We start from the raw sequence: 107,031 nt of genomic DNA, 5'->3' as shown, positions 1-107,031 counted from the left end.
ATCTGGGTTTTGATAAGCACCGTAGATGATTCTTTAAGGCACAAGGGTTTGCAAATGGGGATGTGTTGGAGTAGGCAAAGGGGAAGGGATGATTGCAGAGAGCATCCCGTTTCAAAGTCTATACCAGTGGTTCTCAAAGTGTGGTTCCTGGACCAATAGCATGAACATAACCTGGACACTTATTAGCTATGCAAACTCACAGGCCCTTCACCAGACCTACTGAGTCAGAAACTCTGGGCATGTTGGACATGATTTCTCAGTGGTTCTGATGTGTGCTTGAGTTTGAGAGTCACTGGTCTCCCATCTACTTGCCTCACTTGAGACCATTACATGATTTGTGTCTGCACCGTGGCGGCTCTGTAGGGAAAGGATGGCAGCCAAGGACAATTGTAGAGGCTTGAAGTTATTACCCGTAAAATGATGACATGCTTAGGGTGAGGTGGTGCATCTGTTCTGAAGAATTCTTTCCTTAATCACTCTTCAGGGAATGTCTACTGGGGGAGGCTACAGGCAGGGAGTTTTGGAGGCAGGATTCTGTGAGCTGCCCAACCTTCCCCGAGCACATGTGTGTGTATTATATGCATATGCCTGTGGATGTGTAACAGGTTTCAAGTTCCCCCAGAATGACTGCACGGGCTCTGTAGAGAGAGAGAGGGAACACAGAGGAGCCAGTTATTTCCCAGGGCTGCTGTGTGCCCACCTGTTGGGTAGTTCTGTGACTAATAGAGACAGAAACAATGACAACCATTTGTGTATATGCAGAATACTGTCACATGTATGTATGAGTGTGTAAGTGCATTGTGTGCATGTATTGTATACCTGTACGTACATGTGAATATGTACCCACTTCTGTGTTTAGCCTATGTGTATACATCTATGTGTGTTTATATGTGCGTGTGTGTGTGTATTGTGTGGGTGTGTATGTTACAACCACGATGCTCACAGGACTTATAATCTAACTGGAGAGGAAAAACACATTTAATTGAAAGAGTCACGTTGTGCCCTGAGCTCCACCGTATTGACTTTAAAGAAGGCATTGTTTAAACTTTTGAAGAAATTGTCCTAAAACAGGTGGTGTTCTTCTCTGGTGAGGTAGGAAGAGGAAGGATTGGGTAGTTCAAATGGAGGAGTGAGGGGGCACCTTTAGTGCACCCCCCTGGTTGCCCAGCCAGTCCTTTCATCTTAAAGCCTCGAAAGGGTTCTGAGCTGGCCCCGCTGGCCCCAGACACCACATTTTAAAGAAGACCCCCGAGATGATGCCCAGGCTCTGCTGGATGTTTCCAGTCACTGGGACTCTGCCTGGGACTGTGGCTCCTCCATCTCTCCAGGGCCCATGGCCCCGGCGTGGACTGATCTGTTTCCAGGGCTTCTTAAGTAGCCTTCACATGAACACTGCTCTTAGGTGGGTACAGACCTTATTTTGTAGACGATGAACTGCAGGCTCCAAGACAATCCCCCAGCCAGTAAGCAATAGAGAGGGGCTGGATCCAAAACCAGGCTCATCTGAATTCAAAGCTGAGACCTTTTCATACCGACCTCCTGACTTGCCAACAAGGTTTGATGACTGTAGGAGGCTACGTGGATTTAATATGTTTCTTGTAGGCTCATGGTCTTTCTGAACTCAGTTCATATCCTCAATTCTTACATCTTTCCATTATTAATTTGCTTGTTTCCCCCTTCAGTTCAATCAGTTGTTGCTTGATATATTTTTTTTTAGAAAAATTATTTTTATTTAAATTAAAAAAGGATAAAGAAAAAGTACAGTGAACACCTGTTGTCCACCACCCAAAATAAGAAAAAAAAAGATTATCTGGTTCTCTTTAAAGGACCATTCCTTTGTTCTTTCATCAAACAATGGTAATGATAAACGGAAGCATTCCCTGTTTAGGTACTCTTACTTGGCAACTACAAAAGCGCTATTTCACCTTATGTCTGTCTGCTCTATTTAACTGGAGGGTGAAACCGTTAATACCAGGCAGACAGGAGGGCCTGTAGCAGCGTAGACCTTCGGACGTGCATGTGATAAAACACAGGCCTCACAGACCAGCCCCAGATCTCACTGTTTCAACCCGGGGCCCACCCTGACCAAGGAACTGACTTTTTCTTCAAATATTGGACAACATGATCTGGACACAAAGAGTAAACAGATTCAGCAGTGGATCGAAAAAAAGTACAAAGTCCAGATTACAGTAAAGAAAGTGAAGAGTGCAGACAAGCCCGAGAACAAAACGGTAAAAGTGAAAACAGGCCTGAGCAGCTGCTTGTGTCTTTGTTTTCTGAACTTACAAGTACAGCTGTAGAAAACCTGGAAAAACATACAGGCAGAGAAAAGTAATAATTCTGCCCAGTCTTGGTGGCAGCTTTCTGATTGGGTTTTCAAAAGGCAAAATGTACACACTTTTTTGCCACCGTAGCATTTAGTACTTCGCCACGTGAGAACACAACTTCCTCACTTAAGGGCTGTATACTATTCTACTTCACAAACTGTAGCGGGTCTAACATTTAAATAGGAAAACTAGAGACCTGTATGGGTTCATCTTTTTAAGTCTGATTCCTCTTTATAAATGCCTATGAGATGCATTCAAGTCAAATTCTTCTAGAAAGTGTTAGTTTACAGTCCCAGGATTAGTCTGTGGAGGATCTGTGGATTTCGCTTTGGAGTTACACAGCTTAGCAGCAGATAAAGGCAGGATTTACTCCAGTGGTTTTCAGCCCTAGCTCCAGGCTAGAATGACCCAGGCCCTGGGCCCAGTCCAGCCTACCCAGAATCTCTAGAACCATGTGTCTGTCTTTTTCTAACCACCTCAATGACTCTGTGAAGGACAGTTGGGAATAGCACTGAGCTGACAATCTGGAGGCATAAGGGCGCCCTGCCAGGGCCCAAACCCACCGCTTTGCACTTTTTGTGAGAGGGTGGTCTGGGTCAAACGTAGCCTCTCGGTGTCGTGACGGGGAATTCAAAACTATCAAGCCTTTAGTGCGTTGGACTAGTTACATGGAGTTTGTATAACCACTTGGTTATTGGACAGGTTTTGATCAGCTTAACCAGGTCTATACGATTTGACTTAGCAAATCCCTTATATAGCAATTCAAGAATGCTGGCTTTTATGGGTATCAGATAAGCATGAACACTGGCAAGAATCAGAGGTGCTGGTTTTACATTAGCCTTTTGTTTCCTCTTCTAGGAGGAGATGTGTAATCGAATCGTCCAGACCATGTCTGGAATTGCAACCTTCTCATCCAGGCCGCAGCCCATCAGAGGAGGCAAGGCTGTGATGTGTGTTCTTTGTCCCTTGAGCAAAAAGGAGGAGGCTGCGTGGAGAGCAGCTCTGGGCACCCCGAGAGGAGACACTCTGTATTTTGAGGCTGATTGTTTAGCACACAAGGGTTGATGATGACTGTGTACTGTTGGCCTATTCTTTTTACATCATTCTTTATACTTTTTTGGCCTTATATTTCACTTTTCAAGGTGTTATGATTGATATCCCAGCTTTTTTTTTTTAGATCTGGATTTGTTTATCTTATTTCATCCTCTCACATTCAAACATTTATGCCTTTCTGTTTTAAATGTATTTATTATAAATAGCAAATTGTTAAGTCTCAAAAAAAGTGCAACCTAAGAGTCTCTGTATTCCAGTGGTGAATTTAATAGGTAACTTTTTTTTTGGTAAATTAGGTACTGTCATATTATATCTAATTTCTACATTTTGTTTTTCTGTTTATTTTTTTGTGCTTACTATTTATAATATTTTCTTCCTTTTCTGCTTTCCATTGTAAAGATAATTTTTCTTCTGGTTCAAAATTTGTAATTCTGATTTTGTTCTCATGGTGGTTGCCCTTATCACCCATGTTTATTCCTCCTGTGGACTTAGTAAACTTACCAATTTTTGCACAAGCTAAGTACTGTAATAGGTGCTCATGCCTCTCTCTCTATCCCACTCCTTGCCATCATTTAATATTCCAGTTCTAGGTCTATTTCTTCCACTTCTCCCCTTTGGTTGTAATGATCGATAAACAATTTGGTCACCTCACATATCTTCTGTCTTTTGCAGCATTTCCTGGTTTCATTCTTCTCATTTGTTTGGATGCTTCTACTCAGATTGTTTTCAGAGCAGGCATCTGTGGGTGAATCTTACGCCTGAGGACACTTTTGTTATTCTCATTAATGACTCCTGTGTGTAGAGTAGTATCCAGGCAGCTTCGCTGGATTGAATATTTTGGCTCTAGTCTTGGAGTCTCTGGTTAGGAAGTCTACAGTATTTCTCTTTTCTCACCAAACTGACTTGTCTGTGGAGTACTGGTGAGCTGGCCATCTGGGAAAACTCAGATTTGTGATCTGTTGATTTCTGGGGTGTAAATACTCCCATCCTGCCCGATTTCCAGCTATCTAGGCAATGTCACCAAGTGAGACCCTGGAGGGATGTGTTCATAGAGGGATTTTATAACCAGAGCTCAGATGCTGCTTGGAGCCAGCTCCCCTCTCCACTGTTGACACAGAAGTGAAGGGCTGTGTTGCATGGGCTTCCTTGGTGGCTCAACAGTGAAGTATCCTCCTGCCAGTGCAAGAGATGTGGATTTGATCCCTGGGACAGGAACATCCCCTGGAGAAGGAAATGGTGACCCACTCCAGTATTCCTACCTGGGAAATCCCATGGACAGAGGACCCTGGCAGGTTGCAGTCCATAGCATCTCAAAGAATTGGATACGCCTTAGTGACTAAACAACAACAAGCAGAAGAACTACTTGGGTAGCCTCTAGATGTTGTACATTTCATAACTCAATTCTTGTTTTTAAACCCCATCTATTTCTACCTTGCTTGGTATCCTGGGCCAACTCAACTTGCTTTACAGTGGAGGATATTGAAATATTTAAAACAGCTGAACGGATTTGTTAGTGGTCAGTAATCAGAATGGCATGCATGTAGAGGGTTTTCTGCTCTTAATAAAACCAGATTATAACACTTTAGTGGAAAATGCACGAAAAGTGGTATTTTAATAGTTCTATGTCATCACTTAGACGTTCTGGGGCAGCTGAGAGAGCTGCGAACATAAACAGCCTTCTGGTGAAATTCCCGGATGCTGGATCCTCAGAGAGCCATAACTCCCTGGTCATGAAAATAGAGCCTGAGACCTTCTTGGCCTCCAGGTGTGATCACAAACTCAGAGGTAGCCTCTGGAGTGTGACTTGCTCCCATTTCCTATGTGGACATTTGTTTCCAGAGGTGCACCATTTTCCTGGAGAAGCTATAATTGGTTAGATATAATCTGGAAAAGAGGTAGGCAGCCCAGGATTCTTGGGCTGGTGGAAGAGGACTGGGATCCTAGGGCTGACACAGGAAAGAAAAAATCAACGCAGACACCAGCTTTTGCTAAATATTAGATTTATAAAGAGTTTGTCCCCTACACCCTGCTTCCTTCCTTCATCTTCTGCCTTAGGTCCTAACCCCATCATGTTATCCTGGAAATATGGAGGGCGTGGACATTGAGGCACTGTAAGATCACCCCTGTTCTTGGGGGGAATGGATGGGAAGGCTGAGCCTCATGCCCCTTTTCCACAAAAGGGTCCTGTGTTTTAGGAGCTCAATGTTATAACCAGAGCAACTAAATAACATTTAGTTACTGATCATTCAAGAGGTGCTGGATTAGTCATTTTAGGGCACAAGACTCTCCCCTAAAACTGGAATGAGTTATAACAATCAGCATTTCAACTCAAATAGAAAACAATGATTATGGTCATTTCTGTATAATTCTCTTTATAAGCAAATCAAACCTTCTTCTGATAACTTTCAACCTATCCTCATCTCTTTTTTCTAGAGGGGAGGACTTTTATTGTTTTGGACTTTATATAATACAGTTATTACAACGAATATATAGCTGTTTCTTTCTCAGTGTTAAGACAGAATGTGTGGTAAGTGATCCTGTGGAAAGAGGTAAGAGTGTATCTTATTTGTTCATCCTCATGATATATGCTTTCAAATGTATGCTTGATCACAGAACAGGTGAGCCCCATTTTTAAGAAAACCTAGACCAACTTGCAAGCTTAATCATTTAATGAGTATGCTTATGAATATTATAAAAGGAAACACGTTTGTTTAAAATATGATTTAAATGTTGAGAAAGATCACTTTTCATTTAATGACATTTCTAGTAACATTTGTGATGTAAAGGATGGCATGTTGTCATTTCCTATAACTTAGGTTATAACCCCAAGTCAGAGAACATCACACGTGTTCACGTGTGCTCAGTCGCTTAGTCATGTCCGACTCTTTCGACCCCATGGAGACCCCATGGGGTCTTTCGACCCCAAGAAGCCTTGCCAGGCTTCTCCGTCCATGAAATTTTCCAGGCAAGAATACTGGAGTGGGTTGCCATTTCCTACTCCAGAACATCGCATGACTCGAGAATAAATCTCCACACAACGTTAAAATTGTCCTGCCTCTTCTCCTGGTAGCCCTTTCATCTTCTACTTAGCTTAAAGTAATTATTTATTGGTCATATTGATTTGTCAGTTTAAAGGAAAGAGAAGGATCAATACTTCTGAGGTGGAAGGGACTGCAAGGCCCCTCTCCGTCGAGTAACCAGAAAGAAATTGGAGCTGAGAAGGGGGATGGACCCACCCGAGTGGTTGGAGTTCACTCGTGGCAGAGCTGGAGGCAGATCCGCCCTTTGCCTTGTTGGCTAATTTCCTGATACTGGACATCACTGCATTAAATGACTGATGACAATGTCACCCATCTCTGTCCCCTTCCTGGTGAGTTGTCCTTAGGGATGTGGTTTATTTTGCAAAAGAGGGAAGCTTCTCCTCAAAGGGAGCTCTTATGGAGTGAGCTATAGATATAAAGTCGAAAGTAACCTTATTGACAAATATTCTGCATCTTGGAACAGAGAGCTTCCTGAATAGTGACTGCATGTTCCCCTGTTCTTGGGAATAACTAGGGTGTAGGCTTGCTTGGGGGCAGAATCACAGAACAGACAGAAGGAGAGCTTAAGTGGTCTTCAGCCTGGGAACCTGGACACCCTGCCAAAGGTTGAATTTACAGAGACGTGTATCGGAAAGGGCAACTTAGGAGACATCGTAGGCCTGGTACTTTGTGATGGTCGATGCTCTTCTGTTTTTCTCCTGGGATAGGTAGTAGATGCGGTTGGCCTCTGGGTAGGTGACTCTGCTGAGTGGGAGCTTGTAGATGGCGGGGTTGTTGGTCGTCAGGAGCAGGAAGGTGAGTGCGGAGAAGCAGAAGGGCCAGGTGCAGGGCGGTAATCCAAACTGGGGGGGAGGGGAATACAAGAGGAATCTTGGTTATATCAGATGCCCGTGCTCATTTCATCAGCCTTTCTCAACCACCTACGGTCCTGGGTGGAGACGGGGAGGCTTTGTGGGCAGTGATTGCAATAGTGCTTAACTCATGACCAATATAAATCAAATAGTGCTGGGGGGAGGGTCAGTCTCCACTGACAAGCACATATTCTCCAAAATGCAGAACCCTACCAGAACCCTCTTATAAAGTGTCTCTATGTAGAAGACACAGTTTTCTTGTGTGTCTGGCCAGGCTCTGCCTCCCACTATAGGACTTGTGGCCATTCTTCACCTTTTCCACAAGCCCCTGTTGAAGGAACAGCATTGGCAGCCATTTTTTGTTGTTGTTGTTGTTCAAAACTTTTTTCTCTTTGTTCATATCTGCTTGGACTAGAGATAAACATGTAGCCCAAATATGGCTTCCCTTAGGCAGACAACCTGGGAATAGAATCTCCCTCTTAAGAGTTTGAACTAAGAGACACAGAGACTGTGTTCAAAGGCTCTAGATCAGAAAAGGACTCGAGAGCCAGCCAGTGCTGGGTGGATATTTGGGGGCCTGTGTGCAGTAGAAGAAACCCATTCCAGAGAGACACAGGAACAGAGCAGACATATGGAGAGAAGCAGAGACATAACACCTGAGTCCCAAGGAGCTAAGACCAAGAGGGACTGCACCTCTCCTCAAGGGCACTCCCAACCCCAACAGCCCCTCTCCTGATGTTCCTCTGGTTTTTATTCCTTAAAATGCCCTGAGGCTTTTAAATACCCCTCCTCATTCTTCATTTGGGATAACCTCAATAGCTTATTAGCAAAGAGCCTGAAAATCCAACTATGAAGCAAATCAAACAAATGCCCCTTCTCCCCAACACATCCTTTTATCATAAGCAGTAAAAACCTCAGGGAATGCCATTGAAGGAATGAGGCCAGATGTGTGTGCATGTTCAAAGATGACCCTGCTGGGTGGGACTTAAGGAGCAATGACAGCCTCATATCAGAACTGTAGCCTTAAGGAACACCCACGACTGATGATTTCCACTCTGTGAGTATATCCAAAGCCCTGCTAAGACTGTGTGGGGTATTTGGGAAAGCACTCCCTTCAAGTCCTACAGTGGGAAGGATGTGGGCTGGGAGTTCCACAGACCCAGATCCAAATCTCAGCTCCAGTCACCTTTGCGGGAGCCATTTCCTCTTTCCGAAAACTGTTTCCTCAATAAGAAAACAGGCATACAGCTATCTATTCAAAGAGTTGGTGCCTCGTGCATACTAAGTGCTCAATAAATGGTCTTCACTTGTGGTCACTGTCGTCCAGCAGAGGGCAGCCCTGTGAAGTGATGGGGCTGCACATGCCGGGGCCGATTAGAAAGCAAAATTGTGCGGCTCCTCAGTGCCCTCTTCTGTGGAGGCGTGAACAGTCTCATAAATGTCATTCAACACTTTTATACCCTGTTCCTCAAGGAGACTGGGAATTCCTTTAGAGTGAATTAATAGCCTGCACTTTTTTGTATCCCTGAGATACAGTGTCTTAAACATAGTACACACACAGAAAGTAAACATGATTTTGTTTTGAAAAATGTCTAGATTGAGTGGTGTAACCTGTAACCTCTGTGCACATAGAGGAAGGGGCCATTGACCACAAGCAAAATGGAAGCCAAAGCCTCCCATTTGCATCCTTCCAGTATCTGGTCTGAGGAAGGACACATAGCTATTGGATGGACAATTAAGTGAAAGAATGGGGCAAGAAAAGATGAGAAAGCCTGGAGCAGACAGAAGCCTCAGACATCAGGCTTCATCCTGTTTTTGGTGATTGTTTTAGCCCCAGCTCTAATATACCCCATGGCGGGGGCTCACTACCTTAGAGTTTCCTTCATTCTACATTTCTTGAGCACCTACTATGAGCTGAGCACTGTAACAGGCACTAGAGATAAAGACAAGAATACAATCAGGCCCCTGTTCTGAAGGGGCACAAGGGCTGAAGGTGGAAGAGGACTGGTGTGTACTAGACTTGTCTCAGTGTCATTTGTCATATGCACTTTGTCATATGTCAAATGTCATATGTCATATGTCAGGTGTCATAGCAGATATGCACACAACATGTGATAGGGCCCAGAGCAGGGACTTAATCCAGCAGGGGACACAGGATGGTATCAGGGAAGGTCAGTTCTATTGCTTAAAAATTTCCTTCCTCTGCTATGTGCAAACCACCCAATGTCACTGAGGGTGGAGGAGAGATTTAAACAGGAGAGATTTAAATCCCCATCTTCACCCTCACCTGTAGGACCATCAGGACTTTTCCTGGTTGCCTGTGTGATGAGGCTTCAATGCTTATGGAGGGGGAGGCATCAACTGTAGGCTGAGCCCCATGTACTCTGCAATGGGGCCTAGGCCCCTCCTGTGTATATGGGGCTGGGGCTGGCCACGTGGCTCCCTGGACCTCACAGGCCACCTACATTGGTGCTGAGACAAACAAAGGTTCTCAGACTGCCGCGCAAGCCCTCAGCCACCAGCTCTGGCTTCTCTTGGACTTGGCTCCTTGTCATCCCAGAAACCTTGCCTCATGACACCAGACCCAGTAGCTGCTGTGGGATGAACAAAGATGTACACTGGCCCACAAGTTAACTGGGAAAAATTAAAAATTCCCTATAAACATAGGGAAAAATTAAATAATGATGTTTTAAAATTAATTGTGGAGGAGATTGACTTATAAGAAACTTACAAAATATAAGTCTGATTTATAAGATCATGTTCTTCACACTGTCCTTCTATAAGCAGGCCCACTGGCCCCCTGACCACAGGATCTGATGGACTAGTGTGGACATTTCCACTTTTGAGGACTGGCTTCTTCTGTCTAGTAGCTGCTGAGGAAAGTGTGATTTGAGACAGTTCAGTTCAGTTCATTTCAGTCACTCAGTCATGTCCAAGTGTTTGCGACCCCATGGACTGCAGCGCACCAGGCTTCCCTGCCCATCCAACTCCCGGAGCTTACTTAAACTCATGTCCACAGAGTCGATGATGCCATCCAACCATCTCATTATCTGTTGTCACCTTCTCCTCCTGCCTTCAATCCTTCCCAGCATCAGGGTCTTTTCCAGTGAGTCAGTTCTTCACATCAGGTGGCCAAAGTATTGGAGTTTCAGCTTCAACATCAGTTCTTCCAATGAATATTCAGGACTGATTTCCTTTAGGATGGACTGGTTGGATCTCCTTGTAGTCCAAGGGACTCTCAAGAGTCTCCTCCAACACCACAGCCCAAAAGCATCAATTCTTTGGTGCTCAGCTTTCTTTATAGTCCAACTCTCACAGCCATACATGACTACTGGAAAAACCATAGCTTTGACTAGATGTTGGCATCTTTGTTGTTGGCAAAGTAATGTCTCTGCTTTTTAATAAGCTGTCTAGGTTGGTCATAACTTTCCTTCCAAGGAGCAAGCATCTTTTAATTTCATGGCTTCAGTCACCATCTGCAGTGATTTGGGAGCCCAAAACAATAAAGTCTGTCACTATTTCCACTCTTTCCCCATTTATTTGCCATGAAGTGATGGGACCAGGTGCCATGATCTTAGTTTTCTTAATGTTGAGCTTTAAGCCAACTTTTTCACTCTCCTCTTTCACTTTCATTAAGAGGCTTTTTAGTTCCTCTTCACTTTCTGCTATAAGGGTGGTGTCATCTGCATATCTGAGGTGATTGATATTTCTCCCGGCAATCTTGATTCCAGCTTGTGCTTCTTCCAGCCCAGAATTTCTCATGATGTACTCTGCATGTAAGTTAAATAAGCAGGGTGACAATATACAGCCTTGATGTACTCCTTTTCCTATTTGGAACCAGTCTGTTGTTCCATGTCAGGTTCTAACTGTTGCTTCCTGACCTGCATACAGATTTCTCAAGAGGCAGGTCAGGTGGCCTGGTATTCCCATCTCTTTAAGAATTTTGCACAGTTTGTTGTGATCCACACAGTCAAAGGCTTTGGCATAGTCATTAAAGCAGAAATTGATGTTTTTCTGGAACTCTCTTGTTTTTTTGATGATCCAATGGATGTTGGCAAGTTGATATCTGGTTCCTCTGCCTTTTCTAAATTCAGCTTGAACATCTGGAAGTTCACGGTTCATGTACTGTTGAAGCCTGGCTTGGAGAATTTTGAGCATTACTTTGCTAGTGTGTGAGATGAGTGCAATTGTGTGGTAGTTTGAACATTCTTCACCATTGCCTTTCTTTGGGATTGGAATGAAAACTGACCTTTTCCAGTCCTGTGGCCACTGCTGAGTTTTCCAAATTTTCTGGAATATTGAGTGCAGCACTTTCACAGCATCATCTTTTAGGATTTGAAATAGCTCAACTGGAATTCCATCACCTCCACTAGCTTTGTTCATAGTGATGCTTCCTATGGCCCCCTTGACTTTGCATTCCAGGATGTCTGGCTCTAGGTGAGTGATCACACCATCGTGGTTATCTGGGTCCTGAAGATCTTTTTTGTACAGTTCTTCTGTGTATTTTTGCCACCTTTTCTTAGTATCTTCTGCTTCTGTTAGGTTCATACCATTTCTGTCCTTTATTGTGCCCATCTTGGTATCTCTAATTTTCTGGAAGAGATCTCTAGTCTTTCCCATTCTGTTGGTTTCCTTTATTTCTTTGCATTGATCACTGAGGACGGCTTTCTTATCTCTTCTTGCTATTCTTTGGAACTTTGCATTCAAATGAGTATATCTTTCTTTTTCTCCTTTGCCTTTTGCATCTTTCCTTTCTCAGATATTTGTAAGGCCTAGTCAGACAACCATTTTGCCTTTTTGCATTTCTTTTTCTTGGGTGATGGTCTTGATCACTACCTGCTGTACAATGTCACGAACTTCCATCCACAGTTCTTCAGGCACTCTATCAGATCTAATCCCTTGAATCTGTTTGTCACTTCCACTTTATAATTGTAAGGGATTTGATTTAGGTCATACCTGAATGGTCTAGTGGTTTTCCCTACTTTCTTCAATTTCAGTCTGAATTTGGCAATAAGGAGTTCATGATCTGAGCCACAGTCAGCTCCTGGTCTTGTTTTTGCTGACTGTATAGAGTTTTTCTATCTTTCACTGCAAAGAATATAATCAATATGATTTCAGTATTGACCATTTGGTGATGTCCACGTGTAGAGTCTTCTCTTGTGTTGTTGGAAGAGGGTGCTTGTTATGACCAGTGTGTTCTCTTGGCAAAACTCTGTTACCCTTTGACCTGTTTCATTTTGTACTCCAAGGCCAAATTTGCCTGTTACTCCAGGTATCTCTTGACTTCCTACTTTTGCATTCCAGTCCCCTATAATGAAAAGGACACCTTTTTTGGGTGTTAGTTCTACAAAGTCTTGTAGATCTTCATAGAACCATTCAACTTCAGCTTCTTCAGCATTACTGGTTAGGGCATAGGTTTGAATTGCAGTGATACTGAATGGTTTGCCTTGGAAATGAAAAGAGATCATTCTGTTGTTTTTGAGATTGCACCCAAGAATTGCATTTTGAACTCTTTTGTTGACTATGATGGCTACTCCCATTTCTTCTAAGGGATTCTTGCCCACAGTAGTAGATATAATGTTTATCTGAGTTAAATTCACTCATTCCAGTTCATTTTAGTTCACTGATTCCTAAAATATTGATGTTCACTCTTGCCATCTCCTGTTTGATCACTTCCAATTTGCCTTGATTTGTGGACCTAACATTCCAGGTTCCTATGCAATATTGCTCTTTATAGCATCGGACTTTATCTCCATCACCAGTCACATTCACAACTGGGTGTTAATTTTGCTTTGGCTCCATCTATTCATTCTTTCTAGAGTTATTTCTCCACTCTTCTCCAGTAGCATATTGGGCACCTACCAACCTGGGGAGTTCATCTTTCAGTGTCCTATCTTTTTGCCTTTTCATACTGTTCATGGGGTTCTCAAGGCAAGAATACTGACGTGGTTTGCCATTTCCTTCTCTGGTGGACCTTGTTTTGTCAGAACTCTCCACCATGACCCGTCCGTCTTGGGTGGCCCTACATGGCTCATAGTTTCATTGAATCAGACAAGGCTGTGGTTTAATGTGATCAGATTTGTTAATTTTCTGTGATTGTTTTCCACTGTCTGCCCTCTGATGGAGAAGGATAAGAGGCTTATGGAGGCCTCTTATGGGAGAGACTGACTGAAGGGGAAACTGGGTCTTGTTCTGATGGGAGGGGCCATGTTCAGTAAATCTTTAGTCCGATTTTCTGTTGATGGTTGGGGCTGTGTTCCCTTCCAGTTGTTTGACCTGAGACCAAACTATGGTGGAGGTAATGAAGATAATGGCGACCTCCTTCAAAAGATCCCATGCACGCATTGCTACACTCAGTGCCCCCAACCCTGCAGCAGGCCACCGCCGACCCACTCCTCCACCAGAGACTCCTGGACACTGACGGGCAAGTCTGGGTCAGTCTCTTGTGGGGTCACTGCTCCTTAAGATCACATATTGAAAGAAAATGAAGAGCTTCCCTGAAGGCTCAATGGATAAAGAATCTATCTTTTCAGTATTTCAGATGCAGCCTTGCAGAGATTGCAGAATCTCAGTGAGGTGGCTTAATTTTTTCCCTGTATCTGATACATCTGCATAATCATCCTAGCAACCCACGATGGAGGATCCACAATGCAAATGATTTGAGACAAGAGAGATGGATTGGGGAGGGGTTCTTGGAAGAGGAGCTTGGGGAGCCGAGAGAACATGGGGGAGGGTGTGAGGCATGTCCTTAGCCCTGTTGACTCACCACAGACAACATGTTAGCCAGGGCGGTACCGAGGTAGGCTGCAAACAGTGCTGCAAGGGAACGAAGAAATAGTCAGGAAACCAGCAGTGCCTCAAGTTTATACATTCTCTCCCCATACATTTTATGCCACAAATGCTATCTCTCAGGTTAAAAAAAAAATTGAGTTACATTTCCATTGCTTGGCAGCTTTGAAAAGTGTTAAATTCCACGCAAATGCCGGCATAACTAAGACAGCAGATGAACTTTGTTAAAAAGGACCAGAATTTAGCTGTTACAGTTCTCCTGGGTCCTACCACCTTGCATTCTAGCAAAGGAACATTTAGCAGCATAAACCATAAGTGAACATTTTACTATACAGCCAAGGCGTGTGAATCCCAGAACTCCCTGCTGGGATATTTCATCACAAGTTATTAACATAATATGGGTTTCCAGGGAGGAACAGCATTCTGTAAGCTTGAGGAAGACCAAATATGCTTGCTGCCTCGTCATCTGGGCTTTGCGTGTTGAGGGCATCGCCAGGCTAGCCACTGGGGAGACCCAAGAGCTGGTGGGAGGTCAGAGTCTGTGAAAATGGGCCACAGTAATTGGGATTTGCTTCTGAACCCTCAATTTCTCCACTAAAAACATCCCAGTGGTTCCTAGGATATTAACCACAGCAAACCTTTATTAGAAAGTCACTGAATACCCCGACCACACACCTATAAGCATTATTTGAAGGTCCTGTGGTCAGTGTTTGGGTGTTTAAGATTAACTGCTGCATCTGATGTAAATCACCCAATTCTCCATATAAAGATTAATTTACACAAGAGTTGCTTCAATCACCAGCCTGGAAAGCAGCAGTCACAGACAACAGATGAACAATCTCCATCAAAAACTGTGTCTTTGTGTGGCTGAACACTTTGCATCCAATGAAAAAGGTTTTTAATGTAAACTATTGTAATGTCAAGAACTATTTAAAATAGTTTAAAATAAAAATCCCTTTATAAAGCAAACAAATCCTCCCATTTATCTTTGGAGGCTCAGCAGAAGTTTTGCAGGTGGTTTCCTTGTGGGCACAGACGCTGGTGTCATTTGAAGTGGATAGGGAACTCTGCACGCAATACCCACCACAGGCGATGGCGAGGAGGTGCGTCTGCCAGGTGATGACATAGAACATGCCCCCTATGGCGATGCAGGCCAGCGAGCTGTTGAAGCCACACAGTCCGAAGTAGATGGAGTCAAAGGGCGTCGCGAGAGTGAGAGCTGGGGGAGAAGACAGGCTGAGCGCTGTGTGGGATCACGTGGGCCCACTAGCCCTGAAGTCCCCCGCCGTCCTCAACCCAGACAGTTATCAGTACCCCCGGAGAATTTATGAAAAGGACTCCTGACTATTCAGGGGGAAAACATCTAAAGGATACAAATGGCTTTAGAGTCACATGCATATCAGTGGTTCAGCTGGTATGGGTATGAGACTCTTTTGAGTAATGATCTGAAGTTTGATTGAACAGTGCCAGAAGAAGGAGGGTTAAGGTATCAACCTGAATGTTCTCTCATGGAGAACAAGCTTCTTATCATGATTAGAGATAAGGCTTCCAATATAAACACACCTGGAACAAGCTCCTCCCAAGCTTTTAGTTTATCCAGAGGTGTAAGTGAGCAGAGCTTTTCTCTGGATGGGGTTTGTTCAGCGGAGCAGCAGGGTGCAGCACCCAAAATGCAGAGAACAGGTGACGTGGAAGGAAGAAGAGTTTACAGGAATAAGCAGGTGGAGCAATGAAGACACGCGTCACCATTTTCTTTGGAGCTGGCCCCAGGCACAACATTCTTGCAGCTCATTAAAAGGGACCCATTCATAAGGCCCATTAATTAAGTTAATTAGTAACGGCACTAACCTGCTAACATCCCAATGGCAGATCCGATTGCAGCATGCAAGCAAATTAGAGGCGATGATATGAACAAAGCTATGAGGAAAATGCCTCCAGTCCAGGGGTTATCACAGCCGTACACTTGGCCGATTCCAACAGGGATGGCTCTCAAAAGCTGCAGGTCCAACAGGATCACATGCAGTTATGGAGGCAAAAGAGACAACTTGAACCTTGGCTGGAAAATATTTGGTGCCAAGCCCTCCATACTAACATTTTGCAACAGTTTTCCAAGATATTTTCAGTTAATTTCACTTCACAAGGAATACAAGATTTATTGTTTTAATCTTGAGTTCTAAGAACAGTAAAGGGTTAAAGTGTTGTTTCCTTTATTTAGAAATATGAGTGTAAGGCACTAAACTCCCAGGCTCCTCTATCCATGGAGTTTTCCGGGCAAGAATACTGGAGTGAGCTGCCATTTCCTACACCAGGGGATCTTCCCAAACCTATGGATCAAACCCATGTCTCTTGGATTGCCTTCACTGGCAGGCAGATTCTTTACTTCTGCACTACCTGGGAAGCCCTACAACCCTGAAACTCTCCTTTAAAATCTCCTGAACAGCAGTGGGGAGTTGGTTCTTGGACAGGAGTCCACCTTCCACCCTGGTTGCTGGCCTCTGAAATAAAGCAAACTTTCCTTTCCTACCAATGCTTGTCTCTTCAGAACTGGCTTTTGAGTGGTGAGCAACTGGACTTCGGTTTAGTAAAAATCAGTGTGCTGTTCATTAGAAAATTACTAGATGGCTGATCAGAGTTGGGATTGAAAAACTCTTGTAACATCTTTTTTTTTTAAAGCTAAAAACATGCATAGAAGGCCAAATATTAGATGGGAAGATGGTTCTTTGTGCCAAGAACAGCATGTCTGGTCATACTGGTGCGGTCCTCTGGATGAGCAGCTAGACTTGTATCCACAGAGGAGCCCCTGGGTGGGTGGTACCCTGGCATGTGCGGGTTTTAGTGGTAAAGCCATCACGTGGTGGCTGATGGGGGAGTGCCCTGATGTGTCCGGCCTCCGTGTGTCTCAGGTAGTGTCTGTGGACGAGAAAGGAAGTCCAGAGTCCAGTGTCTTGTGGGCACTTGCACACGCACCCTGAAGTTTGGGAAAAGATCCTGGGCACACAGGCTTCCCCAGTGGCTGAGACTGGGTCTGTGTTTTGAAGGGTGGCCAGAGGGACTTGAGCTAGGAAAACATGGGAGGGGCTCTGGGCCTGCTGGGGGGCATTGGGTTCATGCTCCCCTTGTTTATAGTTCATGGTGAAGCAGGTCTTCCCTCAGCCCACGTCCTCCGAGGCCTCCACGTGGGGTGCTGGGGAGGGAGGACTTGTGGCTCTAGGGCCCTCACCCACATCCAGACAGGATTGCAGTGGTCTAGTGGGCCACCCTCTGGGCTCAGTCCCCCCGTATCCTAGGACAGAGAACAGGACAGGACTCAGACATCGGCTCTGCGGGGGACAGCGGGATAGACGGAGTTCTGGATGGAGGCAGTGGCTGGGCTATCTGGTCCCCAGCCAGTTGCAGCCTCCGGCAGGCTCTCCCATCACCGAAAAGCAGGGGAGCTTGCAGAACCTCAAAATCCTTGGGAGCCCTAGACCCTCTTTCTAACATCTACCACTGTGTTCCCAAACTCAAGGCTCTAATTGTGACTGTCAAAATGACAAGACATACTCACCATCATCATAATCCATTCAAAATTAGCCAGAAGAGTATTTCTCAAAGAATAATCAACAAGCATTGACTCTGTCTTTCCTGGAACTTTGGGGCTTCCAAAGTATTTGTACAGTATTTTCCATTGAATTTCTTTTTCTTTTTCTTTTTTTTTTTTTACAAAATTCCTAGTTATCTTTTCTATGGAAACTGTGGTTTGGAGAATGCAAAGTATCTCAGACTTGCCCTTTCTACCATCATCCCCCCATAGCCATGCCAGTTAGAGCCATTTTGACTTGAAGATACTGATTGGGTAAATATTGTGAAAGGGAAGCGTGAGGGTCTGAAATGCTAACATGGCATGTCTCTCACATTTGGCTCATGAAGGTATACATACACACACACATACACATCAACAAGCATGGGGCTAATGTGAACACGTCTCTTCCTAGATAATACATCTTGAGCAAATGCAGGGCTCTTTTTTCCACGCCATCTTGCTGTCTCCCTGAACTCTCAGAAAAACTAGGCACCATTATGTCTGACACAAAGTCCCTTCAACAAGCCCAGGTGGCGTTGTGGTTAGATGATAGACTGCTAATAACAAATTTCAGAGTGAGCGCTGGTCCACAGAGCCATTTAGTCTAACAGTAGAGGACCTCAGAGAAAACGTGCCCAGTTTAAGAAAGAAGGTTGATGGGCACGTTTCTCCAGGCTGACTTACAGCTTTTAGCCTAGTTTTTTTTTTTTTTTTTCAGTCTATCTTGGCAGACTTCCAGAGGCCAGCATTATATACAGAACGCTTACCAAAAGCTTCAAAAGCTCTGCTAGATGTTTCTTAGTGGAGGAACACCTGTGTTTTAAAGTGGGCGATGCCCCAGAGAGTGAGGGGAACCCGCTCCCCAGCCTGGAGCACAGACTTCTCCAGCCAACAGACAGCAGTGTGGTGTGCACGTCGTCAATGATTCAAAGACATTGAATGAGAAGAAAAACATGATGTAGCTTGGATTGAACTGGAGTAAGGGATCAAAAAGGCTCAAAAAAAAAAAAATAAAAGAATCCAAATCTAGAAGTCAGGAGGCTTCTTTTGACTTTACCCCTCACTCATTAGCTGCATGACCTCAGGCAGTCTCTTAACCTGGCCTTGGTCTCTCTCTCAGGCTATGACAGGACAGAGTGGGGCCAGAAATGGCCCTTTTAGCTCTGAAAAAGAGAAAAGAAAAAGCTGGTGGCTTATGTGATTTTGTAGGTAGAGTGCCTTGCACTGAATGACTGGTAATAGGTGTTAATATAACTGGATGTTTCTGACATGCAAAATAAGTACATGCCACTTTAACACTGGGTGCGGGCAGGCGCTGCCCTTCCACCGTCCACGATACCTACCAAGGGCACTTGGATCTCTGACCAGGTGATGTTGGGCACGGAGGAGACCGGCTGCAGCAGCGTCGTGGGGAAGAAGAGGTTGTAGTGGCCCGTGGCCGCCAGGTACAGGGTCACGGCGATGTTGAAGGGCAGTGTGAAGACCGGGAGGTCCCACTTGCTGAAGATGGTGCCCAGGGCACTGGAGAGGATGGGGCTGATGGCAGAGCACAGGAGATGCTGCTCAAGAGGCCCTCTGGCCCTGGTGCTAGACTGAGTGGGACAAGGGGGCTCCCCGAGCCTTCTCGGGGGAAAAACAGCTGGTTGGCTCCCTCTCCCAGCCTGACTGGCGCTGGGCAGCCCTCTCCCTGGGCCTCCTTCCTCCACCCCACACAGCAACAGGGCGGTGCCCAGACTCAGCTTCAGAAGCAGGTCTTTTGGGGAAAGTCCTAAGGCAAGGGAGTCACAGAACTTCCTTCAAGGGCCTTAGGGCTCCCTCTGCAGGCGTGAGCAGAGAGGACAGACCAGCGAAGGGGAATCCCATTCATTCATTCAACAAATGTTTGCGGAGGAGCTGAGGGCGATCCTGGCCGGGGTGCCCTGTGGTTTCTTCAGGGGAAGGAGGAGCTGGGTCTGGCCCCCTGAGGGCTCTGGGCAGTGACTGGGCCTGCTGTCCACCCTGGGAGGTTGTCCTGGTAGGGTCATGGGGTCTGAGGACAGGGCAGTGCTGGGGAGAAAGGATGAGAAGTTTTCCGGAGAGTGACAGGACCCCATGGCTCTAAACCCTCTGTGGACCTCAGTTTCCTTCCCTGTGCTCTGGTGGGGTAGAGCCAGGGGCTCTTTTAGTTCTCAAAAAAGAAGAGTAAAGGAGCATAGGTAATGAAATACTGTGTGTGGAACGCCTAGCACAGCGGTGCTATCACTGTACAATGTCAGTAATTACTTTTAGATGGTATTTCTGATGTGACGATATTTCTAAGGAAATGCTGCTTTGAACTCCTGTTTAGATGGTCACAGAGTTAGGGGACAAAGGTGGGCAGCCCTTCATCTGCACCCAAAGCTTCAGAAGCAAACTTACCAAGACATGGACATCACGATGACCGGGAGTAGAAGCCACCAGAAATAGTCACCTTTGTCTGAGAACACGGCCATCAGTAGCCCCACCAGCACCCCGTTATAGCCGTGAAGTCCAGCTGCGATGGCGGACCTGGGGGGAGGGAAGGCTATTGAAGGGGGGGTCCCCTGTGGCCCAAAGCAGGGCACGGCCCCCCTGATTGTCTTTCTGAGTCAGGCTTTTCTCAGCTGGAGCCTCACCATACACACTTTCCGATCATCAACCCTTCACCGGCCCCTGGACAACGTGCGGTTTTGTAACCAGGGGGTAGTTGTTTTAGTTATGAGTGAACCTTCTTTGAGGAGTTTCTGAGCCGTGAGCCAAGCAGTGAGGATGGGAAGCTGGCGAAGGGTCCCCTCAGGGAGCTACCCCTGGTCTCAGGCCGGGACCCTGGATTTCCTGGGACTCACTTGTCCTGACTCAGGATGAGGGCTGTCAGGGTGGACACCACGGTGCCCAGGCAGCCCGAGATGGCCCACCAGGGGTTCTGGATGAAGAGGCCGAGGACGATGAGGATGCCGCTGAGAGGGTTGTTCACAAACATCACCTGGGACGTGCCCCGGAGCACCCAGTCAAGGAACTGGAACACCGGGGATTTGTCTGAAAATGGAACGGGTCAGGGAGTCAGTCAAGACTCAGTTGTGCCAGGCGAGGCCCCAGCGGGTGAGAGGGTGAGGGAAGCTGGCAGCCAAGATGGGTTCAGCCCCCTGATGTCACCTGCCACAGAGAGGGGTGAGGAAAGAACCCCAGAGGGTGTCTGACTGCCCAGGAAACCCTTCAGGCCTATTGTGAGCTGGCTGTGGTCTGCAGGTTGTTGTTCAAGCAGTGGGTACCCTGCACAACCTGTGCCCCCAGGAGAATGGCCTGAATTTTCAGGAGGATGGATCCAGGTGCCAACTGCCTGGCCTGAGCTCTGGGAGACTGCTAACGGGAACCTGTCAGAACAGTAGACACATCTCTCCCATAAGCCATTTCTAGGTGGGCATTTTTCTAGAAAGCTGGCTCTAGAATACCAGTACTAAAAAGTAACATTCTGAGGGGGTATTGGCAAGAGCATGACTGTTATGTTCAGAGTTGAGAGCTCGCACAACTATGGGTATTGGCATTTACATTACGAGAGTCCGTATGCCTGTAACAGGGAAACTCCTACCCAATCCTATCCATGGAAACAGGACTCCATCCCATCTATAGAGATCCAAGCAGTGTGTTTCCTAGAGGACGGCCAGAGGGGACCCTGTTAGGCGTGGGAGCAGGGGCTGCTCTGGTGGAGCGTTTACCTTTAAGACCCTCCCCACACTCCTTCATCTCTCCGGTGATGTACCCCAGGGTTTTGCGGACCCTCTTCCCGATGGCAGCCAGGGAACTCCGAATCCAGGAAGTCTTGGAGATGCCTGTTTCCACCTTTATCTCGGAGCTGTCCTCCATGGTGTCCAGATCCTGTCCAGGGACAAGAGAAGGACAAGAAGCCCCCACATTCTGAGCTTCTCACACTGAGGAGTGAAGTGCTTACCAGGTGGCAAGCTCAGATTTTCATTTGATATTTAGTGAAATTGCTGTTTAAGCATCTTTGTTTCTGTAGACTAGAATATCTTTTGTTTCATTTGACATGTTACTTAATTTAATATAGGCAACAACCTTGTACCATCGGCATCTGTATCATTTACAGATTCAATTAACTGTGGATTAAAAATATTTGAAAAAAATTTCCAGAAAGTTCCAAAAAGGAAAACTTGAATTTTCTGCACACTGGCAACTTTTTATTAATACGTATCATTTACATTGTATTTACAGCTATTTACACAGCATTTTCATTGTATTAATAATAAGTATTGTAAGTAATCTAGAGATGAATTAAAATGTATCAGAGGATGTGCATAGGTTATATGCAAATATTAATACTATGCCATTTTATGTAAAGGACTTGAGCATCCACAGATTTTGGTACCCACTGGGGATCCTGGAACCAATCCCCCATGACAAGTGTAACAAGACTGTAGCTTTAGCCTCATTCTGTGGATGAGGTCTCAGGCATGGATGGAGAGGTTCGGTTCTCCTTTATAAAGGTCAAGGTCAAATGATAGAATTTAGATTTACCCACAAATTTTTAGATTCTTTTTTAAAAAAATATTACTTCTAGTATATCACACTCTTTCCAGAAGATAGTACCTCCCCAAACTCCAGTATGTCTAGTCTTTAAAATTTAACTATCCATAAAATTAAACAGGTAAAGATTCTGTTTTGAAAATTAACACCAGCTTATTTCCTAAATACTTGAATCCTGGATTCAGAAGGACAAACACAAGATAATCAAATAAAAGAAGCAGCAAATTTTATAAAGTGAACTGAAAAATAGACATCTTTATCCCACATAATTATGTTTCTAGAAATATGAATTCAAGAAAAGTTTGCCTAATCCAGAGGATGTCTTTTCTGAACCCGGTTTTTCTACTCTGCGGCAGGCTCTGGGATGCGGGTGCCATCTCTGATTTGGGTCACTCTTTACTCACCAGCAACTCGACCGTGGGCTTCCGGTATAGGTGGGGAGAAGGGTCCTTGGGGTGTCTCTCCTGCTGCTCACCTTTACCAAACACTGGAGTCGAAAGAAGAGAGCACCATCAGTTAGGACCTCTACCCTGGCATCTTTGCAGCAAGCTTCCTGCCAGGTTTGAGTTGGAATGCTCAGCACTTCCTGGCCCACTGAGGATGCCCTGGGCATGTCTCCTTGTGCAGGAAGGCCCCTCCTCTGCTACTGCAAACACCCATGGGCAAGCTCTTTGGGGAAAAAAATGCACATCTTGATGTGGAATTCAGAGGCTCAACTGACTTTTAGTAAAGAGGCTCTGATTTTACCCAACTCCTGTGTTGTGTAGATGAGGAAACAGAGCTACTCGTGAGCCCCGAACCCAGGGTTCTTTCCCTACATGACACAAAGACTGATATTTATAAGGTGCTATTGCTCATAAAGCACTAAGCTGCCTGAACCATCCAAGGTCTATGTTCAAATTTTACTACAATTCTTCCCAGCTGGATGACCTAAGCTGTTTTGGTCTTTTTAGGATTATATCTCGGAATTTCAGATATTTAAGCAGCAGTGGCTGGTTGGATTAAGACAAGGGATACCCATGTTGTTAACTCAAAACAGATTTTGGCATGTTCTTGTAATTCTAGAAAACTCATTTTAAGTATTTTCATATTATGAGATAATTTATTTGTAAATTGAGGAATTTAGGTATCATGAAAGAAGGCCTTTGGAAGTTTTGCTGTTAGTGCTCTGGTGTCCTCTTGTGGTCAAGTGTGAGAATGGCAGTCTGAGCTCTCGATGCCGAGAATTTTGAAACAATGGGCCATTCAGCCCGCATTTATGAGATTTCAGGGCACTTAGACACTAGAAGTCGGAGAAGGCAATGGCACCCCACTCCAGTACTCTTGCTTGGAAAATCCCATGGATGGAGGAGCCTGGTAGGCTGCAGTCCATGGGGTCGCTAAGAGTCAGACACGACTGAGTGACTTCACTTTCACTTTTCACTTTCATGCATTGGAGAAGGAAATGGCAACCCACTCCATTGTTCTTGCCTGGAGAATCCCAGGGATGGAGGAGACTGGTGGGCTGCCATCTATGGGGTTGCACAGAGTTGGATGCGACTGAAGCGACTTAGCAGCAGCAGCAGCAGACACTAGAAGAGATACGTCAATGGCCCTGTGCCCCCTCATTTGAAGGAGCAGGAACTGCAAATACCAGTGTGGTGGTTGGGAAGTTACAGTACGTGGGAGAAACAAATTAAGGAAGTTTGAAAGGAAGAGTAGGAAGCAAAGAGGATACTCTAGCCTCCGAGGCCAGTGTGTGTGATATCCTGAGAGATTCTCTGCTTCTGTCTGAAACGCCAACTCTCCAGCAGCTCCCACTAACCCTCCTCCCAGGCTCCTTAGCACAGGGCTCTCTGCCAGGCCCTCCCTTACCTCAGCCCTCCGACACCATCCTAAGAAGATGTTTGCAGGGAGAGTGTTAACTTTTGGAAGCAAACTATGCTCTCTTCCTCGGGATGCCCTGGGGGCTCTGTCAAACTTCTGGCCCAAAGGAGTCCTCTCTGGGGGTAACAATTAGGAGTTCATGAGACTTCTCCCACCTTGCATCTGATTGGAGACCCCCCCATCCCTCCCTTGCCTCCTCCCTGTTTGCCCCAACCTGTTCCCAGCATCCAGGTTTCTGGCTTCCCTGCCTGTTCAGCTTTGGCTGCCATCTGGATCTCTTCTTGGCCGCTGGGAGCCCCTCCCCTCACAGCTGTAGGAGAGAACTTTTTATCTCTAGCAGCATGACCATTGTGACCACATCGTGGTTGTGATTTGCAGCATTTTGGGGGTCAGTTTAAGTGTGATGTTTTATTTAATTTTATTTTTTTGTATTTTGGCTACACCTGCTGGTGTCCTGCAGACCAGTTCTCCAACCATGGACTGAACCCAGGCCACTGCAGTGGAAGCACCAAATCCTAACCAATAGGCCATCAGGCAACTGCCTTACGGAGAGCTGTTCAAGCTTCTTCTGCCACCTAGGCTGCCTCCCAGATGAACTATAGTAGCATTTCTGGGCATGGGATGCGGGTCGTTCCAATGTGCCGTCAAGTTTGCAACCCTCCTGGCCAAGACTGACAAAGCCTGTCTCAGCTCCAGTCTCCCCATCCCTGGCTGAGACTCTGAGACCCATGGTTGTAGTCAGAGGTTGGGGAATGACGAGAATGAGCCTCACCCTCACGGATTTCCCCACTGCCTGTGATAGAGGTGCTGCCAGGGTCCCCATTTTAGAGGTGAAAAGGTCAAGGCCCCCTGGGAGCCATGGGGGGAAGCACACACCTTTGCTCCTCCTGTGGATGGATGACCCCTCGATATGGAACACGTTCCTGGGCTTGGGGAGCACGGCCTCCGAGCCCTCATCCGCCTTGGGGCTTGTCGAGGGTGGCTCTGCCTCAGTGTTGCCTGGCCAGGGGCAAAACGAGACAGGTCAGTGTCCCACCCTGGTCCACCCCCAGAGGCAAGCAGAGAGCTCCGGGAAATTCATGCAGAGCTGGAGGAGCAGTGCAGTCTGAGCTGCAGTAGTGATTGTGTCAGTGTCTACGGAAAAAGCACTCTTTCCCATTCTTCCTGCTAAAACTTCCACTTCCTTTCCTTATAGAAACCACACCAGAGATACCTATCAGCGTCAAGATACAGATGGGCCAGCCTGCCTTGTTTCCCCAGCAAGGCACTGCTCTAAGCCTCCTTCACTGGTCTTCAGACTGGTGTGGATGGTGGACCTGAGCCCACTGCCCATTCCCATCTTTCGGCCAGTGCCCTGGTCTCTGTCTGCTGCAGAGTATGTGTGTGTTGTGGGGAAGGGTCCTCAGTACTCCCTGCACATCAGAGCCACCCAAGTGCTTAAAAAATGTCTGACTCCCATCCCAGACCAATTTTAAGTCAGAATTTTAAGGTCAATGGTATTTAAGAGATGACCCTATTGTGCAGTTGGAGCTGAGAACCTCTCATCTAGAGTCTTGCTACTCAAAGTGTGGTCCCCGGACCAGCACCATCAGCCTTCTCTGGGAGCTTGTTAGAAATGCAGAACCTCAGCTTCCACCCAGACTGATGGAATCAGAATCTACAGTCCAACAAGATTCCCCAGGAGCTTTCTGGGCACATTGGTTTGCTCTGTGGGAGGTAAGAGTCCTGAGGCTGTGATCAGCTACCAGAAACCCTCTGCTGTGTCTTATCACCTTAGATTTCCACCTTTGGGGAAAATAGAGTAGCTTATCACCTGGGCAGGATTTCTCAAAGTGGGGTCTGTGAATCGATAGCATCAGATCACCTAATGGCTTATTGTGAAGCATGCCCCATGCTGATTAATTTGAGTACTTGGTGGTCCCCAAGGTATGCAGTTTTGACACTTTCTGCTTGTGGTTCCAGTGAACTCTGGAGATCGATGATCAAATGGCTATCTGGAATAGTGGAGAGCTCTTGCACTGTCTTTACATTTGGGTACTTTTGGGGCATTGCTATCTTCGAAAGATGGAAAACTTAGGCTCATGTGATTTCTGAAGCACTCTACAGTGAGTCACACGGCCCTCAGCCCTCGTTCTTTTCGCTGCATCTTTGCTGCTCAGCGTCTGGTTTGCAGATTGGCTTTACAGACATCCAAGGGCGCTTGATAGAAATGCAGACTCTCAGGTCCCATCTCAGACCCACTGAACAGGAATAAGTTTGTTTTTTTAAACGAGATCTCCAACTGACTTGTGTGCACATTATAGTCTGAGAAAACTGGTCTAGATCACATCGCTCATGTAGAAACAGCTTCAGCAAAGCTGAGAATATAGCATTAGCAACCAGAGTATGGGGGACACATATGAACAAGAAAAGGGGTTTGTCTATACTCTCAGACTGAAAGTTCAAACATGAAACTTCAAACACGCCCCTCCCCTCTAGGCTTGGGATGGGAAAAATCTCCTATTTTACTCAGCATCCTGCCTGTGGGTCACCATGGAGCCTTAACTCCAGAGACTGGAGAAGCGATGGTACGTCAGACACAAGTGAATAAGGCACCTCTGCAGGTAGTTCTGTGCAGGAGGGTGGGGGCCCAGAGGGTATCATTGCATCATCTGACAAAGCAGGGCATTCTTCCATAGCCAGTCTGCAGGGCACATCTGCCAGGCTGGAAGGGCACCTCTGCCTGCCCAATGTTTTTCATCCCTCATAAGCCAAATATCAGCCACCCTAGTCACCCTCCGCATGGAGAAATATGCTGACCTTGTTTAGCATCATAGACTCAGAATTGCATGGATCTTCAAAGTCACAGTCTACTTTCCAAGTCCAGAGAAATCACATTACTCCCCGCTCCCACCCCTCCCAAATCACGTCGTTATTAATTATGGCACAGCTGGGAGTTGCACCCAGGTCTCCTGGCTCCCAGTTTGCTGATCTATAGAAGAACTGTCTCCCCTTTCCTGCCCTGGCCCTTTGCTTTCAGTCCTTATCAATAGACTGTGCTGCCTGCTCAGAATCCAGGAAAGTAGGGTAGGGTCCATATTACCATGTATTCCTAGAACTGATGTCCCGGCCACAGAAACAAAAACAGAGAGTATCTTTCTTTTCCTTGAACTCATGTTTGTTCTTATGTGGGGAGGTTGGGGAGGCAGCCCCAGATGTGGTCTGATACAGTGTTGCTTCTGGTCTCCTGCGGGCAGGACCGGAGTGCAGACCACAGACTGACCACCCAGGGAGGCTGACAGCTCCTCCAGATATGCAGGCCAAGAGATGAGGATGGCAGGTGGGAACAAATGCCACAAGGACAATTGGAGAGAAAATAACAAATTTCCCGAGGCTGTGAAAATACTTAAAGCTGAGGTGATAGCAATTTCCCACTACCTTTGGGACAGATTCTCAGGACTTTCATAACAGATAAAGGTAATTTCAAGGATATCATGAACACATCTATCAAATGCTCTAGAAAGAAATGTCCCATCGGTGTGGTGGGAAAAAAAGAAAACAATGATAATTCTGACCAGGAACCAGCATCACTCATTTCTGCACTGCATTTTGCAAGTCATGAAATTTCATTGACAGTTTCCCCCATTGCAAGCACAGTGGTACTTAGAAGGAGATCAAGAGACCCTATAGGGCTGACCTTGCCAACTCAGCCTAAACAGGATGATGACAGGTATTTTGGAGGGTACCTGTTATTTCATTCTCATATTGTTACGAAGATGAGATTAATGCTTGCAAAATGCTGGGGAGAATAACTTTGCAATGCTGACATCAGGGAGCTGGCTCCTCAGGGAGGCCATGCCCCTGGAATAGCTTGTGCTCTGGGCAGAGTGGGTCCTCATGTCAGGCCAGGCCTGGCAGCTTACACGTACCAGCACCCACTCCTACCTTGTGTTCCTGTCTGTCACCATCATAGGATTCTTGACAGCCCATTTTTTCCCCTTACAGTGGTTTCTCTTGGCACCCCCAGCACCCAGCATGATCCTGGCATATTGTAGGCACTCAGAAGTATTTGTTGACTATGTTAATGAGGGATAATTACCCTAGACATTTTAATTTCTGACTGGTATAATGAACCACCATTGACTGGGTATGAACCATCATTTCACGGTATGAACTATTAAAAAAAATAACATATCTCACTGTAGATGTTAAATACTTCATAAATACTGAAAGTGAGAGCCTTCCACAGGTTCACGAAGGTGATGGCTGAGCTGTGTAGGGATTCGGAGACTGATGGGCAAGAGCTGAGTGTTTCCAGCACCGCCTGGAGAGAAGAAGGGGAGTTTATAGAAGTGATAAAGTGATGGGCCGCCTTTGACCAACCAGTCAGAGGCCCAAAAATCCTTCATGAGTGGATGGAAGAACACAGGTAATGAGAGAGGATGAAACAGGCCACTGAAGACAGAGATCTTGCTTCATGTGATTTGTTTTGGTTAGCAAGAGGTTATACCCCATGGCTGAAAACCGCCAAGCTGCTTGGAAGGTGGGGACTGGGTGTTCTAAAGCTCAAGAACAAAAATTTTTTAACAATAACTCACTTTGTGGGGTTATTTCCAGCTTCCCCCCTAACATCATGGCACACAAAAAATAGTACTGCGTGGCACGAGGCAGCAAACAGATGGCCTGAGCCTGGGGACTCGGGCCACGCCAGGCTCCCTCTACTTCGAGGACCAAGGACTTTGCTCTCTCAGCCCAAATACACGAGTGCTGGGAAGCTTAGTCCTCGAGAATCTGCAGGCAAACCTTAGCAGCTGAGTAACTCCTCGGCGTGCCCACCTGATATAGGGACTGCTGTTACCTCCTTCTCTAACCAGACTTTTAAGTGTCCCAGTGCAGGCAGCATTATACTGGGACTGTCCAGGACCATCTCAGGGGCACGGTCCCTGCCCTCAAGGATTGCCAGCATCTTGTGTCTTAAGAGGCATGAGTCCAGCGATGCTGTCATCTCATTGATTCAGACAAGGAAAGAACAGTCATGAGCCACAATGATTTGCTCAAAAGCACTTTTTTTTTTTCTTTCTGGAGAGTAGTATCCATATTATCTATGCCTCTACTGATTGCTAACATACAGAAAATGCCATCTGTTCAAATATCAAGGGTAAGAGTCATTTTAAAGAAGAGCCCACCGTTTTGAAGCTTACTAAAGTTCCTTTGAGGGGGGGGAACACAAACCCAAACCGTAAATGACATCTTTCAGAAAAGGAAAAATGATCTAGTCTGTTTTACTAATAATCAACCTTTACTCAAACAAGTCTCTACCTATACACTTTCTACAAGCTGTCTTTCTCAGGCTTTGAACAGGTTTTCCTGCCTCCTGGAGGTGGGTCAATGCTGCCCATCTGTCACTAGCAATGCCCGACACATAGAGGATCTGGAACCTACTGTCAAGACCCTTTTGTCATCTCTCCCCAGATCCATAGGTCTCTTATTTCTCCAGCTTACTGTGGCAGAGGCTCCCACAACATCATGAGGCAATTTCCTAGCTACTATACCAGAAGGATATTTTTTGAAGTGACAACTGTATATAACTTGATTCTTCCCTACATCCAGTCCTACAGGATAACACTTTGGCCACGATTTGGGCTCACATTTCCCATGCAGAAGTTGAGCTTTGCACTGTGATGTGTAATTTTCAAGGCTACCGTGTGTGTGTGTGTGTGTGTGATGCAGACATCTGTGGGTGGTAAATGAGGTGTTATCTTTTTCTGTGAAGTTGTGTTTAGTTGACATTTTCAAAGATCATTCCATTAACTATCAGAGGCATTGAACGTTAACTGGAAAAGGCTTTTGAGCATATCCAGTCCAGCCCTCTGATCCAGTCCTTCCTCTAGTAGCCACATCCTCAGAGAGGCGGAAAGGAAGGCTTAGAGGAACAGGGGAACTTTGGAGTCTCTGTCTCACTCCATGAAGACATTAACTAGCATAAATGAGTTGGTGCTTGATTTAACCTCATTTAACCTTATAACAACCTCATGAATGAAGTTGAGGAGAGTGCGAAGGTCAGAGCGCCCCATCGGTAACTGGGATAACATCTGCCTGACCGTCCTCTGAGTGAGTTTTCACTCTCCTTCCCCTCTTCACACCCAGCTCACACCTCAGAATTGTGTGTCTGTGTTGTTAATTTCCCTCCTTTCAATCCATTCTGTGCTTCAGTTATTAGGCATATCATTAGTGAATCTCTCACTCAACAATCTCCATGGCTCCCTATTGCCAAGGGTATAATAATGCCTAAACTGCTCAGCCAAGCTTTCCAACTGTTCTACAATATGGCTGATTTTCATCGTCCCACTCATCCTTTGCTGCCCAACACATACCCTGCCTTGGCATTGTGGTCTTGCCTCTGGCCCTCTGCCTCTTGTTGCCTAGTTTACATTCAGCTTTCATCATCTGGTTTATGTTCTGCTTCCTCCATGAAGCCATCCTTGATTTATATGGCCACATGGATCATTCTGTTTTTTGCAGAAGGTACTGCAGATCCATCTTTTGAAGTTAGGGCCACAGGGGAGTTTTATACTGATAGTTACAATGTACATGAAAATTTTCCAATCCAATGAAACTACTTGGAGCTGTCTTTAATAACCAAGTGAATTTGGGTGTGTGTGTTTATTAGTCTCTTAGTTGTGTCTGACTCTGTGACCCCATGGACTGTGGCCCACCAGGCTCCTCTGTCCATGGGATTCTCCAGGCAAGAACACTGGAGTGGGTTGCCATTTCCTTCTCCAGAATAGGTATTAGTGAACAAAACAAAACTGAGGCGCAGAGAAAAGCAGCTTTCCTGAGGCCAAATAGCTGATTAGTTACAGAGCTATGTTTTAACCTCCTGGCTTTACTCCTGCAAGATGTTTTACAGACTGTTGGAGCCTTCGCAAATGATATCAATGGACTTGTGATCTTTTTATTTTAAAAAATTACGAAGTATTTCATATCCTAAAAGGAGTAACAAATGTTACCAAGAACAAACAGAAAGAATCCACCTGTGTGCCATTACATTTGTGTCATCCAATGACAGGCCAAGGAAATTCTGGACTGTTGTGTACCTGCGTCTTCTTTTATGGCAATGTTTCCCCCTCCCCGTCTCCCCTTCCCCGCCACCTCTTCCCTGCATTGTCTGTGGCAAACACAGCTAACTGATTGTAGACCTCTTTCCCAGTGAGTTTCAACACAGCCTCAGAATCCTTCTTAACACAAATCTCCAGACAACCAATACCAGTTAGATACAGTTGGCACTTGAGAGTAAACTTATTTTTCCCCTCCCCTCTTAAAGAAGAGTGTGGATGCTGAACAAGTCTGAGAGAAAGGGTACATGAAAGCGGGCAGCGGACTGGTCATGGGCTCTCCAAGACTCACAGGATTGCCTAATTTCAGCAAGCTCACTGAGGTTCCTATCCTTCAGTGCTAGTTTTGAGGAGATCACATACCATACCAGATTGTTCATTCTCTGATCAGATAATATCAGTGTCCTGGGACATTGTTCCTTATGGCATGGCTACCTGTCTTCCAGAAACATCACTCTGTAGCTACACAGAACATGTCTAAAGTAATCTCAGATGGCCATGAAAGAGAGGGCCACTGAGGAGATGGGCTGTATGAAGATGTTTGTGGATACTGAGATGCTCTAGTTCTATTGGCATGTCTGTGGAAGGAGTATAGGACCTGAGGTGAGAGGCCAAGGTGCCTCTGGACCAGGTACCTCCACCCTGGAAGCAGCAGATAAGGACTCCTGGGAACAAGGTTTTCAAATCGACCTCATTAGCATCTCACAGTCAGTTCAATGCGGGGCTGCCCTGGGAATCACACCGATGTCAGTGTTGTGTGTTGCAGAGTTGTAGAAAGGATGATAAATAATATGAAGTCTCATCCAGTGGACAGGTAGGTGGTAAGGGGATTTGAGGCTGATGGGTTAACTTAGACCCATCACCAGATGTGCGAGAAGAGCTCAGTGTTGTGAGTTAGGACACCTGGGCTTTTGTCCAGGCTCATTTATCACCTGGACAGTTTCCTGGATAAGCCATGGGGTTCCTCATGGGGTTTGAACTATTAATAGAATTATTTAAGAGCTCTTCCAGCTTGAAGCTTCCAGGATCTGAACTCTCTCTGGAGTTCTTAATAAGGTCCCCCACTCCCAGGACTGTCTTTCTGCAGCTCAGCAGAAGAAGGAACAGAAAGACATTGACCTTTCTTTTTTCAGTTCCTTTGAAAAGTCAGATAGATGGCCCTATTGGCTAGGGGGTATGTTGTTCAGTCGCTCAGTTGTGCCTGACTCTTTGCGACTCCATGGACTGTAGCCCACCAGAATCCTCTGTCCATGGGATTTCCCAGGCAAGAATACTAGGGTGGATTGCCATTTCCTTCTCTAGGGGATCCTCCCAACCCGGGGATTGAACCAGAGTCTCCTGCATTGGGAGGTGGATTCTTTACCTCTGAGCCACCTGGGAAGCCCAGCTAGGGGGTCTACCTGATTCATTTCTCTCCCCCAGACCTCTTACCTGAGTTCCTTTGGATTTCCTGCACAGGTCTGGAGGAATCCAGACCACTGGGATTTGGGAAGAAACTTCTTTCCAACTGGGTGGTGTCTCTGGTCCTCAACTCAGGTGCTGGACTTCTCCCTAAAACTGAACCCCTTCAGTTCCCACAGCTCACCAGCTCATCCTCTGGCTGACTTTCTGTAAATTCCCCTCGTGTTTCCTAACCTTATGCCTGGTGCCTGGCTTCCACTTGAGGAAGGGCACCATATGGAAGAAGAGGGAGAGAAAAGGATCGCTCTTCCTGCAGCGTGCTCACTCTCTGACTTTCCTAAACTCCCTGGGGAAGACTGGCCTTGGCCATCATGGTGCCCCCATCAGGCAGGTTTCCTTTAAAGGGGCAGAGCCTGGACTGCCTGGAGGTAGTTTGTCTGTCCTTCCTCAGGCATCACCTTCAGTCACCCCTTTCCTTAGAATTCTTGCTCCAGTATATGCCTTTAAGGCAATTACCTAACTGTCGTCTCCTCAGGGGCCAATTTGCCTTCCCACCTCAATGAACTCCCTTAATCTCCCACACAGGCAGGGCACAGGCTGAGGAATGTTATTACCATCTGTGTCTTGATGGATATTTCTGCACAGCCTAATTAATACTAGATGCCTTTTTTCTGGTTTTGTGGAAATTTCTAGACCTTTCCTCCTTCTGACTCTGCTGACCGGGTCCTGGTGGGCCCTCTCAGAGCAAAGAGGGCATGACCTAACCCCCGTCTCCAGAAAGAACTCTGAGCTCTATATATGAGGGAAGCCGCCCTCCCGGGTCCCAGACAGTCGTGGTGGTAGTGGGGGGGTCTGGTGGGCTGGAGTCTGGGGAGGAGGCCCAATCCAAACATGTTCTGTTTGGCTTTGTGAGTCTGAAGGGTCAAGCATCAACTGCGTATCACCCGCACCCCTTCAAGTGACAGGGTGTGAGGTGGCTGCCCAAGTTCAGAAACAGAACTCACACTGAGGATATTAGCTACACCTGAGTAGACAAACTCCCCGCTGACGTCAAAGGCCCCCTTTCCACCAGGCCAGGTGTTCTGGAACTGCCGGAGAGGGGTCCTGATCACAGGGTGAGGGGGCCCTTCTGAGGAAGGAAAGCAAACAGACGAGTGGGCGGGGAAAGTCCCGCATTCCAGGGAGGGTGGGGAACTGACTGGAGTTCAGCTCCCGCACAGGGGCCTTCCTCTTGGTGTTGAAGTTCAGGGCCTGTGGCTACCTGCTGATGACACGCTCCTTGTCCCCAGCTTGCTGGTCTCTCAGCTCAGGAGGCTCACCTATGCCCTCTCTTGCTCTGGCCTCTCCTGAAGACTCCTGAACTTCTGGTGGTGCATTCTTCACTTCAGCCCCCTATGCATCCGAAAGTAACAGGGAGATGCTACCCAGGAACAACATGTGACCAATTAGAAAAGATAGGAAATGATTACCCAGGAGGGAGGCGCCATCCAGGAAATTCACCCACATCTCAGGAGCCAAATGGAGCGGTGTCCTCAGATGAGTGGTGTCTGTCACACACACTAGGTTAGGGAGGGGCAATCGAGTGCTCCTGGAAAGCAGAAGACTGAGGTGGACGCTTGCCACCAAAGGGTCTTACCAAAGGCCACAGCTCAGATACTGGGGGATCCCCAAGATAATTTAGGGTACAGGTACTTATCTCCTGGTCGGCTTTGTCCATCAGAATTTACTTCAGAACTATCTTCTTCATAATGCTCAACTCTGCATTTCCAACTTTGTAGGGGCAGGAGCCTGCACTGACCTCTAGGAGCCAGCCTTGGGGAGGTCAGATTCCTCCTGGGAAAAGGCTACAGTTCCTGTGGAATAAATGAAAGCTAATCTAGAAGCTCCCTGGAGAGTTACTTCCTTTATTCATTCGGTCTCAGCAGCCTGTGGAGGAGAGGCTGGAGGCTCCTAGTCACCAGTTCACAGAGAATAAGAGGACTTTTCTAGCAATGTCCCCTGCCTCCCTCCTTGGGGCCTTGGAATTCTAATTCCACTAGGAACAGAAGTGTTCCCTATGGATTCTTCTATTTTCTTTGAATCATAAGAGGCAAGAAAAGCCAAGTAAGTTGAAAAATCTCATATTAAAAAGTGAATGCCTTTTAAAGTTGCCAGATGAGACTGTAGTTTATTGAGTGGAAATCAATAAACCACGCTGAAACTGCCAACTCTTAGCTGGTTTTAGATTATATTAATGGCTGTCCCCAGGCCCTTACAACATTTATGACCCAAGGAGACAAAGCTCAAGACTTGTACAGGAAGTACAAACAAACCGGAACACATAGATTCGATGTAGCCACAGATGTAAGAAGATTGAGTTTCCTGATGGGCAGATGTTATAGGGTTGACCGGAAGAGGAATCCCTGGAGAGAGGAACGTGATGAAGATGAGAAAGTCAAGGAAGAGGCACAGTTGAATGATGCTGATTCCTCAGGTTGCATCCACACAAGTAGCCATGTTGAGTATTTTGATAGACTGAGCAAATGGCTAACCAGTCAAGCTCTAGGAAAACCTATAAATGCAGCAATGGTATATTTTTGATATATTTGTCTCCATGTTCATACTTTTTACCACCTTAATGATACCTCCTCCTCATTTCTCTGTAGGAACTCAGGGCCATAGTATCACTGAAACTTGGAGTTGGAAGAGAGGCTGCCACGGTCATCTGGTCTACCCCTACTAAAAGCAAGCATCTCTAATAGGTCTCTTGCCCTTCTCCTGAACTCAGAATTTCACAGGACAACCATTTCTCAGGCAACTTCCATTGTAAAAAATCATCCCTTTCCATTGGTTCAATGTCTGTTTGCTTATCACTCCCATCTAATGGTCCTTATTCTATGCTCTGAAGAACTGTTGAGTAAAATGACAACTTCTTCCACAGTCATGGCCCCAGGCATTTCTTCTCTTCTCTAAGCCAAATACAACAGTTTGTTATCACCGATGATGGAACAAAGGCCCTCCATATCTCATTCCTCCAGCTTGGCCCCATCTCAGCATGCCCTCCTTTGCCAAAGACACTCTCAAAATGTGCTACCTATTTTTTTCTTTGTACTCTCCTCTCCTTTTTCATCCAACCAATTCTCAGAAATGACGCCTTCAACCTAAGATGCAAGTGATTGATCATGCTTACTATGTTACCTTCCCAGGACTGTTTACATTTTAACAGGTTCAAAGACTTGAACTGAAGGGACAGCTGGGAGTGTTTGGGCAGGCAGGTAATGACAAGATAGAGAACAAGAGGAGAAGAGGCATAGAAATTTTCCTGAAACTCTTAACATCATGCTTAATACTTTTCCTAAACAGAAGATTAACCCAACAAGATATTTCATTCACCACTCAAAATCATGAAACTGGTGCTGTGACCTTATGTGGCTCAGGCAGTCTGTGGTGACATCCTCTCAGGTAAGATTACTCACATGGCCAGGCAAATCCCCATAAAGTGAATTCCTTGAAGGCAGGAAATGGTCTGATTCTTTCCTGGTTTTTTGTCAAGGGGGCCTGAGTGACATATTAAAATAGTTCCTCATACAATGTCTTATGGATGAATGAGTGAATGAGGTCAGAAATACAGTTAAAAGAAAGTGATAAAGTTAAAAGGAAATGATAAAGTTTAAAATAAAAGGAAAAGGAAATACCAGAAAGAAAGTGGATTCAGCAATGTCAATGTCAACTGAATCAGAATTTGGTTAAAGGCACTAATGAGTATAAAAATGGGCAGTCTATAGTAGTAAAAGATAAAATTTAAGAAGAATCAATGTTAATCACAGTCCATAGGTACCAAACAATGTAGCTGCTAAATATATGAGACAAATATTTCAGAAATACAAAAAAAGTTTAATAAAACTATACAATTATAGTTGAATTTTAATAAACCCTTTTCAGAATTAAGATTTATAAACTAAAAATACATAAGTGCATAGAAGAGTTGAATGATGCAGTTAATAAATCAATTTAATATACATTTCCTTCAGATAAAAAATCTGCATTTTGTATGTTCAAAATCAAACATATACTTGGCTACAAAGAAAAATGCGTAACATTTAAAAATAAAGATTGTACCAGCCATTTGCTCATAATCCTATAACAGTAGATATGGAAAGCTGAAAAACATCAAAAAGTTTAAAGTGCTGGAAATCAAGAAACATGTTCTTCAAAAATTCTTGCCTCAAAGAGAAATAAAAAGTAAAATAACAAACTTTTAAAACTGATGAAAGCAGAACACTTTATTCCAAAACCTACAGTACACAGCTAAAGCTGTAACTGAGGGAAATTAATAGACTTAAATGCCTTTGTTGTTAAAGAGCAAAGATCTAAAATAAGGAAATTTTATATGAATTTTAAAAACATTCGGAGAAGAGAACATTTAAATAAGCCACAAGAAAACGGGAAAAAGAAATAAAAACAAATCGAAATGAGTAGAAAAAGACAAATAAATTCTAAACTGTTTCTTTGAAAAAAATCAATAAAATGAATGAACCCCTCACAAGCCTAAAGGAAAGAGAAAATTACAGAAGATTAGAAATGAAAAAGGAGACAAAGCTGCAGATAACTGGAGAGATACAAATTACCATGAGAACATTATGAGTAATATTCTGGCAATAAAATTTTAAAACTAAAGAAAATGGATTATTTCCTAGCAAGCTCCCTGTTTGAAGTAGAGATTTTGATTATGTCAGTTATCATAGAAGAGACTGGAGAGATAATTAAAACCAACCATTTAAAAATGCAGCAGAACAACACTGTTTCACAATGATAGTAGAACTTGTCAGTGTTGTAGGACAGAAGACGAAAATGGGTGGGAGAGATGGCCAGGTCAGAGGGAGGAGACAGTGGAGAGAGGGAGAAAAGGGTTTGTTAGGGAAAAAAGAGTTTAAGACAGCACTTTTGCTAAAGCCCCGCCCTCCCCAACTCCGCACATACATTCCTACTTTCTTGAATTTCAGAGAGTAGTAGTTTGTTTCTGTTCAACCATAAATATGTATGTTCAACTATCATTTGTACACCCAAGAGCTGCTGCTGGTAGTTTGAGATGATAGTAGGAAAACAGCTATGACATGTTCCCAGAAGCCCTTCTTCCCTCCTGGAGGCCTGCTCCCGAGTGCCCCATGCTGGTGGGGAGAATCTGCAAGGTTAGGGCTCTGACATGTTCATTCAGGGGCAGGAGAGGGGGAAGCTCTGGTGAAGGTGGGACAAGATAACACCAGGGAGCTAGCTCTCAGGTCCTGGGGGCTATTTGGACTACTTCAGAGCACATCTGGGCATCTGTCCATGGCCTGTGGACAGAGTGACCTGCACTGGGCAGAGTTTTCTTAGCAGGTTTTTCACTTCTGCCCACCCTCATCCATGCCTGAGAAGAAAGATGCCACTTCTGCCCACCACCCTGGCTTAATGACTGATATTTGTTCTGTCTCCAGGAGGAGATTGTTTGGCCACATTTGGAAAATATTGTCAACTTTCAGCATCTTAGCCTCAAAGGATTAAAAAAAATTTTTTTATCGATCCTGTACAACTTCTCTTGGCAAGGTAATTCACTGATTAATAATACACTTTGTCCAGTTTTTTCTTACATCCTACTAGCAGATAATGTGTAAAAACACGTGTAAAAACATTTACTTGTACGTAAGTACCTGGTCATCTTGATCGCAGTGCATTATAGGGTTTCTGGGGCCGTGTGGCTTTTCCAGATTTGGTGGATATACTTTTTCCCTTTTCAGAATAACTTAGCTTTTATCCATTTTTCTCCTAACGAGTTTGGCAGCTTGCAACACAGTTAACTTTTAATTCTTGTGGGGGAATTAAAGCAGGAACTTGGGAGGGAAAAACAACCCGGATAACTGTGACCCACGTGTTACCTTGTAAATGACAAACCAAGAAGTGATGCAGGAAGAGAAGGAAGGGGAGAGAGACTCTTGTCCAACTGAGCTGAAAGCATTTTTCATATCCAGATAGTTTTCCTCTCCTGAGAATCCAATAAAAAGCGTGGCTAAAGGGCTGTTTCCATCAGATCCAGTGCTTTGGGCGGAGATTCTCAGGGCTTAATGGAGAGAGCAGGGAATTTCCTACGACAATTTGCCCATAATGAACGAATAGGGTTTCGGGTTCTATCTCCTGCTAGGGTACTTGCGGGGAGGGGTCTCCTTTCAGGCTTCCTGGAAGCCTGTCAGGAAACAAAAAGTCCTCTTCCTCCAAATGGAGGTCACGGGTCACAGTATGGTGGCACAACCTGGCCTGCGTGCTCCCTCCAGCCCTGAGATTCCAGCGCCTCCCTGCTCCTCCTGCCTAGAAACCCTGCACTGAAGGGCTCCAGTTTTCTTCTTCCTCCTGTGGTGGTGAACCTACTGGCCGAGGCAAAACAGCCAGACCGGGTGAGCCAGAGGGGTGGTTCCTAGACCCGGGTGGGGACTGAGGGGCTGGTGTAAAACTGCGCCCCCTAGTGCTCAGCACTGGGCTTGTCAGTCTCTGCAAGAGCCTCAGGGCAGATCTTCCTGCTTCCGGCCACCCTGATCTCCCTTTCTCGAGTGCCCTCGATTTCCTAAGGCTCTTCACACTATCACCCAGCATGTAAATGCCTTGTGGCTTTGTCTGGTTAAAGAACCTGGTGGTGTCCTTTGAGTCTGCCCACTTCCCACCAGTTCCTAAGTCACATATGGATCTCCAGACCCTGAGCGTTGTATTGATCGTCTATAGCAGGGCCCAGCCAACTACAGCTTGTGGACCAAATCTAGCTGCTCGTTTAATAAAGTCCGGTTGGAACACAGCCACCCTCTTTCATTCACATGTTGTCTAAGGTTACTATGCTCTATGATGACAGGGTTGAGTATTTGTAAAAGAGATTGTGTTGCCTCCAGAACTGAAATTTGACACTTTCCAGGACAAAGTTGACAATCCCTGGTCTGTATCTAAATAAAGATTGAATGTAAGACAATACCTATAATTGGGAAGACAAATTATAAAATTCATTAATAATTGTTTGTTCTTCTACTTAAGATTAACCATTTAAGTATCATAAGTCTCATAAAGCTTCCAACACCCACAGGCAAACTGGGAAATGAAATAGATCTCCCCAGCCTCTCACATACTGAGCTCAGGTGATTTCCTCAACTGAATTCCCTGCTCAAAGTCGCTGGCTTGACCCGCAGTGAGAAATGCCAATCTTTCATCATGAGTCGTGTAGGAGCCTAACTTACTGATTACTTCCTGCTACAGACTATCCTCTTGCCCTTTACTCTGACCCCTAAATGTCTGAGTCCCTATTTAGACACTTTCAGTGCCCTAACTGTCCCCATTTTGACTTTCAAACTGTGTTTCTCTATCTGAGATTTCTCTCTTTTATGTATAGCTGTATGTACCCACCAGTCATTAGCTCTGTGCACTCTGGCATCTGCATTCCCTGAATTTTCACCCACCCAGGAACCACTCAGCACGTTTGATTTCTTAGCTTCTGTTGTTTAGTTAAACCTGCTAAGAAGATCATCTCTGAATCACCTTTACAAAAGACTAAATACAAAAAAAAAAAAAAAAAGACTAAATACAAAGAATGGTTTTGTTTTAAGTCACTGACATTGAAAATACATGCCTTCCTACTAACACCAGGAACTCATCACCAGTGTCTTTGAACAGTGCACAGTGGAGAGTTAAGGTGATTTGGGCAGAGAGAGAAAATCAATGTCAGGGAGAGGGAGGGATAGGCGTGTTTTGTTCCACGCAGGTGCGAGGAGAGGCAAAGAAAGTGAGTGCTGCAGCTGATTGACCCAGAGCTGAGATTACAGGGAGCAGACCCCAGTCCAGGCAAAGAGCATTTCTGCCTATAACTTGGCTAGTCACCACTGGAGGACTTCTCTTCTTCCTGGCTTTTCACTGTCAGGTAGTAGATGCGGTTGGCCTCTGGGTAGGTGACTCTGCTGAGTGGGAGCTTGTAGATGGTGGGGCTGTTGGTCGTCAGCAGCAGAAAGGTGAGTGTGGAGAGGCAGAAGGGCCAGGTGCCTGGTGGCACACCAACCTGAAAGCAAAAACACTGGGATCTGAAAATGTTCCTGGGTTCCTGGGACCTTGGAGGAGAAGGATGCGGTAGGGGCTGAGAATGGCGACCCTCCCCTAGTGACAGCCTTGGTTTCTGGATTGATCATGTCAGAATGGTTGGTTTGAATTTGAGGTGTTGGTCCCTCTGGGGACAATCAGAATCTTCTAATGATGGAGCTGAAACCCCCTAGAGACATTCTCTCAGTGCCGGCTAAACATGAGTACCTCCATTTGTCCACCCATGTTCTCCACTGCTGTTTACAAAACCCTCTCTTTCACACACACATCCACACGAACACACCCCTCAAAGGCACATAAAATATACTGTGGCCAGTCCTTCTCTGGACAAACCCTGAATAAACCTTGACCAAGCTAGCGACTGGAACCCACTCACAAGACTCCAAATGTCCTGAAGGCCTGGTTGGGTTGGGGCACTTTAGGGTAGTGTCAGGAGACCCCAGACTTACCACTGACATTATGTTGGTGAGGGCTGCTCCCATGTATGCACAGAACAGGGCTGTGGAGACACAAGGACCATCAGGAGTCAGCTTCCCAGGGCCCGCCCCCAGCCTTCCCTAAGAGCGGGCTCCACTCCGGCCCCAGGGCCACTGTGTTGGCCCCACACCCTGACATCTGGTGTGTTTGCTTGTGACCCATCTCTCACTGGGCTGTGTGCTCTCTGAGGGTAGAGATGAAAGCTTGCATATCCCTTTATCACCTCCCCACTTCCATGGTAGCTCTGTGTGGAGTCAGGGGTCAACAAGCATCTTTTACTACTCCACAATGACCTTGGTGATGCTCTAGCACAGACTGGATGGCTGGGTGATTGTCCGTCTGGAGGGATGAGTTGTCAGACTATATGAGCTCTGAATAAAGTCCCTCTTGTCCAAGATTCTGAGCTGCTGTGATGCTCCTGGACCCTCTCCAAGTCCCCTCACAGCTGGACCATGTTGGGTCCCTGAGCCAGGCCCCTGGGTTCACCCACAGATGAGGAACCCCAGGACAGTGAGGGGAACTTATCCACAGCCCTGGTGCTTCTGAACAAGCTCCTTCTGCCTATGTTTGCTCTGTTTTCCTGTCCAGAACACCTTTCCCCTGTCTTTGCTTATCCAAATCCCACCCTGAAAGGGTTGAGATAAACCCCAGCCTCCTCCCAAAGCCCTCCCAGGTGGTTCCAGCCACAGGAATCTGCCATCTCTCTGAGGATCATAGACAGTTACAGTCTCAACCTCAAAATACCTGGCAGTTTTGACTTGGTGAATATTTGCTGGGCCCACTGTTCTCCAAATCCAGTCTCCAGCTGGATGCTGAGGAGGGTATAAGAGACACAGCGGGCATTTACAGTTCCCACACTTAACTGGGGGAAAACAAACAAGAGAGCCCTTCTGGATGATATTCTGCCCTTCACTTGCCTCTAGTTTTGTGTTTTAGTGTCTTGTTGGTTCCAGAGGACATAAGCAACTCCAGGACAGGGAGGCTGATGGGACTGGAGTTTGAATCTCACTTCTGCCATCAGTAGTTGTGTTTGGACAAGTTTGTCAACCCCTCTGAGTCTCATTTCCTCACCTGTAAAATGGGGCTAAAATCTATGCCTGGCAGTGATCTTGGCAGGATGAAACGAGCACTGTTTATCCAGCACAGAGCATGGTGCTGGGGTGCAGTTTAATGACTGTGGTCTGTTTCTCTTCACACAGCGCGTTCTTTGTTCACTTTATGGAAATCAGGCTCCTTTAGTGCTATGTTACAATCTTCTGGGACCTCAGTCCTCCCAGGTACGTCATCTCCCAGGTATGTCATCTCACTGGCTCTTTCCAATAGTCTTTTTAGATATCACAGATAATTGCCCTGAATATTGGGCAATTACATCTGCTCTGCTAGACCATGGCTTCATGAGGATGTGGTCTGTATCTTCCAGGTCTAGCCGAGGGCCCAGCACTTAGTGGTGCCCTGTCGATAGTGGTTGAGTGAGAACAGTTGTTGAGGTCAGGAATGCTGCCACTAGCACACGAGGAAATGTGTGTGTGATTTCCTCGTGAACTTTAATGGTTCATGAGGAATAGTGGTGGTGACTCCATCTGACAGAGGAAGAACCTCAGACCCCCCAGCTCTTAGGGTACACCCATTAAATCCCTTAGTGATAAGACCCCGGCCACAGTCCTTCCATCATTACTGCTCAGTACTGACGAGGGTCCACCATGGGTGTCCACACCCAGGGGAGTGGGGAAGGGCAAGGAACAGCAGAGTGACTTGGCTGCCAAACTTCCCTGGTACCTACCACAGATGAGGGCCAGCAGGTGGGTCTGCCAGGTGAGGGCGTAGAACACGCCCCCGATGGCGATGCAGGAGAGGACACAGTTGTAGCTCCAGAGGCCCAGGTAGATGGTCTCGAAGGGCGTGGCCACCGTCAGGGCTGTCGGACAAGGTATTGCATTTCTGGCTGACTCGAGGTCACAGCGTGAAGGCCACCCCATGGCTGGTGCCAGTTCTCAGGTGCTCTTCCTCCCATCACTGACCCCCACTCCCCCCCAATACCTGCTCATCAGAGGAGCCTCTACAAAGGGCGTCTGGTCTTAGGAAAGCGACAGTGGGGGGAGAGAGCAGTGGTTTCCACTGATTTTCAAAGGGTTCACTCAGAGGTATGACCACTTCTAGGGTGAGGGGCTGCCAAGGAGGTGGGCTGCAGGCCCACCCCACTCCTTTGGCCAGAGCAGCTGCATTTTTAGCAAGAAAGATTTCAACAGAAAAGTTGTGCTTCAACTGGTTGAGAAAAATTATGTCTAGACACATATAGATATATGCAGACAGAGAAATGAGATGGCAGAAGGGGTTGGATGTGAACAGCAGGTGAATCTGGGTGAAGAATTTGTGGGTGTCTCTCGGACTATTTTTAATTTTGTAAGTTTTCACAAGTTTGAAATTATTTCCAAATAACATTCTTTTTTTTAAAGTCATGCTTCCAAGAAATTTTTGAAAAATATTGGGATAAGTCAGCAGGCTCCTATTCCCAAAGCACCCAAGGTCCGTTTCTGACTCTACTCTCTTCACTTAACATATATGAACATGTGTATAGACACACACGTAGAAATTGAATCACATTTGTTAAATGGCAATCCAATTCTTGGGAAAATTTTTCCCGTTAGCTTAGTCAGAATTTCAAAGTGCTAGGTTGTTTATACCCCTACTGGGTCGGCTAGTGCTCCCCACCCGCACCAGGTTCCCGTCTGCCTCCCACCGCTCAGCTCCCAGGGGCTACAGGCCAATAGGTCTCAGCCCTTTTGCATCTCCCCACATGCCCTGCTATCTTTTGGAGACTCAAGAAAGGAAAAATTAAGTCTCAAGCCCTGACAGTGTTTAAAAACTTCAGGGAAGAGAGTAAGCCTTGACTCTTTACTGTGTGCTGGGAGAAATGACCTCAGGAAAATGACCCCTGCCGAGAGGGGGGCCCTGGCCTACCTGCCAGCAGCCCCACAATTGAGCCAATGGCTGCATGCAAGCAAATGAGTGGCGAGCAGATGAACAGGGCCACCAGGAACACGCCGCCTGTCCAGGGGTTGTCGCAGCCGTACACCTGCCCGACCCCGACAGGGATGGCTTGTAGCAGCTGCGAAGTCAACAAAATACAGGTCAGTGGAGTGTGGGCTGATAATGCAAGGACCAAGCCTCGGGGTGAGGACTGAGCCTTTCCCCAGGGGGTCATGGTGTGGAACGGGAGGATTGCTGTGCCTGCCAGCGTGTGGGAGAATGTGGAAGGGAAGGCACGAGCTGGAACAAATCGCTCCTCACTCCACCACCTGGCAGGCATCTGAGCATCCCTCATGCAAAACCAAGCAGGTCCCCAGCAGAGGCTGGAGCCAGGTGGTTCTGAGGGACACGTGGCTTTTGCTTTGGGGGTCTAGAGGGTGCCTCCCTGGACTGCCACTGGGAGGTTTCAGGGCACCAGAGGGCTTCCTCTAGACCCTCTGAAATCCTAGAAATATACCAGGAATTCTGGAAAAATTAAAAAAATTTTTTAATTAAAAAATTTAAATTAAAAAAAATTTTTAATTAAAAAATTTAAATTAAAAAATTTAATTAAAAAATTTTTATAAATTTTTTTAATGGAAGGGTAATTGCTTTACAGAAAGTTGTGTTGGTTTCTGTCTGGGCCATTTTGATGAATGATTTGACCAAAGATCATCCAGCTCACAGTGGCTGATCCCAGGCTAAAGCCTCTGTGCCTGACTGCTGGTCTCTTGGTTGCTCACATTTGGTGCTAACCCAGGGACGGGGGAGCCCAGGAAGAAAGAGGAGCACTTCCTCTGCTCTCCAGGAGCACTTGGCAGACAGGAAGCATGAGGAGTATCTGGAGAACAGCATGAAGCACTGGATCCCTGGGCTTGAGAGTCACTGGGAGATGTTGGATCTGGAGATGGTTGATTTGGCAGTGATGTCAAGATAGCTTTTTTTAAAATAGCCAAATCACCCACATTTTGGCAAAAAGTTCTTTGAGGGCACAAAGAAAAAGAGGGAGATTGACAGGGCAGAGAGAGCACTGGCCCAGAGTCATGAGCCCCAGCTTTTAGGGGTTTCTGTGGAAGTTTGTGTGTGACCATCTCTGTACCACCAGGAGGCTGCCCAATAGACAATCTTCCAGTTTTAAAATTCTGCCAACTCCTTCCTCCATTATCAGCTCATGTGACCTCTTTGAGCACAGGACTCCTTTAGCTGGGGCCATAATAGGTGCTTAATAAATATGTGTGGATTAGTTCAGTGGTTTCCAAATTTTGTGAACATTGAAATCACCTAAAGATCTTTTTTTAAAAAATATTAATGCCTAGCACCTCCACAGACATCCTAAGTGGTGTGAGGGGGCATGGCCAGAGCACCAGGTACAACAGAATTTGGGGACCAATGGATTAGTCATCATCTACTGTAGATGTTGGGAGTTCATTGCATTTCTCCCTTTGATGAAATTTTGTTCTTTTTAACAACTTGATTTAATTCTAGTGTCAGTCTGATTTCTTTAGCGAATTTGAGGAGTCCCAGATAGTTTTTAAACTATGTCCACTCTTGCCTCCAAATAGGTGGCCTTTTAAACACCAACCACTGTTTGGTCCAGAGCCTATAGACTTGTGCAAGGACTCACAGGGTGGGGTCCTGTCTTATTTACAGGAACCCTGAAAATCCTTTGTTTCAACCCAGGGACCTCAGTTCCATCTGGGAACCCAGGTTTAAAGTCCAAGCAGGCAAGAAGGAGAGAATTGAGGGGGCAAGCTGCCTCGGAGAGAAGTCTGAGTTTAGAATGAAGCTCTGCTGGGATCCAAACTTCAGCCTGGTGAACCGGGGCCCCAACCCCTCCATGCTGCTCTCTAAGTTACAGCCAACACCCTGGTACAAAGGGCAGTCAGGTGTGCGGTGGAAATTTACTAAGGACCGGCCTTCTCTGTCCTTCGGATAATCCTTGTGTAACAACAACAAGCCGGCTGAACAAAACAGAAATCATTCCCCTCATTGTTTTAAAGAGAAAGAGAGAAATGGCACTGATTGGTCAAAACTCAGATCTGGATGGTGTAGAAGGAAAGGAGTCAGTGGTCAGAGAGGTGGTGGGGGGGAGCTCAGAGGGTGAACTTGGGCCTCGGGGCACCTGGATTTGACTCCTAGTACTTTTTACTGTTAGAAGATGAACAAGAAGCATCTCTTCTATGTGGCTGTCTCTACGCTGGTCTCTCAGCACGGGATGGCACCGCCTCGCGTGCAGGGCAGGTCGGGGGCTCGGTGGGCCTTTTCCCCCTGCAGTGCCGCATACCCTGCGGCTGTCACTCAGGCCAGCTTCACCCGCGGGCTCAGGGGCAGCAAATTGTGCCCGGAGGCAGTGTGTCCAGTCACCAGGTGGCTGATCATGGACCATTCAGTTCGTTTCGTTCCTGCTCCGACCCCAGTAGTTTTCCATTTGAGAAAGCGGGCTTTCACTTAAACACAGGGCTCTGTCTTTTCCATTGCCTTGGATTTAGGCCCTAACCCTGCCTCTGATCCCATTCCAGCCCCAGCCCCAGATAAAACTTCTAGCAAGACAAAAACTTTAAAAAAAGTTTGGCATTGTTGGCAGCAGCGTCTGCCGTGAGGGAGGGGGAGGCCTTCCTTTCCTGACAGGTTTAGGCTCAGGGTGTGGCGAGCCTGCAGGGCCTGCGTTGTGCATCCTACCTACTGTCTGCCCGCACCGGGGCCACACGGGCCCCACACTAAGGTGTAAGCACATCGAGACGCCGGGCCAGGCTGGGTGGGGAGGGCTCAGAAACCAGATTTTGTGAACAATATTTGCAGCACCAGCTACAGCTTGATCTTGGAAAACTAACCCTCCCTGTGCCTTAGTTTCCCCATCTGTAAAAGAGGATGATGGTAGTTAGCTTTGGGTTATGGTGAGGTTTAAATGAGTTAGTAAGCTAAGGGCTTCAAATGTCTGGTACATAATAAATTTGCTTCAGGGTCAGCTGTTAGCTATCCCTATATTCATTAACAGGGCTTCTCTGGTGGCTCAGACAGTAAAGAATCTGCCTGCCATGCAGGAGACCTGGGTTTGATCCCTGGGTTGGGAAGATCCCCCTGGAGGAGGGCATGGCAACCCACTCCAGTATTCTTGCCTGGATCCCCATGGACAGCGGAGCCTGGTGGGCTACAGTCCATGGGGCTGTCCATTAATATGCATTAACAAGGTCAGAGTTTTACAATTCTACATTTTTAATCTTGTGTGAGATTTTTATTATATCCCTTTATCTCTGATTTCTAGAGTTCAGTAGAATAAATGCATTTGTATATCTGTGGATATCAGGACATAAGGCAAGGTTTCTCAGCTTTGACCTTTTGGGCTGGTTAATTCTTCGCTGTGGGGAGAAGGCCGTGCATTGTAGGAGGTCTAGTAGCATCCCTGGCCTCTACTCACTAGAGGTCAGTGGTACATTCCACCTAGTTTTGACCTTTAAAACATTTCTGTAGACATTCACCCTCCTTAAGAAGGAAAAAAAAAAATCACTCCTGCTTGACAGCCACTGATATGGAAAATACACAAAAATTTACCCCCATCTTCTATTGATAATATCTCTTTTTTTGGCAGTGGGGGGCATGCCTCGTGGCTTGTGGGATCTTAGTTCCCTTAACCAGGGATTGAACCTGGGCTCTCGGCAGTGAAGCTTGGAGTCTTAACCACTGAACATTCCGGGAATTCTCCTATTGCTAATATCTTTAAAATCTTAATTTTAAATATTATTTCAGTGCCTTGACCCTTCACCCACCTATTCATCTTATTTAATATCTTCCCCTCAAAGCCACCATTCTGCCAGCCTAACCCTTATCTGTACCCTTGTTTATCACCTGCTGCCCTGGGCAGGTTGTAGATGTCCTGAAGGCAGGGATGTTGTCTTATTTTCCGTGTATGCTCAGTGTCTGATGACAAGCCTGGCACCTATAAGGTCGCCAGTAGGGGGTTATGGAAAGAAGATATGGAGGTGGCACTGACCCCTTCCTGTGCTCCTCTGTGCTAAGATGCGTCATTTACTGGAGGTGCAGAGAAGCTGAGTGCCTGAGTAATCCACAAAGTGGTGAGTGAGATGGCTGCAGGGGAAACAGGCCCCCACACACCTGCCGTCGGTGACTTACCAGAGGCATCTCAATCTCCGACCAGTTGATGTTGGGCACTGAAGACATAGGCTCCACCAGCGTCGTGGGGAAGAAGAGGTTGTAGTGGCCGGTGGCTGCCAAGTACAGGGTCAAGGCGAAGTTGAAGGGCAGGGTGAAGACAGGGAGGTCCCACTTGCTGAAGATGGAACTCAAGGCACTAGTAAAGATGGGGCTGGAGATGAAAGAGAGAAAAGATTAATTGCTGTAATCAATCTTCAGCCTATACTGTCTAGTCTGCTCTGGTCACTGGACCACCCACTGTTCCCCTTTCCTTGGCACAGTCATTCCTGTCTCTCTTGAGAATCTAGTGGTCCACTGACCTGGGACTGGATATAAGCCAGTGTTCAATATAAGTCTACATTCTTGGGAAACAAAATTTAAAAGTCTTATAACTCTTCAGTAGGAAACTTTATAAAATAATTTACATATTTCTTTGTTTCTTAAACCAAGAAAACAAATTCTAATCCTTACAAAATGGCAAAATGTGTTGCCTTTGGATCATTACAAGGTACATCATGATGTAACCTGGGCTGTGATGACATTTAGAATATATGCTTTAAATAACCTTCTAGGGAGAAGCTGCTATGGACGTAGGAAACTCGCAGGCTTGAATTCAGTTGAAGTGCTTGGAACTATTCTGGGAACTAGCATGAGAAAATGAACTCTTCAGTGGATTGTGTCCTCTGTTTTCCTTTCATCTTCCTTGTAGAGAGCATGGATTTTGGAGAAAGAGGGAGTGAGGTGCAAATCCTAACTCCTACACTTAAAGGCTGAGTGAGTAGCACTAGGAAATTTACTTCGCCTCATCCCAGTTTATTCTGAGAGGCCCATCACCTGGCACCAATGCCCTATGCTTCCTACAGGGGCACAGGTGCATAGCTGCGGGGCAAAACGTGAACTCATGTGATACAGTGGATTGGTTAACTTTTAATTAAGGATGATCAATCTCAAACAGGCACTTAAGCCTGCCCTAATCCCTACTATAGATCCCTAGCAAATTAACTTTCCAACTTGCTGAGACAACTAGTTCACATTTTCTCCTTTCTCCTCAAATCTTTGCTTTTTGTCTCCCTTTAGTTTCACTAACCACCTTGCTTTACTTCATTAAGAAAACAGCAATGACATGATGAGAAATGCCTCATCTTCCTGACCATAAGATTCATATTCCATCTGCTTTGTTCCCACACACTCTGCCTCTCTGCCTTTTCATATAATGGAGTGTTCCAGCTCTTATCAAGCTAATTCTTTTTCTTGTGCTTTGGGATCCAGCCTGTCTCAAAGTCTTGGTTCCTGCAATTCTGTCCTTTCTCTTTTGCAGCTTCAACCTCTCCTTTTTCTTCAGGTCACCCCCATAAATACATAATGTGCTCCAGTGCATGTATGCTCAGTTGCTCGGTCGTGTCCAACTCTTTGCGACCCCATGGACTGTAGCCTGCCCCAGGCTCCTCTGTCCATGGGATTTTCCAGGCAAGAATACTGGCGTGGCTTGCCACTTCCTACTCCAGGGAGGTCTTCCTTCCCCAGGGATCCAACCCAGGTCTCCTGTGGCTCCTGCACTGTAGCTGAATTCTTTACCACTGAGCCACCTGGGAAGGCCAAAGTGCTCTAGCACCTTGTAACATAAAGGTCTTCCCCCTTTAACCTGATTTCTGCTCCAGCTGTTGCCCCATTTCTCTGCCTCCTGGACAGCAATACTCAGGACTAGTCTGTCTTTGCTGTCCCCAGTCTTTCTCTTCCTGTTCTTTATTGAACCCACTCCTATCAGGTATATGTTCTCCCCATGCCATGGAAATGGCTCTTGTCCAGCTCACAGATGCCATCTCTTTTGCTGAATCCATGGTCAATCTCTGCCCCTTTCATTTGACAGTTGGATCCTCAACCCTTGCATCAGGGAATGAGACCCTTCTGTCAGGGCTACCACGACACTGCACTTAGTTGCTCCTGCAGGAGCTCCTCAAGTCCCCTTTGGTGGTCCTTCCTCTCTTCTGCCAGACATCTAAAGGTTGGAGGATCCTACAGCTCTGTCTTGAGTCTTCTCTGTTTGAATCCTCTCTTTCTGTGTGACTGTCTTTAGTCTCCAGGGTGAAGTATCTTCTATATGCTACTATTTTCTAATCTTGACCAGATCACTAAGTTCCAGATTTGCACACCCAATTTCTTTTTCAGCATCTCTACTCAGAAGGCTGAAGTTTAATGTGTCCAAACGGAACTCTTGATTTGTGTCCTGTCCCCCACCACCAATTTTTTTTTCCTGCCTTTTCCATCAGCCCAAGTTCTCATGCAGATTATAGGAGCATATTGAGTCTTCTTTCCTCCCTACCTCATCACACTCCATAGCCTCCCAGAATGTCCTGTTGCCTTCACCTTCCTTAAAATATACCCCAAGCCTAGCCACTTCTCATCACCTTCATGGACATGGCTCTAGTCAAAGCATTTCTGTCCTCGGTGGGCTATTGCAGTAGACTTCTAACTACGCTTCCAGCTTCCATGGCTGTTCCAGCTAAAATCCACTCTCTACACTGCAAGGAGAGAGATTTGTTTAAATTTATCCACATCCTTTCACTCTGCTTAAAGCCCTTTAACTGCTTCTCACCACAGCTGTAGTAAAAATCGAAAGCCTTACTAGAGAGGTACAAACTATTAGGTACAAAGTAAGCTACAAGGATATATTTGCAACACAGGGAATATAACCAATATCTTATAATATTTATAAATGGAATATAATCTTTAAAAATTGTGAATCACTATATTGCACACCTGTAACTTATATAACATTGTCCAGCAACAACATTTCAATTAATAAAAAGGCTCCCTGGAGTCACGTGGTGCATGGGGTATGGCCCTCATTACTTCTTCCCTCTCCTGCCACCCCTGCTTCATTCACTGGGCTTCAGTCCCACTGGTCTTGCTTCTTGAACACATCATGCTTCTTTAGCTGGAATTTTTTCACATGCTGCTGGTTCTGCCTGTGATTTCAAATGGTAGGTACACTCTTGTCGTTTAGGTGACTGTTTAAATATTCCCTCTGCAAAGTGGCCTTCCCTGATCATGCAAGTCTGGACCACTCTTTCCCATTTGCCCCGTTTTGCTTTCCTTAAAGCACTTATCACATCTTGAAAGGATCTTTTTAATGAACAATTTATGAATTTATTTCTTTCTTTGCCAAGAAGAATGTAAGCTCCGAGAGGATGGAGACCTCCTCTTGCTCACAGCTGCCCCCACCATCTAGAATAGTCCCCGGACAATGAAGGCCCTCAGCAAATTGTAGTTTGTCCAGTAACTCTGGCAATACTAGCCCCTGCCCTGTGGACTGGGTTCTAGGGCTGCGTGAATGGATTAGTGAAGTGCCAGGGTAGTAACAGAGAGATCGGCTGCAGCAGGTGCTCAAATATTTTTTTTTTTTTTTTTTCATGTTAAATTGGGAAGTGAGGGTGAGGTCACTGTAGACACACTTGCACCCAGTGCCCCGTGGCTTAAGGGCTTTTGTAGTTATAGACCAAATGGATGCAAATGAAGACAGGAGGTCCTCCTCCTTCTGTGACATGGCATGTGGGGGGCATTAAGGAAATCACCACAGAAATGGCTGCCTTAGCATTTTGTCTTGATACATTAAGTAGGAAATCCTAAGAAGAAATGTAAATTGCCCAGAATGCTTAATGTCGTAATTTATTTGCAAACACTACTAAAAAGTACCGGAACAGCACTTAAACTAAATTAAACGAACTGGTTTTAGTAACTCCCGACTTTGAAACCAGAGAAAGGTGTTAAAAATCAGACAGCATGTCGGAGAGTTGTAGGGCTCAGGGACTAGGGCACACGGGCTCCCCTGAGGCTTTCAGTCACTGCGAGGGTGTGGGTGTGGGTGTGACCAGCGGCAGTGGGTGTGACGCTACAGACCCACAGCAGGTTCAAGTGAACTGGGCATCACGTGTGTAAAAGGCCTATTTGTTCCTAACACCCTTCATCTTGACTTTATTTTGAAGAATGAGGCGATCGCACAGCAAGACCTCAACCGATGCTTCTTGTTCAAAGATTCTACGCTTTAAACAGAGACATTTTGTTCCAAGCAAGCTCTCTGATTCTGTTAGAGGCAAATTTCAGTTTTTGGGTCTTGGTTAGGCCACTGGATAGATGATTCTCATGCAGCCTGGAGTTGAATAGTGCGGACTCTGGGTTTATCATCTGGGGTAGGTTACGCTGCCTCTGCATGCCTTTCCTTCCCTTCTGTAAACTGGGGACAGTAATAGTCCTCCCTTGCCTAGCACTGTGCCAGGCACTTAGAAAATACTCGGTAAGTGTTAGCCCTCATTAGTAAGCCTATCATAAAGAGGAGTTATCAGCACAGTAAAACCTATGTGGTGGACTTCCCTGGTGGTCCAGTGGTTAAGAATTCACCTGCCAATGCAGGGGACAGGGTTCAATCCCGGGTCTGGGAAGATTCCACGTGCTGTGGGATAACTGAGCCTGTGCTACAACTGCTGAGGCTCACACGCTCTGGAGCCTACTTTCTACGACCAGAAAAGCTACCACAATGGAAGCCCACATATGGTGATGAAGAGTGGTCCCTACTTGCCATATCTGTAGAAACCCATGTGCAACAAAGACCCAGCAGAGCCATAAATAATAAAGAAATGGCCAATATGAAAAAAATGTGGCATCTGGCCTTTGAAAGGTCCCTATTATTCCCAACTCAAAATGACCCCCTCGTGGTACAACTGAACTCATGGACTTTTGGGAGACAAGCCAGCCTTTGAAGACACTGGGTCCCCTGCCAGTGTCAGACACAACGCCCTGGGTCCCTGTAGGTGTGTAAGCAGAAGGAAGGAGGTGTCTCACCAGGACATAGCCGTGAGGGTCACAGGAAGCAGAAGCCACCAGTAGTAGTCTAACTTCTCAGAGAACACAGCTATCAGCGTTCCCACCAGCATCCCGTTGTACCCGTGCAGACCCGAGGCGATGGCGGCCCTGGGGGTGAAGACACAGTTACTATGTAAGTTTAGTGGCACTCACTGGGCCCATTCCTGGTGCTCACAGAAAAAAATCAGCTCACTTGATGAATATTGGGTGGTCACATTGCTGCCGGTATCTTTCTAGATCACACACGCGTGCGCGCGCACACACACACACACACACACACACACACACCCGTGATTACTCTCGCTGATCTAGAATTAAATGATGCACTTTGTGTCTAAACTCTCCTTTGCAAGTCAGGGGAGTCTACGCTCCTTGATACAGAGGGAAATCTAATAGAAACCTGATACCAGGAAGGTGTATATGTGTGTGTGTGTGTGTGTGTGTGCACATGCACGCATGCGTGTGTGAAAGAGGGCAGGAAGAGGAAGGAGGGAGGCAGGGAGGAGAGCGTGTGTTCTGACTGTGCTGTGTGACACTGTGATTTTCTGACATTGAGTGCTTTCTCCCGTCTGAGGTTGTCCCCAGACTTGACGAGGGGTGTTAACTGTGATGTCCACGCTCCTCCCCATACTCGGCACGGTAGGGGGACCCAGAGACCCCATAGAATCCAAGCTCTGCCTCCTTCTGCCTCATCAGAGGTGGCTGTGTGCACCCAAACTCTCCCTGATCCGAGTGAACTCTGCCCTTGACCCTTCCCATTGCTCTGCTGGGCAAGGGATGAGACTGGGCAAATCGCATTGCAAACCCCCCACAGAGAATGAGATTTGTGTGCTGTGGTCTCCCCTGCCCTCCACTGAAAGCTTCATGGGGCAACACTCATCTGATGTGAGTGTCAGCAGCAGTCAGTAGTGTCTCTACAAGGAGAGTTGTTGAGTGGATGTGAGTGCATGTTAAAGCCTACCAGGTACTGACTGTTTTATAGGCAGAGGCATCTGGAAGCATCATGTCCTGTGATGGAGGGAGGGTGCTCTGACCAGAGGAGGCTCCTGCCTGTCAGAGGCCATGGCTTGGGTCTAGAACAGGGGACCTCCAGTTCTGGAGTGAGCAGGAGATCAGCTCAGCTAGATTAGGGGAGTGGGAGGCAGGGGAGAGGGTGGGAAAGCATATCTAGACAGTGTCTAACAAGAGAAGCTGAACATGGGGCCCTTGTGTGGGGACACTTATACGGGATTCGGGACAGCTGGGTCTTTAGCTGCTCCTGGGAGCGGGCAGGGGGTTGAGAAATAACAGGGTGGGAGGAAAGACCATTGGAGTTCAGAGTCTCCTCAGGACTAGAATAACTACCCAAGAAACCTATGTTTTGGGGAAAAACTCTTTATCTTTAAGGGTGTTTGCATTTTCTCCATATTTTTTCATTTCTGTTCCATGTGAGAATTTAGTATTATTTTAGTTTTAATAGCAGCTGATTTGGGAAAACTGAGCAGAGACCATTGACCCAGATTGGCAGGAGGGTGTATAGGAGCAGCAGGAATCAAAGGAAGGGGCTCAGGGGAGATAAAATTAGGGGGGGCATCTAAGGGCTGCCTCCACAGTTGTCCTTCCCCATGGCAAGTCCCCTTCCCTGGACCCTTCTGTAGCAAAGCTTTTGTGGCTTCTGGTTTGATTGTCAAAAGGAAACCCATCACCTTACATCCCTGCCCTGACCATCAAAAATATAAAATTAGGTTCAATCTCAGTGCCCCCAAAGGCCTTCATTAGAACCACGTTCTTCCAGGACACTGTGGCATTAGTGCTGCTGAACTTGAGGCTGCCATGGTAAAGCGGCTTCTTGGACTAGTGGGGTTGGGGTAGGAGAAGTACGGATTGAGGAGTGGGCATGAGGGGAAGAAGGAGTGGTGGGCAGGGAGAAGGGGTGTAGTGGGGAGTGGGGATAGGTCGGTAGGCATGATGGAGGGGAGCGGTGAAGGTCATGACTAGGATATGCAGCTACATCAATGGTTTTCTGGGGACCGTGGTGAAGCTGGGGCTTCTCGGAATGATGTGTGTATGGAAGTCACGTAGGGTGCTTAGAGCTTTGAGCCTATGATGTAGAATCTGTCACTGACCTTCCAGAAACGAAGTTGGAGTCTTTGCTAGACACTGTGGTAGAATATGGAACATCTGAGATGGAATTCTTGTTCTCAACATAGCCAGTGAGACCAGACTTAGAAAGCAGAGAAACATCCCATATGGTATGGGGGTATATTCTGTGATTGTTCAAAGAGAAAGGAGGGTTCAGAGAGCACTGGGATAGTCAGGGGTGGCTCCCTGGAGGAGGAGGGATTTGCAGGAGGTAGAATTAGATTTTACAGTGGAGGTGATGAAATAGATTCTAGGGGTTAGATTTGGTAGACAGAGTGCCTGAAGAACTATGAACAGAGGTTTGTAATATTATTTAGGAGGCAGTGACCAAAACCATCCCTAAGAAAAAGAAATGCAAGAAGGCAAAGTGGTTGTCTGAGGAGGCTTTACAAATAGCTGAGAAAAGAAGAGAAGCAAACGACAAGGGAGATAGGGAAAGATATACCGAACTGAATGCAGAGTTCCAGAGAACAGCAAGGAGAGATAAGAAGGGCTTCTTAAATAAATGAACAATGCAAAGAAATAGAGGAAAACAATAGAATGGGAAAGACTGGGGATTTCTTCAAGAGAATCGGAGATATCAAGGAAATATTTCATATCAGGAACGGCACCACAAAGGACAGAAAGGGTAAGGACCTAACAGAAGTAGAAGAGATTAACAACAGGTGGCAAGAATATGCAGAAGAACTACAGAAGAAAGGTCTTAATGATCAGGATAACCATGATGGTTATCACCTAGAGCCAAACATTCTGGAGTGTGAAGTCAAGTGGGCCTTAGGAAGCATTACTAAGAACAAAGCTCCTGGAAGTGATGGAATTCTAGCTGAGCTATTTAAAATACTAGATGATGATGCTACTAAAGTGCTGCACGAAATACGCCAGCAAATTTGGACAACTCAGCTGAGGCCACGGGATTGGAAGAGGTCAGTTTTCATTCCAAACCCCAAGAAGGGCAATACCAAAGAATGTTCACATTACTGTACTATTGTGCTCATTTTACATGATGGTTATGCTCAAAATCCTCTAAGCTGGGCTTCAGCAGTATGTTGACTGAGAACTTCCAGATGTACAAGCTGGATTTAGAAAGGCAGAGGAATCGGAGATCAAATTGCCAACATTTGGTGGATCATGAAGAAAGCAAGGGAATTCCAGAAAAACATCTACTTCTGCTTCATTGATTATACTAAAGACTTTGACTGTGGATCACAACAAAATACAAAGAATTCTTAAAGAGATGGGAGTACTAGACCACCTTACTTGTCTCCTGAGAAACCTGTATGAGGGTCAAGAAGAAACAGAACTGGATATGGAAAACTGACTGGTTCAAAATTGGGAAAGGAGAATGACAAGTCTGTATATTGTCACCTTGCTTATTTAACTTATATGCAAAGTACATCATGTGAAATGCTGGGCTGGATGAATTACAAGTTGGAATAAAGATTGCTGGTAGAAATATCAACAACCTCAGATACACAGATGATACTACTCGAATGGCAGAAAGTGAAGAGGAACTAAAGAGCCTCTTGATGAGGGTGAAAGAGGAGAGTGAAAAGGCTGACTTGAAACTCAGCATTCAAAAAACTAAGATCATGGCATCTGGTTCCATCCCTTTGTGGCAAATAGAAGGGGAAAAAGTAGAAGCAGTGTAAGATTTTATTTTCTTGGGCTCCAAAATCACTGTGGACTGCCCTTTCCAATCACTTTCATGATTGCAGCCATGAAATGAAAAGAAGCTTGCTTGCTAGAAGGAAAGATATGACAAACCTAGGCAGCATATTAAAGAGCAGAGAAATCAGCTTGCAACAAAGGTCCATATAGTCAAAACTGTGGTTTTTCCAGTAGTCATGTACAGATGTGAGAGTTGGACCATAAAGAAGACAAAGCACCAAAGAATTGATGCTTTCAAATTGTGGTGCTGGAGAAGACTCTTGAGAGATCCTTGGACTGCGAGGAGATCAAATCAGTCAATCCTAAAGGAAATCAACCCTGAATATTCATTGGAAGGACTTGTGTTGAATCTGAAGAGTCAATGCTTTGTCCATCTGATTCGAAGAACTGACTCATTGGAAAAGACCCTGATGCTGGGAAAGACTGAGGGCAAAAGGAGAAGGGGGTGACAGAGGATGAGATGTTTAGATAGCATCACCAACTCAGTGGACATGAATTTGAGCAAACTCTGGGAGACAGTGAAGGACAGAAGTACCTGGTGTGCTGCAGTCCGTGGGGTCACAAAGAGTCAGAAATGACTTTAGTGACTGTACAGCAACAACAAGATTAGATAGGCAGAAGCAAACGCTCTCAGTTGGGAAGAGTGTGATGCTGTGTGGTAGGTTGGGTGAGGCCTGTCAGAGAAGGCTTTGGAATCTGGCTGAGGGATTGGGTTTTTACCTCATGCGCTCTTGTCTTAGATTCTTAATCAGGATATTTGGGAAGATTAGGCAGAAAAGGTGTGTGTTTCCCTTGTAAAGCTGGGAGCAAAAAAATCCATGGAGCAACTCTTTGAATGACTTGGCAAGTTTTCCAGTGGATTATGGCCAGCAGGGAAGGGGGAGAGTCAAACTGTCAGAGCAGGAAGGGACCCGGGCTTCTTGAAGATGACCAGTAGGTTGGCTAGATGGAATTCACCTCAGGGGATTTTTGGCAAACAATGATGGAGCAGAAAGACAAGAGCTGATTTGTGAGAGGCCAGTTATGTGTCAGCTGTTGTGAGGCTTTAGGTAAGTGGCAGCAAAGAATAGGGAATCCAGTGCTAGAAGCCGAGACACAGATCCGCTGAAGTGCATTTCTCCTGTCACTCACCAGAACTACACCCCAAAGAATTCAGCCTCTCATCCATCTGACCTGGAATGGCCTCCCAGCTAGAGCTGGCGTGTGCCTTGGTGGAGCTGGAATGTCGGGTGGCTGGAGGAGTGTGGCACTGCTTACAACACAAGCAACTTGGATCATTCCCCAGGCTCTGGGGTCACCAGGGGCCTCTGGCTCTGCTGTCCACTCTGTCCATGTGCCAGGGAGAGTAGCCACGTGTCGAAATCTGAGCCCTGCCACCCATTGGCCATGGCACCATCTGTGAGCAACTCCCAGCCTCCTTTCTCTCACTTGCAAAATGTGAATGCTTTTTTCTCCAGGTGATTCACTGTCTGCTTTGTGAAGTGGCAGGAAGAACCACAGGTAACAAGGCAAGAAGGTGTTTTTCAATCTTGGACAGTACTCCACAGTAAGGAAGGAATGTATTTTGTAGTATGATCCAGTTTCTCTCTCTCTCTCTCTCACACACACATAACATGACTGAAACAAAAATTTCACAAAATAATACTTTACCTTTACTACATATGGATCACTCTAATCTGTTTTATTTTATTCTGTTATTTTAATTAAAAAAAATTTTTTTTAAATGCTGCTGACCATTCATGATATGTGAGTGGATTTGTGACCCCAAATTAAAAAAAAATTGAGGACATGGGCATTCCTAAACCTCTCTGGTCATCAGAAGCCCCCAGGAGAATCTTATTTAAAACACTATCCTCACATCCAGATCCACTGAAAGGGAACATCTCTGGGAAGGAGGGAGAATGGTGGGAGGTGAGAAATTACATTTCTTAACAATCACTCCAGGTGATTCTGGCCATCAGGAAAGTTTGGGAACCATAACTTGTGGCAAAGGTCAGTTCAATAAAATGCTACGTATTGTTACTGGAATTTGTGGCCCATGGTGCAGAGCTGGCCGCTCCCCCAGCCTGCCACTGTGCTTCCCGGCTCCTGTTTGTTCCCTTCTCCAAACCACCCCGGCTCTACCTCCTTGCCCGCTGGCCTTCCACTCTCCCACCTCAGCGCTACGAGTTCAAGGCTGCCCTCTCTAACCTTCCCAGCACGTAGAGATGTCTGCCTGCTCTGAACTCTCCAGTATGTATACTGCCTAGTATTATTCAGAGACATTTCTTGTCTGTTAGTTGTATCTCCCTCAACTGTGTTGTAGGCTCCATGAAGGAAGAACAGCTGCACCCGCCTTTGAGGGAATGTTTCCAGAAGGTTCTACAGTCAAATGGAGCCTGGCGCTGTCACTTGCTGTGAGCACACTGTGTGAAGAACTCCAGTGACATGTTCAAAGGTGATTCTCAGGAAACTGGTTGGCTGATACTAGGATACAGTTGGCTGGTCACTCAAGTAATTACTTCTCCACCTCTCTACTCTGAGAACCCAAGACCCGCATACAGAGGAACTCACCTGTCCTGGCTCAAGATGAGGGCAGTTAAAGTTGACACCACGGTCCCCAGACCTCCCGTAATCATCCACCAGGGGTTCTGGATCAGGAGCCCTATGAAGATGATGAGCCCGCTGAGAGGGTTGTTGGCAAACATCACCTGAGCGGCCCCCCTCAGAACCCAGTCTGTGAACTGGAAGGCCAGGGGTTTATCTGAAAGAGATAGGCAGAGTCATCAGCAGGGTTGAGCCTGTGCTTCCCCGCCGGACCGCTGGTTGGCGTGGTAAGCAAAGCAGACAGGGGCGCACTAGTGGGGACATTTCCTCTCATCCCTCCTGGCGCCCAGCCTGAGCCTCGGAGCGGCCTGGCAGTCAGTCCACAGTGGGTGCAGTTCTGCCGTACAGACTGAGCGCCATGCTGAGACCAATTTAATGCTGTCCCAGCCATCAGCTTGGTTGGCAAGGAAGCCCCAGGAACATTCCAAAGGAAATTTATTGGTCCAAAGGAAGAGGTGGGGAGGGAAGGAAACTCTTTTTGTGTAGAACTCTATGGCTCAGTTGAGGGCTGGTATCTGAGCAGGAAAGAAACTGGTCTGGAGGGGAAAGAAAGCTGGGAAAGAAACGATTTTAGCCCAGCTGTGAAATTAGCATTGAGTTATGCATTGACACTGAAGATTGACATCTGTTCTGTCTCATTCTCTGGTTTGGTTTCCAGGACAACCTATACAAGTGGGGGGCAGGAGGGGGAAGGGAGGGTGGGGGCTATTTGTTGCAACATTAGCTAAGGGAAACTGGGAGATGAATGATGTTAAAAGGAAAGAACCTGGAACACTGGGGAGGGTGAGGCCCATATTTTCTTGGCACATAAAAAATGACTGTGGAATAAGGGAAGGAATGACCATTTAGCTTGTTAGAAAGTGGCTTACATGTTGCTACTATGGTGGCCCTGTATCTATTCCAGGTAGGAGTGAAGCACTGGCAAAGAGCTAAAATCAGTGAAATGCACTGAATTCTGAAATCATGGGAATTCAGATGTTAGGATACATTATGCTCCCTGGAGCCAGCTTGGGGCCGCAACACCTCGAATGTGGGGACCTGCCGTGGGTAAGTGAGGGAGCAGCTTCCCCAGTCCAAGCCAGGGGGAGCGTAGGCTCCCTGGCCTGGCCTGGCTGCTTCGTCCCTGGACATCCGCCTACCTTTCAGCCAGCTCCTGTACTCCTTCATCTCGCCTGTGAGGTAGCCCACTGCCTGGAAGAGACCGATGCCCCCTTGGCCTGCAGAGCCCTGGGGGGCTGCCCCACTTTCTCTTCGTGTATCCTTTTCATTGGGTTTTTCAATCTTTACAATGTGGCTTTCTTCGTTGGATGACCGGAGACCCTTTCAGGAAGAGCCATGATAAAACATTAAATAACAGAGCTTTTTGAGAGCAGGGGCATTTGGGGCTAGGGAAGATTGTCAGATTTTTTTTTTTTTAAATAAAGATAGGGTTAATGAGATAAATGTCCATTGTGCAATGCTGTCTAGAGTGCTTCATGTAGGCCTGCCCATCCCAGGACCGCTACACATTCCTCATAGCGGGGTTCTTAACTTTGCGTGTCCATGGATCCCTTTTGGTAGCTTGGCAAGCCTGTGGACTTCTTTCTAGAATGTTTGTAAATGCATGAAATGAGATTGCAATGAAAACCAATTATATTGAAATGCAGTTATCACAATATTTTAAAAACCCGATGTGCATATAGGGGCAGTAGATCCAATACCAATACTGATTATAATTCCAAGGTAAAGATGAGTGAATATGTGGGATGTCAACTCAGGACAACTCTCCAGGGCCATTCTAGCTCCAGAACTCACTGTAGGATCACCCAAGACCTTTACTGTGACTACATCACAGCTCAACTTTGGCCCAGTCCTGCTGCTTTCAGTTCTTTACAAGTATCGACCCAAGGACAGACCCCAGTATACTTCTCAGATCCATGTCTCCATCTTGGAGTTAGCGTTCTAGGAGAACCCAGTCTGTGGCAATGACAAAAATCCCAGGTACTACTGATGTGGCTGTTGTTCATTGCTTATATTTATCATTGAAGTAAATGCTAAAGTTCAGTGAAAGGAGGTTAGTGAAAATAAAGGTAAATTCTTTTCTCCTTCTAAGTTCCATCCATCCATGAACCCTTGGACCAGGACTCCTTGCTCTAAAACTACGCCTTCCAATATAATAATCAGTTGGACATATGACTCTTGGCACTTAAAATGTGGCTAATCTGAATGGAGATGTGCTCAAGTAGGTTTTGAAAACTTAGTATGAAAAACAAATGTATAAAAGACCTCAATGATACCTTCTATTGATTATATATTAAAATGATGATATATTCATATGTATTAAGTTAAATAAAACTTATTTATTCAAATAATATTATTTACTCAAATAATTTCACCCATAATGAGCTGTTTGTATAGTTTAGAGATTAATATATTTTAGAGCACATCCCAATTTAGATTAGCCACAGTTCAACATCACAAAAACAAACAATCCAATTAAAAAATAGGCAGAAGATATAAAAAGACATTTTTCCACAGAAGACATATAGATGGTTAAAAGGCACATAAAAGATGCTCAGCATCACTAATTATTAGAGAAATGCAAATCAAGACTACAATGAGGTAGCACTTCACACCAGTCAGAATGTCCATTATCAAAAAGTCTATGAACAATAAATGCTGGAGAAGGTGTAAAGAAAAAGGAACCCTCCTACAGTCTTGGTGGGAATGTAAGTTGGTACAGTCACTATGGTAGAAAAACTAAAGACAGGGCTACCATATGATCCAGCATTCTGACTCCTAGGCATACATATGGGGAAAAACACAATTTGAAAAGATACATGCATCCCAATGTTCATTGCAACACTATTTACAATAGTCAGACTATGGAAATAAGCTAAGAGTCCATCAATTGGACAGATGAACTGATAAAGAAAATGTGGTATATTTATACAATGGACTATTACTCAGCCATGAAAAGAATGAAATCATGCCATTTTCAGCAACATGCGGACCCAGAGATTATCATACTAAATGAAGTAAGCCAGTCAGAGAAAGACAAATATCATATGATATTCCTTACATGTGGAATCTAAAATAATGGTACAAAGAAACTTATATACAAAACAGAAACAGACCCACAGACTTAGAAAACAAACATGTTACAAAGGGGAAAGAGGAGGGAGGGATTATTACTTTGGGGTTAACATATACACACTACTATATATAAAATAGATAAACAACAAGGACCTACTATATAGCACAGGGAACCATACTCAATATTTTACAAAATATTGCAATAACTTATCAGAGAAAAGAATCTGAAAAAGAACACACACACATACACAGACATATAACTGAATCACTTTGCTGTACATCTGAAACTAATACATTGTAAATCAGCTATACGTCTATAAAAAATAAAATAATTTTATCTACTTTTCTTTTTACTTTTAAAACATAACAATATAAATTTAAACTTATATGTGTGGCTCACATTATGTTTCTATTGTATTCTAATGGTCTACAGATTTCTCTAACCTTCTCACGGCATCAAAACTTAAATGTCCTGAGGATGTCAGTAGAAATGATGAACTGAGGCCCCCTCAAATTCTCTCCTCCATTAAGGCAATGAGAACACTGGGAAAAAATGTGACTGAGGTGGAGGAAAACAAGAAGCTAATAAAAAGCTTAAAAGGAAAAACTAGGATGTCCAAAGGGGCTTTAAAAGGCGTGGGCATATGCCTTGCTAATCTCTGGAATTCTGCGTTCAGTTTGGGTATATCTTTCCCTATCTCCCTTGCCCTGCACTTCTCTTCTTTCCTATTTGCAAAGCCTCCTTGGATAACCTTCTTGCATTTCTTTTTCTTTGGATGGTTTTGGTCACTGCCTCCTGTACAATGTTGTGAACCTCTGTCGATAGTTCTTCAGGCACCCCCGTCTACCAAATCTAATCCCTTGAATCTATTTGTCACCTCCACTGATTTTAATCATATCTGAATGGTCTAGTGGTTTTTCCTACTTTCTTCAATATAAGTCTGTATTTTTCAATAAAAAATTCATGTTCTGAGCCACAGTCAGCTCCATTGTTGATGGGCATACAATATATAAAGATGTCATTTGTACAACACTAACAGCATAAAGGGGAGAAGGCAACAGCACCCCACTCCAGTACTCTTGCCTGGAGAATCCCGTGGATGGAGGAGCCTGGTGGGCTGCAGTCCATGGGGTCGCTGAGAGTCAGACATGACTGAGCGACTTCACTTTCACTTTTCACTTTCATGCATTGGAGAAGGAAATGGCAATCCACTCCAGTGTTCTTGCCTGAAGAATCCCAAGGATGGGGGAGCCTGGTGGGCTGCCGTCTATGGGGTTTCATAGAGTCGGACACGACTGAAGCGACTTGGCAGCAGCAGCAACAGCCCAAAGGTGATAGGGATAGAATTATATAGTGATATAGCTTTGGATAATATTGTAATTAAGTTGAATTTAATCCAAACTATATTTTTATAAATTAAGACATTTAATTGTAATATCCAGGACAACTACTCAGAGAAAAAACTAAAACATACACATAACAATGACAGAGGAATTAAAATGATACACTAGAAAATACCTGTTTAGGATAAAAGATGGCAGTAGTGAAGCAATACATAAACAGAAAAGATATATCATGTATAGAAAGCAAATAGCAAAATGGCAGGCATAAATCCTACCTTACCAGTAGCTATATTAAATGTAAATGGATTACATACTTCAGAGACAGAAATTGGCAGAACAGAATTTTAAAAGTTATACAACTATATCTTCTCTAAAAGAGATACATTTTATATTAAAAAATATAAATTGATTCTAAGGATGGAAAAATATATATTGTGCAAAGTTACAAAAAAAAAAAAAAGCAAAAGCTGGCGTGACTATACTAACATCAGCAAAATAGACCTTTTCCTGAGAAAAATTGTTACTAGAGAGTAAGAAAGAAAAATTTAGTAATAAAATGATCAATCTACCAAGAAAATATAATAATTATAAACACTGCATGCTTAACAACAAAGCCCCCAAATTTATGAAGCAGCAGTTTTTAGAAATGATGGGAGGAAAAGTTGATTCAATAATAATAATTGAAGCCTTCCATACTGCATTTGAAAAAAATGATAGAATATCTAAATAGAAGATCAAGGAAATAGAAGACTTGAACAAATCTAATAAACTAGATCAAATAGACAGAGGTAGAACACGTCACCCAACAGCAGCAGAATATACCATTTCTAGTGCACATGGAACCTTCTCCAATATAGTTCATGCTATGTGCATGTGTGATCAGTTGTGACTGACTCTTTGCAACCCCAGAGACTGTAGCCCACTAGGCTCTTCTGTTCATGGGATTTCCCAGGCAAGAATGGTTGTCATTTCCTTTTCCAGGGAATGCAGGGATCGAATCCACCTCGCTTGCATTGGAAGGTGGGTTCTTTACCACTGCACCACTAGGAGGGTCTGATGCTGAAGCTGAAGCTCCAATACTTTGGCCACCTGATGCGAAGAGCTGACTCATTGGAAAGACACTGATGCAGGGAAAGCTTAAAAGCAGGAGAAGAAGGGGATGACAGAGGACAATATGGTTGGATGGCATCACTGACTCAATGGACATGAGTTTGAGCAAGCTCTGGGAGATGGTGAAGGACAGGAAAGCCTGGTGTGCTGCAGTTCATGGGGTCACAAAGACATGACTGAGTGACTGAACAACACTTGGGAAGCCCATAGACCATGCTGGGCCATAAAATAATTAAAACATTTTTATGGTTAAAAACATTAGTAAAGGGATTGAAATCATAAACAATATGTTTTCTGGCCACAGTGAAGTGAAATTAGATGGTACTGATGAAGCTATTTCCAGGGCAGCAAAGGAGAAACAGACAAAAAGAACAGACTTGTGGACACAGAGAGAGGAGAGAGTGGGACAAATTGAGAGAGTAATGTTGAAACATATACGTTACCATATGTAAAATGAGATAGGCAGTGGAAATTTGGTGTATGACCCAGGGATCTCAAATCTGGTTCTCCATGACAACCTAGAGAGGTAGGGTGGGGCAGGAGGTGGGAGGGAAGCGCAAGAGGGAGGGGCCATACACAGACCTATGGCCGATTCATACTGACATGTTGCACAAACCAATGCAGTACTGTAAAGCAATTATTCTCCAATTAAAACTAAATAAATTTAAATTAAGAATAGTAAAAAAAGAATCCACTGGGAAAGGGTTAAAGCTAAAAATGAAAAAAAAGAAAAAAGAAATCATAGAAGAATATTTGTAAAATATGTGAAAATTAAAAAACACACTCCTAAATAATCCATGGATCAAAGAGGAAATCAGAGGAGAAATTAGAAAATATTTTGAGATGAATGAAAACAAAACTACAACACACCAAACTTATGGGATGAAGCTAAATCAGTGCATAGAGTGAAATTTATAAACATAAATACCTATGTTAAAAGAACTATCTCAACAAACTAACCTTTCACTTTAAGAAATTAGAAAATAACAGCAAATTAAGCCCAAAGTGAGTGGAAGGAAGGAAGTAGTAGATTATAGTGAAAATAAATGAAATAGAGAATAGAAAAACAATATAAAAATCAATGAAACTAAAAGTCAGTTCCTTGGAAAGGTCAAAGTTGACCTTTTAATTTTAACTAGTTTGACAAAGAAAAAAAAGAGAAGATTGAAGTACTAGAATCAGAAATGGAAGAGGAGACATTACTACCAACCTTAAAGAAATGAAAAGGATTACAAAGAAGTGGGTTATAAAGAAATGAATAATGGTATTCCAATAAATTAGATAACCTAGATGAATTGTATAAATTCTTAGAAAGATAAAAACTAGAAACATTGAGACAGGAAGAAATAGAAAACCTGTATTGATCCCAAAAAGGTAAAGCAACTGAATCAGTTAAAAACCAAGTCAAACCAAATTAAAATTTCCCACAAAGAAAAACCCATGTCCAGGTGGCTTCATCTGTGAACTGCACCAAATGTTTAAGGAATTAATTCTAATACCTTCCAAAAAGCAGAAGAGAAGAGAACATTTCTTAAGATAATCTATGAGGCTAGTATTATCCTGATATCAAAGCCAGACAAAGACATGACAAGAAAGAAAATATAGATCAATATGCTTTATGAATATAGATGCAAAAATCCTTAACAAATACTAGCAAAACAAATCCAGTAGGATATAAAAAAGATTATGACCAAAGAGAACTCTAAGAATTTGAGACTGTTTCAACCTATAAAAACTATCAATAGATTGTTTAATAAAGAAAAACACTCACATGGTTACTTCAACAGACACAGAAAAACTATTTGAAAAATTCAACAACCTTTTCTGATAAAAGCAACCAACTAATTAGGAATATAAAGGAAGTTTCTCAACCTAATAATGAAAAAACTCAGAGCTAATATACTTAATAGTGAAACTGGATGCTTTCCCTCTAAGATCAGCAACAAGACAAAGATGTGTGTTCTTGTCACTGCTAATCCACATTGTACTAGAAATTTTAGCCAGAATAGTTAGGTAAGAAAAAAAAAAAAGGCAAAAGGGAACCAAATTGGAAAGAAAGAATTTAAACTATCTTTATTTGAAGATATCCTTTTATACAGAAAACCTTGAGGAATCTACAAAAAAACAGATTTTATTTCTATACATTGGCAATGAACAATCCAAAAATAAAATTAAGAAGACAATTCTATCTATGTAGCATGAAAAAGAATAAAATATTTTGGATTGAATGTAACAAAAGAGGCATAAAACTGCACTCAAAATTACAAAACACCACTGAAAGAAATTAAAGACTTAAATAAAAAGAAAGATAGCTTATGCTCAGCAACTGGATGACTTAATTTTGTTAAGATACAATATTCCCCAAATTGGTCTATAGATTTGACACAATCCCTATCAAAATGTCAGTTACCTTTTTATTTATTTATTTATTTACTTTTTGTGGAGATTGAAGTTTGGATCCTAAAATTTATATTTTAGGATCCTGAAATTCAAGGATCTCAGATTAGATAAAACAATCTTGAAAAAGGAGAACAAAGTTGGAGAACTCATATTTCCTGATTTCAAAACTTACTATAAAGCTCCAGTGCTCAAGGTGGTATGGTATTGCCTGAGGAATAAACATATAAATCAGATCCATAGAAATTAGAGCCCAGAAACAAACCCATATATTTATGGTCAATTGACTGTTGATAGGAATATCAAGACAATTCAATGGAGGGAGGATTATCTTTTTAACAATGGTGCTGGGACAAGTGGATACTCACTAGTTGAAAGATTGAAATTGGATCCCTACTCAAAATCATACACAGAAAGTAACTTAAAATGAATAAAAGACTTATATGTAAGTGCTAAAACTATAAAACCATTCGATTAAAACATTGGAGTACATCTTTTGACCTTGAATAAGAAAATGGTTTCTTGGATATGACACCAAAGTATAAGCAATCAAAAAAATAGATAAATTGGACTTAATCAGAATTAAAAACTCTGTGCTTCTAAGGACATTATCAAGAAAGTGAAAGGACAACCTACAGAGTGGGAAAAATAATTTATAAATTATATATCAGGAAAGGGCCTAATAACCAGAATATAAAAAGAATGACTACAACTCCACCATAAAAAGACAAATAACATAGTTTAAAAATGAGCAAAGGACTTGAAAAAACATTTTTCCAAAGAAGATATACAAGTGGCCAGTAAGCACATGAAAAGATGTTCCAAAATCATTTGCCATTGGTGGTGGCTTAGCTGCTAAGTCCTACTCTTGGCGACCCCATGGACAGTAGCCCACTGGGCTTCTCTATGGGATTTCCCAGGCAAGAATACTGGAGTGGTTTGCCATTTTCTTCTCCAGGGGATCCTCTCGACCCAGTGATTGAACCCATGTCTCCTCCATTGCAAGCAGTCTCCTGCATTGCAGGCAGATTCTTTACCAACTGAGCCACCAGGGAAGCCCCATTTGCCATTAGGGAAATGCTAATCAAAATCACAGTGAGCTGTCCCTTCACATTTACATAGGCTATAATAAAAAAGACAACACAGTTTGTTGAGGAGGTAAAATTGCTGATGAGAATAAACACTAATGCAGCCTTTTTGGAAAACAATTTGTCAGTTTCTTAAAATGTTGAATGTAGATTTACCATGTGACCCAGAAATACCGCTTCTAGGTACTCTTGCTTCGAGAATCCCATAAACAGTATGAAAAGCCAAAAAATATGAACCAGAAGATGAGCCCCTCAAGTTGGAAGGTGTCCAATAGGCTACTGGGGAGGAGTGGAGGGCAATTACTAATAACTCCAGAAGAATGAAGTGGCTGGGCCAAAGTAGAAGCAACACTCAGTTGTGGATGTGTCTGGTGGTGAAAGTGAAGGCTGATGCTATAAAAACAATATTTGATAAGAACCTAGCATGTTAGGTCCATGAATCAAGATAAATTGGACATGGTCAAGCAAAAGATGGCAAGAGTGAACATTGACATCTTAGGAATCAGTGAATTAAAGAATGGGAATGGGTGAGTTTAGTTCAGATGACCACTATATCTACTACTGTGGGCAAGAATCCCTTAGAAGAAATGGAGTAGCCTTCATCATCAACAAAAGAGCCCAAGATAGGTGCAACCTCAAAAATGAAAGAATGACCTTGGTCCATTTCCAACCATTCAACATCACAGTAATGCAAGTCTATGCCCCAACCACTGATGCCAAAGAAGCTGAATTTGACCGGTTCTATGAAGACTTAAAATATCTCCTAGAACTAACACCAAAAAAAGATGTCCTTTTCATCACTTGGCTTGGAATGCAAAAGTAGGAAATCAAGAGATACTCAGAAAAACAGGCAAGTTTTGCCTTAGAGTACAAAATGAAGCAGGGTAAAGGCTAACAGAGCTTTGTCAAGAGAACACGCTGGCCATAGCAAATACCCTTTTCCAACAATCCAAGAGATGACTTTACACATGGACATCATTAGATGGTCAATATAAAAATCAGGTTGATTATGTCCTTTGCAGCCAAAGACAGAGAAGCTCTATATAAGTCAGCAAAAGCAAGACCTGTGGTTGACTGTGACTCAGATCATGAGCTCTTTATTGCAGAATTCAGGCTTAAATTGAAGGAAGTAGGGAAAACCACTAGGCCATTCAGATATGATATAAATCAGTGGAGGTGACAAATAGATTCAAGGGGTTAGATTTGGTAGACAGACTGCCTGAAGAACTACGGACAGAAATTCATAACATTGTCCAGTAGGCAGTGACTAAAACTGTCCAAAGAAAAAGAAATGCAAGAAGGCAAAATGGCTGTCCGAGGAGGCTTTACAAATAGCTGAGGAAAGAAGAGAAGCAAAAGGCAAGGGAGATAGGGCAAGATATACCCAACTGAGTCCAGAATTCCAGAGAGTAGCAAGGAGAGATAAGGAAGCCTTCTTAAAGGAACAATGCAAAAAAATAGAGGAAAACAATAGAATGGGAAAGACTAGAGCTCTCATCAAGAAAATTGGAGCTATCAAGGAAATATTTCTTGGAAGGATGGGCACCATAAAGAACAAAAATGGTAAGGACCTATTTGGTAGGGACAGAAGCATAAGAGACTGAGAACAGGTAGCAAGAATACACAGAAGAACTATACAAAAAAAGGTCTTAATGACCTGGATAACCATGATGGTGTGGTCACTCACCTAGAGCCAGACAACCTGGAGTGTGAAGTCAAGTGGGTCTTAGGAAGCATTACTAAGAACAGGGCTAGTGGAGGTGACAGAATTTCATCTGAGCTTTTTAAATGCTAAAAGATGATGCTGTGAAAGTGCTGCACTCAGTGTGGCAGAAAATTTGGAAAACTCAGCAGTGGCCACAGGACTGTAAAAGGTCAGTTTTCATTCCAATGCCAAAGAATGTTCAAACTACTATACAATTGTGCTCACTTCACATGCTGGCTAGGTTATGCTCAAAATCCTTCAAACTAGGCTTCAGCAGTATGTGAACTGAGAATTTCCAGATGTATCAGCTGAATTTAGAAAAAGCAGAGGAACCAGGTATCAAATTACCAACATTCGGTGGATCATGGAGAAAGCAAGGGAGTTCCAGAAAAACATTTACTTGTGCTTTGTTGACTACACAACAGCCTTTGATTGTGTGGATCACAACAAACTGTAGAAAATTCTTAAAATGACGAGAGTACGGGACCACCTTACCTGTCTCCTGAGAAACCTGTATGTGTGTCAAGAAGCAACAGTTAGAATCAGACATGGGAAACTGACTGGTTCAAAACTGGGAAAGGAGTATGACACAGCTGTATGCTGTCACCCTGATTATTTACCTTATATGCAGATTATATTAAGTAAAATGCTAGGCTGGATGAATCACGAACTGGAATCGAGATTGCCAGGAGAATTATCAACAACTTCAGATTTGCAGATGATACTACTTTAACGGCAGAAAATGAAGAAGAACTAAAGAACTTCTTGATGAGAGTGACAAAGGAGAGTGAAAAAAGCTGGATTTAAATGACATTAAAAAAGCTAAGATCATGGCATCCGGTCCCATCACTTCATGGTAAATAGAAGGTGGAAAAGTGGAAACTGACCAATTTCATTTTCTTGGCTCCAAAATCATTGCAGATGGTGACTGCAGCTGTGAAATTAAAAGATGATTATTCCTTGGAAGGAAAGCTATGACAAACCTAGACAGCATATTAAAAAGCAGAGACATCACTTTGCTGACCAAGATGTGTACAGTCAAAGCTATGGTTTTTCCTGTAATCATGTAAGGATGTGAGAGCTGGACCACAGAGAAGACTGAGTGCTGAAGAACTGATGCTTTTGAAATGTGGTGCTTGAGAAGACTCTTGAGAGTCCTTTGGACTGCAAGGAGATCAAACCAGTCAATCCCAAAGGAAATAAACCATGAATATTCATGGGAAAGACTGATGCTGAAGCTGAAGCTCCAGTACTTTGAGATGAGTCAGTTCATCTGATGTGAAGAACTGACTCTTTGGAAAAGACCCAGATTCTGGGAAAGATTGAAGGCAAAAGGAGGAAGGGGTGGTAGCAAATGAAATGGTTAGATAGCATCATTGACTCAATGCTCATGAATTTGAGCAAACTCCTGGAGTTAGTGAAGGACAGAGGAACTTGGCATGCTACAGTCCATGGGGTTGCAAAGAGTGGACATGGCTTAAGGACTGAACAACAACAGCAAATACAATGAAATATTATTTGGCCATATAAGGAATGATTACTGAAATAACCCAAAATATTATGCTAAATGAAAGGAACCAATCATGAAAGGCATATATAAATGATTCCATTTATATGAAATGTACAGAATGGGCAATTCTATAAATCCAGAAAGTAGATTGGTGGTTTTGCTAGGGGCCGGGAGGTGGGGAAGATGAAAGGAGGGCTGACTGTTAAGGACTATGGACTTTCTTTTTAAGGTGATAAAAATGTTCTGGAATTAGATAATAGTGATGTGTGCACAACCATGTAAATATGTGAAAAACCAATGTATTGTATACTTTAAAGAGGTGAATTTTATGGTACCTGAATTACATCTCATTAAGAACCTTAACAGTCTTGGGTCCTTGGCCAGTGAGTTGGTAGCTAGCCATGCTGCCTTGATGATGCTGGGTCCAAGCAATACTAAAGGCCTGCTTTGAAAGCGGGCTTCCTTTTGGAGACATTAGGGTAATTCATGGAGCAGATATAAGGGGAAAGATTTGGGGGATAGGTTGGAAGACTTGTAAATGTGTATAGAGTATGCATTCTCTACTTGTGCTTAAAATCATGTCACACACAGAGTTACATTTTCCATCTAAGGTCAGGAAGGATTGATTGTGGATGTAAGCTGTATTGGGTGGGGGAGAATCTCCCCCAGTGTGACAGTTATAGGCATTAGGTCACACATGCTCCACCCTTCCTCCCACCCCCACCTGGGAAACATCCTGGGAAGGACATTCCTCACCTTTTCTTCAGGCATTTCTAGAAGAGGCAGGGCTGGGTGTGCATCCTGGGAGTTGGGGGGACAGCTTGGGCTGGGAAACTCCAACTCGTAGAGTTTGTATCTGCTGGAAAGAGGCTCTGCCAGCAGAGGGCTGCTGTGAGTGTGAGAATCAGACATCTCTTTCAGGCTTTGGCTGCTCATTGGTCATGCAACTGGTAAAAGGAAAAGGAAAGAACAAGTGAGTCAGGATGGAGCCATAGGGACCTAGCTGAGGCTGGATGGGGGCCCCAGGAGGCCTGAGGTCTATTCTGACACAAGGGACCTACTGTTCCAGTCACTTGTGCTACCAGAGGGGCCTGGAGCCATTCCTCCACCAATATGACATGTACCATTCAAAATCCACCCATTCTTCCAAGTCCAGAAGAAGGTCCATTTCTGCCGTGCAGGTTTCCCTAACCACTCAGTAGGAATAGATCTCTTTTTTTCTGGTCACTGAAATATTTTTCCTCTATCTTTCATATTGCCGATGGTACTGTTTTATTGCAGTAATTAGTTGCACATGCATTTTCCCCTTTACGTACATGTAGATCTGGGTTTCCAGCTGAGGAGGGCTCTAGGTTCATTTTCTTAGTTGCCATGAAGCCTATATTGCTGTCTGTTGGCCTGCAGAGCCCTTCTCTCCCCTCTGCCCTCAATGCCCTTTCCAGCTTCTATTTCCTGTCCCTCCCCAGGAGCAGTGAGCGGCTCTTGTGTGACCCACTGGAGGTTGTGTGCACTGATTCTTCCTCCACGTGAGACACCGTTTCCTTTCATCACTGGGCCAGGGCTTATGCCAGGGCTTGATTTTGGAACAACCTCTGCCCAATGTCTTCAGTTTCCACTTTAGTCTGGCTGTGTCATGGAAGTTATACTTCTTTCCTTCTTGCTTCCGCCATTCTTTTTTGGTCTCTTCCAGCTCAGTTATGTCTTATTTGAATTTATTGTTTCTTTGGGGGATGGTTTTGGGTCTGCACGGAGCTGTATCTCAGTATAATCTAAAGTTTTCCTCATTGGTCCCTGCTGCCATGGCTTTATCTCCCATCTATGTACCTATGGCCCCCAAATCTAACATTTGCAGCCTAGCTTTGAGAACTGGATTTGCAGATTTAATTCTTTACTTCACAGAAGCTTAGACTTAATACACTGAGATAATTCCTAATGTTCCTTCCTGAGTCCTGTCTTCCTCTCTCCAAGGGGCCCATCCCAGGAAAATTCCCCCTTCCAAGTTTCTTCTTTAGATAACTCAGGAGTCAAACTCCATACTTCCTTCTCCACTCTCCAATCCAAAACTATCTCTAAAATACACCTTGATGTCCAGTATCACTATTGAGTTACCATCTCCTCTTGCCACTTCTTCAAATAACTGCCAATTGCTTACTCCCACTTCTTCTCTGATTTCTTCTCCAGGCTATGCCCCACAGCAGTCAAATTCATCATATTAACATTCAAGTCCACTCATGTTTCCTGCTTAAATCCCTCCAATGGCTACAGATGGAAAACCACATCTTTAACATGGTGCTCAAGCTCTATATCACTGACTTTCACTGTGCTTTAGCCTATCCTGTGCTTCTCCTAGCCCTCATTTCTGGACCCCACACTGGCCTCCATTTAGCGCTTTTTACTTCAGAGTCTCTGCAAATGCTGGTCCATTTGCCTAGGCTTCTCCCTAGCCCTTTACCTGGATAACTCCTGCTCTTCCCTCAGTCTTTGTCTTAATTGTCACCCGTTGGACAAGCCTTCTCTGATGGTCTGCTGTCACATGTTCTCATGGGACCCAGTGTTTTTCCTTATACTGCTGTATCTCCTAGCTCCTAGCACAGAGCCGGGCACATAGTAGGTGTCCAATAAATAGTCAGTGAAGCAGAAAGAGGGAAGGAAGAAAAGGAAGAGGAAAGGATGGAAGGCTACAGGTAACTGCTAGAGTGGGGTAACTTTATAAATCACTGTGGGTCTCAGGTCTTGAGAACTTGAGGGGCCACCCACTAGTCCTGCACTTCAAGGCAGAACTGCGGAACTCTGCCCTGTCCTCATTCCCAGGAATAGCTCATTTAAACCATGGCTGGTTTTTAGCATTGGTCTGCAAATATCATTCATATACAACCAACTCTTCTTTCTGGTGCTTCCATGGCTCAGGAAGAGGCCTTTCCTTCCTGACTGTAGGTGGAATTTCAGTGAGTTTCAGACGGCCCTGGAGGGGGCACGCTGGAAAGGTTTAGGAGAGCAGAAGCCAGCAAGCCAGAGAATCTGTCCCTTCCCAATGCACTCTCTCCCTCTGGTGGCCAAGAGGTGACACAGCATGGTATGAATCCTTCCAAGTCATCCAGATAAGTGAGGGGCGATATCTAGACACGTGATCTTCATGACACTATATACCTGGATTTACTAGAAATGTTCTGGAAAGAACTTGTGCTGAATTCAGTGTCTGTAAATTACATTAAAAATCCAGTTGAAAATTACTTTCTTTCCCAAACATATTTCACTGAATCTAAGATATTATCAACTGAACATTCTATTATTATTTTGTGTCTTACCATGAAAGAAGAAAATGCTGCCAATTAAAATTGTAAGATGCACTCTGATTTAATAAATGTTAAAATATGAGAAAGATGTGTATTTTATAATCAAGGACATATGACAAAAGTCTTAGTGATGCAACTCAAGTAGACCGGAATAGGAATTATTTTCTAACTATGGGACGTCAAACATTTATATATTTTTTGATGGAGAATGTGTGTATATATCACGAGACCTTGAAGAACAGGGCCTGTTACTGTGTTGATTTCTGCATTTGCATTGCTCAGCAGAAAGCATGATACATAATAAACCCTCAATATAAGTTTAATGATTATGGAAAGAATGAATGATTACACAATGGAAGTACTCTCCAGAGTCTTTCCAAAAAGGCTCTATCTTCTCTTCTTTTGAGTGTCTCAAGTGCGGTTAATATTCCCAATTACAGATGGAGAAGTCAAGGCCCAGAAAAGCAGACCAAGAGTTGTTTCTCACATGGATGTAGCTCTCTGCACTTTCTGAAGCAAGCTTGCTGCCTTGGGATGGCTGCAGGGAGCAGAGACCCAGGGAAACCGGCAGCTTGCTACAGAGTCAAGATTAGACCCAGTTTCCCACCCTGGGCTCCTTCTGTTACTCCAACTGCCTTGTAGGGCACAGCTGGGGAAGGCAGAGAAGGGGGGCCACCCTTTAGCCTGGGGCCAGGCCCTCAGCCCAGTGTCCTATTTCATAAGCCCACATAACCTCAGCAGGAACAACGTGATTGCATCTCCTCCGGGGAACACAGCGTTCCTTTGCCATGGGAATGTTTATCCTACTCAAATGGGGGAATTTTGGCTTTGGGGTAGGGGCGAGACATGCAGCAAAAAAAGTCTTGTAAAGAGAAGGTCAGTGTTTGGAAAGAACACAGGCTTCGGAGGCTGAGATGCCCAACTTCACTCTCTTCTCTGCCACGAGGTGCGGTGTGGGCCTCTGCTTCTCCCCCTTTAAAGGGTTCTTAGGACAGTGAAACTGCTGATTTGGTTCTTGGAGCATAGTAGGCACTCAGTGATTTTTCAGTTTCCTCTCTTCCTGTGCTCCCAAGCTGAAGGGAAAGATGGCTAAAGCAACCCGATGAAGTGCAAGCTGGCTGGTCTGAAACAGAGTGCCTTTCAGAAGTTTCCATAAGGCGTCGGCCACTTGTTAAACCTGGACGGGGAAATGGCTGCCCGAGCCACGTCCCGTCTGAAGGCGGCAGGCCTCAGAGCCCATTCCCAGCTCTGCTCTGAGCCAGTCCATTAAACCTGCTTCCAAGAACACATAATTATCTGCTTGGCGTGAGAATGCTCTCCTTGGCTGCCTGTACCTCCTCCTCTCCCTCAGAAATGTGGACACAAAGGGCTGTTTGCATTGGCCTCCTATTTCTCCCAAAAGCTGGACTCTCCAAGTGTTCCCGCAAGGGGGCTCCCCCCACAACTGGGCCCTCACCCCTTGTTGTGAAGATGCTCCCTGTTGAATACCTACTGTGTGCCCCTGGGCTTCCCAGAGAGGGCACGGAGCTGCAGAGACAGGGAGAGAGGGAACAGACTGTCCATGTGGGGGCAAAGTGGTGGGGTGGGGGGCAGCGTGGGCACAGGGGCTGCTGGCGGAGCCCAGGGCAGTCCCCCAACCTCCCACTGCTGGTGGAGACCAGCCCAGGCTTTCATGCCAGGACTTGGTTGAACCAGCAAGAGGGAGGTGAACACTCCAGCCAAGGAAATGCCTGAAAACAATACACACCTGGTTTGTGCCAGGAAATCCCCATTGTGGGCCCCGCTAGAGCAGGGGGCTGCCCGCAAGGAAAGGCGAAGCTGGGTGTTAGAAGCTAGACTGCGAAGAGTCCTTAGTCCATATATTTGGACCCAAGTTCTCTTCCCAACATAGAAAACATGGCGCCCACTCTCTTGTACTGAGTTTGAAATTCTTCTGGCTCTTTTCTCTAAGAGACGGTTTCTGGTAGCAATGCAAGAACATGCCCCTGCCCAGTGGGAAGGGGCTGCACCCTCCCTGGCACATTCCTGCAGTTGGGAGAAGAGCCTGCAGCTGGGGTGGAGGGGGGAACTTGAGTTTTTGATGTGAATCAGTGCACAGTCCAAGAGCCCCCTCCCCGAGACCTGTTGGGTTTAAATCTGGGGTGACCTTGTCATGGGGGTGTGAACATCAAATGGTCTTACATCATCTTTCACCCAACTGAGTTACTGAGGTTGCAGAGTTCTAGAGAAGGAGAAATGATTAGTAAGTTTCATTTATTGACTTGATTAATTTTTCCTAAGGCTTTGCAATTGATGTAATTATGGAAAAGGAGAGTTTCCATAAATTTTTAGAACCTTAGGAACTAAAGGTACATCCTAATGCTTCTCTCAAACAATGAAGGAGCTGAGTGCCTCTGACTGTTGGCAGGGGTCCCATGGCCCTGTGAGGTGGGCTGTTCTGACTGTGAACAGCTCTGATTACTGGAAACCCTTGGACACATGGAGTTGACATCAAGCCCCCTGGGTTTTACCCATCATGGGTTCCAGTTCTGTCCATACTGTGGGCATGGACAATGCCCTTCCTGTCTCACATGAGTGCACCTCATGTTGATTCCAAGTCTTCCTTTCTCTGGGATGGACCTTTGGTTTGGTTCACCGTTCAAGGCCCCAGACTCTGCTGTTCTGATTCAGTGAGAGGGACCAAAGGCAGGATGTTACTCATCCTTGCTGAGTCAGGCTGGTTCCTGGGCCAGGGGCTCCGGGGTGATCCCTGAGCCGGTGGATAGCTGCTGAAAGGAAGAAATCAGCTGTGCAGGGCTCAGTGGACGCGGGAATGGGGACAGAATAGGCCCATAGGCTGGTGGATCATCCCCAGGGAGACCAGGGAGGGGATAAAGCCAGAAGAGGCCTGGTCTCTAGATAGATAAGCTGGGGAAGCGGGGAAGGGGCCTGGCCAGCTGCAGGGCCAAGGTGAGAGGTGCCGCTCTCAGGGCCGATTGTGTAAGAGGTTGGCTAAGCCCTCCCTCTTGTCAGGGGCGGCCCAGAGCTTTTCTTGGCAGCTCCAGCCCAGTGAGTCTGATGTGGGCTCAGAGGAGCCTGACTCACTGGGGCCAGAGGGTCAGGCCGGGTGGATGGGAGTCAGGAGACACAGCTTCTCTGGGCCCTCTGCAGACTGTCTGGGGTTAGATGGCTGTTGGCCAGCTTGCCGGGGGGCTGCATCTTTCTAGGCTCTTCTGCAGGGCCAAGCCTGGAGCCTGCAGCTGGGAATTTAACCAGGGCCCTCTGCTGGAAGTCTCAAGACTCTACGTGGGGCAGAGGTAAGAGACCAGACTTTTGATCTCTTCCTTAGATATTAGCTTGTGTTTGGAAGGACATTCAGAGGGGCTCACCACACCCTTCTCAGCTGACACTTTTCAAGTTGGATGACCCTTCCAAGTGCCAGGTACGGAACTCCTGCCTCACCATGCCAACAGCAGTGATTACCAGGCCATCATCGTTCCCTTCGAGGGCCTCTGTCTATGTCTGTCTATTCTCTCCCTCTGGGCGAGGCCAGCTCCGCACTGGTGCTGGACAAAGGATCTTAAAACACTAGGTCATGCCACAACTCAAAAAGCAGGTCTGGGTGTCTCATTACCTCTGAACGTGACCCTCTGGACCTGGGAGTGATGGGGACCCAGCGTACAGGCCAGCACGTTGCTCTGGATGTCTGGGTAGGAAATAGCTGTATATTTAAGCAAGCATGGCTTAGAAAAGAGTACAGTGCCAAATTTTTACTTAAAAAAAAATTTCTAAGTCTGTAGCAACCTAAAGGCTGCTTTAGGTGTGTCCACCTGGGAGGAGGTATCGTGTGCCCCCATTGCGTGGGGCTTCTTGGGGGAAATGTTAAGCAACACTGAAGGTGGCACCTGTCCTTACTCCCCACGGCTCAGCCTCAGGGCTGGACCTGAGCACATGCTCCTGTCCTGGGGGAGGTCTCCGCCAGCCCCATGGCCTCCTTGGGCTCGATTCTATGGCACGTGTGTTGTTCTCCATTATCTGCCCTGATCCTGCCCTGAGCTTGGCTATGTCATCACCATTGTGCCTTCCTGACCATCCACAGGCACTTTTCACCTGTGTGGTGGTTGGGATCTGTTTCACAGCATAAGAATTACACACGTCTCTTTCACACACACACACACACACACACACACACATAGCATTCACACTATGAACCCTACCAATTCTTCACTGTAAACCTTCATGCACACAGTATTTCATACTTGACAGAGCACTTTCCTGATGATCACTGCATTTGTTTCCTCAAACGATCCTACAGCGTGGGGAGAGTGGTAGAGTGGTGTATTCTTCTCACCTCAGGTCCAGGGCAGTGTTGGTCGCTGTTTGAAGTCACATGGGGTGGACACAGGAGCCAGGGATGACCCTGCCTCCTAATGCCCAGACCTGGGTTCTTCCTGCATCACTGACACCCCTGCTGTGGGCCCTGGACTGACAACCCCTGGACTCTTCTCTAAGGATGGTCCTCGGCCCCCAGGCAGAGACCGGGGGCCTGTACACAGTTTAGGTTTTTGGTCTTTGGATGCAGTGTGTACAAACACACGCTTCCTTTCAGGCTGGACCACCATGTGAGCTGGCGCTCTGTGTAACCAGGGTGGCATGTAGCCTGGTCCATCCTTGTGGCAGGGAGAGTTCTGCACTTGAGCTCTCCAAAGGGCTTCCTTTGGCATGTCCGTAAGGCCCTTGAGCTACCCCCTTGCTTTTCAACAAAACTTGATCATTTTCTTTCCTGCACAGATGTTGTTTTCTAAAAGCAACACCGATTAGAGTGGGGAGTCAGGCTGTCCCTGGGAGGTTGCAGAAGCTAGGACAGATCCCATCAGGTGCTGTCCTTGGAGGCTCGTGACTCAGGTAAAACAGAGTTAGGTGAATAATGAAGGCCTCTGTGGACAGAGTGGAGGGGTGTAGAATGGGGTGAGGGGTGCTGATAAGAGGGGGTTGGGAGTCAGTTAATGGGTCATTCTTAAGCACCAGCTGAAGGACCAACTGGGCTGGATTCTCCCAGGGCAGCCTCCTGCCTGTCCATCCTGTGACTTCAGACAGTGCTTCTCAGCGTGCAGTAATGTGCTTAGGAGTTGGCTTTCCCTCAGTCTCCCAGTCTTCAAAATCAGCTTCACATAAGCCATTTTCTGCACATGATGAACCCAAACCACTGTTTTCAGCTGGTTTGGTGGGAACTAAGTAGGGAAGAGTTGTTTTCAAAGCACCTGCCCATTCCCTTCAGCCAGACATGAATTCTCCTTCCTTTAAACCCTGAGAGCAGAGATCCTCAACCTTGTCAGCACATGGTCATCATCTTCCTCTAGGGAGCTTTAAAAATGCTGCTGTCTGGGCTCCTTCTCCAGAGATTCTGACTTGAGTGGTCTGGAGGCGCAGTGTGAGATGCTTCAAAACTCCCCAGGGTTACTGACTTGTAGGGCAGATGGAGACGCACTGACCTAGGTCTCTGTGTCTGTCCTTGTTGTCTGGTCAAAGTGAGTGATGAGCATCAGCTCCAGTTCTAAATGCAGGAGCTCAGCCCCACCTGCAGAAGCAGAATCTGCACTTGAACAAGAGCCCCAGGACTGCTCTTTCAGGTCTGAGGGGCACAGATGTAGGGATCTCACCTGGGCATGGTGGCAGAGGGCCTGGAAAAGATCTTCATTCATTTCAGAACCTCTGTTTAGTGGTCCAAGCATTCAGCAAACAAGCCAAACCAGATAGATATAGGAACAGCAAAACCAAATCAAAACAGAGGTTATTTAGAGTTAAATGTAATCTGCGTCCTCTGTCTCCAGATGAAAGGACATGTCAAACACCCCAGTCTTTTCCAGTGTGTGTGTGTCTTGACCTGAGACGCTAAGTCCCTGCTTCCCAAATGCAATCTGCACCGGTCATAGCAACAGCCTACTCCTGAGGAAGCGAGTTATGGGGCGGCACGATTTCAGAAATAAACATGTACTGCCTATGGAAACAGAGGCTCATTCAGTTGTTGGAATATTGAAATCCAATGCTCACCTTGCCTTGTAAATCTATATGAGAGCCATAAAGAGGGGAGACACAGAGGGGCTGTTGATTTGCCCAGTGCTAAAGAGAACAGAAGTGTGGCCCCACACCGGGATGAGTGGAAGGTAGGGGGGCTTTGGTGGTGGTGTCCTCATGCAGCCTTGCCAGAAGCTTCAGTGGGGGCTGAAGGCAGCAGGAGGCACCAGGGAAAACCCTTGGGGGATCAAGTGATTAGTGGGACTCTCAGAGAGGAGAGGACAGAGAGACCCCCATCTGATGTGGAAAGGGACATTTCGTGGAGATAGTAAGAAGAGAAATACTGTTGGGATGGGCAGAGGGGAAGGCAAGAGTGGAAGGATTGGAGAATTCCAGACACAAGAAAAAAGATGAAGAGGGAGAAAAAGTGTGCCTGAGGACAGGACAGAAGAGAAAGTGAAGTCACAGTGCAATAGATGCTGACACGCTGGTCATAAAGGAAAGGCCGAGGAGGCAGGCAGACCGCCGGGGTGAGGCCGATAGACGCCCCGGAGCCAGTTGTCTCTGCTCTGAAGGGACAATGACCTTCACACTGTCACCCCCGGCATGGCTTCCTTCCTCCTCCCACTTCCACGAGTCGAGTGAAGGACAGAGGAGAGGAATTGAGCACTTCTCTTCATTGGCCTATGTGTGGCTCCTGGCATATCATCTGAACTCAGAAATGGCCCCTGGGCCAGCTATCTAAGAAGGAAAACCAGAGCTTAACAATTCCAGCTTCATTCTGCCCTTGCTCCCCGCTCATGACTAATAGGACTGACAAAACGAGCTTTCTTCAGATGCCCAAAGAAGTCACTTGGGGTTGCCTCAGTTGAGTGACAAGGAATGTGTGCATTTGGAAGTGGCTGAACACATTTGCCAAGATGCTTGTCCTCTGACCCCCTGAGGCTTGACTGAGGTAATGGGAGAGCTAAGTTGGCTATATTTAAACAGCCAAAAAATCTGAAGAGATGGAATTTGTCTGGACATCACTGGAAAGTAGACTGAGCTTGTTGTGAAATCTCCGAAGATGTATTTTCTCTTGAGTATCTGAGAGGAGGGGTGAGGGCTGATGAGCAAGTTCCACTGGGACGGAACAAAAAGTGCATGGAATCTGGAGCTCAGCCAAACTCCAGCTCTGCCACTCACCACGGTGCCACGTCGGACCCAGTCCACCCTCACGGTGAAGCAGGATGTCGGTGACCGCCTTGCAAGGCCATGTGCCGAGGGCCTAGTGCACTGCCCGGCACTTGGTAGGTGTCATCCATTGTCAGTTCCTACCTCCCTTCACCCACATATTCTGGGGTTGTCCACAAATTCTAAAGGCTCCAACCACCAGGGATTTTAAGAGAGTAGATTAGATAATGTAAATATTTAGAAATGTTAATCTTTCAAAATTTCTCTGTAGCAAGTCTTATAGTGAAAACTGTCCTTTCATTTGAAAGTGTTTGTTGAGCACCTACTATGGACCAGTCACTGGAGATTCAACAGTGAGTGAGAAACAGCCCTTCTTGTCTTAATGGAAACCAGAAGATAATCTGTAAAGGCCCAGGGATGGGACTGTCTGGTTGCTACGAGGGCAGGGTAGGTTATGGAGGTGGCCTCAGTGATGAGAGGCATCACTAGAATGTTTTGGAGAAAAACTGGGGAGGCTAAAAGTCCTTCAATATTCAGGACAAGCCTATAGACAAGGGGTTGTCCCAATCAAATGCTCAGTGAGAAACCATCGTAGACCAAGGGTGAAAAAAGTCATGGAAGCCAGAAACTTGTCTGTCAGTAGAAATATTTTTAATATCATCATTTCCCTAACATCAACTTTTAAGAGACCTTTGAATTGGGTGTTAAGGGATCTCATAGCCTGTTTTCTTTTGTTTTTCAGGTTTTCTAGGCACTTCTCTTTTCTCCTGGGGCTTTTCCTTCTACATGATGATTGTGTTCATTTTTTGGTAATGTTCCTGATTCTTTCATGCACAAAGCTCATGCAACCAACTGTGAGTTAAGAAGTGGGATTTACGCAGGATTCTAGGCTTCCACAGACCCCCTTGATCAGCGATTTGCCTCTACAAGGGGTCTAGCTTTGATTAGCAGTGCACAGGAGGATCACTAATTTGGGATAAGACAAAATGGTTCACTGGGGATCTGAACCCACTGTCTTTGGTAGCATTATGTCTATACTCTCACTAGGCTGAGAGTTAGGAAAATGCCTCTAAAACCTGATGACCCATCTATAACATCTTCAAGGGATTCTGAAGTTTTAAGGTATGCACATTTTGGGATATACACATTAAAAATAAGTTGACAATATAGCCTGCCCAATAATCATATTCTTTTAATTTAAGCCCCTCTTTGTCATGTCCACAAAATCATATATACTCATTGTGGAAACTTCAACTATTGATGAGTACAAGAAGAGAGCAAATACTTATTCCATTGTGCAGATGCAGAAAAGGTCATCATAAACATTGGGGAACTATCCTTCAAACAACTCTTATATTCACAAGTAGCCAGACAAATGAACAGACAGAATAATTTTCTAGAAATAGGATCATACCTTACAAGCTATTTTTTAAAGTTAAAAGTATTTATGGTACCTCATTGAGGTTTTGATTTGCATTTCTCTGATAATGAGTGATGTTGAGCATCTTTTCATGTGTTTGTTAGCCATCTGTACGTCTTCTTTGGAGAAATGTCTGTTTAGATCTTTGGCCCATTTTTTGATTGGGTCATTTATTTTTCTGGAATTGAGCTGCAGGAATTGCTTGTATAATTTTGAGATTAATCCTTTGTCTGTTTCTTCATTTGCTATTATTTTCTCCCATTCTGAAGGCTGTCTTTTCACCTTGCATTTAGTTTCCTTTGTTGTGCAAAAGCTTTTTTTTTGCTATCCAAAAGTCTACAAGCAATAAATGCTGGAGAGGGTGTGGAGAAAAGGGAACCTTCTTACACTGTTGGTGGGAATGCAAACCAGTACAGCCACTATGGAGAACAGTGTGGAGATTCCTTAAAAAACTGGAAATAGAACTGCCATATGACCCAGCAATCCCACTCCTGGGCATACACACCAAGGAAACCAGATCTGAAAGAGAAACGTGTACCCCAATGTTCATCGCAGCACTTCTTATATTAGCCAGGACATGGAAGCAACCTAGATGCCCATCAGCAGATGAATGGATAAGAAAGCTGTGGTACATATACATAATGGAATACTACTCAGCCATTAAAAAGAATACATTTGAATCAGTTCTAATGAGATGGATAAAACTGGAGCCCATTATACAGAGCGAAATAAGCCAGAAAGATAAACACCAATACAGTATACTAACGCATATATATGGAGTTTAGAAAGATGGTAACGATAACCCTATATGCAAGACAAAAAAAGAGAAACAGATGTATAGAACAGACTTTTGGACTCTATGGGAGAAGGCGAGGGTGGGATGATCTGAGAGAACAGCATTGAAACATGTATATTATCAAGTGTGAAACAGATCACCAGTCCAGGTTGGATGCATGAGACAAGTGCTCGGGGCTGGTGCAGTGGGCTGACCCAGAGGGATGGGATGAGGAGGGAGGTGGGAGGGGGGTTCAGGATGGGGAACACATGTAAATCCAAGCTGATTCATGTCAATGTATGGCAAAAACCACTACATTATTGTAAAGTAATTAGCCTCCAACCAATAAAAATAAATGGGGAAAAAATAAAGTTAAAAGTATTTAATTTTTGTCATATCTATAAAAGAAAAATGGATTAAAGAAATTGCTAAACTTCAGATAAATGTTTATTTATCATGGGAAATATTTTTTTTTATTATAATCTTTAAGACTAAAAAAACAGAAAAATTATTTGGAAAAAAATAATAAATTCAGTATTGTTAAAAAAATTTCAGGTTTCACACTTAGGTGATATTGATTACATCTTCACTAAGAAAAATGAAGAAATTGGTTTTCTTATACTTTTATCAGTGTTTACTACTTTTATTACTATTATTCTTTTTGCCTTGTTAAGGTTTATACCATTTCATTTTATTCTTTAATTGTAATTCAAACTCATCATCTATCTCTATTTATCTATCCAGAGAAAAAAGAGCTAATAGATTAGGCTCTTATCAGATGTGACAGCTTGGCCTCCAAGGTGGGCTCTACACTCTTCGCCTCCTCATATCTCAGAGCTTCTCTGTGTAACCAGTGGGACATGGTAGAAATGATGGTCTATGACCTCTGAGGCTGTGTTATAAAAGACAGCCTCACACTTCTGTCTCATTTGCTCTAGGGGAAACTGTTGCCACGCCATGATGACACTCAAGCAGCTTTAGGAGTTTCTCATGGAGAGGAACTGAGATCTCTTGCCAACAACCATCATCAGCTCACCAGCTAAGTCACCTTGAGAGTGGGTCCTCCAGCCCCAGCCAAGCCTTCAGATGAGCTCTGCTGACATCCTGACTGCTGTCTTATTAGAGATCTTAAGTCAGGGTGACCCAGTTGTGCTGCTCCTGGATTCCTGGATAAGACATTCTGAGAATAATAAATGTTTATTGTTGTTTTAAGCAGCCAAGTTTTGGGGAATTTGTTCCACATCAGTAGATAATGAATACACCAGCCATTTATACCTCTTCAAGGATCTGATTAGCCAGTCTATTAGCAGGAATATAGAAAGGCATATTTTTTTTATAGAGGAAAAAGTTCTTGGGGAGAAGGAAGGAATCATTATTTATTAAATACCTACAATGTGGTAGGTATTGTTACCCTGTGTTATCTCATTTAACCCTTATAGCAACCCTGTAGAACTGTGCAGAGGGTACTTGCTTACCAACTTGGAGGTAGTCTGCTACAAAAATGTAATGACAGGACCTATAAAAAAAGATCCATTTGCCTCACACCTTTTGCAGGAAATATGTTTCCTATCAATTGAGCCTCATGGGGCAGAAATTTCTTCTGGGAAAAAGTATTGACTGGGAATCAGCTGTGAAATACAATCAACCCACTAATTGAGAAATGTATATATCCAGCCCTGTGGCTCATTCTGTAGGGACATACCTGAGAAGTACTAACCAGTATTACCTTCAACGAGGCAGAGACAACACTTAAGTCCAGGAATAGAATCAGAAAGCAAAGTGAGAAAGTACTGACACAGTTAAAGTGCTCCATTATTTGATCATTTGGCTTTCCTTAACAAGAGCCTCTCATTTGTCAGGTTGTACCCATGAAGAACATGAAATATATGATTTCTGTTCGCTGGAACTAAGGGATGGTTAGACAAGCAAAAATGATGTAGGTTGCATTATTTGGAAAACTCCCATGGTGGGGTGGAAACCTGTAGCTTGGATTGCCCAGTCCTGTTTCTAGGGTACCTTACTTTACCCAATAGCCTGAAAAGTTAAAATCAAAATTTTCAGCTTCCCTTGCAGCTAGGCTTTAGAAGAAAATCAAGTTTTTTTCAATTAGAGGTATTTAGGAAAAATTTAGAAGGTAGGAGTGTAGCAGTCTTTAACTGTTTTCTGATAAAAGTCAGGTCTTGAACACACGATGTTCTCTGCCACTCAGGGCATTCAGCTTTGTGGGGTTTGAGAAGCAGTAGGTGTGGTGACTCTGTGATTCTGGTGTCCTGATTTTTGGAATACAGTGGTGGGTTCTTGAATTCAAGTTTCAGTGGTGGTCTCAGAGGTAAATCAGTTTTGTAGTATCCAGGAGTAATTTCTGGCCCAACCTAGAGAGCTCCCTCCTACAACTCTGCCTCAAATATTGTAAGCCCTAAATAAATACATATGTTAAATCCCATTTTGCTTACAATGCCTATAGGGTTTTCTGTTTCATGTAGTGAACCCTGACTGATAAATGCTGTAAGGAAAAACTCAGTGTTTAGAGTTAGAGCAGGGGATAGAAGGGAAGGGGAAATAAGAAAGGAATTTTTGGAAGAGGTAACTTTTTTAGCATAAAGAAATAAGGATTTCAGCCAGAGGAGAGATGAGGGCACCCGGGTGGAAGTGAGAAAAAGAGCCCATTTCTTCTTCTCCCAAGCTCATACCTATCACTTTCCACCCTTCAGCAGGGTGGGTTATGTTTTTTAGTAAGGCCTAGGTTTGAATGGGAGAAGGAAATGGCAACCCACTCCAGTGTTCTTGCCTGGAGAAGCCTGTGGACGGAGGAGCCTGGAGGGCTGCCGTCCATGGGGTCGCACAGAGTCGGACAGGACTGAAGTGACTTAGCAGCTGCATCAGCAGGTTTGAATGAACAGTTTCTTGGAGTTTCTGTTTGCTGTCACTGGAAAGTGTGTTGTTTCAATATGGGATTTAGTTCCCAGAAAACAGACTCTCATGGAGCCCCCTCATGGATCCTGTAAAGACAAATACATCTGGAGAAGGTAATGCTTTTCCTTCCCTGCTGCCTTCCTTCATCACCCCCCCGGAAACTGCAGGCTGCTGTCCGGGCTCAGCTCCCGATCACCAGCTTCCCCCAGAGAGGATGAAACGGAGGGACCAGGTGTTCTCTGACATGGCAAATCAGAAGAAAAATCACTGTACTGGGAGTGAGGAGACCTGGGGTCTAAATTTAGCTCTGCTGCCTACTGGCTGTTTAACCTTGGGCGGATTTAATTAATAACCAAATCTTGACTATCTTGTGACTCTGCCCACTTCGCTCCATTTAAAAGGCTAAAGTAAGCCAGAAAGATAAACACCAATACAGTATACTAATGCATATATATGGAATTTAAAAAGATGGTAGTGATAACCCTATATGCAAAACAGAAAAAGAGACACAGATGTATAGAAGAGACTTTCGGATTCTGTGGGAGAAGGCGAGGGTGGGATGATCTCAGAGAATAGCATTGAAACAAGTATACTATCAATGGTGAAACAGATCGCCAGCCCAGGTTGGATGCATAAGACAAGTGCTCAGGGCTGGTGCACTGGGAAGGACCCAGAGGGATAGGATGGGGAGGGAGGCGGGAGGGGGGATCGGGATGGGGAACACATATAAATCCATGGCTGATTCATGTCAATGTATGGCAAAAACCACTACAATATTGTAAAGTAATTAGCCTCCAACTAATAAAAATACATGAAAAAAAATAAGAAAACATCTTATTTTCACCTTGGAAATTAAGGCTAAAATCCACAAATTGGTTAGGCTTATTGTTTGGTTTATTGTAGGAAAAAGCAAACAAACTATGTCTGAGTATCCTAATCCCAAGTTTTATGTCTCAAATGTTACAAAATGAATCCCATAAAGAAATACTTTGTCTCCCATCTTGTTTAAGAAAAAAAAAAAAGACTGCAACCTTATCTCTGCTCCTGTTACACCTCCTAATATCTGTGCTTGCTTCATGATCCATTCTCCTAGATGTATCCAGGATAATCCTGTAAGAATGCAAATAAGGTCATATCCACATCTTTGACTCTTAAATGCTTCCCAGTGCCCCCAGGTTGCCAAAACTCCTGGGAAGGACCTTAAGTCTGGTTTGGTCTCAGTGACCCTCTTTACCCTTCTCTCCAGAAAAGGCCGTATTTTAAGGTGAACTAGAGCCAGTGGTTCCTAAAGGAGGACATTCATATTGAGGGGTACATAAGACAGTCCACTGGGATGTGGCTAGAACATACTAGAACTTCTATGTGTTTTTTTAGGATTTACACAAAATGGACAGTTAATTAATGACACCTGCAGAGACTTCAGTTTACAAAGGAAGGTTGAATAAAATAAGCCCATATAAATTCCAAGAAAGGGATGGCACTGTTGTTTCCTCAGTTCTGATTATAAACTCAACGTCAGCCACATTAGGATGTAAAGGCAATGGCAACCTAATTAGCCAAGATGAGAATTAGGCCAAAAAAAGGGTAAAAATTATGAAGTTGACTTTATAAAGGATTTACATTCACTGTCTTTAAAAGTGACCCTCGCCTAAGTGTGTATGTGCCTTGACATATTGGCTGCTATAAGTGAATGAATATAAATTATAATTAAACAACCATATTGGGGTGCCTGCTCAAACCTATTTTCTGGTATAATTGCATAGTAAAGAAATTCAGAGACCACTGAATTACGCATAGACTTGGGTCTAGATGTTCTAAGAATCTGCCCTAGATCCAATAAATGAACTCTGGCTTAATGAAATAATGTGAACTTCTTGGTTATTGGTGATTTTATTGCATTTATAAAATCGAGTTGTTACTGTGCAGTATATTCTCAGTGTATGCTAAAAGAGTAGGCTTGAAAATTTGGAATATTTTATCTGCAAAATTATTTGATCTGTATATTGTCTGATACTCAAATTTTTAAAAAGGTAGATATTATGTACCATTCAAAATTATGTCCCTGATAGGCTATATCATCCCTGCCCTCTGTGATGGTGAATTGCTTCCTGACATTAGGACCAATTGGATTTCACACCTGTCCATCATTTAGAACCCAGCAAGCAATGCCCTTTTTGAACCACAGCCATTGTTGAAGTAATTTGTTTACCCCAGCCATCAGAAAACAGTCAATAAACTGCAGGGACTGACAAAGTGGCACTGTATAGGCAACACAGGAAAATTGGAAAAGTGAATTGTAGGTGGTATGTGACCAGCAATAAATAATCAGCTTATTCCCATTGCAGCAATGTCTACGACCAGGAGAAAAATCTGACTAGTGGAAAATTTGAATCAGACCAAAGTGGGTCATTTAATTCTGTAGGAATATCTTTGAGAGTGAATATGCTCTGATTCTCTAGGCAAGATGTCTCTCCACAATACCTGGTTTTGTTAAAACCATGTCTGCTGACCCTTGGTCTCTGAAATTACTGTTGGCTCTGCATACCATGGGATCTGCAACCACAGATACAGCGAGCAGACTGCACTATGCCATTTTACATAAAGGACTTGAGCATCTGCAGATTTTGGTATCCACTGGGGTCCAAAAACCAATCCCCTGCTAGTATGGAGGGACCACTGTATGTCATTAGTGATTTATTATTCTGAGCTAAACATAGACTTCTTTGGGTACCTTCTGTTGAAAAACAGGCAGCTCTGGAAAGAGCACAGTGAGTCAAACATCCCTCAGTGTGACTTGGTCTAAATGGTTCCCACTCTGGGGAGAGCTCTCAGACAGTATTAAGGCCACGAGGATCCTGGGAGGGGATCTAGGAGGAGGTGGGGAGCTGCTAGCGAGGGAGGGGAGTGAAGGCAGAGAAGCAGAGTGCCAAAGGCCAGCTTTAAAGGTCTTGTTCGTGACCAAGAAAGAATCTGATTTTAACCCTTTAGTATTCTTGCCTGGAGAATTCCACAGATAGGCGAGGCTGGTGGGCTACAGTCCATGGGATCACCAAGAGTTGGACGCAACTGAGCGACTAACACTTTTACTTTTCACTTTTCAGGTAAAAAATTGACTGTTTCCAACACTGAGTTTATCATAATCCTCTGGACTTGGGTAGGGATCACATCTTTCAGAATTAATTCAGTGCAATAGAACATTCAAGGAGGCCCAGTAAATTCCAACTTTCAGTTTTCAGTGCACTTGCCATTGGCTTGTTTGTTGATGGGCAATCCAGGCACATTCAGACTCTAGTCAATCACCCCATTTTCTTATCAATTATGGACAAATGAGAGACAGGAAGGGGAATTTCTAGGGAGAATGGAAAAATGGTCTTCAACACAAAATTGTTGTGTGATTAGGGGTTATCTGTCGAACATCTTGCAGGATCCCATTTTTCATCGTTATTGTGGATGATTGAGCGTGATATTGTGGCCATTCTGATGGCATCTTTCAGAAGATTTCATTTCTGATGTTCACTTGCCTGCTTGTTCAGCAAACTGACGTATCTGTTCAATACAGCACCCCCTCCCCACAACACACACACTGATGGATTTTAGTAGATGTAATAGATTAGTAGTGAAAAAAATCAAAGTGGTTTGACAAAAATGTCCTCTTATGATAGAATTTATTAGTCATTTGCTAACTAAATCGATCAGTTATTTTTATCTTGATTTTTTTTGGTTTTGTTTTTAGACATAACAAGTTCAGCTAACTAAAAAGACCAGGTGTCTAATCGACTTGGCTGGTTGTGCTGACAGTTATTTGATATGACATCAATTGACTCAACTGACGGGAATTTGAATGAGTTCAGTCAAAATGTTTGAATCCATCAGCAGGGAGTGTCAACCGATTTTTTGCTCTGGAGAAAGCACTCAAGAGTCTGTCTTTTACAAGGAGGAAGTACAGGCTGTTTGGCCTCACAAAACAAAAAAAATCGAGAGGAGAACTCTTTGAAAGACCGTGAGTGATTTTTTTTTTTTTTTAAATGTCCTCTGAACTCTGTAAGGACCTAAGTTTCTCCAGGGAATATCAACCTAAGCGCCCCATTAGAGTTCCATGTTTTAAGTCTCTGGGGAGGCTGGTGGCAGCAGAAATGAGTCTGAGGGTAGATGTTTTTTATGTTACAACAGAGACCTCACACTAACTCTGTCCTTAGGGTGTCCAGAGCCAGATGGTGGAGAAGCCGTGTCTCCTGCTAAAATGGGTTTTCAGTTTCCATGATCTGTGCTCCTCAGCCTGCCTCAAACTTCTTTTTCCACCCTCCTGCTTCCTTCATCAGAGTGTCTAACGCCCTCATAATATCCCTCTCTAGGGCAGATAATAGCCTCTAATACCCCTCAGGAAGGAGTGGCAAATCACTCCACTCATTAACCCTCCCGGAGACAGATTACATTCCCTTCAGAGACTGGCACTCCAGTAGGTACTGTGAGCCAGGCCTGTGCTAAGCACTTCACACATGCTGCCTTGTTTCATGGTCCCAACAACCTCTGACCATCACAGGCTTCATCCACAGCTTCGCAGAGTTTATGAATTAAATATCCTTGGCTGAAGTTTAGAGCTGAAGTTCTGGCAATTTTCTGGATGTGTTTGGCTTGCTCTAGGCAGTGAACTGACATTCCTGGAACAGGCCCCGGCTCCCAGAATGATGGAGACCCTTGGGCATCTTGTACGGCCACGCACACCCTCACCTAGAGAGAGTTACTGCAGTGGCCAATGACAGAGCTCTGACCATTCAGATCCTTCAGACAGCCCTGCCAAGACCAAAGGAAATGCCCCCGACCTTGTCCGAGGAAGCACATATCACGCGCCTTAGTTCAGCTGGAAAGACTCAAGAGCTTGAGGGTCACTAAGGCTGTGTCTCGTCGAATTGAGACAGCCTGGACCCTTTGCTGCAATGCTGCAATTCTTGCTCCTGGACAAATGTCTCCTTGAGCAACAAAATGCAAAGAAATTATATGGGACTAAAAATAACTGCATGCTTGTGCAGTTGGGGCAAATTCTGAACCAAAAGATACAAAAAGAGCCCCCCCCCCCCAAAACCCTTCTTCTTCTGCAGAGCTGGGAGCAAAAATTGGGTATCAGGAACAAAAGCAGGTGCTAAGCATGCCCCCTGCACTCAACACCACAAAGGGGTGGACAAACCACCCAAGCCACCCTTGCAGACTGACACGTGGACACACCCTTACCCTCACCCCATATAAAGAAGAAGTTGCCCACCCCCTCGGGGAGCCAGCAAGCAAGGTAACGCGTTACTTGTTCTTGCTCCCCTCTGCTGCAGCAGGGGCCCAAATGAAGCCTTGCCTGGATTTCTTGTGTGACCTCTAGTCAATTTCTACCAATTGGGGAAGGCCAAAAACCCTGGCTGATATCAATATTACAGATTTGGTGTTCGTTCCCCAAGAAGTGCTTACTAATGGGTCAGTCTGATAAATGCATTTGAGGAAAAACATCATGCAGACTTTTCCTCCAATGGCATTCATTTAGCAAACATCTGCTCAGTGGCACAGATGTCAGCTGGGCTGGGGGCATCCTCTGGATCACTAGCCCATTGCACTAAATACAAAAGAAAACTGTTGGAATTAGCCGATGAGGTCAAAACATTTGTACCCAGGCTCAGAAAAGATTACTAAAGTGATCTGAGTGGTGAACTGGTCCAACCTTGTCCCTTTCTGTGTGTCCACTGAGCAGTTACATTACAAAACATGTACACTGTCCTCTCTGGAAATTCAAGGTTGGGGTCAGTTGCCTGGAAAGGGGTTGGGGAAAGTCCCGTAAAGGAGGCAACGGTTCTGGTCAGTTTCACCTGTCTTCTCTATTTTAGGTGACCCCGGTGCTTCTATACAATGGACTTTTATGACTTCATGTTTTTTCCCACAACACCTGCATGTGGCAGGTTAGGCTGCCAGAGGCTAAGAGTCTGTCCATTTTCATACAGCCAGTGGGTGCCTGGTTCTGCAAGATGGTGTGTTTTGGGGTGTGCTCTCTCTTTTGCCTATTTGGTGAGATGACGTGGCAAGATGCTGATCCCCCTGGGCAGGGCCAGCCAAATTTGATGGAATAAAGGACAGCATGGTGACGAGGTGAAGAATGAGGCTCTGGAGCCAGATGACCGAATTTTAGTCTCAGTGTCCCCCACCTCACCCCCACTTCCCAGCATCATGACTTTGGGCATGAGTTCTCTCATGTGCAAAATGAGGATTGTGGTTAATATTGGCCCGGAGTCAGCTTCATGGGCACACGACCAATGCGAGGGTAGGTATCTGCTTTTGAGCTTAAGAGGGCCTGGACTTGAGGTTTGATGATCTATAATTGCCATCTTGAAGCTCTTCATAACTCACATACCTTAAGTTATTAAAAATCTTAAATTTGCGCCTTGTGAGTGAAGTCTGATAGGAGAGTGGGTCACGAGGCGGGGAGGCTTAAAGCCTCAGCTCACACTCAGGCCCACCTCCTGCTGCCTCCCCTTTTCTCTCCTCACTGCTCCCCGTCTCTGGGTGCCCATGGCACTGCCCAGCTTCTCCCTCTTTGCCCTGCATCCAGGGACGGCTGCTGCCTTCTCTGCACAAGTGTGTCTAGACGCCTGGGTACAAGTGTGGGAGGTCAGAGCTGGGTAGTGCCCATGAGGCATCTTGGCCATTCCTGGTACCAAGTGGATCCTGACACAGAGGTGGCCGTTTCCTTGAGGGGTCACTGTTCACAAACGGCTGGGGTCGAGAACTTGGCTCAACTCTGGGGCAGGTGTGTGCCCCTCAGATGAGGGTTAGGGGATGGAAATCTGGTAGCCAGTGGGCCTTTATTTGTGTGCTGAGTGGCAGGGTGGGACCCCTGGTGTCTGGGAGAGTCTGCACTCACCTAGCTGGTGCAACAATATAGTATCAGATAAAAACACCATGACAGGCCAAGAAGGTGAGAGAACGAGAAAACCACTCCAAGGAAGAGTAGAAAAACTTTTATATTTGAGTAACTTTCATTTTAGCTTTCTCCCGCTTTTTGGACGAGGGCCCCATAGTTTCATTTTGCACAAAGCCCCACAGGCTCTGTATCTGACCCTACATTGCCTTGGGGGCTGTGGGGAGGGTTTTGGATGAGCAAGCACCTGAAAGTTCTGGGCCAGTGGGGGCCAGTGGGGGCGTGCTCAGTGTGATCTTGTCCGTTTCCAGCTGGAGGAGCTGACCAACTGTCAGGTTCTGCTCCTTTGGAGCAGGAGGGCTGCAGTCAAGTTCCCCAGGGACGTCCCTCCACCCATCGAGCTCACAACAAAACAGAGAATGGCCTGCTCTCTTCCGAACTCCAGACAGGCTTCTTTAAATTGGGCCAGGTATTGACAGGTAACTAGCTACGTTTGCAACAGAAAGAGCAGGTCAGGGCCAGGGCTGTGGCAGGCATCTCACTGAATCCAATTGGAAGGAGAGCAAGGGGATCATCATATGGTCACATCCACTGTGATTCAGCTCATTTCCATCATGATAATGAATTCAAGAACGAGCTCTTGAAATGAACTCTCGATCAGGAGGGAGGCGGTAATTGCACTGGTTATTAGCGATTACTCCTGGATGGGGGTTAGGGGTGTGAGCAATAGAATTAAATGAATTTCCTTTGAAAGTTCTGCTGTGCAAAGTAAGAGATATAAATGCTACATTATGTGTTTAAAATACCTCCAGGGTTTGGTTTATAGACTTGTTTATATTTATATATTTATTTGAATGTTTATGGCTTTCTCTGTGTCATTTTCACATTGGTATCTCCATACTCATTATGGTTTTATGACCGCTTTTTGGAAAGCAGTGGCTGTACACACCAGCACATGATTTGATGAGAGAAGGAGATCCAGAAAAGAAAAACAAGTTTAATATTATAGTTTGGGGGAAGAGCCTTCCCTTGGGGTCAGAAAGTTAAAAATGAAGCTTGAGGTCTGTGCACGTTAGTTAGAATCTTGGAAATTTACTGCTTAGTAGGCAGCTGTGCTATGCTCAGTCACTTCAGTTGGGTCCAACTCTTTGCAACCCTATGGACAGTTGCAACCCTGTTGAGCCCACCAGGCTCCTCTGTTCATGAGATTTATCAGGCAAGAAGACTGGATTGGGTTGCTATGCCCTCCTCCAAGGGGTCTTCCCGACTCAGGGACTGAACCCAAGTCTTCTGCCTTGTTACAGGTGGACTCTCCACGGCTGAGCCACTGGGGAAGCCCAGTAGACAGCCTAGAGACAGTCAAGTTCCAGCCCTCCAAAAGTTGGGGAGACAGAGGCCTTGAGAGGTGGAGGGACTGATCAGGACACTTGAAGCTCATTGTCCAGAAATCAGGATGAGGGCCCAGCTTTCCTGATGTCCAGAGCTCCTCCAGACACACCCTCCTTCCCTTCCTGTACACAGAGTGACTTTCCCATTGGGCATTGCACGCACAGCCCACAGTACTTTTAAGTGTCCACAAAAATGCTTTAGTTTCTTTAAAAATCATAGGTAAAAACGCATATAATTCAGCCAGGGTTATATTTATCTCATTACCAATGCAGTCATAAAATACAATTTTTAATTTTTTTTATGGAAGAAGGGACTTATGAAAGTCAAGTGCCTAGCCCCCACCCCCCAAGTCATCATTTTGCCCCACTGACACAGACCAACCAAGACAGCCATGGGAGAAGTTCAGGGTGGGGGACCCAGTCTTCCAAATCAGCCCCTCCTCATAGTGATGAGGCTCTGCTCCATCCCCATCATGCTCCTTTTAAGTAAGCTCTTTTGTCTCAAATGTCTTTTTGCCTCTCTGCAGAAAGGTCATTTCAAACAGGGAAGAGAGGCTCTGAATTACACATTAGGATGGGCAACGAGTGACAGAAATAAGCTACATGGGCAAATCTACGTGCGCGTGCCCTCAGCTGCTCAATCATGTCTGACTCTTTGTGACCCCCACAGACTGTAGCCTGCCAGGCTCCTCTGTCCATGGAATTCTCCAAGTGAGAACACCGGAGCAGGTTGCCATTTCATGGGCTTCCCAGGTGGCGCTAGTGTTAAGGAACCCACCTGCCAATGCAGGAAACATAAGGGATGCAGGTTCTATCCCTGGGTTGGGAGGATCCCTTGGAGGAGGGCATGGCAACCCACTCCAGTATTCTTGTCTGGAAAATCCGATGGACAGAGGAGCCTGGTGGGTTACAGTCCATAGGGTCGCAAAGAGTTGGACATGATTGAAGTGACTTAGCACACATGCATGCCATTTCCTACTCTATCTTACTGACCCAGGGATGGAGCCCACGTCTCTTGTGTCTCCTGCATTGGCAGGTGGATTCCTTACCTCTGTGCCAGCTGGGAAGCCTGGGAAAATCCACACTGAGCAGCAAACCTCTGCTGACTCAGTTCTGACCAGAAGACACTGGAAGGTCTCCATGGTATGTTTGAATCACAGCTGCTGTGTGAATGCATGGGTGCCCGTATATAGAAAGTTCCATGCAGTAAAATGCAAGGTGTGTTGCATATCTCTGGGTGGGTGTGTATTAGTTGGCCTGCACCTCCTCAAACCTGACCAAACTTCAAGTTTCTCCCATCTCAGTAAGATAGTCACTCACAGCAGTAGACTGAGTCTTTAAGTCACCCCTAAATTCATGTTTTGAAACCTCACCCACAATGTGATGCAACTGAGAGGTGGGGCTTTGGGAGGTGATTGGGCCTCAAGGGTGGAGCCCTCATGGATGGGATTAGTGCCCTTATGAAAGAGGCCTCAGAGGGTTCCCTAGTCCCTTCTTCCATAAGAGGACACAGTGCAACAACTCTCTAGGAACCAGGAAGCCGGGTCTCACCACACCTCAAATCTACTGGCTCCTTCATCTTTGACTTTTAATGTCCAAAACTGTGAGGAATAGGGGTTCCCTGGTAGCTCAGATGGTGAAGTGTCTGCCTGCAATGTGGGAAAACTGGGTTCGATCCCTGGGTCAGGAAGATCCCCTGGAGAAGGAAATGGCAACCCACTCCAGTACTTTTGCCTGGAAAATTCCATGGATGGAGGAGCCTGGTAGGCTACAGTCCAGGGGGTCTCAAAGAGTCGGACACGACTGAGCAACTTCACTGGTGAGGAATAGGTGTTTGTTGTTTACAGACCACCCAGTCTATGGCATTTTGTTATGGTGGCCCAAACAGACTGGGCCCAGAGGGACTCGGGTCCCACATTCTCTCATACTCCACACCCAGATGCACCATTATTCCTATTAGCGTCTCCTAAAATTCACACGTGCAATCAGCTTTTCTCATCACCTCATTGCTAGGTGGCCAAGCCTAGGGCATCGTCATGTCCCTCCCGTGTTACGTGAACAGCCATCTGACCAGGACCTGTCTCTCTGCTTTCTACTTCAGTCCAGCCTGAGTCAGTCCAGTCAGTGGTCCTTCGGATATGTAGCTGGAAACCTACTTTAGCTCAGAATCCCCTGGAGACTGATCACTTCACTCAGATACAAGTCAGAGGTCTTCTTCTACCCACTTGGCTTCTAGGACCTGGACTCTGGCTGCTTCTCTGACATCATCTCCTTCCTGTTGCCTCCTTCTTTGCCTCGAACGCGTCAAACTCACACCTGCTCCAGGATGCTTGCATGTGCCATTCCCTCTGCTTAGAATACTCTCCCCTGGTTAGCCATGGCTCCTCAGAGATGCATCCTCCAGCCTCTCTTTACTACAGCAGCCCCAGCAAAACTTTCCTCCACATGCTCACCATCACCCACCACTCTAGTAACGCCCTTTTTTTGCTGTTTGTCCCTCCCATTGGGATGAAGTACCCCCCCTCCCCAGGGAGGAACTATGTCTTTCTCATTGTTATATCTCTAGGCTTATAAGAAATCACATTTCAAGTAATACTTGTTGAATGAATGGAGCAAAGATTAGGAGTGCAAAGTAATTTACTCTTTGAAAATGCCTGAACACCTGCCTGTATGGGCAGGTTTTCTATTTTTCATCCCAGATTTTGAATTGGAAATCTTGCTGATTTTTCTGGTCTCAAGGGTGCCCTTGCCTAGTTTCATCCCTCACCCTTTTCAGATGCTGGGTAGCTGGTTTCCCTGCCCATCCTCTGTGGAGAGCATTTCTAAAATATAACTAGAGCCTGTACCTCCCCTGTGAGAGCCCTGCCAAGGCTCCTGGCAGCCTCCAAGGGAACAGCGCGTCAGACCAGCATCCAGCCTCCTTGCCCACCCCACCCATCTCACCCTCTTGGCAGCAGCCCCCTTGGGCTTTTTCAGTTCCTGAAACTGGCCTCAATGTTTCAGGCCATAACTTTTTACGCCATAAATTATCATGACACTATTATTGCTCAAAACAGTTCTTAAATTGACAGGGAAGGGAGAGGGAAAAGAAAAATATCATTTCCCTACCCCAATAAATTTCAGATGGAACTATGGGCAGAGGAAGAAAGTGAGGATCATGGCTAGAAGAGCTGATGATGAAACAGAGGGGCACTGGGGTAGTTTTATGGCAAACATCTTGTTCATTAATTCAGCCGATATTGATGAAACACACTTTGTGAGCCAGACAGATGCTGGGGCCTGTGCTGGGTTGGGGCTGGGGGCAGAGGTGAGATGCTCATTGGATTGTGGAGGGGCGGATAGCAGGTTGGGAGTCATGCCACAGAGTGATGCGTGCCCAGTGCAGGGAAGCAGGGGTGCTGAGGGAGTCTACAAAAGGGGCCTCCCACACCCGAGAACAGTGTGCTCTGAGCTAGTCTTCAATGGAGGGGAGGAGGTGGTGAGGCAAAGACATGCACGATGGTCAGAGGAGAGCATAGCCTTCATCAGGATTGAGGGCTGAGTGGGTTCAGTCCAGAAACCATGAAAGCACAGGATGGTCGCAGCAAAGATGGTCAGGTGGGCAGGGGAGAATTACAGGATCACCGGGAGCTGTGGGAGCTATGAAGGCGTTTAGCATAGCTGGCCTTATACACAGCTTAGAAGTTCACTGGGTAACATGGACTTGGAGGCGAGGAGATGAGCCAGGAAATTGTTCAGCAACTCACTTGAGAAATGAGAAACAGAAAGAAGTCATGCAGGCAACCACCTTGGAGATCTGTTTGAGGTTCAGGAGGGGTTGGTTGGCAGACAGCTCAAAGGCCATTCCTGGGGGACAGGGACACTAGGAGCTACTTGAGGAGGGGAGACTTCAGGAGGTGGTTGAGGGTCTGACCACAGAGGAGGTGGGCTGACGGGAGAGGAGGGCAGGCAGCTGTGATGGCTAGTTCAGTGCATCGGCTTGTCTGGGCTCCAGTCCCCAGTTACTCAATCAAACACTTACCAGGGGTTGGTGTGAAGGTGCTTTGTAGGTGCATTTAAGGTCTATAATCAGTTGACTTTAAGTATGATCTGGGTGGGCCTGATTCAAACAAGCCTTACTAGCTGAAGTTTTTCTGAGAAAAAAGAAATGTTACCTGTGGATAGCAGCTTCAGTACAGGCTTGAGTCCCGTGTGGATTTTGGACTTGCCAAGTCTGCCCCCACAATCCCATAGCAATAAGCCAGTTCCTTGCTATAAGTCTGTCCCTATCTATCTATCTATTTATCTATCTATCTAAGCTCCCATTGGTTCTATTTTTCTGGCTGACCCCAACTGATACAACAGCTATGAGGGAACCAAACCCAGCACCTTGCCTGGAGAAGACCTCTTGTTCCCCGCAGCCTTGTCACTCCCTAGGGTAGGGTGCCTTTTCCCCTTCCTCATTCATCAGGAGCCCCAAGGAGAAGCCAGTAGCAAAGATGAGTCTGTCTGGGGAAGGGAAGCACATCTCTACCCGCCTGTGTGTGTGCTAAAGTACATGTCCCTACAATGGGAGGACTGATTCTTGCCTCTCAGAGACCCAAATCAACCTAGCCCAGTGCATCTCACTTTGTAAGTACTCCCTCTCTCTTGTTAACTCTTGGGCAATTCCCTGTGGGTTTATCACATCACGGGAGATTCCCCAGCCTCAGTGTCTTTTCCACCACTTTTAATTCTCACATCTCTCTGTTCCTCTATAAGGGCTTGAAATATATCCACCAAGTTTCTAAGGAAGATCCTGCTCTATCTGCATATGTATCAATTAACCAAACTCAATCTCAGGCGTCCTGGGGGTGAGATCAGTTTTGTTCCAGATAGCTGTGCCAATTTCCACTGCTTCCAGTAGTATTTCAAACTCACCGAGAGCGCTTGGCAAGCCAAACATTTCCACATGGTTTACCCACATTAATTAATTTAGCCTCATGCTGCCATGGAGGGATAGGAGAGGGCAACTGGGTGCACAGGTGGGGTTTAAAGGAGGGCTGGTAGGGGGAGGGTCCTTGTGAGCTGGGGGAGGCCTCCTCCCCCCAACGTGCCTTCCCTTCTACCCCACCCCGCACCTCCACCCATGATGATGTGTGGCTTTCTTTTTCTTGGATGTAATCTACACGGCTCAGCAGGAGGGCTTCCATGAAGCAGGAGCAACGTGGGCCCCATGATCCCATTTCTGCACCATCTTAAGGATTGTCAGGGTGGCAAAAATCTTCTTAATGCATCTGCTGGGGGCAGTGGGCTCAGTATGATGTGGGCTCCCAAGGACTGAGTCAGGCAACTTGAAAAATAATGATGCCTGCAATGCCACCCGAGTGTGTGGGAGGAAGAGGGAAGGGCTGGGAGGGAGAGAAGAGGCTGGAGGCTGCCATTGAATACTTAGGTCCATCCAGGAAACACCTGAGAATCTTCTTGGTTCTCATCCTCATAGCAACCCTGTTGGGTACTTACTACTATTTTCTTCTAGAAGAAGGGGAAACTGAGGCTTTGTCTGATGTTAAAGTCTTTGCTGTTTTCTGTATCCATGATGTCTCTCACATGGAGGGGCAATCCAATCGCAAAGCTTGAAAGAGCCTGTGAACTTGGTGGAAAGTACCTGGTTTCTGGCATCAACACATGACTTTGGGTAATCACTTAATGCCTGTGCCCCTCAGTTTAGTTATTGGTTGAATGGAAAGATAGTGTAGAACAGAGGAAAAACTGTGGGGTGTGAAGTCAGCCTACTTTACATTCTAGGACCTTCTATGTCATAACTTTTATAAAACTCTATAAAATGGGAATGTAAATAACCTACCTTCTAGGGTTACTGATTAAATGACATATTGCATATAAAGTGCTTAGCGTAGGGTCAGCCATATTGTTAAATGCTAAATAAGTGAAGTATCACTAATCTTCATGGAGACATTGTGGAGATCATTTTTTTAGCCCATTTTAAATTAGCTCCTGACTTTTGTATAACATATGGTTGGTACTTCCATAGATATGCAAACACTCTGAAAGGGTGTAAAGCCTGCTATTATTTTAATAATGCAAGGAAATAGCTTAAAAAGGTGGTTGAGGAAGTAGGTAAAATTATGGAAGGGATGGTTGAATACATGAGGTGATCAGATTTTGGAGTAATTAATGCAGAAAAGTTTCATGGAAGGGTAAATGTCTGGGCAAGTTCTGGAAAGAGGAAAGGGTTATGTCTGGAAGAGAGGAGCATTTGTTTCTGGAGAGGTTAAAGGCTGACAGAGGTGGAAGGACACTGTGTGTGTGTGTGTGTGTGTACATCTCTGTGTAGGGGTGTGTGTGTGTGGGGGGGGGCACGGGGAAGGATGACAGGTGGACACCTGGAAGGAACCTGTTCTGACAGGTGTGACTGCTGCTAAGGGCAGTGGAATCAGGGTGGTGGTGAGCCATGAAATCCATGTGCAGGAGTCTCACTTTGGTAGCAAGACTTGGGCTGTAGAATTCTTGGCTTGTTTCCTGGAGTTCCAGAATTTAGAACTAGAAGACATCGGGTTCAGCCTCCAGCCTATCAGGCTAGTAAATATTAACTCACATTTTTACAAGGAAGAGCCTCATAAGGTGCCAAGAGTTATGAGGGGCCTGGTATCACAGACCCCACTCTCCCCAGTTCACCCATCTGTCCTGACTCCTTCTCTTGGCAGAAGTAACAATCCATCCAGGAGAGAGAAGAGAGGAGGAGGGGGAAGAATGATGTGGAAAGCAGGACCTTGCAATCCTCGCGATAAAATGAGGACCGAAGAAAGCTAGGCAGGCCCACCATGAAGCTGGTACGGGAGACCCGAAGTACTGCTGTCTGATTGGAGGAGGACATGGGCTGTTTAAACTCTGCTTTCCCTTCACCTCAGGATCCCTTGAGTCTCATAGCTAATGCCCAATATTCTATGATATATCTTATATTTCAATCCCTCATTGCTATAGCAAGACCCCTAACACTCTGCATCACTGAGTCCTCTAGCCTAGTACCCTGTGCTGGAGTCTGTACCGTGGTGCTTCTCAAATCTCTGCTTACTCTAGTAGCAAATGATCTATGCCATCCCTCTGCCCCACTGCCCTGACTGTTCTAAACCCTGTAGCCATGGAGTCTATCCTACCAGCTCCCTCTGCTCTGGTATTCAAGGTCCTCCTTTAAATCACATTAAAAAAAAAGTAAACAACACTGAACATTCATCAGTTGAGGAGCTCCTGCAGGTGCTTTTTTTTTTTTTTTGTCTTCTCCATTGGTCAGTCATAGTTCCAAACATTTTTTATTGAAGGAGCTTAGGGGCAACAGTCTGGCTGGGAGGGGGCAGTGTTAAAACCCTCAAGTAGCATGTGCAGAGCAAGCCCAGCATTCTTCTTTAGCTGGAATACTAGAGAACAATAAAAATAGCGAACTTTTCTAAAAATCCTTTTGCCTAAGATTGAAGAAATGCCTGTGTGCTAAGTTGCTTCAGTCACATCTGACTCTTTGCTACCCTACGGACTGTAGCCTACCAGGCTCCTCTGTCTGTAGGATTCTCCAGGCAAGAATACCAGAGTGGGGATCTTCCTGATCCAGGGGTCAAACCCACACCCCTTATGTCTCCTGCATTGCCAGGCAGATTCTTTACCACCAGGGCCACCTGGGAAGCCCTGAGGAAATGCCTAGTCACTGTATTTAAGAACATTATTCTTAGGACTTTATTGTTAGTAATAGGATTATTATTTGGACTGGGTGAGGGGGTGGTGTAGGAGATGATGGAGAAGCTAAATGCTACCCACCGCCACCACACTGGCAAGGTGCCAACCAATTCTTCTGTATCCACACTGTTTGGTAAGTCATCACTGCCCACACATGCCTTTTGAGCACTTGAAATATGGCTAGTCCAAATTGAGATATGCTGTAAGTATAAAATACACACTGAATCTCGAAGACTTTGTACATAAGAATGTGATATTTTTCATTAATAATTTTTAATGTTGATTACGTGTTGAAATGATACTACTTTAGCTATATTAGGCTAAATTAAAAATATGTTATTAAAATTAGTTAGAACTATTACTTTAAAAGATGTAATACACTAAAATTATTAAAACATTTTTTTAGTAAAAAGTTTCAAATGATGTATGTGACACACTCATTGGAAGGACTGAAGCTGAAACTCCGGTAGTTTGACCACCTGATGCAAAGAACTGTCATTGGAAAAGACCCTGATGCTGGGAAAGATTGAAGGCAGGAGGTGAAACAGACAGCAGAGTATGAGATGGTTGGATGGCATCACTGACTCGAGGGACATGAGTTTGAGCAAGCTCCGGGAGTTGGTGATGGATAGGGAAGCCTGGCGTGCTGCATGCAGTCCATGGGGTCACAAAAAGTTCGACAAGACTGAGCGACTGAACTGATTGAATGTGACACACATCAATGGCTCATGATTTGTTTCTATGGAACGTGCTGATTTAGAACCCTGGATCTTTTCACATTTGATGACGCTGGTTCCAGGGCTACCCTTGGACTCTACCAGTTTGAAGAACAGATCTGGGAAGTATCTGATGTATTGCCAACAGTCACTTGAAGGAAGGAATAGCTTCACCTTCTTGCCTCCCTACTCTGTGCCTGTGTGTTTTTCCCAGGAATGACACTCACAGTGAGGCCGACGATCACAGAGGTTGAGATCTGGGGGTGAGAGGATCCAAGCCCAGCTCTGCTGGACCAGCCATCCCTGGGCCCCATGCCCCTTCACAGGCCACAGTGCTCTGTCTCCCTTTGTCAGAGAGAGCCAGATGGAGGAGCCCAGGGGTCAAGTGCTGCCCCTTTCTGCTCTAAAATGCCTGTTTCTCTTGGATGAGGGAGGCCTTCAGCTCCTCTGCAAATACTGCATGTTTGGGCTGTAAAGCAGAGCCCTGGGGACTAGGCTCCACCTTCCAGTCTCTGGTCCAGGCTCGGTGGCTGCGGGAATCAACCTCCTGCATCTGCTTCTCAAAATGTGGATGGGGATAGGGTGCCCAGGTTCATGGGGAGCTGTGTTTATGACGTTCCGCCTCCAGATGGAAAGGAAGCTGATTCCATTTGATATCCCGATGTGTGGCGTTGGAGACAGGACATCAGAATATTTAGACATGCAGACAGTTGGCTGAAATTTTATTTACCGTACAGGCATTTAGAGACTCATAGATTGGGATGGGAAGGAGAGGAAAGATTGAAAGAGTATCTGGTGTGATCCTCTCATTTTACATGTCAAATAAATGGAAGCAGAAATGTTAAAGGTCTGTCCAACCTCGCCAGCAAGAAGGTGGAAACTGCCACACTGGGCCAGTGTCCCTTGGCCAGCAGCTTCCTTTCAAGATGTGGGAGAGGCATTGGTGCTGACGGTTCCTGACCCCAGTGATTCCGCATACTCATCACCGCCCCTGCCGGGGATATAGAGACTCTGGGATCTGTTCCTGCAGGTCCCTGGCTGTTGTCAGCTGCTGCAAAGATTTCAGTCAAAGGCTTTTCATGGCCCCAAAGACGCTGCACCTTCCCCAGGCGTCCCAGGGCCTGAGACTGGAAGTCACAGCTGTGAAGTCAGTGAAATGGCTTTGGCCCTCCCAGCTGCCTCCCGTGTGCGTGCCTTTTGGGGGATGTCTCCACTGGTGGAGGGAAGCAGTCAGGTGAATAGCCGGCAGCCTTACTGTTCAAGTGCCTCCATGGCCCAGCAGCAGCACCTGTGAGCCTGTTAGAACTGTGGACCCCCAGCTCCTCTGCAAATATGCTGAAGAACCTGCATTTCAGCAAGACTGCTAGGGAATTTGTATGCTCAGTACAGTTTGTGAAGCCCTGCCTTGGAATACTAGTGACTTAATTCATTGCTGCATTCAGGGGGTACTTACATAACAAAAGGGTAAGGCGAGAGTGCAGTGTTTGTTTCAAAAAGTATACCTCCATCAGTAGGTGAGAAGGGGAGAGTAAAGACCTTGGTGTCGGTCATTGGTAATTAAGTCTTCATTTTGGGATGGGGAAGGTGGGTGGGGTGGGGTGGGGTGAGGTGGGGAGGGTAGTGGGTCATTTGAGAGCTTAGGCTCTGGAGCCTGATTGTTGAGATTCAAATACTGACTCAGTGACTGTGTCAGCTATGTGATCTTAGTCCCTAATGAGACCTTAGGCAATTTGCCCCAGTTTTCTCATCTGCAAAATGGGGATAATAGTATTACTATATTATCTATTTATTAGGATGAAATGATTTAATTCTTGCAAGCCCTTAGAACAGTACTTTAGCACGCTGTACACGCTTGCTGTGCCGTGCTCCGTCGCTTCAGTTGTATCTGACTCTTTGCAACTCCATGGACTGCAGTTCACCAGGCTCCTCTGTCCATGGAATTTTCCAGGCAAGAATACTGGAGTGGGTTGCCACCTCCTACTCCAGGGGATCTTCCCAACCCAGGAATTGAACCCGTGTCTCCTGCATTGGCAGGAGGAGGATTCTTACCAGTGAGCCCCCTAGGAAGCCACTGTACATGCTTAATTAAAGTCAATTTTTATTCTGATCATTTCCATGCATGAAGCCACCCCTGACAGCTGAGTCAGAGATGTTCCGCCTGCAGAGTATGACATTCCTTTTTTAGGGACAACTGCTTGGATGACAAGTGAGTCATGATGTTCTGTGGACCCTTCCTCTCCAGAGGTATGGACTTTGGGTCCCTGGGGTGCCAAGGCCTGGGGAAGATGGGCCCCACTTGGCTTTCTGCAAGGCAAACTCCACACACACACACACACCCACACACACACCCACACCCACACACACATGTGAACTGCCATTGCCATGTCCTGGGGCAGTTTCCAGAAAACAAGACCAAGTCACCTCCAGGGAGTCCTCACCCTGTTTTGTTTGAAAATAAACATGTAATAGTTTATGATGTGAATTATAGCTCAATAGGAAATGAACTAAGAGTGTCCAATTCCTTTAGGATGGGTCATTTCATAGCTGAGGGGAGCCTGGGCCTGTGAGTTCTTGCAAAAAACCATGTCAGCAGCTCTGGTCGGAGGCAGAGAGAGCTGGTGCTCAAGGCGAAGTTCTCTGCCTAGTCTGTGCTGGGAGGTGGAGAGAACTCAGGAGCCCTGGGGTTTCAATTTGCTGAACCTCAGGCAAGTCCTTCTCTCTCCCTCTATCCTGGGCCCTTCAGCTATAAAACCAGGGAACAGAACCTAACAGCATCTCCTGGTTTAGCTGGAGTTTCCTGCGCTCTGAAAAAGTCATCTTGACAGCTCACTGGTGACAGTGGGGTGGTCAGCACCTTGACAGGGAGGGGAGTCAGGGTGACACCCCTCCCTGAGAGGGGTCAAACCTTTCGAAAGCTGGGTGCTGCTGGGGTCTGGAGGAGCTCCCACGCCCCCCACACCCGCCCAGTGTGCAGCCTCTTTAGAATTCCCAGCACTGCTGCGCTTTCCTCAACAGCGCCTCTGGGCCCCCACCCTGCCCCAGCCTTGCCACTTCCCCCTTCTTCAGCAAGTTAACCAAAT

General features: G+C 45.3%; 1 protein-coding gene and 1 long non-coding RNA gene across 2 annotated transcripts; one reads left to right on the top strand and one right to left on the bottom strand.

Annotated features, from left to right (window-relative positions):
* Window positions 1–7,062: 7,062 nt before the first annotated feature.
* SLC14A2 (solute carrier family 14 member 2) lies at window positions 7,063–72,625 on the bottom strand. Its single transcript, XM_061130712.1, has 19 exons — window positions 72,446–72,625; window positions 60,600–60,780; window positions 59,428–59,617; window positions 53,065–53,193; window positions 48,208–48,400; window positions 44,032–44,179; window positions 42,854–42,988; window positions 41,046–41,095; window positions 40,384–40,558; window positions 24,902–25,024; window positions 22,564–22,646; window positions 21,334–21,493; window positions 20,467–20,656; window positions 20,021–20,149; window positions 18,967–19,159; window positions 15,910–16,057; window positions 15,146–15,280; window positions 14,039–14,088; window positions 7,063–7,263 (listed from the first exon to the last, which is right to left on the bottom strand). Exons 1-19 carry the CDS (start codon window positions 72,623–72,625, stop codon window positions 7,063–7,065), a joined length of 2,793 nt encoding a protein of 930 aa, XP_060986695.1.
* A 5,475-nt stretch (window positions 72,626–78,100) lies between these two features.
* On the top strand, window positions 78,101–85,505 carry LOC133047570 (uncharacterized). The gene is made up of 3 exons (XR_009690776.1): window positions 78,101–78,278; window positions 82,892–82,958; window positions 85,283–85,505. It is a non-coding gene; the product is annotated as an uncharacterized LOC133047570 (long non-coding RNA).
* Window positions 85,506–107,031: the final 21,526 nt, after the last annotated feature.

Source organism: Dama dama, chromosome 27, assembly GCF_033118175.1.
Source record: "Dama dama isolate Ldn47 chromosome 27, ASM3311817v1, whole genome shotgun sequence".
Classification (NCBI taxonomy): Eukaryota; Metazoa; Chordata; class Mammalia; order Artiodactyla; family Cervidae; genus Dama; species Dama dama.
The sequence above is the reverse complement of the archived record's forward strand: the minus strand, read 5'-3'. Positions and strand labels throughout refer to the sequence as shown.

Bases quoted from the DNA above. Each gene is read 5' to 3' on its own strand.
- SLC14A2 (XM_061130712.1), bottom strand. From the start codon at position 72,625: ATGAGCAGCCAAAGCCTGAAAGAGATGTCTGATTCTCACACTCACAGC. The intron at 20,657-21,333 runs GTAAACGCTCCA...TTCCATTTTCAG, and splicing joins GTGTGGGGAGGGTCTTAAAG to ACAAATCCCCGGTGTTCCAG. The intron at 20,150-20,466 runs GTGAGTCCCAGG...CCCTCCCCCCAG, and splicing joins CTCATCCTGAGTCAGGACAA to GTCCGCCATCGCAGCTGGAC.